At 46.2% G+C, this 144,179-nt stretch overlaps 1 protein-coding gene across 3 annotated transcripts; it reads right to left on the bottom strand.

The window, feature by feature from the left end:
• Positions 1 to 50,605: 50,605 nt before the first annotated feature.
• SKA1 (spindle and kinetochore associated complex subunit 1) lies at positions 50,606 to 128,223 on the bottom strand. 3 transcript variants are annotated; one of them, XM_086960382.1, is made up of 8 exons: positions 128,116 to 128,223; positions 101,734 to 101,927; positions 99,953 to 100,045; positions 91,498 to 91,622; positions 89,167 to 89,258; positions 81,428 to 81,565; positions 75,473 to 75,642; positions 50,606 to 51,951 (listed from the first exon to the last, which is right to left on the bottom strand). In XM_086960382.1, exons 3-8 carry the CDS (start codon positions 100,038 to 100,040, stop codon positions 51,803 to 51,805), a joined length of 762 nt encoding a protein of 253 aa, XP_086816508.1. In that variant the 5' UTR covers positions 100,041 to 100,045; positions 101,734 to 101,927; positions 128,116 to 128,223; the 3' UTR covers positions 50,606 to 51,802. The 3 variants fall into 3 exon arrangements, with proteins under 3 accessions (XP_086816508.1, XP_086816509.1, XP_086816510.1); XM_086960383.1 differs by having other exon boundaries at positions 99,953 to 100,075; positions 128,116 to 128,206; XM_086960384.1 differs by lacking the exon at positions 101,734 to 101,927 and having other exon boundaries at positions 128,116 to 128,183.
• Between the last annotated feature and the right edge of the window lie 15,956 nt (positions 128,224 to 144,179).

Raw genomic sequence — 144,179 nt, 5'->3', positions numbered from 1 at the left:
TGGGTTTGGGGCTTCTATGGGACACGACGACAGACTTCAGAGAGAAGGTGGTGATATTTCAATTGTGGGCGGTGGGACCTTTCCTTCTGGCATGCATGTAACACAACCGGTTATGGGTTCAGGTTCTGCAGTCCTTAGCACTTCTGTTATGGATAATTCTGGAAGGTTGCACGCTCCCAAGGTATTGAGTGCGGGGGGTGTAGGCTTTCAGGGCACCCTGTTGGGTCCTGATAGGGGCTTTGGCCAGGTGAGTGGCGGGCCAGTGCAAGGGCCCAGGAGTGCAGCTCCTCGCTTGTCTGGGGATTCCAGGGGCCCCTATTTTATGTGTGGTTCTCCTGGGTGGGAGCATTTTGGCGCGGCAGGACTTGTGCAGCGGAGTTTTCAGAAGGATGTTTCAGGACATGAGTGGAGTTCAAGGGTTCATATGCAACCTTCTTCTACGGCAGTGGCGATGGATAATTTGGATCACAGTGGAGATGAGGAGGTCGTAGGTGGCTCTCCGGGCAGGGAGGTGCATTTAGGGTCTAGTGTTCGCGGTCTTTCTTCAGAACGGGGTCAGAGGTCGGATGTTTGTTCAAATTGGAGGGGGAATGTGTCTGGTTGGATTGTGGATGGTAGGAATCCTAGCACACCAGTCCAAACTTTTTCTTTACAGGGCAATAATAGGCGCGGAGTTCCAGACTTGGCAGGGCGTGGTCCAGTCCCATTTCGCCAAGGGGAAGTGAGGAGAATGCCTAGCGCGGCCCTCTCTGTTCCACCGAGGGATCCCGCCGCGGCCAGCACACGAGGGTCTGGCGTGACCCCGCTGGCCCCAACGAGTAGCAGGTATAGGTGTCCTGCCTTGCCGGCGGCTATGGAGCTGCAGAGTCAACGCACAGGGAGGTACAGGCGTGTACAGTCTGCTCCCCCCCCTGGAGTTTCAAAGTCATTTAAATGCACTGTTATTGATACCGGGTTGGGTAAGACCCGTGGTGATGTGTTACATACCAGTGTTGATTCAGTGGTTTTGGACTACGACGAAGATAGTCCTGAAGAAGGTGAATTGCGGGACGTGGAAGGGGGGTGCCCTCTCATGTTTCTCATAGTGTTTTTCAGGCTCCAGTGGTCCAGAGTCAAGTGCAAGTGAGAAGAGAGCACGGCCCATCGGTCAGGGCGCCTCGCAGACAAGATGCATTGACTTCGGCGCCACGGGCGGAGCCTTCGAGAGTGGTCTCTCTGTTGCCAGGTGAGCAATTAGCCACACAGGCCAAACCTATTATGGTGTCTGTGCGCACAGGTGGTGAATCGGATGTTGTTGTTGGAGATGGGCGTCTGCTCAAATGAGGTTATGTAAAGGACACTGCTGTGGGCACTGATGATGTGGTGGAAATCACAAATAAAGTTGAAAGTGGTACTACTGCTGGTGCTTCCAGTACGGTTAAAGAGCCAGTGGCCAGTAAAGAATTGAAGATCAAAAAGTTACCTTATATGGGGGTTACAAAACCTTTAGGTGCTCATTTGATGTTAAGTACCAAAGAACGTATTTGGAATGGTGAGTATGTGGAACTCCTTAAGCTGCTTCACCGGGAAGTCCGGTCTAAGGAAGGGTCTAAAGAGGAGGAGTTTGAGCTGGCTAAACGCCCTGGAGTTCCTTTAAACATAGAAAACTGGACGGCTACATTCCTGATTTATGCGAGTGTATACTGTGAAAAGTTCCCTGAGCGCAGCGTGTCTCTTTTTAAATACATGGACGTTATACGCAAGGCGCAGATTACTGGGGGTGGTTTTGCTTGGTCTCAATATGATGAGGAGTTTAGGGCCAGGATGGCTTGGGATCCAGAGGCCAAGTGGGGAGAGCTCGATCTGGATTTATGGCAGCATACCATGGGATCGGCGTCAGGGGGGAAAACTATTTTCACAGCGAGTGGATTCCCGTTAGTTTACCGGCCCTTTCAGGGGAAGCCCACCCGGGGAGGGGTGGGGGCTACTTCGACCACGCAGTGAGGGACAGGAACTTGTTGGGAGTTTAACAAGGGCTCCTGTACCAGAGAATATTGTAAGTTTAAACACGAATGCTCTGGCTGTGGTAGGAGGCACCCATTGGCCAGATGCTAGGATAACCAGCCGTCGGGGAGCCAGCAGGGGAAACAAGCAGGTGCAGGCACTTCAAGAACGCCCTCACAGTTTTCAGGGGGAAGGGGATCCAGAGGTGCTAAGGGTACTGGGGCCAAGGGCTCATACACCGGTTAAGTTAGAGAGGTTGTGCTTTGCGTTGCAGGGTTATGAGGATGAGTCCATAAAGAAAAAGTTGTTGGAAGGTTTTCAATTTGGTTTCCGGTTAGGTTATATGGGCTCACGGGAGAGAAGGTGGTCTGCTAATTTAAAATCAGCTTCCGAACATGGCACAGTGGTACAAGACAAACTTAATAAAGAGGTACATGAAGGAAGGATGGCTGGCCCTTTTCATGATTGGCCGATCCTTAATTTGATTATTTCACCTGTTGGAGTGGTCCCGAAGAAAGATCCGGGACAGTTCAGACTTATTCAGCACTTATCATGGCCAGAAGGGTCGTCTGTCAATGATTTTATTGACCCAGAGGCGGTGTCAGTCTCTTACTCTTCGGTTGACGTGGCCATGTCACTTGTTGTGACCGCGGGCGCAGCTGCTGAGATGGCCAAGTGTGATATAAAGTCTGCTTTCCGGCTGTTGCCTGTCCACCCGGATGACTGGTGTCTCTTGGGTATACAATTCGCAGGCAAATGGTACGTGGACAAGGCTATGCCGATGGGTTGCTCCATATCATGTGCTCTTTTTGAGTGTTTTAGTACTTTTCTACAATGGTACTTCACCCAGCAGTCCGGTCATTCACTGGTAACGCACTACCTAGATGACTTTTTCTTTGTCGGATCCCCGGGCTCCACGGAGTTCCAGACTGCTCTGGACACCTTCCAAGGGCTCATGGAGGATCTGGGAGTTCCTTTGGCTCCCGAGAAAACAATGGGCCCTGCCACTGTTCTGTCCTTTTTGGGTATTGAGATCGATTCTGTGGCTATGTGTGCTCGCCTGCCTGGGGACAAAAGGGTCAAAATGGTGGACTTGCTGGAAGCTATGTTAGCAAAGAGAAAAGTGTTGGTGAAAGAGATTCAGGTTCTCCTGGGCCATCTAAATTTTGCTTGTAGAGTAGTGAGAGCAGGCAGGACTTTTTGTCGAAGACTGGGCAGGGCTCTTGCTGGTCATTAGTTGCCTCACCATTGTGTTCGTTTGTCTGCTGGTGTTAAGGAGGACTTGAGAATGTGGACTGTGGGATGTGCAAATGTTTTCGGATGCAGCTGGCAGTGATGGTTTTGGGCTCTTTTGGAATGGTAGGTGGTGTGCTGAACGTTGGCCAGATGAATGGTTGTATGGTGGCCGCAGCATCACTTTTTTGGAACTGTTCCCTTTGTTTGTGGCTTTGACCCTGTGGGGGGAGGAATTGGCACACAAGAAAGTGCTTTTTCGTGTGGATAACATGGCTGTTGTGGAGATCGTGAACCGGCAGTCTGCCAGGGACGAACAGGTGTTAAAACTCATGAGAGTTTTCGTTCTGGGTTGTTTGAAACACGACATTCATTTTCGTGCTTTGCACATCCCTGGCGTGGACAATGACATTGCAGATGCTCTGTCTCGTTCACAGTGGGGGAGATTCCGTGGACTGGCGAGGGACACAGACAGAACTCCGACTACGATGCCGATTCATCTGTGGCACGTCGGCGAGGTCGGGTCGTACAACTGGTGGTAGGTTCTTTGTCTGTGTCTACGCGTTCTGCTTATTCTCTGGCCTGGAGGGAGTTTCTGGAATCTGGTGCTGCTAGGCGGGAGGACCTTTCGCGTCGTTCGGAGGATGTGGTCAACTTTATTTTGGATCTTATGGATAAGGGATTGACCAAAGTGACCATTACGGGGAAGTTGGCGGGGATTGCTTTCATGGGTAAGTTGTTGTGGGGTTATTCTCCGTCAGCGGGGGAACTTGGCAGGAGGATGCTTGAGGGTTGGGCCAGAGAGCAGGGACACACTGGTAGACTCAGGGCTCCTTTATCTTGGCAGGTCCTGGCCAGGTTAATCACTGTTCTGCCTTCTGTTTGTTCGGATGACTTTGAGGCATGTTTATTTTCCATGTTGATGGTGTTCATGTTTTTTGGAGCTTTCAGGGTTTCGGAGTTGTAGGGTCGAAATACAAGTGTGGCCTATTTTGGCGGGACGTTTTTTGTTCCGATGAGGGAGTGCATGTATGGTTGGCCAGCTCCAAAACTGATCAGACGGGGAAAGGGAAAGGTGTGTGGTTACAGGCGCGTGCTCCAAGGCTTACTTGCCCTTTACTTTTAGCGCAGCGCTGGCGTTCACTATGTGGGGGTGGTGATGAGGCGCTTGTTTTTCAGCATATCAATGGCACCCCTGTGACAACTTACCAATTCCGAATGGTTTTGCGCAAGGCTTTGCAGCGTCTAGGTTTCGATGGGAATTTATATGGGACACATTCTTTCAGGATAGGTGCTGCCACTGAGGCCTTCAACAGAGGTTGGACTGAAAGAGATATCATGAGATTGGGGCGTTGGTCTTCAAATTGTTTCCAGCGCTATGTGAGGAGCTCGGCGGAGGAGGCGCATGCGTCATCTTCCTTCCCATGATTTCTAATTCTTTTTTCTTTTTTAGGATCAGTTGCTGGGCCTCGCTCTTCGGTGGTGACGGTCTGGATAGTGGGGCATTCCTTCGTGAAGTGGGCCCGAGTCCAGGCAGCACGGAGTTACTTTGGAGAACTACTCGGTTTTAATGATCGAATGTTTAATGTGGTTTGGAAGGGAAAAGGTGGGATGCTCTGGAGAGAGTTAATCCCTTGTCTTAACAATAATATGGTGGGCGGCTTATGTCCAGACATTTTAGTGATTCATCTGGGGGAGAACGATCTCTGTGCTACCAAGGGTGTGGTTTTACTCCGAGCTATGAAAAGAGATTTAGGCCTCATTAAGGAACTCTGGGCTGGGTGCCATGTCTTTTGGACGGAATTGATACCGCGTAGGATCTGGAGAGGGGCTGTGAATCCCAGGGCTGTTGATAGGGCCAGGAAGAAAGTGAACACTGAGGTGTCCCGTTGCTGTCGGGGCCTTGGGTTTAGCAGGATTTCACATAGGGACATTAAGTTCGAATCGGCGGAATTTTTCAGAGATGATGGCGTTCATTTGTCCCGTGTGGGTATGGACCTCTACTTGTTGGAGCTTCGTGAGGTGTTGGCGCGTTCACTGGCCATGCAGCGTTGATTTAGCTTCGTTTCTTTCTCGCGTTGGCGATTTGGGGGGGCAGAAAGGGAGGCGGTGTAGTTTTCTCCCCCACCTACCTTTCTGGGTGGCGGGGTTTTGGTCTATCAGTACGGTTTATGGTAGATTGTTTGATGAGTATTGGATCGATTATTTCTTTGACAGGTTCAGGGGTATGTTGGTCATTGTTTGACCGTTCAGTTTTGTGGGGGGGGGGTATTAGCAGGAGTGAAGGGTCAGGCAGGGTTTATGGTTATGAAGGGCCTGGCTTTTAATATTTCATTGGGGTTTGACGAATAAAGTTTAAATGATGACGTATGCTTTGATTAATGACGTAATGTTTTATTGATGACGTGATGTTTATAATGTTGTTATAATGTTTATTGATGTATTGTTGGGAGGGGGAGGGGCCAAAGTATTTTAGGGGTGGGGGCTGGGGGGCGGAGTCCGCAGTTATTTATTTATTTAGTGAGGTTTAGTTTTGTAAGGCGTTGCCAAGGTTTGTATTTTGTAATGTGCACCTGTTTCCTAATAAAGCGGCCTTTTACACACACAAACAATTTTGGTCTACTTTTCTCCCACCCCTCGCCCTCCCTCCCAAGCAACAGTTGATGTTGTTGCACCAAGGATATTGTGCTGCATAACCAAATACGTATAAGGTCCCAAAAGCGAGACCTATTGGCTATGCCAATGCTTGTTTTGAGAATCTGGTCACCCTACATCCACCCCCACCCTTTCATCCTACCAGTTACCCATTCATTCACCCACCCATACTCATACACCCTCATTCAAGATTGACCTCGTCAAAGAGACACAGGGTGATTCACAACTAAAGAAATACAGCTGCTTAGCTTGTTAGATGCGCAGATCACCCCTCTTCTAAACACAAAACAAAATGCGTCACCTAACACGTGACGGGGGCCTTTCACACATGTACTAGTAACACACTAGCGTTTCATGTCTAAAATTAACCGCAATTTAAAACAGACTATTAATACTGAGTTTCTGAAAAAAATACTTTTTGGATACTTTATCGTTCAATGAATATACATTATCAAACTATTACAAAGAAATGGATATAATTAAATAAAACACAATGTTATGGCAGAGAGTGTAAAAGACGAAGTGCACCAACATGTTTTTGAAAAAATACTTTCTAATAGTCTGTCAGTCACATGTGGCAATAGAACGTCTCAATTCTGTTGAAATCTCCGTCACACACTTCCCTGAACGCCGATCTCACGTTGTAGCGCCACCTGCTGGAAGAGATTCGCATAGCCTGTATTCACAGTTAGAAGCTCCCGATCGTCAGAGCATCCCATATGAATCCACTCAAAAAGTGTAAAATTCAGAACGGTATAATCTAGGGAAGCTACTTTTCAGTGCCAGTAGGAATTCACATTCACACCCCCTCCAAGCCAGTTCCTGGTTTTCACCTGCCCCACAACTTTTGGGGTTTTTTCAATAGCAAAATATTTCAAATCGGTGTAAATACAGTTGCGAACTTCTAAAAACGTGTTCAACTTTTGCAGATCGCTTTCATTATTTGTCTGCTATTCTAAGCAATACACCTACATGTTATTTAAGATGCCTGAAATTATCTTGATGTGTACTTGTACGCAGGGCTTTAAGTAGATGAAAAAAGTGTGTGGGGGTCTCTAAAAGGGGAATGGCTTGAGAAGAGTAACTAGGAATCCTTTCCAAGGGGCACGTCTTGTATAATTTAGAACTTGGCTTAACACTCGTAAACTAAAAAAAACTGTGCTGTCTAAAGCGTATCACCCAGCATTGTATTTTGGTGCCTTTGTGGGCTTATTAATATTGTATCCAGCCACAACACACAGTAATGGGCATGCATCTAAAACAAACCAAATCTACTGGATTTGCCAATGCTTGTTAGCAGTATCAGATTGCTGCTGCTGGATATCGCGAAATTTCAGACAGTATCCCACAATTTGAGGACCCTGCACTGGCTCTCAGTGGACAGTAGGGTCAAATTCAAATCCCAATGCCTAGCTTTTAACCCTTTCGATGCTCATGACGAGCTCAGCTCGTCATGATGCACAGTTGAGCTGTGCTGATGACGAGCTCGTCATGAATAAAGAAGAATAGCAATTTCCAGCACAGGAGGGGGAAAACGCCTAGCAGCCTTGTATGGGGATGGTCCTCACTGCCTGAAGTACCATCTGATCTGGTACCTACAGTCCAGAATCCTAAGATCCACACACAGCAAACTTCTACAAACACCCAGATTTTAGAAAGCTCGTTGGGGTGGAAGAAGGTTCCTGTTAGGGACGGTTAAAACTTTGAACTCGCTCTCAGCCGGCATAAAGAATAGCCCAACCCTGCTAGCCTTCAGGAAATCACTAAAAACTGGCTCTTCGCCAACTAACATTGTCAAACTCAGTTTCATTGGCAACCTTACTGAATTTTCTGGTATTAGCGCCTAGACGCCCATGGGCATTTGCACGCTTTATAAATGCTCAAACCAACAACAATATTTAATTTGAGTTGAACAGGTTTTAATTCCAAGTATAGAAGTCTGAATTAAACATTATACAAGGTGTGAAGGGGGTTGTAGTCCTGAGAGTGTCCATCCCTTCACAGCACTTTTCTTTGCAATCTCTCAATTAGGAATTTTCCACTATTTTCTCTCCACATCATTCTGAAATCGTCCACTTGCATATCTCACACTTCATCTCTTTCCTGTTTCAGCATCCTCTTTTCACTTTCTACTGCATGTTCTTCCTTGCATTCTCTTCACTACCCACACCCATCTATTCACAACACATCCACCCACTTGTAGGTACTGCATTTTCTTCTACTTATGTTCAACAGGTGCGCACTTCCATCACACTTTTGCTTTGAATCACAATTAGCCTATTGCTCCGCGCAAGGCCATGGGCTGCATGAACATCTATTCTCAACCACTTTATGGTGCACTGACAGGCAATGAGGCAAATTTGCACTGTCTTTGCCCTGAACTTTAGTGCTGCTCTCAATTGTGACTTGTTAGAATACCCACCCACAACCTGAACTCACACAGACACCTAGAGGTGACTTAGTACACAGTAAGAACTATACAAGCGTAGTTTGTATGAAGAAAAACACAATAGAAAGACAACATCTTGGAAAAAAAGTCATCAGACTTAGGCAACAGCGTAGCGTGGGTTGCCAGCGCCCGGGACAACGCAAGTATTGCACAGTGCAATTTACGCTCCTAAGAATTTGGCGCCTGAAGCAACCACCCCCTACCCTCTCCACCCCCAACATGGTACACCACTTGTCTTAGGGAATGCAAGACTATGTACACGTAAATCAATTAAATGGATTACCATAACTTTTTTACAGTCATTGTTCAGAAATCAATCAGTTTTTGCCTGAAAACTTAAGGGCATAAATATAGAGCCTCATAGGGACCCATTTTAAGGTCAGTTTTTAATTACTGACTGGTCTGAGACCCAGAGGGACCATTCCCACTTAAGCCCTGATTGTGGGTACACATGTACAGATCAAGCTTAAAATCAGGGCACAACTGAACATGGTGTTATGTTATTAGTGGTTTTGAGCGTGCTTATCATCAGTGAGGTTATCCATACGCTTTGTCGCCGCTGTGTAAGGACAGCCCTTGAGGGCTTATTCGAAGACCCAGGTCTTCAGGTTTTTGCGGGAATCAAGAAGAGAGGAGGAGGCTCTGATTGTCTTGTGGGAGGTAGTTCCAGGCTTTAGAAGCCAGGTATGAAAAGGCGTGACCCCATGCTCTGCTTTAGTTTATGCGTGAGGTGTGCTAGTGAGATTACGGCAGAGTGGAGTTCTGTGGAAGGCTGATGGAAATGAATGCAGCTAGAAAGGGCCTGTTTTGTGGAGTGCTTTACTGGTGTGGGCGAGGAGCTTGAAGTGTGCATGCTTGTGTAACGGGAGCTAATGGAGTTCCCTAAGGTGTGATGTAATGTATTCCAGAGCACTAAGCAGATAGGCATACCAACAAGGATACAGTGGGTGCAGGTATGTTGTTCAATGCTTCAATTATTAAAATAACAGAATTGCTTGTTGCAACAAGCAATTCTGTTTATTTTAATAACTGAAGCATTGAAAAAAGAAAATGTGAAAATCTTCAATCAAGCTCTTTTTGAGATTCTTATTTGTGGGACGTTTCCTAATGAACATCAACAATACTTGTGAATTATAGAACTTTGACAATACAGTACTTGTACACAAACCTTGGTGTGGGTCAATCTTTGTGTTATATGTTTAAGTGATTTTTTTTTTCACTACTAGGGGATGTATATGGGTCACATCCTCGACCTTGTAGCACGAGGAATCAATAACTAGGTAGGCATCACTAATAGTGAAAATGTTGCTGGTCATTTTAGCTCTGACCCTTGAACGTTTTTGTGTTATGTTGTACTCTATGTAATGCTTTATTATATTCTACTTTTCGCCTCACAGCATATATATTCACACTAACAGACCAGCTCCAGCCAAACCACATCTAACTCTCCCTGCCTCCAACTGTCCTTCTGGCCCTTGCTTCACACCCCTTTCTGCCCTCCGCCCTTCTCTTAATGGAGAGGTCCTTGTTTCTGTCCCTTTTCCCAGAGGTCCTGCTCCCCTCTATTTTGTTGTCAACATCTGACATCTCCCCTAATTCTCAGAAGCATGCACTCATGCACCTCCCCTTTTGAAATGAAACGTGCATTTTTGGTTCGGGCTATGATTGCTTACAGTTCTTTAGTGAGTCGCCTGGGGTCTCAGGATGACCTTCGGAGGACTGTTGGTACACAAGGCTTTCCTCTGCAATCTTCTACGGTGTCTCCTGGTGCAGAGTAGGAGCCTTCGTTGTCCCTCAAGTCTCTATGTCTTCGTATTTTATGAAGTGAGGCACATTCCTTACAGTTGTCTTTCCTGGTCTTGTTGGTATTATCATTTTACCTTAGATTCTGGTCACTCTTCAAGTGTCTGTATTTCGCCACCGTTGCTGCCTCAACAATACAAGGTCATGTTTTTTTAGGTCCCTTTTTTTGGAAACTCACTTTAAATGGGTTTGTGACTTAATTTTGTGCTTCTGTGTTTTGTCAACAATGCTGCTCCAGGTAAGGAAAAAATGGAAGATTCACCTCTTTAAAGGAGAAGACTTCATCACAATTCATTCACCGTCCTCAATCCAGCAATCTTCTGTATCAGGCGCTGACTTTATGCTCGTCTTGACCCCATACAGTGCTCTGCTGCCATTTGTCTAGGTTTGTGCAGTAACAATACTAGTAAGATATGGATTTTCGTTTAGATCTTCCTTACAAATATCATATTTGCTGGGCACTTACCAGTGTGCAGAGTGGTTCGATATACTCTCAGTACCTGACACAGGATGGAATCCGTTCATATTTTTTATGATTCCGCCTGGTGTCCAATCTTCTTGAGAAGGCCCATAAACCACTCCAAAATGCCATCGGCTTGAAGCAATAGTAGGGTTCTTCTTAGATGCTGAGAGGATGGGATACACCCACATCTCTCAAGTCATGGCTTTTGAATGGAAGCCCGTTGACAGTTTTCATAACCCAAAGTAATAAAGATGTCTTCTAACACTAGTATTACCTTCTCTGCACTTACCAAAGCAAGTTCCTAACAAAAGGAAATTGAGAGTATTGGTCAATCGCTACCAGGAGGTACTTCCCATAGGTCAGTGATACAAAACGGTCCGCAGACTTTCACATTCAACGCCTTTTTTGTCACAACAGCTCATGTGTGTCCCTTATGAGCCAGGTCAACCAGGTTTTGCCTCCTTCTTGTGCCTTTCAGTATGACACATTAGTGAACATTGTGAGTTCATCCTGTATGTGTTGGAACTCGATGAGCTCACTCCTGCCTGACTGGTCTTTGGCATGGCTCCATCCTGGAGTATCAATCGGGTATTTCAGCTTCAGTAGATTGTTATTGTTGTAATATCCCTTAGTTATTTCACATGAGTTGTGGTATGCCCCAATCACCCCTCCTCCTTAGTGTACTGTTTAACTGGCCCATGGAATGTTGGTGTTAGAACGTTGTGTGAGGCTGGCAGCGGAGAGACCAAGGCGTGAATAAAGCTGCTCTACTTCACTCTCCTGTGTGGCAGTAATTATTCCAACAACTTGGCGACGGGGCTGCGCGGGGGGCAGGTCCTGGTCTTCCCCTGTTTCTACAGCGCTGCCGGAAAGCCGAGACACCGTTTATGAAGAATAACCGTGAGTCGCACTGAAATTGAAATTGACAGCGCTTGATTGAACTCGCCAGCGCATACAGTTAGAGACTAAGCTTAAGAACGCTGTGCGTATATGTAAACTCGTCCACGTAGCATTAATCGTCTCGCTTCATGAAGTGTCAGCCTATAGACATTATAAAGAAGCGGCTGCGAGGGCGAAGTACCCAGCTGGGAAAGTCGGCGAAACGTGAGTCTGACGTTTATCACAGTTTGAGATGATGACAATGTAAAGTGGCACCCAAGCACTGAGGAGGCCGTTCTGTTTTCCCCTTAAGTGAGCCAGTTGTGTTGCGGAGGCTTAATGAGGGGAAGTGCTTTATTAGAACGCGTGTGAACTCTTTCAGCGGTTGACAGCCAGGCGTTCCTCGGAGTTCCGCCCTCTGCGCACAGTGAAGCGAAGGAGCGTGTGCGAGTGCATTCCAGCCAGGAGAGGGCACACTAAGAATATCTCGACGCACGAAGTCTGTCAGCGGTTGACAGCCAGGCGTTCCTTGGTGGTCCGTCAGCTGCGCATAGTGAGGCAAAGGAGCGTGTGCGAGTGCATTCCAGCCGGGAAAGGGAACACTGGAAATATCTCGGCGCACGGGTGGTAAGGTGCGTGTAACGAAGGAAGCATCCGATCGAGGAGAGAGCTTGGGCACATTTTGAGGTGGAGGCTTTGTATGATTGTACACGCTGGCATCACGCTGATAGGCACAGCTGAAAGGAAGCCTATTGGTGTTGGAAAAAAAAGTAAATAAAAACACGCTGACAGGCACAGCTAGACGCAGGAAGCCTGTCTGGGTCCACATCCCTGATAATTCACGCTGATAGGCACAGCTTGTTGGAGGACTTTAGGCGGAGTGTTTTGACATTGACATTGGAAACTGAGTGCGCTGACAAGCTTAGTATTTAATTCAAAAGTAAATATTTTCAGCCTGTATTCTTGCAATCCTGTGAAGGTGTGGAAGTGTAAAAAGGAGTGTAATTTGTCTTGTTTCCTCACAAGTTATGCAAATTATTTAATGGTTATTGTATGAAAGATTTGAGTCTGTAAAAGCTTAGGAAGCTGTACCTTCATTGCCGCTTTTCTTCACTGTACCTACCTAAATACATATTTTCAGTGTTACTCCAATTTTAACTCATTTGATGGCAACTGCGATGTCAATGTCCCACCACCTCCCTTCCTAAATGAGGATGGGGAACCCCTCACTCCCTGGAAGAATTGGGTAAGGATATTTGAGTCCTATTTAATAGCTATTGGTGGTAATAGGTTCTCATCTGTGAGAAAGCTACACATATTGCTACATAATTGGAAAGCATGCTAGAGAGATATATGACAATTTACCTGACATTGCTAGCGATAGCAGCAGTGGAAGTGCGGATGGTGATGCTCCACCTGATGTATATCAAGTTCCTTTAATGAAACTAGATGCTCAGTTTGGGAAGAAAATTAATGTGGTTTTGGAGAGACACAAATTCTTCTCAAGGTCTTAAGGAAAGTAGGAGAGAGTGGTAAATTATATAGCAGTACTTAGAGGCCTATCTTCAACTTGTGATTCTGGAAACCTTACTGATTCTCTGATCAGAGATCAATTGGTTAGATGTACATCAGATAAAAAGATACCAGAAAAGCTGTTATCAGATGCCCCAGATTTGAAACAGGCTGTGGATATAGCCAAAAGTATTGAGCACACAGCCTTCTGCATGAGTGAGATGAAGGATGCTGTTGAAGTAAAACAAGTGTGTGATGAAGAAATACTGAAGGTATATGCAAAGCATGACAAAAGCAAAAGCAATAGTGTATCAATGGGGAGTTCTGTTCAAAGGCCTGAAACCCAAAAGTTAAAATGTTTCCGTTGTGGCAATCCTAACCATCTAGCATATAATGTGAGGTGTCCAGCTAGAAGTGTTATATGTAGAAAGTGTAACAAACGGGGACATTTTACCAAGGTGTGTCATGAACTGAAAAAAGATGTGGCCCATGTTATATTTGATGAAGAGGAACCTAGAGGTGACATCGTATTCCAGGTGAATGAACTTCTTGAGAGCTCTGAGTGTAATTACCCTGAGTGTGAGATTTGGCTTGACAATGTACCTTATAATGTATATGCTGATTCTTGTTCACCTTATACACTCATAAATGAAACCACATTTAAGGCAAGGTCTGTTGACAAAGAATATGAGCTATTACCTCCAGACATTAACCCAGGTGGATACAACCATGACACCATACCCTTGGTAGGAATGGTCATTATGCACATCAAATTCAAGGATAGAGTCACTGTGGGCAAAGTATATTTAACCAAAAAGGGATCGTGTTTACTGAGGTGGAAACATCAAAACGACCTTGGCATCAAGTTAGATCCCAATGCCTCTGAGCCAGTGTACTTGGTGGAGCAACCAAGCGTAGGTACAGAAGTGTGTGAGGATTTCCCGAGGTATTTTCAAATGAGTTAGGACTGCTGAAGGGTTTCCTCCATAAGATAAAATTGAAGAAGCATTGCAAGCCCACTATACATAATGCAAGATCTGTACCGTTAGTGGTGAGAGATTCTCTGAAAAGTGAACTGGAGAAGTTGGAGTCCATTGGGGTGATTGAAAAGATTGAGAGCTCAGACTGGCTCGCCCCATTGTAGTAGCTTCAAAAGGAGGTGGCAAAGGGATTCGTTTGTGTGTGGATCTCAGGGACCTCAATGCAAACATCTGGGTGGAGAGGCATCCTCTCCCCAGAATAAATGAGATGCTTAGCGTGTTCCAAGGTGCAAAATTCTTCAGTGTTTTAGACCTCTCGGCGGCTTACCACCAGGTCGCCCTTCATCCGGAGTCTAAAAGCCTGACTTCTTTTATTACGCCCTTTGGGGCATACCAATACAATCGTATGCCATTTGGATTGGCATCTGCGGATGCTGTATTCCAACGAATTATGCAGCACATATTAGAGGGTCTTGGAAAAGTCTTGTGCTTCCAGGACAATATATTAATTTATGGAGACTCAGAAAGTGAACATAACATGAACTTGAGAGAGGTTTTGAGCAAGTTGAGTAAAGCAGCCTTTACTACCCAAAAGGACAAGTGCAAGATAGGGGTGAGGTCTGTGACTTACTTAGGGCACACCATTTCCGGAGAGGGAATCAAGCCGAAAACTAGCCTGGTGGATGCAGTGATGTTAGCTCCTGCACCCTCTAACAAAGATGAGCTGAGATCCTCCCTGGGTTTGGTGAAGTACATGACCAAATTCATTGAAAACTTTTCAAGTCAGACATGCTCAATGAGGGAACTCTTGAAGAAGGGTAGCACCTTTATGTGGAGTTCAGAGTGCCAAGAGGAATTCAAATATGTAAAGTCAGCCATTGCCAAGGCACCCACCTTAGGGATGTTTGATCCCAATGAAAAAACCACACTGACTACTGACACTAGCAGTAAAGGCCTGGGGGCATCCCTCACTCAAATGGTTGGTGGATGTGAGAGAATAATTGCTTTTGCTTCCAGGGTGTTGAAGGACCCAGAGTCTAATTACTCAACCATTGAAAGAGAAGCCATAGCGTGCTATTGGGCAATAAATCATTTTAAATTCTTTCTGTGGGAAAACCCCTTCACCCTGAGGACCGACCGCAAGCCACTAATTCCATTATTCTCCACAAAGAACATCGAGAGGGCCACTCCACGCATTTCTAAATGGGTCTTGGCATTGCAAGGTTACAATTTCACCATGTGTTATGTGGCCGGTGAGAAGAACACTATAGCAGACTGCATGTCAAGATTGCCAGTACAGGGTGAGGACAACTTGTGCAGCCCACCAGAAGAGGTTATTCTCGCAGTAGAACACCCGGCCATTAGTAAAGAGGAGTGGGAGAAAGAATCTCAAAATGACCAGGTGTTAAGGGAATTGAGGAGATTGATTGAGGAAGGGTAGCCTGAGCATAACAGTGAGCTATCAGAAAACCTCAAACCATATTGGGCAGTGAGAAATGAGTTGTCTAACATGAATGGTCAGGTGTGCAGAGGAAATAAAGTCATTCCTCCCGGCAACATGAAGGATAGGATTATATAGCATTAGCACATGAAGGTCATCCGAGGAGAAGCATGACCAAGAGTAAAATCAGACAACATTATTGGTTCCCTAAGATGGATGGGTTGGTGGAAATAACTGTAAAGGACTGTGAGGCATGTGGAAGGTGTGACAAATCCAAGGTAATACACAAAGCACCACTCATTCCGGTGGGGGTACCGACTAAACCATGGGACAAGTTGAGAATTGATATAATTGGTCCCTTGAACCTACTTAACACCAACCAGAGGTTTATGTTCGTAATCATTGATTATCACTCTCATTGGATCAGTACCAAATTTGTACCTTCAATAACTACATAAGATTCAATTGAGTTTTTGCAGGAGGTGTTCGCAGCAGAAGGAATACAGAGCACTCTGGTGACAGATAACGGGGTTCAATTTACGTCAGAGGTAATGAAAAAATTCTTATCAGAGTTAGCCATCTCACATATAAGAACTCCTTTTTACTGTCCAAAAGCAAATGGGATGGTAGAAAGGGCAAATAGAATGTTGAAGAACTCTATTCAAATGGCTGTTACAATGCATGAACCTGTCGAGGAAGCAATAAGGAAAACACTATGGTCTTATCATTCTTCCCCTAATGCTGTGACAGGAGTATCTCCTTTTGTATCCCTTAAAGGGAGGAATCCAGGATCTAAGATCAACCCAAACTGGTTAAATGGAGGTGTTCCGGTGTGGGTGGATAGAGACTCTGTGAGAGAAAAGGTGGATCTACATCAAGCGGAGTACAAAACCAGGTATGACCAGAAGTGGGGCACCACTAGCAGGAAGTTCCATGGTGGACAATGGGTAGTAGTCAAAAGACCTGTTATAGGACGTGCGAAAGTGTCCTCCTTCTCCAAACCAGCGAGAATACAGAGGGTGAACAATAACTCGGTGGTTCTGGAAGATGGAAGCACATGGAGCATAGACAATGTAAGTGGCTGCCCCGATGTGTGTGTTCCAATGGCTGGTGGTAAGGAAAACCAAGATGAGGCTCTTCCGGATGTTCAAGCAGCCAGAGAAACCAGGGTGCGTCAGCCACCAGGTTGGCAAAAGGACTATGTAAAATAGAGCTATGTCAGTATACTTTTCCTCCCCCGGAGGATTGTTCTTCAACTGTTGTTTATTCCTTACAGGGGGAGATGTGTTGTAATATCCCTTAGTTATTTCACGAGTTGTGGTATGCCCCAATCACCCCTTCTCCTTAGTGTACTGTTTAACTGGCCCATGGAATGTTGGTGGGGCGTTCGTGTTAGAACGTTGTGTAAGGCTGGCAGCGGAGAGACCAAGACATGAATAAAGCTGCTATACTTCACTCTCCTGTGTGGCAGTATTTATTCCAACAGTTATCTTTGCCTGTTTCCTATGTTGTCTAGTCAAATTAGAGTGATGAAGGTGTGACGACTCCTAAGATAGCATGTAGGTATTTTTCTGCCATTGAGGGTTTGGGTTCTTTGTCTCAGCGAGTTCTTAAATATGTAACTTGGTTTGTGTATGATCACACAGCTGCACTCTTAGACCTGGTTGATCCACTGCTTAATTTCTAGGGGCATTTTTATTTTTGGGTTGCAGAATATGTCAACAATGCCTGGTGGTCTGTAACAACTATAAAGTATTTCCCAGAGAGAAACAGGTGGTGATGCTCACATGCCAAAGAATGGCTTCTGCTTGAGTACTATTAGTTGTGCAGTGACATGCCTGGGTTTTGTTGTGTTGTGCCTACAGATTCGCAAGTAACAGTTCTCAAGTAAGTTCTTTATTACGTGCACCGATTACAACAAGACTAAGCGGAAAAACAACCTCCTGCTACAGCGCTCCCTTCCAACTGCCACCCACCACATTCCAACCCTTACCCCCTAACGTTCCTCCACTATGGTTACTTTAGTATTCTAGTTACCATAGTGTTGAGTCACAGCAGTGCCTAGGCATCCTGGACTGGCAGCTTGGTGTCCCCGGACAGGTCAAAGTAGGTCACATTTCTGTTTTTGAGGCCACTTCATTGATGACATTGATGCTTTGTCACACTCCAAGGAATACTAGCATTACGGCCACTCAAAATGTTGTGCTCATCGTGGTGTAGTCTTTTATCTACCTGGTGCAGTAGCTTGACATTCCCAGGAAGAACCGTAGCATGCGTACATCTGTTGGTGGTGTGGTTTTCACCAAGGCTTCTATTTTCATCTCATCCAGTCGCATGCCTGTCAAAAGTCATATTTTCCTGCAGTCGTTGTTAAGCCAGGTTCTTGCAATGCTTTGAAGACTTAGTGCAGCACTTCATCATGTCATTTCCTTTCAGTCCCAAAACATAGGAAGTCGTCACTGTCGTTTGATTGTTGATTGCTTGACAATTTTTTTTCCAAATGGCTTCCTGAAATATCTCTGCAGCCGAAAAAATATCTAAGTTCACTCTTGAGTACCTAAATAGACCTACTTGCGTGGGAAGTTATGATGCACCTTCAGCTTTCTTCTAGTTCCAGTTGATGGTCTTCCTTGTAGAGCTGAAATTTTGGGAAGACCTAGGCTCCATTCAGATGCACAATCATCTCATTGATTTCATGCCCAGGGTTTCTCTTTTCTTCGATCACATTGTTTGGTTGATGCTGATTCAGACTTTTACTGTGCCCCTTTCAGGAATACTACGATGGGTGACACCCATGGGGTGGGACACTTGGACTGCTGTAATTTGTCAAGCTCTCGTAGTGTTTGCGGTTCCTTTTCTACAGCCTTTTCCAAATTAAATGCTGTTCTCCTGTATGGCTGAGTCATGGGCTGTATTGATTCGTTTAAGTAGTGTTGTACCTGGACACCTCTAAGCTTCCCCAGTCTATTAAACAACCTTGGATATGCTTTCTTGCTGCATGTTGTGTTGTTTCTGGCCTCCACACTGTAATTGTCAGATTTCAGGCCCATTTTTTCTGCTGTTTAGAAGCTCAGCAGGCACACTTCCGCCATGCTCCCATTTAGTACATGTATTGCAGTGTTTGTTTCATGCTTTTTGTACTGGAGAGTTGCTCCAAAAAAATCGTAGATAGGTCAGCGTTTTGGTTGCCTTCTATGTACCGCAGCTGCTTGTAGCAGGTGGTGGTCTGGCTAGCTTCTTGTAGGTGTCAGCACATAAGACCTGTTGTCGCTGTCTAGGACGAATTGCCGTGTGTGTTCCTCCATTTGCAAGTCAATGGATGGGTGTTGTATTGTGAAGCTTTGTGTTTTTTTTTCAATTCTCTGTTCTTGTTTTCTGTGCCTGTGGTTCCGTGGGATCCACTGTTGTCCAGCACAGCATTCCGCTCTGGATTCCTGGGTATGTAAAATACAACAAAAAAACTGTTGAGGAAATACTATTGGTGGCCAGGTATGGATGCGGGTGTTGAACAGCATGCCAACAAGTGTCCTGATTGCTTGTTGTCTGGCAAACACTGGAAAGTTAGCAAAATCAAACCTGGGGTTAACCCATTCATTGCCTGCTCAACAGGTGAGATTGGCTATTGATTTTTCAGGACCTTACAAAGTATTGCAACGGGACATGAGTTTTTTTGGTTGTGCTCACAGATTATTATTCCAAGTGGGTTTCCTGACTTTTTTCCTACGCCCACAATAGATACTGTGATAGATTTTTTTTTTTTTAAAGGTGTTTTCAGCTGAAGTTTTCTCCAAGTACTAGTTTCTGATAACAGCACTCGTTTTACTTCGAAGAAAAAGTTAGAATTGTTTTAATAAGGTCGTCACCTCTTTATTTCCCAGGTGCCAAAAGATTCCTAAAAGAGGTCCTAGAGACAGCTTTGGCATCTACAGAAACATTTGATAGAAGGTGTGGAGCTGTTAAACTACTTCTTACTCTCTCACAGGCTTCTTACCTTTATTTATTTTAAAAGGTAGAGATACCAGGACTAACGTGACACCACAGTGAAATAACAATAATTTTGGTTATAGTTTTGTTGATAAGGCTGTGAAAGTTCATTCTTGTGTGGATGAAAATGTTGAGTGTAAGTAAGCAAGATGCTGGTGGTTGGGTTTTAATCCAAAAACCCACGAATGTTTGTAAAGGTGAGTCCAATTTTTAGAACCTGTGCATATTGTGCAAGTTTCACGCACTGCTGTTTTGTTGAAAGATGGGGGGTTGTGGAACAAAGCAGCAGTGGTACCTTTTGTGTGCCCCTTCCTTGAATTCTGACAATGGGAATCCTTTTTTGTCAGGTATTCACACTCACTGATTTTGTTGATGGTGTGTTTGACTGTGTTCATCCTGGGCTGCTTTGTGGTGCAAAGTAGACATAGTGACGGGATTTTGGTTTCAACCACATGTATTTTGAACAGTTATTTTGTTTCCACATTGTAGGGTTGTGAAGAACTTCCCTGTAGATGAGAGCACCTTAAACGCAGCCCAGAGCATCACGGTGCCTACAACTTCCAAGGAACTGACTCCAGTACATGTCACTGACTATGGCTTCACTATCCAGCAAAAAATGATATCTGGCGTTCTCTCACTTCTCACTGATTCTTCAGGGCTCGGCAGAGTGGGTCTCCATCCAAGATCATGTAGTCAACATCTTCCTCGTTGTCTGATGTAGCAGATGATTCCGACCTCAATGCTACCATAGGGGGGCATGTCTTGACATCGATGACTCAGAAGTTATTTCTCTGTTTACTGTTTTCTGTCTCCCATCTAGTTTTGTGATCACTGGATTACACCATGCACGCTGACTAGAAGTGCTTGGATTTTTCACACTGCAACATGTCTGACCCATATTGGGAATTGTGCATCGTTTATTAGTCAAGGCCACATCAAAAGGATTTCCTTGAATCCATCAATACCTTTAGTCTATTTGGCCCTGCTTTCACATTTGAGTTTGAGTTTGAGTTTAAAAATTCTTATATAGCGCTCTTACACCAGCGGTTTCATGGCGCTGTAACTGGCAGATCTCCACAATAGACAAGGAAGGGAGGTCGGGTAACAGAGGGTTAAATGAAAATTTTGCTGAAGAAGTAGGCTTTAAGTTTCTTTCGAAACTGGGAATATGGGGTTAAAGATCTGAGATCAAGGGGTAATGAGTTCCAAAGGGTTGGGGCAAGGGTCGCACATTTTGAGCCCCCCCACTTTTTCCGGCGAAACCGGGGAACTATCAGGAGGGATTGAGAAGAAGATCGGAGCTCCCTAGTTGGCAAATAGGGGATAATCTCCGAAGAAATAAATGCAGGGGCCGTACCCAATCGAGCCTGGTAAGTGATAGATGCAAGCTTGAATTGGATACGTTCCCGAACCGGAAGCCAATGTAAAAGTTTCAGAAGGGGGGTGACATGTGAGGATTTAGGAAGGTTAAAGACCAGCCGCGCCGCCTGGTTTTGGATCATCTGCAACCGCCTAAGACTATATGCAGGTATACCTGCATATAGGGCGTTGCCATAATCCAGGCGGGAGATGACCATCGCAAGGACGATCAACTTCAAGGCCTCAAAGGTGAAAAATCGAGAGACCTTGCGGATGGTACGAAGAGACAGAAAAGAAGAAGAAACCACAGAACTAACCTGGGAGTGAAGGGTGAGGTGAGAGTTGAGTTTGATACCCAGGGTTTTGACCGAAGTAGAGGGGACCGGAGAGGGACCAAGGGAAGGGGGCCAAAAAAGTGAAGACCAGGGACTGGAGCAACCACCTGTCAACACCAACTCGGTCTTATCAGGGTTGAGTTTCAGGTGGTTGAAATCCATCCAGTCCCTGATGAAAATCATAGTAGACTGGAAATTAGAGATAGAGGCAGAAGAAGAGGACAGATTGAAGACAAGTTGAAGGTCATCCGCATAGTTGTATACGGAGACCTCCATTTGTTGTAAGGAAAAAATGAGGGGAGAAATGTAAAGATTAAACAGAAGAGGTGAAAGGGAGGAGCCTTGGGGGACCCCGCACAGGACCTTCCGAAAGTCCGCAGTGAAGTCACCCAGGCGAACTGCCTGGGTGCGGTCCCTTCGGAAGGAGGACAACCAAACCAGGGCTGTACCCCCGATCCCCGCCGCCGCGACACGGGAGAGTAAGATGGTATGATCCACCGTGTCGAAGGCGGCAGAGAGATCGAGGAGGACCAGTGCTTTGGATTGATTGGTGTCCCTCCCCTCCCTGAGGTTGTCAAGGACGGAAAGGACTACGGACTCCGTAGAGTGTGCGGGGCGAAAACCAGCCTGGCGGGAAGCCAGTACCCCATTTTCTTCCACAAAGGTGCTCAGCGACCTGGTGACCTGGCGCTCGAGCACCTTAGCCAGAAATGGTAGGAGAGAAATGGGGCGAAAGTTGGCTGGGATCGAGGGGTCTGCGCCAGGTTTTTTTAAAATGGGTAAAATGATAGCTGATTTCAAGGGGTTGGGAACAACCCCCTGAGAGAGTGAGCTGTTTAGTAAGTGAAGGGGAGGATCAGGGCAAGAGATGTAAATGTGACGGAGTATTTGAGCGGGACAGGTGTCAAGGGGAGAGCCAGATTTTACAAGGGGGATTAAGGATGTGAAGGATTCCTTGGTCAGAAGGGGGAGAGAGTTTAATTGTCCTTGGGAAGGAGGGCACTGAGGATCAACAAAAGACGGGGAAGGTGCAGGGATATTAGCTTTAATGGCAGCAATTTTATCAATGAAAAAGCTATTCAGAGAGTGACAGAGGGCAAGGGAAGGAGAGGGCTTAAGAGAGGTACGATCTGAGAAGGCTAGGTTCTGAACAATTGCGAAAATTTCCCTTGATTGGTTCTCGGCTGTGAGGATCTTGGAGGAGAAATAGGCCGTTTTAGCGGCCAAGATGGCATTCTTATATTGAGCTAATAGAGTGGTAAAATCAGCTCTTAAGATGGGACAATAGTTTCTCCTCCAGGCCCTCTCAGCACGGCGTACCGATAATTTGATGGTTTTCAGGTCATCGGTAAACCACAGGTTGGCATCTTTTTCCCGCTTGGAGGTCAGACGTTTCAAGGGGGCAATGGACTCACTGGCTGAGGAGAGCCATTGTTCAATGCTGTTAACCTGAGCCGAGGTGGAAAGCCCGTGTAAGACGGGATAAGAAGCACTTAAAAGAGCTGATAAGTTCGCCGGGTCAACTCTACTCCACGAGCGGACCCAGACATTTTTGGGAAGGGGGGCCCTAACTGGAGAACTGATAGGAAGAACAAAAGAAATCAGGTGATGATCAGACCAAGTGCAAGGAGAAATAAGAAGGGAGTCGACAGGGCAGTTCAAGGACCAAATCTGGTCCAAGATATGCCCCTTGACGTGAGTTGGGGAAGATACGTGAGATACAAAATTAAGAGATAAAAGTGTGTCTGAAAACTCTCTAGAAGATGAACACTCTGCTGGGTCGGAGGGCCAAAAATTAAAGTCACCCAGTAATAACACCAAAGAGTTATTGACCGAGAGGGTGGCTAACACCTCCTGGAAATCAGGGAGAAATCGTAGAGGCGACTGGGGAGGTCGATAAATGAGAAGACAGGTGAGAGGGGGGGATGTGGACGTGGTTCGAATGGCAAGATACTCTGTGGTGGCAATATCGGGGAGAGAAAGCAGTTGAAATGGAAGATCAGAACGGGCAATGACCGCGACGCCACCCCCCGTTCTGCCGGATGAACGATCGGCCCGAAGTGCATAGTAGGGGGCGGGCAATGTAGCTAGCAAGGTGGGTAGGGAGTCATCACAGAACCATGTCTCGGTTAAAAGGAGAAGATCTGGTGCATGATGATCTAACAACACTGATAATTCATGTGAATGAGCCACCGCCGATCTGGTATTCAGATAATACATTTACTTGTAGGTTTCTGTTTTTGTCCGTTCTTTTCTGCTGGCAAGTGCCAATACCTGTTACTTTAAATGTGCCGACTCCATGTTCAGTACTTGGCTCTCAAACCAGTCATCCACTCGCACTATCTACAACATGTTGTCTAATTTGAAAGTTTGTTTTTTTAGAAGGCACCTCTGAAGGACTGCTTGAGACATCGGTCAAAGATTTGCAGGTATATGGCCTCTTCTTTGATGGACTAGTTTAGTTTGCAATCTTTGATTAGTTTCTTGAACGGATAGATAATCTCACTCTTCGATTCACTGTTTTCTTGTTGAGCCCTGGCATTTGTCTTAGGAACAAGATATTAACGTAACACATTTCTTACCACCTGATAGGTCTGTTTTATATGCTGAAAGTGTATCAATGAGGTCCTTGACGACCTCCCCTGCTAAGTTTTTAGGTTTCGACTGGCGTGGCTGCGCACATGCACCACTCACTCGGTGAAATGTAATGTTTTGGAGTCACTTCTGTAAAGGGCTTCAAGCCCCGCCCCTCTTTCCCATTGGCTGGCGTCTCCGTTTATGCTAAACGGTGGCCGGCCATTGGAAAAGAGCTTTTGATGACGTGTACTTTTCTCTTTTTCGGACGGCCCACTTGGACGGGCTCCTCTGATTTCCTCCCGTCGCAAAAGGCCATGTGTTTCAAACACATGGCCCCATAAAGACAAGAGATCCCATTGAGAGGGCTTGTTTTAAAAGTGACTTGCTTTTTTTTTTACGTGCAACGTGCTTTGTTTATAATATACTAGAACACTTCAACGATTAGAGCCCCCCCCCCCAACACACACATAAGTGATTACCGTAATAGCGCATTCTAGGAACAAGTCAGCTCATCGCCCCCTCCCTCCTCGGTTTCGTAATTCCGGATTCAAGCAGATTCCCCTGAAAACCTCTCTCCACAGGCCTAGAGAAACTTTCCTTTTTGGAAGAAATTCTTCCTAACATTCTCCGATAACATTCACTGGTTACCAATCCAATTCTGACTTGTGCCCCACCTCCATTACCCCCCCCACCTCCTCCTTTGCAGTGACTAATCATAGCCAATGGCTACTCGTGGTGTGTTCAAGGAACAGAACATTCACTTCAGTACCGAGCAGCCCCACGTTACGCCACCATCCCCGTCTATTTACGTATTTGTGACGAATCTCCAATCCGGGGGAATAGGTTGCATGCACGTCATGGCGCAGGATGTGCTATCACAATGAAGCTGCAGTCACAGAGCGGTGTGAGGGACCAGTACTGACACTGCTGGAGTTGAACTTGGGCAGTGTAAAGTTGCGGTCTAGTGCTCACGCTACTTAACCACGTAGCGTGAGCTGTAGCCATTTTAGGTCACGGGTGAAAGGCGCGATTAGAGAGCCCGAGCCCGATCAGCAAGGCGGCAAGCTCGGCACTCTCTGTGGAATATAGACAGATAATCAATAAATAGCGTTCCTGCACATTTCAGTTGTCCTGTCATCATTGGAGAACACATATACATTACAGTGGCGACGAGGCTGGGACCCACAACAAGGAGAAAACCCAGATTAAAGTAAAAGGGCAAAAAAAGAAGGACCAACTCGGAGAGGCAAGACAGGCCCCATGTGAGAGGGAGCAGAGCACCACAGAGAGCGTGGCAGAAGCGACAGGACACGCACCGGGGCGAGGTGCAGACCAACACGAGCAGGTACGAGGGCAGCTACCCTTAGGCACAGAGGGCGGAACAGCCCCTAGCACTACCACGCAGGGCAAAAGAAGGGATGCAGGACAGCAGGAAGACAGGCACCCACTGCCTCCTAGCCAACAAGGAATATACAGGCTGGGGAAGCACCACAAAGGATAGTCTCGAACTGAACAGGGGCCCTGGCGAAGTCAAGGAGAAGTGGAGCAGGAGGTGCAGAGAGTCCCCAATTCCAACCAGAGGAAACGAGTGCGCCAGGCAGTCCCAAGAGCCAGGAAACAGCACAGAAAAAGCGCGAAGAAATGAGCGCACAAGCGTCTTCGATGACAACTCCTATCCCATTCTTACCTAAGCCGGGAGAGCCCCTGATGAAATGGGAAGACTGGAGAGAGTATATTCTCAACTACATAGAAGCCCTGGAAGATGAGAATAAAGAGGCATTCACAAGTAAAAGGAAAAAGAGAATATTACTACACAATTTGGGCCCGGAAGGGATAAGGGTGTTCCAGAACCTGGTGCCCAAGCCCCAACAAGCCGCAGATGACGACGTATTTGCGCACGCTGTAGAGGAACTTAATGAGCATTACAGGCCAGCAGTATGCACGTCCATAGATCGGTATAATTTCCAGCAGCGGAAGAAAGAAATAGAGTCAATTGACGAGTATGTGGCGGCATTGAAAAAGTTGGCGACGACGTGCAAATTTGGCGTGCTACACAACGAGTTCATCAAGAACCAGATAGTGATGCACACCACTAACAAAACAGTGCAAGACAAGTTGTGGGCGAGCGGAGATGCCACACTAAAGGAAGTAATTGCGATAGTGAAGAAGGCTGAGCTGACAAAGAGATGTGCGGATGCAGCCAAGAGGGAACCAGTTGTGAAGCCTATGGTGAACAAGGTCGATGACGAAGAACCCATTGGAAGGAACAAGGGCGCGGTGACAAACAGCTGAGGACCCAACAAATGGATGGGGAAACCGGCACAGCAAGGAAAGCAAAACAGAGGAGCCAGGAACGCGTGCTATCAATGTGGCAGCCAGGCCCACGAGGCTTACGACAAGAGGTGCCAGGCGTTCCGAGCGAAGTGCATGTTCTGCGGCATAATAGGAGACTACAAAAAGGTGTGTCGGAGGAAGGCCGGCCGCAACAGGGTGAAGTACGTGGATTAAGATCCGGAAGATGCAGAGGAGAGAAGGCAAGAGGAAGAGGATATGGTGCTGTGTATAGAGGATCAAGTACTGAACGTGGATGGCCGAAGATTGAACAAACCGCAGTGCGACATGCTAATAGGAGTACAGATAAGCATCGTGGTGGACTCAGGGTCACCCTATACAATCGTTCAAAGAGCTGTATGGAACGAGAAGTTCAATTCCCACTTGGGGCCACGACTGGAACCTTCGGATATAAGACCGGTCTCGTACACGGGAGAACGAATCCCCATGGTAGGTTACCGGACATTGAAATTTGAATTCAGTGGACGGAGTGCGGAATGCAAACTGTATGTGGCGGAAAAAGGCCCATCGGTCCTGAGCTGCATGGATCAAGGAGACCTGGGCATAAAACTAGACCCAGGAAGAGACATACAAGTATTGATGACAGCAGCGGAACAGTGGTCAGACCTATAAAAATTGAAGAAGGACTTCCCCAAGGTGTTTGGCAGGAAAGTCGGGAAGCTGGAAAAGTTCATGCACAGGATAGAACTTAAGGACAATTCCACTCCTATATCGCATAAAGTACGAAATATCCCCATTGCAGTGAGAGAAGCAGTGCAACAGAAATTGCGGGGACTGGAGAAGAATGGGATAATTTAGCCCATAAATTGTGCGGAGTGGCTGGCGCCCCTGGTGGTGGTAATGAAGCCCAATGGCAAGGTCCGGCTGTGCGTGGACCTGAGAGAACTGAACAAGTGCATTGTGGTGGAAAAGTTCCCATTACCCCGCATCGTGGAAATGTTGGCCAAGACCAAGGGAATAAAATGGTATTCCACAGTCGATCTGACGTCGGCATATCACCAATTAGCATTACACCCAGAAAGCAGGAAGTTAACATCGTTCATAACACCCTTTGGGTGTTATCAATTCTGCAGGATGCCGTTTGGACTGGCCTCGTAGGCGGCTGTTTTCCAGAAACTCATGCATCTTCTTTTCAAGGACATGGAAGGAGTTCAATACTTCCAGGATGACATCCTGGGTGATGGGGAAGGACAGGAGAGACCACAACACTAAATTAGCCCGAGTACTGAAGATGCTGGAAGAAAAAGGCTATACAGCAGAATGGGAAAAGTGCCGTCTAGGGATGGCTTCAGTCACATACCTTGGACACGAGATAGGAGAGCAAGGGATTACTCCCAAAAGGGATAACGTGAAAGCCATCTGCGACGCCCCGCCTCCCTCCAGCAAGGAAGAAGTCAGATCCTTTCTAGGAATGGCTGAGTACTACAGCAAATTTGTACAAAACTTTGCCACCAAGTCACATCATATGAGACAATTCACAAGGGAAAAGACTGTGTTCGCATGGACTGAAGAAACACAAAAAGAGGGGATCAAGAAGGATATCAGTCAAGCCATACCCCTGCAAGGGTATGACCCCCAAGGACAAACAGTGTTGACAACGGATGCCAGTGACAAGGGACTGGGAGCAGTCCTCATGCAAGAAAGAAGAAACGGAACAATGGAAACCCTAAGCATTGCATCCAGAGCCCTATCAGAGACGGAAAAGAAGTTCAGTCTCATAGAGAAGGAGATGCTGGCAGTGGTATGGGCCATGGGCAAATTTTGCCAGTTCCTGTGGGGCACGAAATTGCACCTGAAGATGGACCACAAACCACTGGTAAAAGTACTCACGTTCAGCGGACATGCAAGCGCTACCCCCAGGATAGCCAAGATGACCCTGAAATTATTAGACTACTGATATGACGTGGAGTACATTCCGGGAAGCAAGAATAAAGTAGCTGACTACCTTAGCAGAGCGGCAGCGATGGAGGAAGTAATAGAGGGGACAGTGACAGAAGAGAGTGAAGAGATGGTGGCTTTGGTGGAAGACCTGGAGAAAGTAATCAGCAACCAAGAGTGGACAGAAGTGTATGAAGGAGACCGGGACATTCAAGAAGTGAAGGAATACGTAGTTGGCGGGTGGCCTGAAAAAAGACACATGCGGACAACCCTCAGGAAATTCTATGAAGTGAGAGAAGAATTGTCCCTAGACGATAAAGGAACCTCCCTGCATAGAGGAGACAAAGTTGTATCTCCAGCGGTGTTAATACCCCGGTTATTGACTATACTTCATGAAGGGCACCTGGGTATTGTGAAAACCAAGATGAGAGCTAAGCAGGGATATTGGTGGCCGGGCACGGACATACAAACAGAGAGACATATGAGAGAGTGCGACCAATGCCAACGAGCGGATAAAACGATGACGCTGTTGAGGCCAGCACTAGGAAAATTCACCAACCCTAAGAACCCGTGGGAGGAGCTCTCTATAGACATATTAGGACCCATTCTGGATGACCAAGGTGTAGGAAGGTGGATACCTGACTATGGTTGCCCCCAACTTTTTGCCTGGTGTTTTGCTGGTTTTCTGACTTACTTGACCTGGGGCCCTGCCAATCAGGACCCCAGGCCTACTGCTCTCTCTCTAAAATGGATTCCATGTACCTTAGGTACATTTCCAATTGGTACTGGGCCACCTTATCAGACCCTGTAACCCAGGGCATAGGTGTACCCAGGGCTTACCAGGGGCTGAAGCATGTATTATGCCACCCCTGGATGGCTATCTAAATCTGACACAACTGGCTGCACGACAGCTGGGGCAAGGTGGTGTAATCACCCTTTGCTTTAGATATAGTATACCTATATCTAACGCTAAAAATGGACACACAGATTCCTATCAGTCACTCCTATGGCAGGCCTTGACAATCCTGAAGGCAGAGTGCTTGGAATCGTGTGAAATGGTGCTCTGGCATGAGCTGAGCCCGTTTGCAGCTTGCGGAACCAAGTCCTAATAGCTGTTCCATGATAACGCATACCATATACTCTTAAGTGCATTATAATCCTCGCGGTTAAATGCTATCTCTGGTATTGCTTTATCAAAACATGTCGAGTAAGGTGTCATACGAATTGGAATACTAACCCCTCGCCAATTCTGGCGACGGGGTTAGCATTCCACCCTTCTAGAGGGACACGACATGTATGTAACTGTGAACCCCGGTTAAAGTTAACTGAAGCCTCAGCTCCACAAAATGGATACTGCCACCACAGACACGAGTCTGACCTCCTGCTGCTGGGAGTCCTTCCAGCGAGGAGAGCTTGGACAAAGGGTTTCCTGTCAGGGGCGGTGCTAGCACCATCCCAGACAGGGTTTTGTGTATCCTGGGTAGGCAGGGCTTTACAGGAAGGTGACTGCAGAGTGGCACCCGGGTGCTCACTACGCATCTGCCGGCTAGAACCAGTTCCAGGGGCACACCAGCCCCTGACCTGGGAAAAGTCCGGCATGGGAGAGGGGTGTAACCACCCCCCTTCCTGGTCCCACCCCTAGGGCAGGACCTAGTCACGTACCCACCCCTTTCTTTAGGATAAAGGCAGGAGCGGGGACCCTTCCAAATTAGATCATCTTTGAATAAAGAAACTACTTTCTACGAAAGGAACTCTCGACTTCTTCTCAAGATTTCTCCCTTGTGGCTAAGGAGTAGTCACCCTGCATCCGCAGGCACCATCTAAGAACTCTGCGGTTTGCTGCACGTCCTTCCTCAGGAATCCGACTGACCAGCACGACGAGACCCGGCTTCCCTGGCACCTCTGACCTCTACCTACCTCTACAGCTAAGCTGAGAACCGTAGGTGCGACGAGACCTTGAGGGACCGGCCATCATCAGAACTGCACGACTTCTATCCAGCACGACCGCCGAGGGATCCTCTGGTGAGTGCTTTGGGGTCCGAGAAGCCCCGACCCTGAGCAGCTCCAGCACCGAAGTCCAGCCCCCCAGCATCTCCACGATCTGCGTGGGGCCCTTCTGCTTTTTGCTGCTCACCGCGTGGTTTGGCTACTAGCCCGCTGGCTTGTGGCCTTCTTAACGATGCAGAAGAACCTCCGGTGGAAAACTCCACTAGTATACCAAGCGCGCTCCCAAGTATTAAAAGTATGACAATTATCAACAATTTACGCCTGAGTATTACAATTAATCACACAACAAGAACGATTTCTTCTTCAAAGATCAAGAATTTTTATGTAATCATTTACTTGTAAATCTCATTTTCCAACAAGTCAGTGATAGATTCAATTAATGCAAAGTTAAAGAAATGACAAAAATAACTCAATAACACTAGAATGCTGTGTTTCTGCAATTAACACTCTGCAGAAAAATATGCTGATACATTAGAGAACATAGTTGAGAAATAGGCCCAATGCATTTCGGGGGGATTCCCTTCTTCAGGGGCACTGCAAAAATAAAACAATGTATAAGTCATTCATATTTACATTTTTTTGGTAAACCTAAAGGTACAAGAGTGAATTATTTACGATGCGGAGGCAGTTCATGGCAACCAGTTGATAATACATGAATAAATATAAACGTAAAAATTACAACATCATGTTGTGTAGCTTATGCACTATGAACATCTTATCCAGGTCAACGGAGAAACCCCAAATGCTGAAGAAAAAGTGCGAAAACTGTATTGCAGTGACTAGATACAGACACCGTAATAAACAAGGTTATTCTGTACAAGTGGCAACATTCCTAATAAAAAACGTCATGTGAATATAAAATAACTCATATACTCACATCTCAACTATTCTGAGTCACATAGTGGATTAGGGGATGTTTCTACCATGTGGAAATTTCGGATATGATCCTATAAACTGAGGACAGAAGACAACAAAATGTATGTTTATCAACCACTTGTTATCTAGGTGATCACTGACCAACCAGGTCTTCTATTCATATAGATCACAACTTACTCGCTTTGCAAACTGTGGCTGATAAATAAATTCCGCGAGGGTAGTCAATGCTGGATGTAGTCTAAAGTGTGTGGGCACCTAGTCCGTCTGTAGTAAGCGGCATTCAACCATTGCGAAGAATTCTCAATACTCTCTTTTTCTGTGGTGCAATAAGCAAAGAGAAATAAGACTCTCCTTTTTTTTTAAATTGAAAGTTGCAGAAGACACTCTAAAGTGAAAAGCTAAAAATCATTCTGAAACATCTACACGGTGAAGTTCTAATACGCGCATATTAACGCCATCATTTCTAGCTTCCAAATGACAAGACAAGCTGCGCAGCCGATGCCCAACGACATCACTGCTGCTGGTCTGGTTGCTCCAGACTAGCCCTCGCTCCCTTCCAAAAGAGGAGCACCCTGGACCCTCCTGGTCCACTCCAGACGTCATTTTGAGTCCACCGCGTGGGCTTGAATTTGCCAAGACTTGCTGCCCCAATCCTGGGTCCAGTGACGTCGACAGCATCATCCATCGTGGGACAGCTCGCACCTCCATCCTGGTCGGCGACAACGCCTCCTGGTCCTTGAGACTGCAGAGCCCAGCGTCGCCCACTCACCTAGTCGAGGTGACTACCATCCGGTGCCCTCCTGGTGCCACCTGACTACCGGCTAGTAGTCACGAACTTGGTCCCCTCTGCTTTCAGGTGTCATCCATCTTCGATCCAGGCTTGGATCAACTCGAACTATCTTCACTGGTCGCCTGCCAGCAACTTCTTTCTTCAGGCTCCTGGTTCGTCTACGAGGATTCCCGACGTCTTTTGAGACATATGCAGCTGCAGCCCCTGGGCTAGGTAAACTCGGCATTTCGGTGCCCCAGCATAGCCTCACTATCCAAGGGTCAGGATCCACTTTCGTTTTTCTCCTACCAGGTCGGGTTCGCCCGAGAACACTAACTTTGTCTTTACTAGCTCCCATAGACTTTGTCCCGCATCCCGCGTGAGAGTGCACACTCTGCACCCGAGTCCCCTAGGCCTCCTACTAGTAATCTGAAGGTTCAGTAACGTAGTCCTAGCGATTCCAAAGCCTATTAGTACAGTACTTACCTGCTAGTAATTTCGCATTCCACTTTCAGAGTATATGGTTTTTCGTGCCCCTCGGCATTTGTGTAAATTGTGCAACTTAAAGTATTTTCGTAAGAGTTTTGTTGCGTGCTTAGTACCCTGTCCTCATCAAGAGTACAGGGCTGTTGTGATCTAAATAAATACACTGTTTATTTTCATAACACTTGTGTGGTGTCCTTTCACTTGGTGTTCAAGGGGTATATGTGATGGTATAACAGCTGGCTTAACACGCCCTCTAGAGTTTAGCCCGAAGACTGCTCGTATCCACGCTACTAGGATAGCTGGTCTATAAGGTTGACTTACAACCAATCACCATAAGGGTTGTTTGGACTGATGCAAAGTGCTCACTAGAATAGTGAACATTATATATCAGGCCAACTTCTCACATTGGTGAGCAGCGGTTGGGATTTGAGCTTGCTGTTGTTTTACCACATGTATCCTAAGAATATCATTGTGAAAGATCACATAAGTACTTCAGGTACATATAACTTAGCTTAGAATACTCTGAGTTCTACTGAACCAGCTGTTGTAGCTCCTCAAGGCTTAGCACACCTTAGCTGCAACTCTTAGCAAGGGATCAGTAGGCAAACATATAGTGTAGGTAGGTGCATCACTTACACCACACTAGAATCAGCATGTCAGACAAAGGAGGAAACTCTGAGTCTCCCCTTGTGTCAGTGGACCCTCCACAGGTCGCTTCCAGATATGCTGCTCTTAGCTTCCAGGAGATGAGACAAGTGTGTACCTCCAGGAAACTAAAACAGGGGTCTAACCCCACAATCCCATTCCTGATTGGTCTCTTAGAGACTTATGATGCCAGGAGGGCTGGTAACCCAGACCCTTCTAATCCAGATGGGAACATGCCTCCCCTAGAGGGAACCTCAGGTGACCCTGACCTTATCCATCTCTCTACAGAAGGTGAAGAGGAGGATGAGGATCTAGAGCCATCTGAGGATGAGGCAGACAAAGGTCCAGAAGTAGTTAGCCAGCTAACTAGGGCCAACTTAAGCAGGCATGAGGATGGTACTAGGAGACCCCGAGGGCCCCTCTCAGGCCAGCTTAACATTGGGAATGGACGAGTTAGGTCTCTATCCAGAGGCTCTAACAGATCCATTCGAACCAATGGCTCTCAGGCCTCTTCTCACAGAGGGATGACATCCCCTCATAGGAGAGTGTATGAAGCCAAAGTGAGGGAAGTCAATCTGAGGATTGAAAGGGAAGAACTTGCCCTGGCCAAAGAGAGACTTGCCTTTGCTAGAGAGCAAGAATTGAGTGGGACAAACCCCACTGGTGGCAGCATTCTCCCAAGAGAAAAAGACAGGAGTTTAGACACTAGACACCTGAGTAAGATAGTGCCCCTTTAAACAAGGGGATGACATCCACAAATGGATGACTGCTTTGGAGAGGGCTTGCACTGTACAGTGTGTCCCCCAGAGTCAGTGGGCAGCTATCTTGTGGCTCTCCTTTGAAGGTAAAGGTAGAGATAAGCTCCTCACTACTAGAGCTGAGGATGCTAACAATTACCAAGTCCTGAAGAATACACTGGTTGATGGGTTTGGTTTAACCACTGAACAGTACAGGTTGATGTTCAGAGATACCCAGAAAACTCAGTCTCAGGATTGGACTGACTTTGTTGATTGTGCCACTAAGGCTTTTGAAGGCTGGCTACTGGGAAGTAAGGTTACTGATTTCAAAGGATTGTATAATCTAATTATGAGAGAGCAAATCTTAAGTAATTGTCAGAACCAGTTATTACACCAACACCTGGTAGACTCTGATCTGACCTCTCCACAGGAATTGGGTAAGAGGGCAGACAAATGGGTCAGAACCAGGGTCAGGCCTAAGAACCAGGGTGGTGACCAAAAGAAGGAATCAACCAAGCCTCAAGAGAAGGGTGGGAATAAATCTTCTGATCAAACCACAGGGCCCCAAAATTCCTCTGAAAAGAGTGGGTCCCAAACTTCTCCCAAAACCCAAAAGAAACCCTATTGTCATACCTGCAAACAGGTAGGCCACTACAAAAGTGACAGCAGTTGTCCCAAGGCCAACAACAATAAGGAGAACATACCCCCAAGTAATACTCCGAGACCTCCTGTTACCACTAGTGGTAATCCCCCAGGTGGTGGGAGTGCCCCCAAGAATGTGGTGGGCATTACTTTGGGAAACCAGGTGGACTATGGCCTAACCAGGTCCCCAAACAACACTCTTGTCTGTGAGACTGGCATGGGGTTTGCCAACTTCACTACTGGTTCCCACATTTTGGGAAAGCATAGACAAGAGCCCTTTATCAATGGTCAGAAAGTTGAGGCATACAGAGACACAGGGGCCAGCATCACCATGGTGATTGACCATCTGGTCCCCTCTGCTCAACTGACCCCTGGTTTCCTTTACCAGGTGACAGACGTTCATGGAGTGAAAAGAAGGCATCCCATGGCAGTAGTCGAGCTAAGTTGGGGTAATGTCACAGGGCCCATGAGAGTGGCAGTGACAGATAACCTACCTGTAGATTGCTTACTGGGGAATGACCTGGAACTCTTAGCATGGGCTGAGGTGGAGCAAGAAACTCACTCCAGGATGATAGGCCTACCCAGAAAGGTTAGTGGGGCAGTAATAGCTACAGCCCCAGTCCAAGCACCAGTCCTCCCTGAAAAGGTTGGAAGAGCAGTGGTAGCCACTGCCCAGGTTCAGACAGACTTTCCTGAACAGGATAGGAGGGCTGTGACAGTCACAGCCCAAACACAGACTGAGTGCCCTCCCGAAAAGGTTGGCAAGGTTGAAATGGTCTCAGCCTCTACTCAGACAGATAGTGGGGTTGTGAAGCCTGAAACAATGGATCACTCCACCCAAACTGAGAGCATTGAGGAGGAAGAAAAGTCTTCCCCCTCCCAGACACTAGGTGAGAGCCAGCCTCCTCAGGGAACTGACTCTACCCCTGGTGAAGGAACTGCCCCAGAGGTAGTCAGGCCTAGCCTGGCAGAGCCCCTGATGGCAGTGGACTCTTCCCAGGTGGGACCCAGTCTGGAGCAGGTAGCCTGCACCTCTCAACCCTGCCTCCATCAGCCCAGGGCTGTAAAGGTCAGGAAGGCCAGTGGTGGACCCCAAAGGGCCCCCTGTCCAAAAATCCCCAATCAGCAGATTAGGATCACTGAAGCTAGTAGTCCTAGCCAAGTGAAAATAAAACAAACTCCTGAGGGATCCCCCTTAAACTTAGTTAGGGAACTCCCACAGCTGGACAATGCTGGGCACAGCCAAACCTGGGGCCTAAAAACCCCAAACCTGACCTGTCCCTCCAGTAAGCCAAACAGAGGGACTCAGCCTCCAGCTTTAGGTAGCCAGAGGTTGACCCCGAGAGCTCATAGCAACTCAGTACTGGAAAGAAAGGCACATATGGTGGATAGTGATTGGAGGAAGTTGAGCCCAACAGTAGTGGAGTCTCACTTCAGTACTCCATTCCCACACCAGCCTTTTACTTTGCCAAAGCACACCACAGGTAGTGATTCCCTATGCTGGAGACCCTCAGATACCCTTAGGGTGAGGGGTTGCTTAGTGGACCATGATACAAGTGGGTAACCATGCCAGTGCATGTACCACCTCATATGGCCACTCAGGCAATATAGGCTTACCTGGTCAAGGATAGCCTTATCTCCTGGGGGGGGGGGTTGTGTAGGAAGGTGGATACCGGACTATGGTTGCCCCCAACTTTTTGCCTGGTGTTTTGCTGGTTTTCCGACTTAGTTGACCTGGGGCCCTGCCAAACAGGACCCCAGGCCTATTGCTCTCTCTCTAAAATGGATTCCATGTACCTTAGGTACATTTCCAATTGGTACTGGGCCACCTTATCAGACCCTGTAACTCAGGGCATAGGTGTACCCAGGGCCTACCAGGGGCTGAAGCATGTATTATGCCACCCCTGGATGGCTATCTAAATCTGACACAACTGGCTGCACGACAGCTGGGGCAAGGTGGTGTAATCACCCTTTGCTTTAGATATAGTATACCTATATCTAACCCTAAAAATGGACACACAGATTCCTATCAGTCACTCCTATGGCAGGCCTTGACAATCCTGAAGGCAGAGTGCTTGGAATCGTGTGAAATGGTGCTCTGGCATGAGCTGAGCCCATTTGCAGCTTGCGGAACCAAGTCCTAATAGCTGTTCCATGATAACGCATACCATATACTCTTAAGTGCATTATAATCCTCGCGGTTAAATGCTATCTCTGGTATTGCTTTATCAAAACATGTCGAGTAAGGTGTCATACGAATTGGAATACTAACCCCTTGCCAATTCTGGCAACGGGGTTAGCATTCCACCCTTCTAGAGGGACACGACATGTATGTAACTGTGAACCCCGGTTAAAGTTAACTGAAGCCTCAGCTCCACAAAATGGATGCTGCCACCACAGACACGAGTCTGACCTCCTGCTGCTGGGAGTCCTTCCAGCGAGGAGAGCTTGGACAAAGGGTTTCCTGTCAGGGGCGGTGCTAGCACCATCCCAGACAGGGTTTTGTGTATCCTGGGTAGGCAGGGCTTTACAGGAAGGTGACTGCAGAGTGGCACCCCGGTGCTCACTACGCATCTGCCGGCTAGAACCAGTTCCAGGGGCACACCAGCCCCTGACCTGGGGAAAGTCCGGCATGGGAGAGGGGTGTAACCACCCCCCTTCCTGGTCCCACCCCTAGGGCAGGACCTAGTCGCGTACCCACCCCTTTCTTTAGGATAAAAGCAGGAGCGGGGACCCTTCCAAATTAGATCATCTTTGAATCAAGAAACTACTTTCTACGAAAGGAACTCTCGACTTCTTCTCAAGATTTCTCCCTTGTGGATAAGGAGTAGTCACCCTGCATCCGCAGGCACCATCTAAGAACTCTGCGGTTTGCTGCACGTCCTTCCTCAGGAATCCGACCGACCAGCACGACGAGACCCGGCTTCCCTGGCACCTCTGACCTCTACAGCTAAGCTGAGAACCGTAGGTGCGACGAGACCTCGAGGGACCGGCCATCATCAGAACTGCACGACTTCTATCCAGCACGACCGCCGAGGGATCCTCTGGTGAGTGCTTTGGGGTCCGAGAAGCCCCGACCCTGAGCAGCTCCAGCACCGAAGTCCAGCCCCCCAGCATCTCCACAATCTGCGTGGGGCCCTTCTGCTTTTTGCTGCTCACCGCGTTGTTTGGCTACTAGCCCGCTGGCTTGTGGCCTTCTTAACGACGCCCGACGACATCACTGCTGCTGGTCTGGTTGCTCCAGACTGGCCCTCGCTCCCTTCCAAAAGAGGAGCACCCCGGACCCTCCTGGTCCACTCCAGACACCATTTTGAGTCCACCGCGTGGGCTTGAAATTGCCAAGACTTGTTGCCCCAATCCTGGGTCCAGCGACGTCGACAGCATCATCCATCGTGGGACAGCTCGCACCTCCATCCTGGTCGCCGACAACGCCTCCTGGTCTGTGAGACTGCATAGCCCAGCGTCGCCCACTCACCTAGTCGAGGTGACTACCATCCGGTCACCTCCTGGTGCCACCTGACTACCGGCTAGTAGTCACGAACTTGGTCCCCTCTGCTTTCAGGTGTCATCCATCTTCGATCCAGGCTTGGATCAACTCGAACTATCTTCACTGGTTGCCTGCCAGCAACTTCTTTCTTCAGGCTCCTGGTTCGTCTACGAGGATTCCCGACGTCTTTTGAGACATATGCAGCTGCAGCCCCTGGGCTAGGTAAACTCGGCATTTCGGTGCCCCAGCATAGCCTCACTATCCAAGGGTCAGGATCCACTGTCGTTTTCTATCTACCTTATCGGGTTCGCCCGAGAACACTAACTTTGTCTTTACTAGCTCCCATAGACTTTGTCCCGCATCCCGCGTGAGAGTGCACACTCTGCACCCGAGTCCCCTAGGCCTCCTACTAGTAATCTGAAGGTTCAGTAACGTAGTCCTAGCGATTCCAAAGCCTATTAGTACAGTACTTACCTGCTAGTAATTTCGCATTCCACTTTCAGAGTATATGGTTTTTCGTGCCCCTCGGGCATTTGTGTAAATTGTGCAACTTAAAGTATTTTCGTAAGAGTTTTGTTGTGTGCTTAGTACCCTGTCCTCATAAAGAGTACAGGGCTGTTGTGATCTAAATAAATACACTGTTTATTTTCATAACACTTGTGTGGTGTCCTTTCACTTGGTGTTCAAGGGGTATATGTGATGGTATAACAGCTGGCTTAACACGCCCTCTAGAGTTTAGCCCGAAGACTGCTCGTATCCACGCTACTAGGATAGCTGGCCTATAAGGTTGACTTACAACCAATCACCATAAGGGTTGTTTGGACTGATACAAAGTGCTCACTAGAATAGTGAACATTATATATCAGGCCAACTTCTCACACAAGGGACTCCAAAATACCTATGTGCTGTAGTGGACAGATACTCGAAATGGCCTGAGGTGCACATTCAAGAGGAAATGGACACAGATACGATACTCAAGTTCCTCACTGCGACCTTCCTCAGGGAAGAGATTCCCAAGTCTATATTAAGTGACAATGGTCCCCAGTTTACCTCAGAGAAATGGCTAAAATATATGGAGAGAAATGGGATTGTATCCAAACATACTTCAATATATCATCCGGCTGGTAATGCACAAGTAGAACGCTTCAACAGAGTGCTAATGGGGTCCATCCAGGCAGCCATTATGTTGGGTAAGGACTGGCAAAAGGAGGTCTTAAAAATGATATGGGCCTACCGCATCACACCGACGGGCACGGGGTACAGACCCTTTCAAATCCTAAGAGGTAGAGATCCCTTTACAAAAGATAACTTGGCGTGGAAGGAGAAGGCGGTAACCAGTAAATGGTCCCCTGCTGTGGTGCAGTACAATCTGGAGAGAGCTCAAACAATCTATACGGAACATTATAATAGGAGGAAGAATATGAAGGAAACAGCTCTGGAGGAAGGAGAATGGGTCAAGTGGCAGTGTTACAGAAGAAAGGTGACAGCAAATACAGCCGACCATTACAAGTAAAAGAGGTATATGACCGAGCAGCGTTGCTCAGTGATGGGAATGTGTGGTCCCAGGATCGCATGTCCCGGTGCAATAAGATAATACAATGGCTCCCCGAAGATCGGGTGCAAGTGGTGACAGATGGGAGGACACTGGAGAATGGCAGCATGAACCAGGAAGGAGAAGGAGGCATGGAGATGGCAGAAATGGAAACAGATTTGAGGGGCTGTGAAACTCCAAGAGCAGAGGTACAACCCCGAGAAGAGAGACACTCCCTGCAGAGAGAGCCCGAGCACTCAAGAAGGTAGAGAGATGGGGTCTACAATGATCAGTGCAAGAGAAGTAACGTCCACCCCGGTAAGACTCACAAGGGGCGGCAGATTGATTGTGAGACCTTCTAGGTATCAAGACTTTGTGCTGGGAGAAGAAAAGTAAATCCACACTGGGACTGCCTTTTCCTTGTTTGATATAAAAAGGGGAGATATGTACAGTTGCGGTCTAACGCTCACGCTACGTCACCACGTAGCGTGAGCGGCGGCCATTTTAGGTCGTGGGGGAAAGGCGCGATTAGAGAGCCGGAGCCCAAGCAGCAAGGCGGCAAGCTTGGCGCTCTCTGTGGAATATAGACAGATAACCAATAAATAGCGTTCCTGCACATTTCAGTTGTCCTGTCATCATTGGAGAACACATATACATTACAGGCAGGAGGTGCACTTGTTGAGCTTTGTGCGAGACTGAGTATTGAAACAGGAGATGGTGCCGCGGGTTAGGACGCAGGTGCAGTGGTAGGCACAAGCACAGGTTTCAGTACTGGTATGAGAAATTATGAGGCAGGTTAGGACGGAGGGGCGGTGGTAGGTCCCAGTACAGGCACAAGAGATTATGTCAAAGGTTAGGACAGAGAGGCAGCTCCTAGGTACTGGCACAAGAGATGACGCGGGTTCGGACGGAGGTGGTATGGGACAGTACAGGTCCCACCCAGTACTGCAATAGCAGAGGGTGTGCATGTCAGATGATTAGTTTGGGGACAGAGCTGCGTATGGTCAAATGACTGAATTAGCATTGTTCAACGGACGCCCACCGAGACATACCTGTACCTGCGTGTGCGTGAGCAGGGGGTATAATGCATATAAAATGTAACAGCCCTGATAAGTATTATACTGTGCCAAAGGGACCTAATGTGGTTTGATTCTAAATGGCTGCTGGGCCATGGGCGGGCGTATGGTTAGGATGGGAAGCAGGGTCTGGAGACGAGAAGGGGGAGATTGAAAATAGGAGGAAGCAGTTTGATTGTACGGGTAGGGAAAAGGCGGGAAGATGCTGAGGAGTTAGTGGAGTATGAAGGTCTAGGGGACATGATGTGCCTTGACCGGTCTTCCTCGAAGGTATTTACAATTGCATAAGCCTGCAGCCAGCACCAGGGGAGAGGAGGAAGGGATGGGGGAAGGGGTCTTCTTTGAGCTATCTTTGGGGGAGGGAAAGACTACACTGACTACATTGTCGGAATTCGTGATCTCCATATCCCGAAATAATCACTTCAACCAACACAAACCGGTCACCAATTGGGTGTGGCCTGCACAGGTGTCCGTGGGAGGTGGCTAGTGATCCGTGGCCATTCAAGTGAACCAGTTCTCACTTTTGAGAATGTACTTCAAATCCAGTTTGCCCCGTTTTTTTTGTCATACCTCTTTCGTTGGGAAGAGCGATCTCGTGACGCCTGATGCATTTCAGAGCACAGTGCATAAAGGCTGCCACGGGGCACACAACATCCCAAATAGAAGCTATCAAGATAGAAATACCAGGTATAATCCCAGTATGGCAATGCACAAGCTACCACCAAGTTGTCTTACACCTTAAACCAACTGGAATAAGTGCAGAACAGACAGTGTTTCCTTGAAAGCACATGTCTCATACCAAAAAACACGAATAACCACTAAACCAGGGTCCCAAAGTAGCGTGCAACTCGCTATAAAGCTCTTCAGTGCCCCGTATGGGGTACCACGTGCTATATAAATGTAATTACAATACATCTGCAGAGCAATGTATGTGCCTAGAATGGACAAGCGCTGGAAACAGCACTTCGGTGTCACGAATCATTCACTTCCAACTTGTTAAACGTTAACATGTTCTACCAACAGAGCCACATACCCAGTCACATTATGGACAGCACATCTTCACAAGCGAAATCAGACTCTGCTCTTCAATGAAAAACTCAGGAGCAGTGGTGCAATAACATACCTTCCCCCTTCTCCAACAGGTCATACGACTAGCACACTTTTCTACAACCAAACATGCAGGTCTAGCTGCAATCACTTCGGAGAGTGAGAGCGCCACTAGAGCACAGCAGCTATACAAGCGCCAGACAACCTAGTATCCTATTGCATGCCTTGCTTTTTCAAGCATAGACATCAACTGGCCTCTTTCATTCTAAGTGACAGGAATTGTACACTAGGTACCCCCCTACCCACCCCACATATCCTACCATCTTTAAAGCGCCCCCTAATGCAAGTACCGGAGTTAAATCGAAGAAGCAGAGGGGTGGTCAATTTTTCATCTGTGCTCAGAAATTATCGAAATGCTGTTTTATACATCCATTTGTTCTGTTGTTTATTATATATACAGCGCGTCCCTATATAAAGCACCCGGCACTCGCCTTTTATTAAGTTAAAGCCATTTGCTTTGCTAATGGCATTTTATAGCAAAGCAAATGGCTTTAACTTAAAGGGGAGACCTATTGCATTTTTAATGCTCGTTATATATTTTCAGTCGGTTTATCCCTAGTCTCCTCTTTACACTTAATAAATTCCTCAATCTACTTCACCCACTATGTCCAGTATTATGTCAATTGGACAACTCAAATGAGAGTGGGGCTGCAAGAAGGTTGCCTCATTGTACATTGGCCTATGCTTTAGGGACATTATGTTGTGGCTTTGAGATGTCACTCTTGATGGTTATATAAATAGGTATTATTTACACTGTGTTTATTTTTTTATCTCATTAACAATCTGCAGGTGTGCCTTTGCAGTCAGGTCCCGCTACAGCTTTTTGCTTCTGGCAATTGTTTTTATAGGTCAAGTGCACTGGATTGTGAGACGGTCATATCCGGTATGCAGGTCGTGTTGTCCGTTCCTCCTCAGTCCAAGATGGCCGCACTATGTACGAGGTTGAAACCGGCTGTGTAGGATCTCTCAAAATGGCTACACTTAGTATATGGACTGGTCACGCCGTCATCGGAAGACATGCTTCTTCTATTCTCTCCCAGCGACTGTACAGAGAGAAGTGATGCAGCACCTTCGCTGTCGAGCGCTGGGTCACTGAGGGGATTTAACTCTAATGCTTGACAGAGTTTCTCTTCCTTTGGGGTAGGTGGTACGTGGGATTTCAAGCCCTTTCTGAGAATTGTATGTTTTTATGGCAGATGACCAGCACAAGCAAAGACACATCCCACTGCAGCACAAAACAGGCGAAGGCTTGCAGGGCATGTGGCACCACATGACATACAAATTGTGGGTTACATTAAAGACCCAAATTAAATACCCATCTTCAATCCTTTAGAAGTCAAAAACGCCGATGAGAGAAATGGGTCCTAAGAAGATACACAGTGTACCATTCATTTGAAATACAAACTCCAGACACCAACGGCATCCTATAATGGGACATGTGAGGGAAGCAAAAGGACTATGGCAAACAACAAAACTCATCCTTAATATCTGCACCAAGCACATCTTGTGTGCCACCAGTTATTTCGCCTTAGGAGAATAAGCTCACCTGATTGCCTGAAACGTTGGGAACATTCAGGAAGTTTTAGCCACACCACATGGGAGTGCCCCGGATTAGATACTTCGGACAGGAGATGGACTGTAGGCAAATGGATCAGCATCCCAATGTCCCCCTGCTACATATATCCCTCGACTTGGACACTAAACAGTCGATATAAAATAGCACTGATACACTAAGAATTGGTAATTGCAAGAAGAGAAATCGCCAAAAATTGACAGAATAGAGGCTCACCTGGTTAAAGGGATGGACACGAGATATGGATAATTGCATGTCGCTGGATGATCCCATTGACACATCGGGCCGTCTGTAAAAGCACACACATCTATGCCAAGGGATGGATTATCCTGGATTTGTGAAGGAATCTCAGGCTGACAAGGGAGTTGCAACTTGGAATTAATTACATGTGATGCTTTTTCTACTTCTTACTGACTTATTTTGAACGTAAATGTAAATGTGTTGTCCCTATTGTAATGTGAACATTTGTGAAAAAAAGCCAATATAAATGTATTATTAAAAGTAAACTTTGCAGATGACTGAATTGATTTGACAGGTATGTTTTAACAGGTCAAATGGTTTATTAGTCTTATAGTTTGTCTCTGCGGGATTGCCTGTGTTGTTACATGACTGATTATCAGCATTTCTTTGGCGTTTATAATCACGCAGACATGGGTGGTTTCAACCAAGCTGTGTGTCACGCTGATTATTAAACCTTTATGACAGGTGTGCACGCCTTATGCAGTTTTTACCACAGATGTACCCAACTGTAAAAAGTGTCACTTAATGTTTGCAATTGATATTCTTTGTTAAAGGGCAGAACAACTACACTGAGAGGCTGGTTATCATTCTCCCACTGTCCAAACTCAAAATATATCAGCTATTGAGAAGTAAATGGAGGCACTTGCCAGAAAGGTGCATTTTCTACAGGAGTTTGCTTAACCAGTAGGAGTAACCCAGATGTAAGATCCTGGGATTCAAGTTGAAGGATCACGCAAGGCAGGTTTGAAGTGGAAAGATGCAGGTTTATTGTAGAGTAAGAAGATCCCATCCAGGTAGGGCAACAGGTCAATCTATACTCCAGTTACATTTCAAAAGGTAACTTTCCAACTCATACTAAGCAAGCTGCACCAAAGGCATTGTGACATTTCATTCTTAGGTAACCATGACTTCAGTGAGATGCCACAGGTGCAATCAGATGCCACACACCTTCCCTCCTGTAATAAAACCAAACAAAAAAAGCAAAACCCAAAAGAACAAACACACAACAAAAAAAAAGAATTTTCAATGTATAAAGTCTTTCAAATATGAAGGTTTGACTTTAACCCTTGTGGACAACCTGGCAGCTGTTTCCGGTAACTTTGAGTTACCTATCGGAGAGTGAGTTGAACCCTTACCTGTTACATTGGAATCCACAAAACCTTTGTACAGAACTCTTGCTAGGTTCCAAAATCGATGATCTTGAGTTGTAACAGCATTGTTAAACAACTTAAGCACTCTATGGGTTTAGAAAGCTTCCCACTCATACAAGGTTATTTGATAACCACCAAATCACCAATGTTCACTTTGGTACTTTTAACAGCTTGTCTAGAGTCAAACAGAGACTTCCTCACTGCAGCTTTCTCAATCTCTCTCTTACGCCACAAGTTTGTCAGAACTTCCACCAGGTTTTTTTTGCAAATCACGCACACAATGTGGTTCCACTAAAGTACACAGAGTTCTGCCTTTAAACAAAACAAAGGAAGATTTACCTGTGGTACTATGTGGAGTCAACCTATACATGTGCACTTTCCTAAGAACTTCTTTTTCCAATCCAACCCAGAACTCTTAGCTAAGGTAATCACCTCCTTTAAAACACGGTTGAAGCGTTCAATCATTCCATTAGTCTCAGGGTGGTAAAGTGAGCACTTTTTGTGCATTATCCTGTGTTTACTTCATAATACTTCTATCTCTTTAGAGACCAGTTGAACACTATTGTCCGTTAAAATGGTATCAGGAAGACCCTCTCTAGATATGAGACTTTCTAAGAATTCAATTATTTTCTTAGTCTCTATACCACTCGTGAAGCAAACTTGTGGCCACCTAGAATACATATATATGGAAACGATGACAAACATCTGCTATCCATTCCCATAGATGGGCCCCAAAATATCCAGAGCTATTTCTTTCCATGGACTAGTGGGCAATTTCCTTATTACCATGGGTTGTACCCTCACCATCTCAGATTTGTCACACACAGAACATTCCATACAATCTCTAACAAGTCTCTCAACAAGCAGATCCATCCCAAGCCACCAATACACTAGGTAAGCCTTTACTTGGTCTTAGACATACCAAGATGAGATAAATGAGAAAGATCAACCAGCTTGGAGCGGAGGCTAAGGGGACGAATCAATCTTGTACCACAATACAGAAGCCCACCAGAAACACTTACTTCATCCTTCACTCCCCAGAATTTCTGACTATCTTCTGAGGCTTGTCTTTTTGAATGCCACCTTTTATTAATGAGAGATATAACTTCAGTAAGGGTAGATTCAGAGGAGAGTTCCCTACGCCACTCATCCTGAGAGACAATCTCTTCATCAACAATGCACACATGAATATCTTCAAAACAATCAACATCGGATGCCTCAGGCTCATCCTCAGTGTCTACGAGTCTGGATAGAGTGTCAGCAACCCCATTTTCAACACCAGGTATGTACCTTATGTCATAGTCGAATTCTTGTAAGGCAACCACCCATTTGGTAATCCTGCTGGAGACAGCTGTAGTATCCTGCTTTTCAATGAAATGGTTTTGTTTCTATTATATGTTATGCATTTCCCCTTTAACTTGCTTGTATCCATTTCATTATTTGTGTTCTAAGTTCCATGATGTAATCGCTGTGAGGACAGTTACTCACTGTTGATGCTGGCAGAAGATCTGCATGGATGTGCTCTTTTCCTTGGAATAAATCTATCTTATTTTACTACAATTCTTCTTCAATTCATTTCAAAGATACTACAAAATTGGCTACGATATTGGGATCTGAGAAAAAGGACTTATCATCTTCTTTGAAATTTTTTTTTAAGTTAGATTTTTTTATGGCAACTTCGGACATTTCTTCTTCTACAATTGATATAATATAACAGCACTCACAGCATATTCTTCTTCTACTTCTATCAAGGTTGCAGCATAATATTTGGAAAATTGATTTCACCTCGACAGTACTACCTATGCTGTTTGGTTTACTATTCTGGAAAAAAAAAAGGAAAACTCTTCACAAAACCGTGAGTGATTTCAGTTTTTCCTGCTTCTATTTTCAAGTTAACTTGACATTTTGGTCGTAGTATTAATTTTTTCTGAAAGTGTTTACCTCTTAATTAAGTTGGCTGTTTTGTGCGCATGCTTCTGTTGTCGGACTCCTAGCAACACATGTGTGCACGGATCAAGCGCTCGCACCACGTCACATGTTGCTAAGCAACCTCTGACGCTTTTCAGCACTACTATCGGCCTAACAAGGTCACTTTACGTAACCTCACGTTAAGTACGTGACGCCATCTTGGATTTTTAGGGAAAACTTACGAGTGAATTCAAGAGCACATCCTTATACTTCTTTCTTCATGCTTCATCGTCTTCTACGATTTAAAGCCACAGTGTAAGTACTTTCTTCGTGTTTTCACACACTGTTTCTGCAATCTGAAGCCAGAATTTAAGCACTTTCTTCGTGATTTCATCCTTTGTTTTCTGCGATTTATAGACAGAGTTTAAGTACTTTCTTCGTGATTTCACACTCTGCTTTCTGCAATTTTGAAGCCTCAATGTAAGGTTATTTACAACGATTTTCTTCTTGACTTTGCATTATTTTACATTATTAATTCATAACAAATTTTGATTTTCAAGTAACTCATGTTTACAAGTAAAATGAGTAACACTAATCCTAGTGTTAATCCTGCTTCTACAAGTACTCCTTCTGTCAATGCTAATTCTGCTTCTTGTATTAATATTAATATTAGTACTCCAAACATCTCCTGGTGAACCTATCATCAAATGGCCTAAGTGGAAGGAGAATTTTCTTAATTATATCGCTACTCTTGAGGACAATGTTGGAACTTTAACACCTGAGCGTAAAATTAGGATGCTTTTACATAGTCTTGGCCCGGAAGGTTTAAGAGTGTATAATCAAATGACAAAACCAGATAGGTCAGGAGATTTAGATATTTTCAAGACTGCAATTTTGGATTTAACTGAACATTAGTCCCCTACAGTGTGTATTGGAGTCACCAGACGTGCTTTCTTCAAAAGCGAACAATTAGAAAATGAATCTGTGGAAGAGTGCGTTTCTCAATTAAAGTTGTTAGCTATGCATTGCAAATTTGGAGTTTTGCATGATGAACTTATTCGGGATCAAGTTGTAGTTTGCTCAAGAAATAAAAGCATTCAAGATAGACTTTGGATTGAAGGTGAATCTTCTTTGAAGGATGTTATCGCTTTATTAAAAAAAGCTGAACTTTCTGATAGAAGTTCGAAAGCCTTGTCAGAGCAATCAGAGTCTACCACTACTACTTCTACTCCTACTGTTAATAAGGTTTCTGTCAGCAAAAATAGTAAGGATACATCTATAAAAAGGAGTAACAGGAATTCTTTTTACCAGAAACCGTCTTATAAACAATCTTTTAGTAAAAATGAATCTTCTTTTGCTTGTTTTCGATGTGGTGACAAGAATCACAACGCTGGATGTGAAGACTGTCCTGCAAGATCTGTTAAATTTTCCAATTGTAGAATTTTGGGACATTATGCTAAAGTTTGCAACAGGAGTTCATCTCAACGACCTAGAGTTGCTTGTGTTGCTGATTCTTATTCTTCTGATTATGACTCAGACGTCAATGTTGATGAAAATAGTAAAAATTAACCTTTGGGGTATGGTTAAGTTTGGCAGAATTCCTTTACAGGTTGCTGCGGACTTGTGTCTGCTTACATTTAGAAAAAAAAAAGGTTATACTTGTAATTATATAGAACTGTTTTGGTACCATTATTTAATATTTTAATTTAGAAATAGTACTGTGTTCTGTATATTGAATTTCATTGCTGATGGTCAGTATATTCTTGTGTGGAAAAATCTTTACATGTTATTCTTAACTTCAACAGTCCAGAACAAGTTTTAACTACTGAAGTTTGTGAAGAAAAAATGTTTTGGGTCTTAAAAGGGTTTTCCAACATTTTCTCAGGTAAGATTTGTAAATTCAAAGGATTTTCACATAGAGGACTTTTCCAAAATACTTTCTGTGGGTTAAAGTCCATTTTATTTTATAAGATGCTGTGTACATGTACCTTTATCTGAAGATAATCCTAGTTGAATGAACAAGAATGAAATGTTTATATGATTTAGATGAGGTCAACAAAATTTATGGAGTTATTTTTTTTACATTTTTTTTAAGGGAGAAAGGAAGAGTTGTGTTTAATGTTTTTGTTTTTGAAAAAGGGAGGATATGTAGTATCCTGCTTTTCAATTAAATGGTTTTGTTTCTATTATATGTTATGCATTTCCCCTTTAACTTGCTTGTATCCATTTCATTATTTGTGTTCTAAGTTCCATGATGTAATCGCTGTGAGGACAGTTACTCACTGTTAATGCTGGCAGAAGATCTGCATGGATGTGCTCTTTTCCTTGGAATAAATCTATCTTATTTTACTACAATTCTTCTTCAATTCATTTCAAAGATACTACAACAGCATCAATCCCTTTTTTAGTAAATATTTCACATAGGGGCTTGTGGTCTATCCTATCAATGAATTTTGTCCCCCATAAAAACTTTCGACATTTCTTTATGGCCCAAAAAACAGCTAACGCCTCACGCTTGATGACTGAGTGGCGTGACTCATCGACTTTCAATCCACGCAAAGCAAACATGATAGTTAACAAACCATCATCACTCTGCTGTTGAAGTACTGCTCCTAGACCCTTAAGACTCTGTGGTAATATACAATAATTTACTGGGAATCAAACTCTTAAGACACGGAGCTGAATTGAGTCTTTGTTTTAGAATATTGAATTCATGTTCACACTTGTCATTCCATACGAACTCAGTCCCTTTTTTGAGTAGCAGTCTCATATTGGCACATTGTTCCGCAAAATTCTCTATGAATTTGTTATAATATTCTATCATGCCCGAACAATTTCAATAATTCTTCTCTCGAACTTGGTGCACACATGCGAGTGATGGTGTCTAATAAGTCAGGTTTGGGTATGACTCCATCACCTGAAATGGAGTCACCCAAATAACTAATGGTAGAGACACCAAAATGACAATTTTCAGCCTTAATGGTCAAATTAGCCTCATCAAGCTTTCCTAAAACCTCAAACAGGCGATGACCATGTTGTTGCTCATCCTTACCAAAAACAAGAATGTCATCTTGATAAACACACACTCCTTTGCAAACCTAGAGAACTTTCTTCATCACACATTGAAAAACGGATGCCGCTGACACCAAGCCAAACGGCATCCTCACAAACCTGAAAGTTCCAAAAGGAGTTACAAAAGCTGTGAGATCTCTTGATGCCTCGTCCAGCAGAATCGGATGGTAAGCGGAGGGGAGATCAATGGTGCTGAACACCTTAGCACCTTCTAGCAAAACCAACAGTTCTGAAATGTTGGGTTGGTGATAATGGTCTACTATGACACTTTTGTTAAGGGGTTTCAAATCCACACAGAGACAAAGACTTCCATTGGATTTTCGAGCTGCAACTACTGGGGCGACCCACTCCGTACTCTCCACCTCCACTATTATACCTCCATCCATAAGTTTTTGTAATTCCTTTTCCATTTCTTCTTTAAAGGCTAAAGGTACATTTCTTACTTTGGAACACGAAGGTTGAGCTCCGGCTCGCAAACGTATTTCAAGCTTTACATTTTTTAGACAACCAAGTTCTTCCATGAAAACATTAGCAAATTTGTCTTTTATGTTATCAGTAAACACAGTGCAGAGGGAAGAGGATTGCTGAACAACATTATTTCTATCTTTCAGAACAATGGGACTCTCACTACTGGGGTCAAGCATTACACCTAAATCAACTTGGTGAAACCAACTAATAATGCGGACACCCTTCTCAGAAACATATATTTTGGCAGAAGTATAACGTTGTTCATACTTGATGAGTCCATTGAAATAGCCTCGGAGAGGTATAGGTTCACCCCCATATGCTATCGGCTTAATGTCAGGCCTATGTAATGTAACTCTGTTGAGAAGCTTGTTGAGAAAGAAAGACTTGGAGATTAATGTAAATTTTGCACCAAAGTCAACAAGAACTTTGGTGGGTTCTCCTTCTACAAGAATAGTGTCAATAGGACATGTTCTTGTCTTATTCCCCAAATCATCAACTTGAACAACAATTTGCCCACACACAAAATCTTCTTCTGAAATATCTTCAGCATCAACACATTTCACTTTAGTAGAGGAAGTTACTTTTGACTTGCACACAATAGCAAAGTGTCCCTTTCTTTTGCACTTTGAATAAACAGTTTTTAAGGCAGGATAGTTCTTATAGTTTGCTAAGTGCCCAGGCTTATCACATCTATAACACTTTCTGATGATAGGCTTATTTTTAAGTTCAGCTCCCTCTGTTTTCCCTGCAGGTTTTTTTACATCTGCACTTATCACTTGTACAACAGTTTGCTTATCTTTTTTGATAATTTCAACGCACTTCAATGAGTGCTCAACACGCTTTGCCACCTGTAACACCTCAAGAGATGGTTCATCACGCATCCATAATTCTTCCTTGACTGACAGTGTAAGATCCTTTTCATTCAAGTTGAAGGATCACGCAAGGCAGAAGTGGAAAGATACAGGTTTATTGTAGAATAAGAAGATCCCATCCAGGTAGGGCACCAGGTCAAGCTATACTCCAGTTACATTTCAAAAGGTAACATTCCAACTCATACTAAGCAAGTTGCAGCAAAGGCATTGTGACATTACATTCTTCAGTAACCATGACTTCAGTGAGATGCCACAGGTGCAAACACATGCCACACCAGCATTGATGAAATGCTGATGACTTCATGATATAGAACATAACTTCACGTTTTGGTCTACTTTATGCTTAGAATTAATTTTTTAGCCAAGCCATGCATCACAGATATGTACCTGCTCATAATTGAATACTATAATTTAAGCCTGGTGGGCTTCTGCTGGAGGCCAAACATTTTAGCAGGGCAGAAGACATAATTAATATTAGAATATTCTTTATCTGCAGAGCAAGTGCTTTACTAGTAACAGTGGGACATTATGTAGTTATGTTTGAATACCATGGACCAGTCCACATGCTATCTGATGCATGAATGATCTTGCTAATTTTCAATGATAGTGTTTGGTTGCCTCAGTAATACAAGCATGCGCCACTTAGCATTTACAATCCCAACCAGTTTTGCATCATCAGCAATGCTGGATACAGTTCTCCCCCATCAATATCTCCATCAGGAGTGTCAGAATGTGGTCCACCATAGCTGTAATCACACCAGTTTTCGGGCTATCTATTTACTTCAATTACTCATCTAGATTTATTGATCATTAATACATCAATTGAGGATAGCTGGGAACCCTTTTGTGACAGTGGCCTTGGAGGATCGCGAGTAGCAACCTCTGTGGTAAACATTCAAAAAATGAAAATCCACCCAATACTGCTCAATGTGGAGCTTACTTACATTTCATACATCACCCTCTCTGTGCATTAAAACATAATGACCTAGATAGGTATACATGCCAATATATCCTAAAATCTTTTACTGTAGCTACTTAAACCATATATCTTGTTTGATTATAATGCAAATAGGAGTGCACTTGGATAGGAGACATTAAGGTGAATCCTAATACAGACATTAAATAATTTTAATAAACAAGGAAAACTGCATTCCAATAATCAGCATAGTACAGTTAAATTCATGGAGCAACAGTAGCAATTTTTTGTCAAATATTCACTGCTAAATCTGTGCTAAGTGTATGTGGATCAAAGCAAGTAGTGTACATCTGGACTTAAAAAATAGTATAACGGACAATTCCTTTTCCACGGAATTCCCGCAGACGCTGACAATGGCGCAAAATGTTCAACATTCCATGAAATCGCTTGTCAACCTTCAGCTGGGTGAACTCTTTGATATCTTGATCGACGATGAAATATTGATCTAAGAGAAAAGGCAAGGTATTTCATTTAATAACATCTCAGAAAGTAAAGAAACACTAAAGAAATGGATATGTTTAACAACAGTGATTTTGAGAAATTCAGCTTGGGACACATCACAACTGCAAAGAAATTAAATGAATAGCTGTGGACTGTGCAAGAAGTGTGTCTCTATAATACAAGTTCCTGCTGACCATCCTGACAACCTACACTCAAGCTCAATGTAAATAGGTTTGAAGACTATATCAAAAGTGTGAAAATGAAGGCATCCCAACTGGACAACAATCCAACAATTAATAACTTTATTTAGATGGACAGTGAGTGTAATTTTTTATTATTAAGGAAAGTGAGAATTAATTGCTCGACCCCTGATCTTAGAAGATGGTGTTGCAATTTTGTCTGAAGATTTTTTTTCTTTTATACGGATAGCTACCTGTGCTAAAGTATTCTGCATTGGATTTCCAAAAGGCTTGTTTTCTTCTTTCATGCCTTGTAGATGTGGTATTTGTATAGCGCAAACCTAGCCAAACGACAAGGAGCAGTATACAAGATACAAGGCAACGATACAGTGATTAAATGAAACAAGTAAACGAATGACTGGAGATACAGCTTGGTTCTATGAACAGAAGTGGGCAGTGCACTTCTTAGCCACCAGTCTGATGGGGTCATGACTACTTCTCAGTCAGATAGTTTTGCAGTGCTGATAGCAACGACTCTGTAGATGATGCCGTTGATTTTGAAGATACGACAGACCAGCATTGGAAGCCAGTAAAGTTCCAACAGGGTGTGGTGGATGCCCTAAAGAGCAGCCACCATGGAGTCTGGCAAACCATGAGGCAGGGTATGATCACCATCCAGAGGCAGACAACAGTTCTGATGTCACCATCTGGAATGAACTTTTTTTTCTGAGCAAGAGCTGGTGCCAAGCAGGCTTGGTTGTTTTTGATATCTGTTCCCTAAGGATGACGACTATGACCAGTGTGAATCTAAGGGCCTGATTAAAAGTTCCTCGCAATATTCCGACCCATGTGTAAACTCCTGTTTATGCCTTGGTTGAAATTACGAGTTTGAAGGTATTTACCACACCCGGTAATTATCTAGCTGTTGCTTGTGTTTTGCACACAGCATGGGTTTTGTGTTTGTGCAGTTCAGCTTCAGGTCCGGATGAGACTTCAAAGGGAACATGGAGCTTCTGGACGTTAAGATGCCCAAATGACAGCTGTTTTAAGTGGCCTAGATGGGAGGGGTACAAGGGAAGGCCAGTGAAGCCCATACAGGATATCAGGGTGAGGGATCAACCTTTTCAAAAGTGGAGATTCATTAACATCAGTAGGTAGAGGTCCAAAGGTCAAGAATGTGTCATCCATGGTTCGTAAAGCAGCTGTCTTCCTGCTACAGCTTGTCCTGAAGCTGGATTGGTAGTCATGCATGAGATGGTTGGTGTTGATGTGATCTTGGAGATGTGCATAAACTTCTTTTTCAATGACCTTGCCCATAAAGGAGGTGGTGGATGTTTGGAGATTTTCATACTTCTCATCCTTGTATTTTATCAATTTAATTCAAAAATCAATTGTATGCTAATTCTGTGCTAACATATTTTAAATTAACCGACTTTAAAATAATTAAATATTTAATAAAGATTACTGAGAATTACACGGTTCTTGTAGGGCGAATGCTCTTGTTGACAACTGTCATATATTGCTGTTCAGACACCCCAGCAATTTGCGATTTTACCGCGAAATTAAGCAAAACGCCTGATAGCCGCAATTAAATGCCCGGGTGCCGCCAAAAAAAAGGGTTTGCTCCTGCTCAGTAGTGCATCAGCAGTTTAAGTCTGCCCAAACAGATGTTATCTTTTAATTATATAAAGAAAATAAAGCATAGTTGCAAAATGGTCCAAGGAGCGAACAAATATAATATTTTTAATAAACAAGGTTGTTAGACAGAGCTATCTTTAAGCCTTATTGCTATTTAATGTAGAAGTTACTTACCTTTGGTTTGTATCTGCATCTCTGCACGCCGGGGGGGGGCGGTACCGAGTGACTCTGCCCTGACATCGTGACGGCAGCGAGGTCACATAAGCTCCACCCCGGTGTGCTGACATCAGTTTTCTTCGTAGAACTTTTCCGCGCCACAACACGTAGCCATCACAAACAAAAACTGTGAGAATAGTTGAACAGTGTGTGAAACGGCAGACAAACAAAAAGGGAAGAAGCGAATGGAGGGGAACAGCCCATTTGGGAAAGTGCCAGGAACCAAGGCACCGAAAGTCATAGAAGGAAAGAGATGTCACAGCCACTATAAAACAACCCCGCAAATAATCAACAATCTCCATGGAGGCAGGAAAAGCACATGAAAAACTGTGCAGCAGACGAAGAAGCTTGCAACCACAGTCCATTAACAGTGAAAGACAGAAGAGCAACGACAATTCACCCCAAGACAATACCACTAGGGAGAGTTGCGCACCCTGAAAGGAGTCAAGGCTGAGGCCCAGCCAAGAGACTCCAACTCAGAGGACTGCCCAGGAGTCAGAAACTCCAAACAAGGAAAAAGGAAGGGGAAATAGGAGAAGGCCCCACACTGGAAGCATCAGAGTGTAGGGACGCAGGATCACCCATGAACTTACCAGTTACATATCAGAAAGGAGGAATGGATGCAAACCCACATACAGGCATCCCGCTAGGGAGGAGTGAAAGAGGGCACTCGCAGAATAAGGTACCCAGAGGCAGTTGAGTGCGGAAGAGCAATCTAAAGGCCCTCGCAGAACAGGGAGGAAGGGTGGGTCGTGAAGGAATCTGCGGCTAGAATCGTCTCTACCAGATACATCGTTACAGAAGGTAAGTAACACAACCGAACCGAAGACCCTGCAATGCATCCTCCTCAACGTCCGATCCCTCCACAAACACGCAACAGAAATCTGGGACCTCCTCGACAGCACCACCCCAGACGTAGCATTCTTCACCGAAACCTGGACCAACACCACCTCGGGACCGGACATCGCCATCTCCATCCCCCAAGGATACAAGATCTCCAGGAAGGACCGCCCCATCCACCCAGGAGGAGGAATCGCCATCGTCCACAAATCCAGCCTCCGCCTGAGCACACTCCCTGACGAGTCCACAGAACTAATGGAACACCTTCACTTCAAGATACTGGCCAGCCCCACCGCCACCCTCCGAGGAACACTCATCTACCGACCCCCTGGACCCCGCGGACCCTTCGCCAACTCCATCACGGACATTATCTCCCCGCAGGCCACCGCAACCACCAACTACACCCTGCTGGGAGACCTCAACTTCCACCTCGACAATCAACTGGACCCCAACACCACATCCCTCCTGGACAACCTCCACAACATTAGATTCCGCCAGATCGTGACCGAGCCCACGCACTCAGCAGGACACACCCTCGACCCCCTCTTCCCTACAGGAAACTCCATCACCTTCAGCCACACCACCAAACTCCCATGGACCGACCATCGTTGTGTCCACTTCACCTTCAGAACACCCACCATCCACAGACACCAGCACCTGCTTCCACAAAGAAACTGGACCAAAATCACCGATGACCAGCTCACCTCCTCACTCAACAACTCCACCCCAACCATCGCGGAAAACGACGACCCCAACACCGCAGCCCGAACCCTGCATAGATGGATCTCGGACAGCACCAACACCATAGCCCCCCTCAAGAAAAACAATACCCGTGCCAAGAAAGCCAGATGGTTTACCACCGAACTTCGAGAGTCCAGGCGCACATGCCGCCGCCTTGAAAAGGCCTGGAGAAACACCAAATCCACAGAAGCCCACAACAACTTCAGAGCCGCCACCAACGCCCACCATCAACTCATCAGAGAAACGAGGAAAAAAGCGATTGAAGACAGAATCTCCACACACGCACACAACAGCAAGGAACTCTTCAGCATCATCAAGGAGTTCGCCCAACCCACCAGCGAGTCTACCGACATCCCTCCCTCACAAGGCCTCTGCGACAAACTCAGCATCTTTTTCCACCACAAAATCAAGAGCATCTACGACAACTTCGACGAAGACAACCAACACACTGAACCCTCACCAACCACCCCGACACCCGGAAACCAGCGATTGATGACTGGACAGCCCTCACCACCGAAGACACACTGAAGACAATGAAGTCAATCCACTCAGGGGCCCCCATGGACCCCTGCCCCCACCACATCTTCAACAGAGCCGCCAACACCATCGCACCCATGCTCCGCCAAACCATCAACCGCTCCCTGGCGACTGCCTCGTTCCCCGACGACTGGAAACACGCCGAGGTCAACCCCCTCCTAAAGAAACCCTCAGCGGACCCCACCGACCTCAAAAACTACAGACCCATCTCCCTGCTCCCGTTCCCAGCGAAAGTCATTGAGAAAGCCATCAACAGCCAACTCGCCACATTCATTGAAGAACACAACATCCTCGACTCCTCCCAATCCGGCTTCAGAAAAAACCACAGTACGGAAACCGCCCTCCTCGCCGCAACAGACGACATCCGCACCTTACTGGACAAAGGAGAAACAGTAGCCCTCATCCTCCTCGACCTATCAGCGGCGTTCGGCACAGTCTCCCACCGCACCCTAATACTCAGACTCTACGATGCAGGAATCCAGGACAAAGCCCTCGACTGGATCTGCTCCTTCCTCTCCGGCAGGACGCAGCGGGTCAGACTCCCCCTTTCCTCTCGGACCCCACACCGATCACCTGCGGAGTCCCCCAGGGCTCCTCCCTCAGCCCGACGCTCTTCAACGTCTACATGGCTCCACTTGCCCCCATCGTCAGAACCTACGGACTCAACATCGTGTCATATGCAGACGACACCCAGCTCATCCTCTCCCTATCCAACGAGCCCAACACCGCCAGACGCAACTTTCGAGAAGGCATGGAAGCAGTCGCCAAATGGATGAAAAACAGCTGCCTTCAACTAAACACCAACAAAACAGAAGTACTCATCATGGGCCCAAACCCCGACGCCTGAAGCGACAGCTGGTGGCCCACCGCCCTCGGAAACCCGCCAACCCCCACAGACCACGCACGCAACCTGGGAATCATCCTGGACTCCGAGCTCAAAATGGACCGCCAGATCAACTCTGTCTCATCTTCCTGCTTCCACACCCTCCGCCTCGTTCGTAAGACCATCAAATGGATCCCCCTCGAACACCGAAAGACAGTCACTCACGCCCTAGTCACCAGCAGACTCGACTACGGCAACGCACTCTACGCCGGAATAAACAAAAACCTCATCCGCAAGCTACAGAACATCCAGAACGCCGCCGCAAGACTGGTCCTCAACCTGCCAAAACACTGCCACATCTCTCAGCACCTGCGCACACTCCACTGGCTCCCCGTCGAGGCGAGAATCACCTTTAAGATGCTCACCCACGCACACAAGGCCCTCCACGGCACCGGACCAGCATACCTGAACAGCCGACTCAAATTCCACGCACCCCAAAGGACCCTACGATCAGCCCAGCTTTCCTACGCCGTGGTCCCCCGCACCAGAAAGACCAGATCGGGAGGCCGCTCCTTCTCCTTTCTCGCGGCCAAAGCATGGAACGCGCCCTTCCGCTCCACCTCAGACAGACAACATCGCTCCCCATCTTCGCAAGAAACCTCAAAACCTGGCTCTTCGACAGACCCCCTCCTTGATGGACTGGAACCTGCACCTCCCCACCCCCCCACCCCTAGCGCCTTGAGACCCTTACGGGTGAGTAGTCGCGCCTTAACAACTTAGTAACTTGTACATCTGATAGAGACTACTAGCCGCAGATTCCTTAACGTAGAATAGATACCCTAGCCATACCCACGGGGGAGGATGGTCTGCGAGAGGACCCCACCAGTCTGGACACAACAGAAGGTACCAAAGGGGACGAGTCAGACGGGCAGGGCGAGGAGTCCTGTCCCCCCAGGCAAGGGGAACCCCCTACAGTCAGAACACCCCTATCCCAAGGGGGATGCAGAAAGAAGAAAGGGAGAGGAAGCCCGTTCACACTCCGCAGAGGAAACCGGGGCAAGGCAAGCGGAGGCCGAAGTATCCCACGCCTAAATCAGGCAACAAAAAACCTCCATCCAGGGCCAAGGCAAGGAAGAGGAAGAAGATCCACCCAGAAGTGCCAAGGAGACGAGACAGAAAAAGGCAAGCCCCCCCTCACCAGGAACACATCCTGCGAAGAGGGCAGCTGATCCTACCACAGGTAGAAGTCAATAGACCAGACAGAACAGCACCTACAACAATAAAGCAGGCGGAAGCAGAAAGAGCAGCCCTGTGACACCCAGGAAGACCGGGCAGGGTGTGCCTGAAAGAGGGAGGAACAGAAATCCATCACAGCCCCCCAAGACAGAGGGCCAGAAGGCGAAGAAGGCCCCTGACACACCTCAGGAAGGGGTCCGCACACATGACACAAAAAGACGTGGAACCGGAGCCATGACGACAGGCCACAGACGGCAGAGCACACCAGCGGCCCATGAGAAGGGTACCCCGGGGCGCCGCCAAAGGCAAACCGACCCTCTAGAAGGGAATTGCACCTGCAAAGTACTTAAACGCCAGGGAGAGCAGAGACCCAAAGGCGGCCACAACTCCCAAGCACAGAACAAGCTATATAACAGCTACTGCTATCGCACCTGGGGTATGTTAGTCCGAAGACATAGGAACCCTCTTTAGGAAGAAACTTCCGCAGCAGAGGACAACAGAAAGAACCGCGGGAAAAAAGCCTGCAGAAGGCTTGTCAAGCAGCCAAGAGTAAACGACAGAAGGCCTAATCTTAGGCCCAACCTGGTGCAGATAATCCAAGCAAAAACACAAAGCAAAAAGGGTCGGCAAGCAGCCAACAGAGCCACAGTCCCAATAAAAGAGGACGCGTAGGCACATGAATCACACAGATCACATAACTGGGGCGACCCGTCCCAACGAAAGAACAGCTCCCAAGAACCAGATCAACCTACAGATCACTGAAGGGGAGGAGAACGAGGAGGAGGCCGAAGCCCCACCAACACCCTCCAGATTTCCGAGTGTGCCGGCGCGTGTAACCAAAGAGTGCCATTGAAGGGAAGATCCACCAGCCGTTCCCGAACATTTTTCGGGAACAAACTGTCCTGAAGCCAAGCATGGCGGCGAAGGGCAACCGAAGACGCCATTGCACAACCAAGGAACCTCCGAGATGTCCAGAGCGGAGCAAGAATAAACGCCACCAGCTCCCGGCCATCTAATGTGAAGTGCCGCAAGTCAACACCAGCACCCTCCTGAGAAGCTGCAGATCCAAGGGAGTACGCCGAGTCCCACAAGCAAGAGGTGGCCCTAGCCAAGACACAAAGTGTTAAGGGCCCGCAGGGCCGCACTGGTCGAGGCGAACATATTGCGCCCCCAAGAATCCAGCCAACAGGCCTCCTGTGATGGTGGAGACAGCAGCGATGGTAGGGAGGGAAAGGCAGTCTGCAAAAGGTGGCCACTGGCAGAGGGGTGTAGGGAAAGGCACATCGGGTAACGCGGTCCTGGACGGTGCCGGTGCAGAAGGTGTTGGGGCACCGGATCCCCCGTGGCGGGGCGCCCTTGAGCTCCCATCAGAGAAGAACAGAGCAAACCCTCAAAGGGAAGCAGCAGCTCCCTCCCACTAGAGCCCTGGTGAAGAACCTCCAAAAGATGATCCGCGGGGAAATGAGCAGTCGGATCACCCATGCGCAGAATTCCCACAGCCGTGGAAACAGCGCGAGCGAAGGTCGCACCCGTCTCAGTGGGGCCCCGCGGTGGGTAAAGCAGCTCCTCTGTCGGCGACGGCTGCAAACTAAGGCAGCCGGCCCCTAAGCCAATCGGAGTGGGAAAAGGCCAGGTCTGGAAGGGAGAAAGTGGCGCCGAGGAATGCAGGACCTGTGGTGAAAACTACGGCCGCGGTGACGGCGAGGAGACAGCCTTGGATGACGTAGAGGGGAAAGCCATGACGCGGCAGCCCATCTCCGGCAAGCACGCCACCAGCAAGCGCCCAACCTCCGGGGAAGAGGGGACGTCCGAAGACAAATCCACGACCTGACGACTGTCCGGTGCCGTAGAATCCGCAACCTAGAGCAGGGCGTCGTCCTCGTCCAGTGTCACTGGAGATGCCGGACAGGCCTCCGCCACATCACACAGCACCAGAGACCGGGTTGGGGCCGGAGCCGAGGCGGCTAAGGGATGGCGCCGGCTCGACTTCTAACGAGGTAGCCGCCTGCGTGGAGGGACGAGGGGTACCCGGGGAGTGGGAAGGAGCCCCCCGCCAGCCTCGACCCATCAGTGGGCGAGGGGGGTCCGCCGACCCCCATGGTGGAGCAAAGGCCGACTCGACCTCCGGCAAGGCAACCGGCCACGCGGAGGGACAAGAGGGACCCGGGGTATGACAGGGAGACCACCAACAGCCTCGACCCACGAGGGGACGAGAGGGGTCCGTCGACCACTGTGGCGCCGCCAGGGCCAGCAGCTGCCGGTGCCGTAGCGGCATCACCTCAGCCTTAGACAGGAACACCTTGTCAAAGACCCGAGGGGCTCGGGGATGCGACCCGAGCCCCGACGACCTCTTGCTATACCACAGGGACTCCAGTAGGAGTTTGCAGCTAAGCCGGGCCGCCGTGGTCCAAAGGAGGGACCCCCGAAGGGCCGATCCATTAATTTAATTTGAGATGTCATAAGCGATGTCACTGACCATGTCATGAATGATGTAATATGTGATGTCATCAGCAGTGCACTGCGGGCGCGAGTTATAGTTAGCTGAACTAACTGTAACGGGGGAATTTCTATGGTTTTCTACGAGTGAAATGTCCAACTAACTATAACGTCCCTGAAACTTATGGTTTTTCTGGGAATTTCTAAGGTTTTTTAGATGCTAACTATAACGTTACTGAAACCTATGTTTTTTTCAGTGAATTATAATTTTTTTTTTAAATGCAAATTTCTAAGTATGCCTACAAAGGTAGGACATGTGAAGAAAGAGGAAGAAAAGCGCAGAAAGAAGCAAGACAAATGCTGAAAGAGTCAACAGAAGTCCATAAAGACGAACAAAAGTGCAGGAAGAAGCAAGAGATGTGCAGAAAGAACCAACAGAGGAGCAGAAAGTTCTCCTGTGCCCCCAAGTTTTTACTGGAAGAAACTGGTGGTAACTGACTCTGGCTAACCAGGACCAGAGCCAGTGCTATGGTAAAAGACACTTAGTGAAAACACCTACATACAGCAGGGAACACTATACTTTGGGGTACCCCTGTGATTAGCATAACCTCCACTGCATTTGCCATTTGTTAGTGCTGGGGTCATTGCATGAGTATGTGGGTACTGAGTGGATGATTAGAGTACTGAAAGGAGAGTGCATGGTGAATTTATAAGTGCTTGGGTTTTGGCAGAGTGATTGGATAAGTACATGGTGCTGGCTGGGTGATTGGAGGAGTGCATGGGTAGTGACAAGGAGATGGCTGGACTGCATCAGTAGTGCTCAGGGGATTGCAGCAGTGCATGTATTAGTGCCTGGGTCATTGCATGAGTACATGGGTAGTGACTGGATGATTAGAGTGCTGCAAGGTCAGTGCATGGTGATTTTATAACTGCTTGGGTTTTGGAGGAGTGATTGGATAAGTACATGATACTGGATGGGTAATTTGAGGGGTGCATGGGTAGGGACAGATGGGCTGGACTGCATGGGACTGCATGGGTACAACCTGGGTAATTGGAGGACTGAATCAGTACTGTGTAGGTGGTTAGAGGTCTGCATGGGTAGTGAACAGGGGATTGGGGATTGTAGCAGTGCATGTGTTAGTGCCTGGGTCATTCCATGAGTACATGGATACTGGTTCGAAGATTAGAGTACTGCAAGGGGAGTGCATGGTGAATTTATAAGTGCTTGGGTTTTGGTGTAGTGATTGGATAAGTACATGGTGCTGGCTGCATGATTGAAAGAGTGCATGGGTACTGACAGGGCAATGGCTGGACTGCATGGGTACTGCTCAGGGTATTGTAGCAGTACATGAGTTAGTGCATGGGTCATTGCATGAGTGCATGGGTAGTGACTGGATGATTAAAGTGCTGCAAGGATAGTGCATAGGGAATTTATAAGTGCTTGAGTTTTGGCGGAGTGATTGGATAAGTACACACATGTCACATCAGGCCCCGCCCCCTCCCTTCACCACTATGCAAACACGCCCCTTGGCGGTTTTTAATTTTGGGAATTAATTCCCCTTGAATCCTGAGGGTCCCTGGGGGCCAACTAGACCACCAGGTACCTCCAGTACATGCCACAGAGCTGCGTTGCAGAGAGGTGGTCCGAGGCCATGCCCCCTTTTACACCGCTCTGCAACGCAAGACGTACCTGGTGGGTAATTAGCCCCCCTGGGACCCTCGGGATTCATGAGGACTTAATACCCCAACTTAAAACGCACCACAGGACGCGTTTGTACACTTGTCACATCAGGCAACACCCCCTCCCTGCACCACTGTGCAAACACACCCCCTGGTGCATTGCAAATTGGGGGGTTAAGTTCCCTTGAGTCCTGAGGGTTCCTAGGGGCCAACTAGCCCTCCAGCTACCTCCAGTAAGAGCCACAGAGCTGCGTTGCAGAGTGGTGTAAAAAGAGGGCGTGGCCTTGGACCACATCTCTGCAAGGCAGCCCTGTGGCGCATACTAGAGATACCTGGTGGGCTAGTTGGCCCCCAGGGACCCCCAGTATTGAAGGGAAATTAATTCCCCAACTTGAAACGTGCCACAGGGCGCGTTAGCAGAGAGTTGCTGTGAGGAGGCAGGGCCTCTGGCCCGATGCGTTTTTAAAAAAAAAAAATGTTTTTAGAAGGGGGGCTGTGTGGCCCCCCTTCTTGCTTTTTTTGGGCCCTGGGGACCCCATCCCCCAGGGCCTGACCCCTTTAAAAAAAAAAATTCTAAACGGGAAGGGGGCTGTGTGGGCCCCCTCCCGTGGCCAATTCCAGTCCCCGGGACCCCATGCACCGGGGCATGGCCACGTTTTTTTTTTCATTCAAGGAGGGGGGCTACGAGGTACCCTCCTGAGCCCTCTATTGGCCCTGGGGACCCCATCCCCGGGCCGGCCTTTATTATCTTGGGGAGGGGGAGGGGGGGGGGGGGGGGGGGAGTGTGGCCCCCCTCCTGGGCCACTTCTGGCCCCGGGGACCCCATGCGTTTTTTAAAAAAAAAATGTTTTTAGAAGGGGGGCTGTGTGGCCCCCCTTCTTGCTTTTTTTGGGCCCTGGGGACCCCATCCCCCAGGGCCTGACCCCTTTAAAAAAAAAAATTCTAAACGGGAAGGGGGCTGTGTGGGTCCCCTCCCGTGGCCAATTCCAGTCCCCGGGACCCCATGCACCGGGGCATGGCCACGTTTTTTTTTTATTCAAGGAGGGGGGCTACGAGGTACCCTCCTGAGCCCTCTATTGGCCCTGGGGACCCCATCCCGGGCCGGCCTTTATTATCTTGGGGAGGGGGAGGGGGGGGGGGGGGGAGTGTGGCCCCCCTCCTGGGCCACTTCTGGCCCCGGGGACCCCATCCACCGGGGCCGGCCTTATCCGTTATGGACTGTGGGGGGAGCCCCAATGCCCCCACTGTCCCGTCGGCTCCCCGCCTCATGCGGGAACCGGCATTGCTTTTCCACCACAGGGAGCTGCTCACATGCAGCTCCCCATGTGGGAAAGCAAGCTGGTTTGGATTTTGAAAGCAAAAATCCAAACCAGTGTTTGCTACGGCAGAACGGGAGCCGCACGGGTACCGCCCAGCCGTAGCAAACAGCAGTCTCCCAGGGGTGGGCAACCCGGGACACTGCAGGAGCCGGCCCTGGGGGGGAGGCGGTCCCCAGGACCATCACGAGGGATCCAGGAGTGGGGGCCGCGCGGCCCTCCTCCCTATGTGATTAAAGCACCAGGTAGGAGATGGGCCCCGGGGGTCCGTAACGGACCCCCTCATTTCCATTTTAGTGCCACGGGGAGATGTCAGTCCCCGGGGCGTATGGGGGGGGGGGGGCTGAAGCCCCCCCCCCCCCAGGATTATTTTTTATTTAAAAAACCAGCCCCGGGGGGGGGGGTGGCGGTCCCCGGGGCTGCTGGGGTCGGTGTGCCCCACCACAAATAATTAATAAAAGCCCCGGGTGGTGGCGGTTCTCAGGGCTTGGGGGGGCCTTGGAGGCCCCCACACATTTAAAAATGCCCTGGGGATGGCGGTCCCCGGGGCTGCGGGAGGGCCGAGTGCCCTCCAGCACATCATTTTAACCAGGCCCCGGGGGTGGCAGTCCCCAGGCCTGCGGGGGCCCCCACATATATTTTTTGCAAATGCCCCCGGGACCTGGCCCACCCGGGGGCCTCAATTAAATGAAGCGCGGGAGCACGCGCTTCATTTTTAAAAAAATGTCATCCGGATTCACGACCCTAACATGAATGCTATTTTTGGCCCTGGGGGTCCTCATGGGACCCCCTGAGCAGGCCTAGGGAGTCAGGGTGTTTCTACCCTGCCCCCTTTTCTTTTTTTTCATGTTTGTGTTTTTTGTTTTCTTGTGACTCAGTTCTACCGAGTCACAAGATGTCTGCCAACACTTCCTGGTTTGGAGTGTTGGCAGCAAATTAAAATGAAGCCCGTGGTCGGGAAGGTTCGCGGATCCACCGCGCCCCAAGATATCAATATTTGTATTTTTTTTATTTCTCAGCAACTACTGAACGGATTTACACCATTTAAAAAAAGGTTGCTTTGCGAACCAAGACCTACCTTTTTGCCAAATTTTGCGTAATTTCGTTCAGCAGTTCAGGCTGTAGCCTAGGCTAAATTTTTCTATGGAAATTAACATGGAGAAAACACTTTTTTGAACCCCCTTTTTTCTCAGGCCCCACTTGTCAAATCACCCCCAAAGTTTCAGGATAGGAGCTGACCTGGAAAGACCTTTTTTTTGAGAATTTCGCAAAGATTTGTCAAACAGTGCCAAAGTTATTGGCAAAACAAAAAACGCCTTTTCAATAGAAACGAGGTCCTAAATATAACTGCCTACTGCCGACTGTAATAATTATATATATATCAAATTTAGCTTGTGCGAAAGCAGTTTGATGAAATCTGCATACAGTGCAACCAATTTCTTTTCCTGATTTTAGAGTGAATCACAGAAAATAATGGAACTGAACACCAAATGAATGATGAAGTAACTGATACTGTTAAATATAGCGTCATAACGTGCAAAATAGTAAAACGCATTACTAATAAAAGTAATATGAATAATAGTATGTGATGACAAAAAGAAGAATGTGAATAGTACCTTTTGCATCGAAAACACAAACATGATACATTCTGTAGTGGAAAAGCACATATTATAGATGTAGGCAAATGTATCTGGAGCATAGCATAACTGGTTAATGTATCAAAAGAAGTTTGCAACAGGAGAATGATGGAAAGTATCAGACCATCAGTATAGCCAAAAAGGGGAGTTCATTAAAGATATTGTTCAGGAAGTCCAAACGGTCGTTCTAGACCAGCCTAGAATGGTCCGATCTATAGACTATAGGTCGGATTAAAAGTTTTGCAAACGTGATGGATGGTCTGTCCTTCTTATTACAAGTGTATTATATTCCAATGTACATGTAATAAAACAGACAGGATATCTGTTACGTATGTTACTGAGTTACTGTTCGATTAATTCTAAATCAGGCATCGTATCTGCAGTTAATCTGTTCCTATTGGTCAAGTGTTTATGGTGTTTTTATTTTCTGGCGTATTGTAAAATACTTATTCCAGATAGTGTTATCATTTTGATGTGCTTTGAATGATGGCGTGCTGTATGTTTCACGCTTTCCAGAACCCATAATCATGCATCCCAGGTATGCAAAGAAAACTCGCTGGCCAATTTCCAGTCAGAGATGATAATCTTGACTCTCGGTGTAAATAGCAGGTCCACTAACTTTACATAGGTGTTATTGACTGGGGAAAAGATTTGCTTTGTTTGGATTCCTAAAACATACAGTAATTGAGTCAAGTGTTGTGTAGACATCAAAAATGTTGTTGATATATTTGTGAATATTTGCCTATAGTTGTCAATCGTATTAACAATGAAGGAGAATACATCTGAGATTGCAGTTCCAGCAAGTGTTTGTTGAGATGATTTATGCTTTGTGAAGTTTAGATATGGTCCAAAAAGATAAGTGTACAACTAACAAACAATTCTCCGCTATTTTTGGAATAATCTTTGATACAATGGTAAGTACTTGATGCTCGCCTATCTGTCTTGATCTGGAGTAAGTTATGGTCAGAGACATGGCATATCAAGATCATGTATCCTTTTCTTTTTCTTGCTTATGTTGCCTGGTATGTCTCGGTCGATCATGCGACCAATCTTTGATGGAGCTACTTTTATCTTCAAGAAGATATAAAAGTTATCCAGATCAAACAGCAACTAAATTTGTGCATCAGACTGGGGTTTCATGAAGAGCCTATGACCTTAGTCGTTATTATTCCATAAATTTTAATATTTTACTTTCAAGTTTAGCTTATATCAGTAGGGGAGTGAAGACTGTGCCTGCACAAATCTGATGGGAGTGAGGCAATTGTATTTTGAAGGTAGTTATGATGGATTTACTTTTAACCAGCACTATCGTGTGTCAATTTGTAGCCATATTGGGTTGAAAGAAGATTGTGATAGGAAAGGATAGATACCAGCCAGGTTAAATCCGCCTAAATGTTTTTGAAGGCAAATTTTCTTTAGAGAGATTCTGGCTTTCTTACATTTCCACAGGAAGGATGAGATTATCTGGTCTGATCTCCTAAAAAAATCTTTTGAGAATCATACAGGAAGCTGACTAGTTAAGTAGCACACCCTCATGGTAATCATCACCCTGATGGTGTCCGATCTGCCCCACCATTAGATGTATTTTGGTAACTATTCCACCAGCAGGCGGCAATTTAATTCAGATGTTTATCATTGTAGAGAGTTGATAGTCTAAAGTCACACTTAAACCAAATTCTCAAATACTGTAAGCATTTGGACTGTCAGTGGAATTCAGCGGTACCCAACTAATTGCGGATGCACGCAGCCTTCAGAGACCAAACTCTTATCTCTGTTTAGGATCAATCCGGACTCCTCTGCATATTTAAGGATGTTGGCAAAAACAGAGGGAAACGCTTTACCAACCTGCACAGTGAACCCACATAGGCGGCTATGCTATAAGTGCCTCTCCCTACGTTAATTGCTACTAATCTATCATCCTTTCTAAGTGTTTCCACTAATGGTTGAATTGCTAAGAGAAACATCAAAGTTGAATGGGACAACACCGTCTGGGTCTAAATTTAAACGTGGGCGGATAACGTCTCTGTTTTTAGTTGCTTCTTATTTGATTCAGATATCGTTACTAGGTCAAAGCTTCCTGAAATGTTTGTGCATTCTTCAAAGATGGTTGTATGCAGCCACGGCCCGTGGAGGGAGTTTCGGTGGGGCAGAGAGGCGGGGCGGGGGAGGGAATGGTGGGGGGTGCTAAAATCCGGCGTATGGATAATTGAAGGTAAGTAAATAATTTAATTAATAAAACGAATTTCGTATGGGACGGGAAGTAGAGAGGAATGTAAAAGTCTCTTAAGTCTCTGGCACTCTTGCTTGCCTTCGTGTGAATTTGGTTATCTTTAACTTTGATCGCCATGATGTTCAGTGTGGTTTTTCTTTTTTTATTTGAAGAAGATCGCTAGGTCTCTTCCCACTCTATCATGGCAGGGTAACTCCTTAGCTTTTTGGAAATTTACCCAACAGTGTGTTTGTTCGACGCGTATACAACTGTACTCCTATTTAATATCAATAAACACTCTTAGTGGGGCATTATCTTTTAAATGGAGATTTCATTGTTCAGTATTAAATTCTTTATTTGTATTACTCATACTCCCAAATTGCAATGCCACATACCATGGTTATTTGTTTTCTATCAGGAATAGGGAAACATTATTTTTAATCTGAGTGAGGGAGCATGCGTATAAATTCTACATTGAGAAGTCATGTCTACATATATTTATCTATGGAGACACTGCAGAACTGAATACAGCCGCCAAAAGACCGGATAAAAGCAGATTGCATTTCTAATGTAAGATTACAACTCCACCCCCCCCCCCTCCACTCTCTTTGGCCAACACTAAGGGGCAAATTAACAAAAATGCAAGGGTGGGGACCCCCAGATCGGAGATCTAACTTAAGTAGTGTGGCAGGTGATCTGGGGGTGTCGAAGCCACTGGGGATAGAAGCTCTTGTCAGCAGCCGGTTGTGGTGATGGATACAGTTGAGATGGTTGCAAGGACTCAAAATTCCACCATGGGGGAGAGCCTCTTGAGATGGCTAGCCACAACACAGGATTTTCCAGCAAGATTAGTAATATCTATCTTGCGGAAAGAGATCCCTCCATATATCTAACAGGCCTATAGCTCTTGTGAAGTTAAATCAGTGGGGATGCTCCTACTCCTGTTGCCTTTTGGTGGTGAGCCTGACTACATTTATCATGCATTGTTAAATTAAAATTGTATTCTAATACTTAAAATGTTTGGCAAGTGTGTCCCCATAACCAGTCTACCCAAATGCTCCAGTGTATTACTTGGGCGTAGATATAAGGGAATTACCTTAATCTTTTCACCATTCCATTTCCCATCAATGGCAGCTAGGCAACCAAGCAAGTATGTATACTTGTAAAGGATCATCAGCAGAAATGGTCGGCAAGCCATAACTGCAACACCTTGGACCCAGCAGTGAGTACCCAGAATGTATTTGACCTTGAATTTACCTCGTCCAATAAAAGCACACTTGCTACCTGCAGTTTTTTTTGCATTATACCTAATTTGAGTTGACTGCTCAGGTCATTATTTTACATCTCTCTAAAGCCATGTATATTTGTCTTTAAGTAGTCCCATTTCTCTAATTTGTATGTGGTCTAAGCCGTTTCAACATACGATAAAGCTCTGTTTCCAATTCTGATATGCAAAAGCCCTTCTTTAAAAGCCCCCCACCCACAGCTTCTCGCAGCAAGATTAAAACTACCGGTCATCCAATGCTCAAGACGTGTGTTACCCTCTCAGAACTTGCTAATATTCACAAACCAACTTGTTTAGATATTGCAAAGTAGCTAATACTCTTACAATTCTTACCCTTGCTATTGAGAGGATGCCTCGTTACTGTGGTAAGGAGATGTGTACCTCTCGTAACCTCTCTCCCTTTTTTCCTACATTTCCAATGTCTTCACATTCTGCAGAGCCACGTGACATGGCGTCACCATACAGCAGTCCCAGGACTCCCACCCTGCAGCATTGTGTATGTTTCAACTGTAGATGGGTTCTAATGCTTTGTTTTCAAGTGTTTGTCTCCCCTATATGATTATTTGTGAATTTGTTCAATTAGCCCTATTTTGAGGCATCGTCAATCTCTCCGGATCTGCTATCCTCTGACTCTTCCCCACTGCGACCCAGCACTCCCATCCATCCTAGATTCGCTTCACAGCTGAGAATTAGGCTCCGGGTTTGCTGGTGAATGGTTTCTTCTTTTTCCCACCTTCCACCACCTGTGTAGCCAGTTCAACACTTCCTTGATGAAGGTGAAGAAACCAAGACTTACTCCCCAGCATAATGTGTAGTTTGGCTGGGAACAGCATCATGCATTTAATCTCTCTCCTGCGCAGTTCCTTCTTGGCATGGACTGCTTGAGAACAGTCTGGTATTACAGGGATCTGAGCATTCTGAAACTAAATAGGTCAATTCATTCTGGACACCCTCATGATGCTATCTCGATCTTTGAAATTGAGGACTCTGACAATTACTGCTCTTGGACTGGTTTAGGCAGAGGGTCAAGAGCTATGTGTTCTACAGCAGGATGTGTTCTAGTACCAAAGCTTCTACGAAATATTCTGTTTTATGACCGCTCTGCTTAATCAGGTGAACCGAAAAAGTAGTGAATAACGTGTCCATTGTGGAACTACAAAGCCAGGGACCTAGAGGTTGCAACATTTCAAATATATAAGTCTTGGTCATGGTCATATGGACTATATTTAACTTTTATTCGCCCTTTTCATACCATTCAGCGACCATAGTATGTCAACTGCTGCGCTATCGTCAAGAGATGGACTAAAGAACTGAAGAAAAGAGTATAACACAGCGAAGCAGAGTGCATTTCTGGAGTTATATGGAGTTTTCTAGGAGAGGCGCCTAGTGCTAATTTCCTAGGTTCTTTCTATGGATAAGCCTCTCTCAGCACTGTCAACGAGAGAAGGTACACTATAGAGACTAGTTGTCTCTACAGTGAACATTCCCATGGCAGCCCTTCTGTAGGTTATTATTCTCGGAGAGGCACTTCCAAGGGGTGCTGGTCTTCAGACTATCCTCTCTGGCACAATGTTTACCCTCGAACATTCTTTAAAGGGCCTTTCATACATAGGCCTGTTGTGTTTACCTTTCTTTACAGTTGCAGGAGGGAGAAGTGGTAGAATGAGGAACAACGGTGCATCCACTGGCTGTTGCACCACTTTCAGTGTGCCTGGTGTTGCCTTCGGCACCATAGCCACGATCACCACCTGGTTAGGAGAGCACAAAAGGGTTCTGATCCTCATCCATGACAAGATCGTCTGGACTATAGGAGACTGTCCCCTAAACCTTAAGGCCATTAATGGCAACACCCTGAACTATGGTGATGTCGTAAATATCAAGAAAAATGGAACGAATGGCCCTCCAACATTAGAAAGATAGCAATTAAGTTCAATTTTCAGTTCCCTGCCATCTACTGCAAATGGGAGCACAGTGAATTTTTTCTGCAGAACCCCAAAAAGGCTTCAGAACTGGGGGCATCAAGGGCAGAGGTAAAAGGCTATCTTATTTAGTTTCTCCACCTAAATGTGCTCATGCACTGCCCATCCCATGGTTTGAGTCACCGTGTACACTGCATTTTATGGTAATCTCTAGTACATATTAACAACATGACCTGCCAGTTGAAGTGTCCCAGCAGAACTCTTAATCTGCTATTAGCCGAGCTCTTTGAGGCTGACTCTTTTCTCATCTCGTTACAGGTTTTACAGTCCTCTACTGTGTAAAAGTCTGACAAGCAGGCCATGTACACTTTCCAGTCATTCATTGTAAATATTTTCACACTGCAGAAAGGGCATCTGTCAGAGACAGACTGCAAACGTAAAAATTCAAAATTGTATTCTGGGATCATGAACATGTATAGAGATATTCCACAGTTTATGAATATCTGAGAAAGTCCCAGGATGGAGAACTCCATATTATAATCCAGGGGCAGAGTCCACAGTTAGACAATTGTCCAATTTGATGCATTGTCCTGCAGCACCGCATGGTCCTCACACTCAAGTGCTGGTCCATCTTCATTAGTGTAGTCCTTCTCATACATCACAAAAGCTCCATAATGCCATCTTGATTCAGTTCAGCTGGAGAGCAGCGAGTCAAGGAAATACTAACTGCATCATTTTAGGTTGTTCGTCTAGTTGTAGGTGCCGAGCCATTGGCATACAATGGGACCAGGAAGATCTGGCAGCAGAGGATGGATGGTCAGCGTGTCACAGGCTGAAACCATCCCATTATCCTGCAAATAGATATCACAAAATCAGATGGCACTTTGGCCAATGGTGGCTAAAAACAGGTGAACCTGTGGGTCGAGGATAGTGCTTCCCACAATACTCATCTGCTTCCCCAGCATAATTTGTCTCTTTCTCAATATGTGTATAGTTATATCTCTAGTTGTCTTAGATCTCCATAGAGCACACTTTCTTCCCTTGAGTTCTCTTCATCTTTGTTATGTTAAGATCTACACTCAATACAAAATGAAGTTTATGCTCGTAACTATTCACACACACACTTAGGTAAATATAGAGCTGGCCTATCAAGCCACTGTCCGTCAGTTTTACACTGTACCATCACCAATGCTACTTTAGAGCTGCACCTCCTTTCCTTTCTCCACCAGCTCGTGCATTACTCTAGGTTTTTAGGGTCAAGATATCTTAAAAGAAATAGACTAGTATGTCTTTCTCTCAGCAGTCCAGTGCTCCTCGTCCCTCCATGAGCCAGAGCCTCTTCTCTTTATGTTAGAGCTGCTCAACAGACTCCTGCGCTGTGACAATTACTACTGGCTGCTTCACGACTGCAGCCTTTGCTTCTACTCTGGAGTTGACAAGCCTTTAAACTCTCCTGGGCTGTCAAGAGGTTGGAGAAGTGTGGCTCAATGATTACAGCGACAGACCCTGATGCAGAGGTCTAGCCCGGGACCAGGGTTCAATTCCCCGCCTCGGCGGGTCTTGGGCTCAAAATTCCACGGACCTGATAATTTTCGCCTCGGTGCCTATTCCAATCATGGAGTCCCACTCTGCAACTCTGGGCAATAGCTTGCTTAATCTCCACAACGGCCCCCACAACGCTAAGGATGCCTGGCCTCCACCTTGGGGGTGCCCAGGAGTGGACGCCTCACAGGGAAAGCCAGGATGGGTTCCACAGCGGTATTCGTACAAGCGCCTTGAGACCCTTGCGGGTGAGTAGTGCGCTATACAAGTATCAATTTATAATTTTATTTATTTATTATTATTATTTATTTTATTTATTTATAAAGGCACTGGTGGGGATTTATTCTTCGGAATGAATTTCTTTTTGCCCTTATAACCACTGTAGTATTTCAAGGTGCACATTTAGATGGGATCTTTACTCGATGACATATTTTAAGACGAGCTGCGTTCAGTTACTTGTGGTACACAGTTGCATATAACAGACGCAGCAGACGCAGTAATCTTCTCCCTGCTGAGCAGTAGTATCTTTTTTCATCCAACAGTCAGTGATGGACCACATATTGAAGAACTCTCGATACAGCATAAATTATACTTTTATCAGGAGACACAATTAGCAATGAGATCACAATGAAAAATATCAGATGCAGCAGAACAACAAACTCATCTCATTACTAGGGAGCTGCATTGGTATCTTCATAAGCAATGTGTCAACGACAATATGTGAACTCATTATAGAGTATATAAGGTGTGCACATACAGCTGTAGGCGGCAATGTAGTAATCAGCAAGGGTGTTGTTTATAGGACGCGACTGAGCAAATAAATGTTTAGGGAATATTTTCTGCTTCTAGGTTAGGAGGTTAATGACAAGGTCCTTGCAAGCATTATTAATACTGTTTTAACTAGGCAGACCTCTTCATTAACAAAGGAGTTGTAGTTGAAGGCCATAGCAGCGAGGATGTCTCAGTCAAAGCAGGGGTTGTTTTCTGAGTGCTCATATGAGAGGTTTGTCAACAAGATGTTCAGTTGCTCACAGACCAGCCCCCACCCCCTCCACCAATGGTCTCAATTATATATTGTAATTATTGAAGAGGCAGAATGCATGCTTTATGAAGATGAGAGAAATGCTGGTCATATCACATGAACAGATAGCACTTTTTTTTTTAGGACAAACTCAGGTCTGTTAATGAATGTTGAACCTTTCATCCCTGGTCACTGCAACTTTCAAATGTTTCCTCTTATGAGTTTCTTGATAGGCTCAAGTTTGGGAACAATTATGGAAGAATCATCTCCAGAGGATTGAGGTTCTTTCAAAGGAAAAAGGGATGTTCTCTGTCTCTCGATGCTAACGTAGATGGAACTTGACTTGTTTGGCAGTTCTGGAGATGAAATTGAGGATGGAGGCAGTTGTATATGCAAAATGAGAGTTTTCTGCAAAGGTCATCTGTTTGGTATGGCTTAAACAAAGACCTTTTCATTTTGGTTAAAGTCTCAGGTATGATTATAAATGAGAGTTTAAATAAAGCTGCATAAAATAAACTTTTCCCCTAGCTAGTTTTCCAGACAGAACCCCTGACACACCTCCAGGGGCTCCAAGTTGAAATGTCAAGTCAAGTCAGGGACATTTGTATAGCGCACATATCACTACCAAGAGTCTCATGGCGCTTGCAGACGGCTCTGAAATAGAGATGGACTTAGTTGTCAAATAGCCATGTCTTCAGCTTCTTGCGGAAACAGCTATGACTAGAGATGGTACGCAGGTATAAAGGCATTTTATTCCAGGATGCGCACGAAAGGAGAAAGAACGACCACCTTTCCTAACAGTACGCACTCTCAAGGGAATACGCAGTGCATCATTGCTGGATCTGAGAGTTCTGGGTGGCTGCTACCAGCATAGTTTATGCGACCAATATTTTGGACCATCCCCATACATATGCTTTTGTGTTAGACACAACGTTTTAAAAAGGATTTGGTTTTTCACTGGAAGCCAGTGGAGAGCTTTCAAACAAGGAGCAGAGGAGGATCTTTGCGGGAGGTCAAGGACTAACCTGGCTGCAGTGTTTTGCTGAACCTGAAGCCTGCTTAATAGATTTTAGTTTATTGAAAGCAACAGTGCATTACCGTAGTCCATTCTATTTATAATGAGTCCCTGTATTAATGTTTTCCGCGCCTCCATAGGAATCCATTTAAAAACCTTCCGCAAACTGCGCATTACGCCGAAACAGGTGCCTTTGACATGGTTTGTTTGGTTTTTCATGGACAGTTTATTGTCCATGTCAAAACCAAGGTTTCGGACCGTTTCCTTAGGAATTGAACAAGGTCCTAGATTGAGTGGCCACCAAGCCTGTGACCAGTGTTCCGCAGCCTTACCAAAGAGCATAATCTCTGAATTGCTACTGTTCAGTTGAAGATGGTTAGTCCTCATCCCCTTGTCGCCATGACTTATACAGTTTTTAAACGCTGCTTGGTTTCAGTGGGATCAGGACCTAGGGTGATCAGGATCTGTCTGTCATCTTCGTAAGATAGGACATCAAATCAGTAGGCTCTGATCACCTTCGCCATTGGGGTCATGTACAGATTGAAAAGCGTAGGGCTCAAAATAGAGCCCTGCGGTACTCCCATCTCAGCCGGTCTCTCACATGAGATGCGGTTTCTTATCTGGACAGTTGTTACCCGGTCTGATGGGTCGCTTTTGAACCATTTAAGGGCCTTTCCTCTGACACCTATTTCCCAGAGCCGCTGTTCTAAAATGCTATGGGAGATGGTGTCAAAGGCGTATAAAACAAGTATAAAATCTGAATATCTTATCTATGCCTGGCGCCGACAATTGTTGGATGCACCATTTTTTCCTTAGATGTCAGTAGATGGTACAGAAAACGCTGACTTTGCCATAGATCTTTCAGGTATTTCTTTCCACTCAATGTGTGGCAAAGGATCTAAGACATAGTAATGTTCATGGGGAATGGAACTCTCCACCTCATTAACTGTGAAGCACATCTTATAATGAGGTGGACAACCTATGCACAATTACGTTGGTAAATGTTTCTATTCTGATGCTCATGTATGTTAACATGTTCCCAAGGAATCCCAGCCCAGCTGTGTAAAATAATTCATTCACATGGATCTATGAAATTTCCAATGGTGGAGAATGTATGGAAATCTCAATGGCAAACAATGCTTATTTATAAGTATCTTAAATCAAAGAATAATTGAATTAACATACCACTACAATGGATACATTAAAAAGGACTTAGTAGTAAAAAAGAAAATGAGACTGTGCACACACCACTCACTTTTAGTTTCCTTGGTTTCTTCTTCCTGAAATCTGTAGTACAGTTTTCTAACATTAGCGCTCATCGACTTGGGTGGCTGATGCAGAATCTTATATTTGCCAACAACAGCCTTGTTCATTTCTTCAATAAAAGTGTTAATTTGGTCATAGGTGAGGCGATTCTTCATATAACTGCCGTAAAATATAAAGAAGAAACTTTCAATGTAAAAAACAAAGGCCTAGGTTTAATTTCTTTTCTGAACTATTTGCCAAATCACTGCCGACTTCAAAATCAGCCACACAAATTTCAATTATTATTAAACAATAGCACAAATGTTTCTACTATAAGACTCTCTTAATAGCACCAGTGTTTGTTTGGAGTGGAAGAGGAGAGGGCAGAAGGTGCTTATAATCCTCGATTACATTTTGCCAAAATAAAACATTAAAACGAATATATCTGTACAAATTGAGAAAGGAATAGAATATATCAATCATTTGAGGCATTGAACCAGTTTTATATACTTGGACAAAAATACTGTATACAAACTAACTTTGTTAATTCTTCTCACAAACTCAGAGAATTTCCAAACAAGAACAGATCCAAAAAACCTGAGGGTTGACATGTGCGAAGAAATGCCGAGAGTTAGTCAGGAATAGTCACTGACCTATAGCGATACTTCAATTGCAGAGTTTTTCAATAGATGACATTTTACAGAATCAAATCCATGTTAGAGGATTCCTGAATACAGATCAAAGGTCAAAAGCAAGTTAACAACTATCATCAACTAGTTCGGAGCTCTTTCAACTTGAGGACAAAAAAAAGAATGTAATGTGTTAATAGATCTGGGAATCGCACATTTGACTTCAGAAAGAAATGCTTCAGGAAGTACTGTACATTTTCTTTTTTTAAATGAGATCCCCATACCTTAGTGAGCATAGAGTAAAAAATAGAATACAGACATTTGGGAGATGGGTACTGTGTAACAAACGGAGAGGATTAAAAGTGGCATGTCTCAAATGGCACTACTGATGTCTCTTGGCACACCGCAGCAAGAACACCATCAGGCGGGAGATGAATTGGAAAAAAGTAAAAACAAGCCTTCTTCATTCATGCAAAAAAAAAAATCGAGAATAACTGCTTTGTTTCCATCAAGACTGCCTACATAATACTTCAATTTAGGAATGCGCTGATGACGCACCCCTATAAAGAACACTACATCACAACTAAGTAACAATCCACTTCCACTCTCAGAGCGCACAACACTTACCACAGTTCCTTTGACTCAGAACCCAGCTGACTTTTGGCTAGGTGTGTGTAATACAAATACCACATACAAACATACAACCTCTATCACTTCTTTTACAACTTGAAGATGTCAGAGGTGGATCGCTGACAGAATATCGACGGACCGAATATCGACCTACAAGAATATCGAGTACAGAATACCAATGGACACAATATATAGACATCTCATATCTACATAGGTAAGTGCAAAAATATCAAAACCAAAATATCATTGTTTAAAATATTGTTGTTTAAAATATCGTTTTTTAAAATGTCTTAAAAAGAATATAAAATTAATTAAATAATAAATATAATTAATAAAAACTTAGGGGCCCATTAGAATGGCGGGCAGATCACCCCTGCCAGGCTGGAGGTAGCCACCGCCGGGCTGGCGGGGGCGATCCACCCGCCATTCTACCCTTAATCACCCCCTGCCATATTAGCATGGCGGGGGTGACTGCGGCGGACGGAAAGACCGTCCGCCGCTTTTCCGCCCCGGTCGCCTTGAGGCCGGGGCGGAAAAGGTTTAATATGGTGGCGGTGTCTATTAGACACCGCCAGCCATATCAGCATTGCCCATAACAGTTGTCTTTCCGTGGCGGAGATGCCGCCACGGAAAAGGCATGCTGTCTTCACTTCGGGGGGCCCCCTGCAGGTCCCCGGAGTGAAGGACAGGTGGGGGATGCACACTGGTACCCCCCTGCATTTACATTAACAAAGCGGCAGGCACCGCGCGGTGCCTGTTAATGTAAATGTGAATGTCCATTTTTATCATTGTGTGCTCTCAGCACCGCCCGCCACAATGATAAAAACGCAGGATGTGCCCGCCACTATGGCGGGCTCATCCTAATAACCCCCAAGGGACCCCCGCCCTTATGGCGGGTGGTCCCGATTTCCGATAGGATGGCGGGCGGACTAAGTCCGCCCATCATCCTAATGACCCCATAGTTAGAATTATTTAAAATGAGTATAAATATAATATAAAAAATAAAATATATATATAAACTTATTAATAAATAATTATTTTATTTAATTATAAAATGTTAGAAACATAATAAAAATTATAAATACACACATATATATATATATATATATATATACACACACACACACACATATATAAACCTGTAATATATATATAAAAATTATATTATATATATATATATATATATATATATATATATATATATATATATATAATACCAAATGACTCGCCGCACTCGCCTTGGTTATGTTGCAGTTTCTTTATTTTTCAAAACGTTCACGTTTTGAAAAATAAAGAAACTGCAACATAACCAAGGCGAGTGCGGCGAGTCATTTGGTATTCCATGCTAATTGGGACACTGCCCTGGTCCCGTCGCTGGCACCGGCTGAGAGGCGCTCCCGCTGCGACAGGACAACTCGTATGCGATATATATATATATATATATATATATATATATATATATATATATATATATATATATATATAAATAAATTAAAATATTAAAAGTAATATTTATTTGTAAAAAAAATATTTTACACTACATTAACTATAACAGTAGGGAAAAAGTTTGATAGAGTAGAGGATAAAATTACTATTCCCTCTCCAGACAGTGCAACAGTAGGGAAAGTGTTGGATAGCAGACAGAAAAAATTTACTATTCACACTCCAGCAAGTGCAAAAGTAGGGAAAGTAAAGTGTTGGATAGCGGAGGGGAAGAATTTACTATTCCCACTCCACGGAGTGTAACAATAGGGAAAGTGTTGGATTGCGGAAAGGTTAAAATTACTATTCCCACTCCAGTAATTGCAACAGTAGGGAAAGTGTTGGACTATGGGTGGGTACAAATTACTATTCCCGCTCCAGTGAGTGCAACAGTAGAGAAAGAGTTGGATAGCGGAGAGGTATAAATTAATATTCCCATTCCAACAAGTGTAACAGTAGGGAAAGTGTTGGATAGTGGAGGGGTAAAATGTACTATTCCTACCTCAGTGAGTACAACAGGAGGGAAAGTGTTGGATAGCAGGTGGGTAAAAATGACTATTCCCACTCCAGCAAATGCAACAGTGGGAAAGTGTTGGATAGCGGGTGGGTAAAAATTACTATTCCCATTCAAGTGAGTGGATAGCGGCAGAGTAAAAATTACTATTACCACTCCAGTGAGTGCAACATTAGGGAAAGTGTTGGATAGCGGAGAGGTATAAATTAATATTCCCACTCCAACAAGTGTAACAGTAGGGAAAGTGTTGGATAGTGGAGGGGTAAAATGTGCTATTCCTACTCCAGTGAGTGTAACAGTAGGAAAAGTGTTGGATAGCGGGTTGGTAAAAATTACTATTCCCACTCCAGCGAGTGCAACAGTAGGGAAAGATTTGGATAGCTGGGATGTAAAATATATATTCCCACTCCAATGAGTGGGACAGTAGGGAAAGTGTTGGATAGCGGAAAGATAAAAATTACTATTCCCACTCCAACGAGTGTAACAGTAGGGAAAGTGTTGGATCGCAGAGGGATAAAAATTACTATTCCCACTCCAGTAATTGCAACAGTAGGGAAAGTGTTGGATAGCCGGTAGGTAAAAATTACAATTCCCACTCCAGTGAGTGCAACAGTAGGGGAAGTGTTGGATAACGGGCGGGTAAAAATTACTATTCCCACTCCAGCGAGTGCAACAGTAGGGAAAGTATTGGATAGCGGGTGGGTAAAATTACAATTTCCACTCCAGCGAGTGCAACAGTAGGGAAAGTGTTGGATAGATGGTGGGAATATTTTACTATTCCTACTCCACCAAGTGTAACAGTAGGAAAAGTGTTGCATAGCGTAGGGGATTAATTTAGTATTCCCACTCCTGCAAAATAATTAACATTAATTAGGAAATAATTAATTGGTCAAAAATAATTTACCTCCCACCAAATTCCCCAATAATCACCACCAATATTGTAGAATATATAATCAAAATTAATTAACAATTAATTAACAACAATTAACAAGCAATTTAAAAACCATCAAATAATTATATAAACAAAATAATAAAAATGTTTTTAAAATTAAATTACTTCCCGCCCTACTCCCCTATCAACCGACAACCCACTCCAAATCAAATTACACAATTAACATATTTACCAATTAATGATTGATAATTAATATCCAATTAATAACTAAATAAAAACAATTAAACACAATTAACAATATAAAATATTAAACTACATAAATATTAATTATTAAATTCATTATAATTAAATTACTTTCCACCCTACTCCCCTATAAAATCACAAACCGCTCTTAAAAAATCACACAATTAACATATTTACTAATTAATTATTGATAACCAAATAAAAATGAACACATTAACGCAATTAACAATATAAATTAAATAAAAAGATATGGATTAACAACATTATTAATTAATTTATTTCAATTAAATTAATTCCCACCCTATTCCCCTATAAACCCACAAACCGCTACAGAACTAAAACACAATATTTATTTATTTTTTAAATCAATAATTTCTAAAAAATTATTAATGAATATATTATAATTAAATTAGTTCCCACTCTATTCCCCTATTAACCCACAACCCGCTACAGAACTGAAATACGCAAAAATTAACATAAAAAGAATTACCTGTAAAAAATTCAAACATACATTAGAAAAATAAGCTGTACCTTTAACACATATACTAACATACAAAACACCCAAAGAAAAAATCGATATTATAAAACAAAGATATTTTTACTTACGATATTACTAACTTCGATATTAAGTAAAACTATATTTCTTACCTGCATGTCGATATTCTTATTGACGATATTCTTGCAGGTCGATATTCTGTCACATCGAAATTTAAACATCGATATTATTGCATATCGATATTCAAAACTTGATATTATATCTGCATACCGTCAGAGATAACAGAGTCAAGATGACAACTGCCGTCTCCCTCCTTTTTTGATGCATTTTAAGTGACAACCTGAATAATTATACTTTGTTACTTTATATGGACCACTTATGGTAATACATCCACATAAAGAAACATATGCCTCTACTCCACTGTAAATGTGTCAGAGAATGGCAAAATGGGAGAAAGAAGGTCACAGCCAGATGTTAACTAATGGTTGTTAAAGTTGGGCAAAATAACAAAAATTTAAGTAGAGTTAAGAAAATTAATGTGTGATATTTGGATTTTGTGTTGTGGGACTCAATGCCTTTAACATAGTCTACTTTCTTCCGACTGAAAACAGGGGTCATATCACAAAGAGACACGCTGGCTGAGCGCAGAGCTGTGCACCTGTTTTTTTGTTTTGAGGTATCCAAAGCTAATATATATATATATATATATATATATATATATATATATATATATATATATATATATATATATATATATATATATATATATATATATAATGTCTCCAAAAAATGCATAGATTTATAGATTTAGATAGCAGTAGTTGGAAATGGAAAGAGTTCATTTCATCTTCTCATAATGTCTATCCAAAACTTGTCCATAGTAGACTTCATTATACATCAGATGAAAAAGACCAGACCTCTGACTGCCAATCTTACAAGCATTTGTCACCAGCTTGTTTTCCATAAAAATCGAATTCCTTTATGTTTCAAGACATTAGAGAAGAGAAAATATAATTTCTACTTGTTTCTCTTCTCATAAATTCATACATGCACACTATAAAGGATAAGAGGCTACTCACGCTGGGATGCCTTCAAACTCCTGGATAGTTATCAACTCCATTTCTTTAATTGTTTTTTTGGCTTTTGCTGGTTTCTTGTCAGGCACATTCTCTTCAAATCTGGTTGTCTCTTCTAGCTTTGCTTTTAGCTCAGCCGCACTGTAAATGGTTGAACAATAAAATTAATCTTATGTCTGTATTCTTATTAAGACAAAGTAGTAAAAACAAAGTGTAATAATGTGACTATTTATATTGATATCTGTGAATTTTTTACCCTGGTTGAAGCTTATGTATTGAACAGGACAGTTGGGGAATATAGCCCACTGCTACTAAGGGTACATGATGCTGCTGGGTCACCAATAAACATGACCATCAACAATGAACAATGCTTGCAGGATTGCGCTTTGAGCCTGTTTTCAGATGAGCTTCTAGCAGCCCTATATGGATGCATCAGTTACTATGTTTTGCTGTCAATTTTTCTTATGAGCGGGGCAGATGCAGGCATTCTAGATACCATGGCAAGAATCTGCTTGCCATAGTTGTAATGACATTTTCACATAGAACTGTAGTATAAAAAAAAGTCATGTTAAATACCCTCATTAGTTTTAAAAGTAAGGTTTGGATGCTGCCAAAAACTCTGTTAAATTGTTGAGGAAACCTCAAAAACTTCCCACTAGTAAAATAGAACTTTTTAATGAAACTTTAATAAATTTTACTGGCAACTGTCTTCCTCGGTGATCTCTCACCTGATTTATGAAGGAATTTTGGGTTTGGTGTCTGCCTCAGAACAAGATCGTTAGAACTACTGCTTGACAAGGAATGCAAGTGTAATGAAAATGTAATCATTACAATGTGGCTTTTACTTTCCTTATTGGGGCACATTATTAAAGAACTACAGAGTTTAATTGAGTTTGGCAGATTCAAGGCATGTGACAAAATTGGGAGATATCCCATCTACCTAGTTTAGACTGTATACTCTTGAATACGTTCTAAACAGCAGGAATGGGACATTCACCAATTGTTCTTAATCCACCAAACTCTAATTAACCTCCGTAATCCTTATAGCAGCAATGATACTGCTGCAAATGCTCCATGTGCATAGCATAGTGGCCAGGTCAGCAAATTAGTGATGATTTAGATAGCACAATTCTGACACTGTTGTATCATGTAAGATGATATTCTGGTCCTTTCAGCAACATATTCACTCTCCACACAGGAGGATGTTCACGTCCAAGCAAACATACATAGACATGTCCCAAGAGCTGGAGGGATTGGGCCTGCAGCACTTATTGTGCCAACCACTAAAGTAGCCCTTTAAAAACGTCTCAGGCCTGCCATTGTAGTGCAGTTTTGAACTCCCACTTTGACGTGGCAAAATGAGCCTTTTGCCAGGCCCAAACCTTCCTTTTTAATACATATAAATCGTCCCTAGGGAAGGCCCCGAACAGCCCAGAGGACAAGGAGCAGTGAATTTGCAAAGGTAGACATGTACTTTTAAGTTTTGTATGTCCTGGTATTGAAAAACCCCTACATTTGTTTTTTCACAACTGCAAGCCCTACGTCTCCGATACAACAACATTGGCTTACCTGATTACAGTTAATACGTGATAACATTCAATGGGGAGCAGGTACACAGTTCGACTTTGGTGTGTAGGGAATTGTAATTAAAATCACTAGTTTTCTTGTCCTAACCATTTGGTGCCTGCAACCTATTCTTGAGTCCCATGACTAAGTTTAGCTGGTAGTTGGTATGTGTGGATTGCTCCCAGACAGTGAGAAAAAGGAGGAATAGGTGTTGGCTAGATGGGCAACTCCGACTTAATGAGGAGGAGGAGCTGTCACCTACCCGCTTGCACACCACAAAGGCTCTGTCTGAGTACACAATCACATAGGGTGTGTCACTAGTCTTTTGTGAGCTCTGACCAGTTGGGGCCATGGCAGGGAGGCAAGAAATTCTAACTCCTCTGAGGGGTGGAAACCACAAGTATACTACTTCAAAGTAGGCACCAGGTATAAATATTCGACCTCAGACCTGACTCTTCAGTACACATCTGGACCTGTGGAAGACTAAGAAAAAGGACTGCCACTCTCCTGCCCTGCTACCCTCCTGCCTTAGTGAGAAGGACTGGACCCCAAGGGCTTGTTGAATGGCATCCTGATCAAAAGCTTCAGGGACAGAACAGACGTCCTCCATATTGAAACTAGCAACTGGACTCTACCAGCCATGAGTCATACCCACCCCCCCACCACTGCCCCAAGTGGTGCCACCCCTGTCCTAGACCCTCGGAAGTGGGCCCGACGGTGCTCTGCTAACTCAACTGCTGCGCCAGCAGAACTAACTAATCCCAACCCACAGCATCCCAGAAACTCCACATTGGAGCCACTGCAAGGTGCATCATCTTACCAAACTCTGCATCAGAACTGCTGTGCGACACAACCCCAACACAGGACTTCGCATCGTAGCCCGCAGTGCCCTTGGAACCACCGATGTTTGATGCATCCTTGACGCAGGTTGGATTATACTTGTGATGTTTTCCCGGTACAGGGCAACCAAAGTTGGTGCTTTGTACTTTTTGGCGCTATTTACACTTAAAACTTTAAAAGTGCATATCTCCGGTAGTACTGATTGTATTTTTGTTGTTTTGGTCTTACAGTATTTAATAAATGTTGCTCTATTTTTCCAAAGTGGTGTGCGAATTTCCATGTGGTGTGTTTCACATTATTACGGTTTGAAGTGCTGAATAAATACTCAGCACTTCGCCTCCAAGTTAAGCCTCTGTGCTTTTGTGCCAATCTACCAGAGGGTTAAGCACAGGTTGATTTGGGGTTTGCTTGTGACATCACCATGACAAGGATTGGGATTGCTGCTTGAGTAGGTTTTACCAGTAGCCAAACTTCTCACACTAAGTAAGCACTAAAACTCAACTTCCACACAGAATATGCTATCTATTGATCGCTTACAGTACAAGCATTTGCAATGCAATAGGTCTCGCATTAGGAAAGTTTGAGCTATTGGTATTACAAATGACACATTTTTTATTTATGTTTTGTTTTTGAAAATAGCAAAATTAATAGCTTTGTCATTTACAATGCCAATACTTATAACTTTCGCAAATGTGACACCTATAGCATTTGTAATGCAATATGTGTTTTATTTACGTGACTTACATGTATTGATATTACAAATAACACTGGCTTTTAATTTTATTTCAATAATTAATACTTAAATGAAAGTTATCGTAATTTATAATGGTAATAGCTTAAAGTTTTGTAAATAACTTTAGTTAAGATTATGTTCAGTGTATTTTATGGTGACGAAAATCCAGGAACAGAAGTGAAATATTAATATCTTTTTGTTACATAGTTACATAATAAAGCTTAAAACATTGAGAGAACATATGTGATCCAGGTGTTGTTGAATGGTTGCACAGATTGATGCTGTGGTGGCGCTGAGTGATGTTGTGATGGCGAACAAGTGATGCTGTGGTAGCGCATAGTGATGTTGTGGTGCCCCTGAGTGATGCTGTGGTGGTGCAGAGTGATGCGTATGCTATGCTATGTTTTGTTTTGCTATCCTATGTTTTGTTTTGTTAAGTTATGCTATTCTTTGCTATCCTATGCTTTGATTTGTTATGCTATGCTATGCTGTGTTTTGTTATGCTATGCTATGTTTTGATATGCTATGTTTTGCTATGCTATTCTTTGTTATGCTATGCTATGTTTTGTTATGCTATGCTATGTTGTGTTTTATTATGCTATGCTTTGTTTTGCTATGCTGTGTTTTGTTATGCTATGCTATGTTTTGTTGTGTTTGGTATGCTATGTTTTGCTATGCTATGTGTTGTTGTGTTTTGTTAAGCTATGCTATGTTTTGTTGTGCTTTGCTATGTTTTGTTATGCTATGTGTTGTGTTTTCTTATGCTATGTTTTGTTATGCTATGCGGTTTCGTTTTCCTATCCTATGCTTTGTTTTGTTATGCTATGTTTAGTTTTGCTATCCTATGCTTGTTTTGTTATGCTATGCTTTGTTGTGTGTTGTTATGCTATGCTTTGTTGTTTTTTGCTATGCTTTGTTATGCGATGCTATTTTTTTATGCTATGCTTTGTTTTATTATGCTATGCTTTGTTTTGCTATGCTATGCTATGTTTTGTTGTGTTTTGTTATGCTATGCTAGGTTTTGCTATGATTTGCAATGCTATGTTTTGTTGTGTTTTGTTATGCTATGTTGTGTTTTGTCATGCTATGTTTTGTTATGCTATGCTTTGTTTTATGTTATGTTATGCTATGTTTTGTTGTGTTTTGTTGTGTTTTGTTATGCTAAGCTATGTTTTGTTATACTATGCTATGTTTTGTTATGCTTTGTTATATTATGCTATGCTTTGTTATGCTATGTTTTGTTATGCTATGCTATGTTTTGTTGTGTTTTGTTATTCTATGCTTTGTTGTGTTTTGCTATGCTATGTTTTGCTGTCCTATGCTTTGTTTTGTTATGCTATGCTATGTTTTGCGGTCCTATGCTTTTTTTGTTATGACGTGCTATGGTGTGTTTTGTTAGGCTATGTTTTGTTATGCTATGCTGGTGAGGGTGTGTGAGTGAGGGTGGGTGAGGGGTTGTGAGAGTGAGGGTGGGTGAGAGTGAGGGGGTGAGGGAGGGTGTATGAGGGTGAGGTAGTGTGAGAGTGAGGGTGTGAGTGTGAGGGTGTGAGTGTGTGAGTGTGAGGGTGTGAGGGTGGGTGAGGGGGGTGTGAGGGGGTGTGAGGGTGGGTGAGGGTGAGTAGGTGGGTGAGGAGGTGTGTGAGGGTGATGGGGTGTGAGGGTGGGGGTCTGAGGGGGTGAGGGTGAGGGTGAGTGGTTTGTGAGGGTGAGGGTGGTGAGTGTGAGGGTGGGTGAGGGTGGTGTCCCGGTGACGGAGAGAGCAGATACTCCTGGAATACCATAAAGGAGTGATTGGAACTTGGCACGTGGGCCTTGGAGTCTAACCCAGGGGAGGCAAGCATTTTCTTCAAACCTGAGCCGGGATTGCAGATGACCCTCTCATGCAAATGATGCTAATTCAGCTCATTATATGTAAATTGGCTGTGCTGTAAGATTGCCATGTCAGACATTTGCTGTGGGTGTCCTGAAAATGTGACATGCCTGTTGCCTTTGCTGTGGAGATCTTCAAAACAAAGCATGGGGCTTGTCCTTGCCACAGAGATCTCCCAAATTTTCATCGGCCTTGCCATCACTGGGAGTCCTCTAAATGTGGCAATTGTGGAGAGCCTGCAATGCCCTGGCACCAGCAGTCGGACAGACACTGGCGGTCAGTGCCCTACAGAAAACGAGAGTGGTGTTTTGCTGGGAGGAGGGAAGGCTGCATTATTCTGATGTTTTGTGAGAAGCTGTTTCAAAGTTATGCAGCCTTCGATGAAAAGAAGTAGCCACCCATCCACTGAAGCTAAAAATATTGTTAGCCACTCCTTCTGCGTTTCCTTGGTGTTAGTTCTGCGTTTTAGCAAATACATAAGATGGGAGAAAGAAGCTGGATTGCAGTGACTCTCTCTTCATCTGCCTCTGTATAGCTTCTGACCTTTCACATCTGTGACTTGTCACCGGTAGTGACTTCCATGGGTAGCTAATACTTCCGGTGGCTTAGTGGACTAATAGGTCCACTGTAGGGGCCTGTCTTTTGCCACATGGCCACTGGGTCAAATCCCAGCGAGTGCACTCAGCCTTTCCTCCTACTAAGGTCGATAACATGAGTACAATTGAGTTGGGGGAAATGAATATCTGTTATTCAGCGCCAAGATGCCCTTCTGGGTGAACGTGCGCTTACAAATAAATACGTGTTGGTAATACTTTCAGTCACGTGCATTAGAGTAGATTCATGTTTCCAGGGGCCACACGTGAAATGACTAGAGGCCTGTTTCCTATAAAAGAGTGGGGTCCTCGCTCTCCGAATGAGGGTAGACGTATCACTGGGTTACCAACCACTCAGTGGATCACAGCGTAGGCTGCCAGTTAAAAGTGTAAAACGCAGACATCCCTGGCTCAACCTTTCATCCTCTGAGACTGTTAAAATGAGTACCCCTCAGTTGACTAACAGTAGACCGTATGCTTAGCCTCCAGTAATAGATTCCGCTTGTGCTGCCTGAGGGATTCTAGATTAATAAGTCTCACATTGTATGTGGGTGCGCCCGGTTAGCGTGTGTCCCGCCGCGCTGCACTCTGCCTTTCCTCCTACTAAGGTCGATAACATAAGTACAATTGAGTTGGGTGAAAATGAATATCTGTTATTCAGCGCCAGGATGCCCTTCTGGGTGAACGTGCGCTTACAATGGAAAATGACAGTTTATCATGGTAGGGGAGGAAGAGGCAGGCTGCAGGAAGAGGGCAGGGAGGGAGGCGGCTGTTAGTAAAAAATGGAGACAGAAAGAGGAGACCATGAGAACAAAAGGCAGGCAGAGAGACAGGCGAATGATGTGAGCACTGGGACTGGCGATAGATATCAGGGAGACAGGAGGGAGAGGGTGCGAGAGAAGGGACGGGGGGTCTCACAAGAGCTTTCTCAGCTGGGAGGAAGAAGAGATAAAGGAGAGCAGCATGGGGAGGGCATGGGATGGAGAGATGTGGGAGGAAAGACAAAGAATGACAAGGCTGAAAGCGAGAGAGAGGATAAGTAGAGGTAAGGAGAGAGAGAGCTGGATGAAGAACAGACCATGAAAACAAATAAATAAAGGCTCACGAGAGCGAGGCCAGCAAGTTCGGGAGCATGTTCATTTGAAGACTGATGGGGGGGTGGGCGGGGTAGCGTCTTCTTTTAAATCTGATGCCGAGGCTTAGACAAATGGTGGTGTGCGAGCGGCTTCCTTTCAAGTCTGATGGGGGGAGGGGAGCAAATGGCGAGCGCGCACCCGGAACACATGCACTTGCCATAATCCGCATTCAAAAGCCCTCTTGGCAGGATTTTCTGGTGCCCCTCTATATCTCTCGCATAGCGATTGCTTACGCAATAGCTAGGCTCAACTTAAAAAATCCGCGTAGTTGTGGCAGCTGTTGACAATGCGCGTGATTGTGTCCACATGAACTGGACGCGATCCGCAGCGTGGTAGAGATTTTGAACTGCCTACTATATACTCGCCTATCTATCCCTACGGGATAGAATAGTCGAGACCTAAAAAACTACAATCTATTCTTTCAAATGATGGAATATCTGGAGGTGTAATCTTGTGAGTTTGAGAGGAAATGACAGAGAAAACAAGATAAGGTAATAACAGGGTAATAGAAAAGAGGGTAAAGGTGATGTGGGAAAAGAAAACAATAGAAGTGATAAGCATATTGAGGAGGAAGACGAGATGCAGAAAAGGGCAACCAATATGGTAAGGTAACAAATATGGAAGATGACTTAGGGAAGAGAATGAGAGAAGAGACAGAAAGGGTAGAAAAGGAGGGAAAAGAAACAGTGAAAAGGAAAGAATAGAAGGGGCAGGAAAACTTAAAGGGATAAAGGAAAAAGAGATGGGACAAGTGAGCATGGAGATAGAACGAACAAGGTAGATAATGTTCAAGAGAAGCAAAAGAAGTTGGGAGAGAAAACAAAAAGTGTAAGAAAGGGTAAAGAAGGCAAAATAGAGAGCCTGAAGTTTACAATGACTCTCCCTCTACTAGGGAGACTACAAAACATACACACAAATTGATCCAGGAGAAGGCTCTATAATACACGACCAATGGTAAAACTACCAACCACACGTGTTACCAACAGCTGTAAAACTTAACCTACCAGTTTTTGGTTTTCTTTGGCAGGTGTGGGGGAATATTTTCTTTCAGGTGTGTAGCTGCCATGTGGTCTTCTTTGATGGAGAGTTCAAGTTCCTAAGAAAAAGATATTATTTCACATTTTGTTGAACTCAATTCTCCGCAGAAATAATAAACAAAGAAACAAGAGTACCTTTACCATTTTGAACTTGATACAGGGCAGTTTAGTAAGCAGTAACTCTGGTAGTGTATGTAGATTCATCAACTTTTTAGAATGTGGTCAACATATGGAGAGGACCGGAAAAAAACTATTACAGATACCAAAGAAATGTAAGGCTGAGGACCCAAGAGTAGCCTCATCCATCACTACCTTGCAGCCAGTTATCCAATCTTATACCTATGTGATGTGTCTTCTACATTTTAGAGTAATTTGGGACCGAAAGAATAGGTTGGTGTTAGTATCGGGAGACTAAGTAGAGAAAAACATAGACAAGTCAAACTGTTTAGAGTGAAAACAAATTGCAAAACACACTCCCCAACAAAGAAAGCCAAAATTGTGACATTGCATAAATATTTTGTTACCCAACTGTGAACTTTAGTGAATTCTCATGTTCACCCTAACTAACCCATAACCAATTTTAGGACTAGGCTAATTAACAATTCTAACTCTAGCAACATAGGCTTGAGTGCTGAATAGTCGAGTTAGGTGCAGGTAGAACTTTATATAGAATAATATGTTTACGCAATATCAAGATTTCAGTAGTCCATTTTTGGAGACAATATTTTTGCTAAATGTATTTTGAGGTCTGTTTTCACAAACTACCAAGGAAACAATCACTGTAGAATGTTAAAAATATAAGTGGGAAATCCATTCTACACATATTGATAGGGTAATACCTACATCGTGTCACTCAATCAATTAGAGATACAATAAATGATCCATCAATCTGTGGTAGCAATGGAGGAAATACTAGCCCATCCAATAGTCAAGGAGTCCTTTGCAGGGTTGCCACTCCATTGTCAGAAAATTCTTTGAGGCAGCAAAACAATTCTCAATGGTGCAGCAAGGTAATGATATAATATATATATATATATATATATATATATATATATATATATATATATATATATATTATATCATTACCTTGCTGCACCATGAGATATAGATGAGAATATATTATATATATATATATATATATATATATATATATATATATTCTCATCTCTTCATAATAATATAGTTAGATTGTCACAATGCACTATTTATAAGTAAATGACTTTTGATTATTTGAACACGTGATGATGGAGGACAACTACAGCTATTGTGGGCCCAAACTGTACTTTGAGCAAAGGCTGCTTGGGGAATCAGCTTACCTACAACTACACCTTCTAAAAACAAATACAACCTTTATGTCTTCAGATCTTCGAGTGGCAAATTCAACAGTAAAACGTCCATGGATATGTTGGTATTATATTGTATGACATACCTCCATCAAGTGCATTTTAAGAGTATAATGAACCTTAGATCAAGCAGCTGTACAACACTCCGCTATAAATCTCATTGGTAGAGCTCATGGGTACAATATCCAACTGATTAGTACCCAGCAGAAATGCATTTCTGTTATTACGCTCTGGAAGATGAAATACAGAGCCAGCTTGAAGAGACTTAAATCAACAACCTATGGGATAATGGACTGAACACTCATGTTCCTGAGCTATCTTAGTTTTTTTACTTATCAAATAAGAGGCCCTGTGTGCTTGCTGCTTTAACCCGTTCGGCGCTTATGACGGAACCGTTCCGTCACGCACCTCGGGTGAGCTGTGCTAGTGACGGAACGGTTCAGTCACGGCCCGCTCGACGCGCCCGAGCAGCGCTGATTTCGCGCCTGCGCGGCGCGTTCTATTGAGCGGGCGCGTTCGTGACGGAACCGTTCTGTCACTAGCACAGCTCACCGGAGGCGCGTGACGGAGCGGTTCCGTCACAAGCGCAGGTGAGCCGTGCGGCCCCCCCACCCCCTAGCACTGCGGCGGAATTGCCGCCGCAGTGAAGGGGTTAATAGTGTACGTGCATACAAATGACACCTGTACAAGAAAACTATTCTTAGCATAAGGCAGTCAAAACTATAATTTACAACTAAACAATATTGGGCCTTTGCTTGCTCTTTATTGAAGTTTGAAGTAAGAATCCCATATATGTATTCGTACCTTTTCTTAAGGATTTTCTATTTCTAAGCCCTACTGCATGTCATCACACACTAGAACCAAATCTGTGAAATTGCAAGCGAGCACAGAACTAGAAAATAAATTATTACTCTTGTTTCTGTGTTTTGTAAACAAATGCATGTGTATTTTATACCTTCAGTGAATTTGACAAGTTTTCCTGGCGTTGAACTTCTCGTTCCAACCTATTGAGCAGAAGATACAGCGCATGACTTTCCTCTGCAATTTTACCTAGTACAGTCGCCAATGAGTTATCTTGACCTGTGGAATTATAAAAATAAGAGCGATTCAGATTGAAAATCTGTTTAAATCAATCACTGATTACATTGCTACTATCGAGAAACCTGTGGCCTAGTAGAAGTGAATGAGAATAAAGATTTCAGAAGATATACTTCCACATCATCTGGAGTCACAGGCAGAATTAAACTAAAAACTCTCCAAGAAATTCATGCCTCGCCCGTTGGAAGCCTGACAATGCTCCTGGCTTAAACCTTGCAGAAATGGGACGGTAAGACACACAACACTGATATTATTCAGCGCAAGATTTACTTACCGTAATTAAAGACTGCCAAATCAAAGAAAATTTAGCATATAGTTGAGGACATTCATTGAACACAAAAAAACACTACACTGATTTCAACAGAGGCTTAGAAAGCGTTCAACAGGGTTCATTGGCGATTGCTAAGTGTGACATTGCAGACTTTTGTGTTTGGATCTAAATTTAGAGACCGGACACTCTGTAGCTATAACAGACCGACTGCCTGAATCAGGTCATTGTGTGTATTTGAGATACAAAATGGTACAAGGTATAAGGCAGAGTTTTCCATACTCCCCCACTGATTTGTATGTTAACGAAGGAGTTTGCCTGGAGGGACAGGTCTGCCAAAATGGTACATCTGAGGGGTATGAATAGAAATTAACTATGAATGCAGAGGACATACTACTTTCACTAACAAACGTTCTGAGACCAACACCCTCTCTGCTAAAGGAATTGGGAGATATTTGGGAAAACATTAGGGTTTAAGGTCACACACGAAAGCCACAAGTATTGAGCATCCACATCCCAAACGATGACGTGACAGAGGTGCAAAATCAAATCCCATTCTTTTGGACCAAGGTCTACATTATGTACCCAATTGGATCGGTACAGTTTCTATAGAAAAACTACTGTAAAAACACTTTGACCTGCAAGTGACTGCAATACAAGGTGAGCTGTAATTTTGGCGCATGAGTATCCTCGCTTGGGTGGATAGACTAACCACAGTGAAGATGAACAATCTACCGAAACTTATTTTTACCTTCTCCAGACCTTGCTCCAAGTAGATAAGAAATATACAGAGGGTGACAAACAAATTTATATGAGAGAATATGTCATAGAGGATTGTCAGACTGATCTAACTCTACCACTGGGAAAAGCAGACAACAGATTACCCAGCATTACCAAATACTCTCAGTCGGAACTGTTGCATTTCTTGGTAATGAGAGAGGGTGGAATCTGAGAAGCAGTGGCCTTTCGTGCTTTGGGCCATAGTGGGAATTTGCTAGAAAGAAAGTAATTGGTGTGGGGTCTTTACTCCTAACCTATAACCACATCTACACTAGGGGTATAAGAGTGTGTTGCTGATGTAGTTTCCCTCACTGTTCATATACGTAACTGTAGAACCGGATTTCACTGCAGTTTTGAATGACAGCTCCTTTAGTGTGTAGGAAACTAAGTGGCACATGAGAATGGGAAGTTATGTGATGAGGCGTGCATTGTACTGTTTTGAAAAACAGAATAGAAACGTTTAGGTGCAATGAGGTACACCGTGCATTGAACCATATGAAAGATGAAAGGAGGAGGTTGACCCTGTCGAGGCACAGGGGGTCAGGTGTGCCACTGGGTCATACATAAAGGCAATATAATATACACGAAGAGGGGTGGATGGAAAGAAAAACATATAACAAAGCGTACCAGCCGTGACACAGTTGTGTATTATGAAAAACTGCCCTCCCTCACACACCATGTGTGTGACATGCTTCATCATCGGGTCTGCTGCGACGCCCAGGCGTAGCCACGCTCAGGGCGGAGCATGGGGGGGGGGAAACGTAAAATACAAGGACAAGGTGAAACACAAAACTGAGAGTGACAATAATGTTCACAACAGGGAAAGACAAACCCGGACTGGGTACTGTGACAGAACAAAAAGTGCAATCAAAAATAGTGAAGTTAAAACTGACTTCTGGATACCCAATTTAACTTTATTGATAGGTTCCAAGGTCAGGATTAAAACTGGATTGTGGATGGTGGTGTTAAAGTAGGAAATTAGGAACCCCTAATACCCCTCCTTTACTGCTAGTGTCAACATGTTTCGACCGAAGCGTGCCCTCTGATGGTCGGTCACATCGGTCTTCTTCAGGACGTCTGGCTGTCCCAGTCTCATACAGTAACCCCCTTACCTTAATCTGGTGCTATAGAGGTACTAGTCAAGTAGTCAAGTAAAGGGTCTCAAGGCGCTTGAGGGGGGGGGGGGGGGGGGGGGGGGGTGGGGGGAGTCGCTATCTATCAAATAGCCAAGTTTTGAGTTGTTTTCTGAAGGAGAGGTGGTTCGGTGTGAGGCGGAGGTGGGTGGGGAGAGAATTCCAGGTTTTGGCCGCTAAGTAGGAGAATGATCTTCCTCCCATGGTGGCTCTTCGAATGCGTGGAATCACAGTGAGGGCTTGATTGGGCGATCGTAGTTGGCGGGTGGGGGTGTAGAATGTCAGGCGTGTGTTGAGGTATTTGGGTACTAGGTCGTAGAGGGCTTTGTGTGCGTGGGTGAGGAGGCGGAAAGTTATTCTCTTGTTGACGGGGAGCCAGTGAAGGTCTCTCAGGTGATCGGGATGTGATTGTGGCGGGGTATGTCTAGGATGAGTCGGGCGGAGGCGTTCTGAATGCGTTGGAGTTTTTTCTGTAGTTTGGCTGTGGTTCCGGCGCAGAGGGTGTTTCCGTAGTCCAGCCGGCTTGTGACAAGTGCTTGGGTGACCGTCTTTCTTGTTTCAGTGGGGATCCATCTGAAGATCTTTCTGAGCATACGTAAGATGTTAAAGCATGATGATGAGATGGCGTTGACTTGTCTGGTCATCGAGAGGGAGGAGTCTAGACTGAATCCCAGGTTGCGAGCATGGTCCGTTGGTATGGGTGTGCTGCCCAGGGCCGGTGGCCACCATAAGTCGTCCCATGCAGAGGGGGATGATCCTAGGATGAGGACTTCCGTCTTGGCTGAATTCAGTTTTAAGCGGCTGTTCTTCATCCACTCGGCTACGTCTTTCATCCCTTCGTGTAGGTTGGTTTTGGCGGTGTTTGGGTCTTTGGTGAGGGAGAGGATCAGCTGTGCGTCGAGATGATGTTAAGGTTGTGCTGGCGTGCGATGGATGCGAGGGGGCTCATGTAGACGTTGAAGAGGGTGGGGCTGAGCGATGATCCTTGTGGTACGCCGCAGATGACTTCGGTGGCCTCTGATCTGAAAGGGGGGAGGCGGACTCTCTGGGTTCTTCCGGCTAGGAACGAGATGATCCAATCCAATGCTTTTCCTTGTATCCCAACGTTGCTGAGGCGTTGTACAAGGGTGCTATGACAGACCGTGTCAAACGCTGTGGAGAGGTCCAGGAGGATGAGGGCAGCTGTTTCCCCGTTGTCGAGTAGTGTTCGGATGTCGTCTGTGGCTGCGATGAGGGTGGTTTTGGTGCTGTGTTTTGCTCGGAAGCCGGACTGTGAGGGGTCGAGGGAGTTGTTAGACTCGAGGAAGGCGGCGAGCTGACTGTTGACGGTCTTCTCTATGACTTTGGCAGGAAAAGGGAGGAGCGAGATGGGGCGGTAGTTCTTAAGTTCGGTGGGGTCTGCTGTAGGTTTCTTCAGGAGGGCATTGAGTTCGGCATGTTTCCAGCTTTCCGGGAAGATGGCAGTGTTGAGGGAGCAGTTGATGATATCCCTGAGATGGGGTGCGATGATGGAGTTGGCCTTGTTAAAGATGTGGTGGGGGCATGGGTCGGTTGGTAATCCGGAGTGAATGGAGTTCATCAAGCGGATGGTGTCTTCGGTGCAGATTGGGTTCCAGGCGCAAAGGGTGGTGGTGGGGGGCTTCAGTTCGGTGGTAAGGGGGTGGACTGGTCGTCGAAGCTATTATGTATGTCAGCGATTTTGCTGTGGAAGAACGAGGCTAGAGAGTCGCAGAGGTCTTGAGAGGGAGTGATGTCGTTGGTGCCGGAGCTGGGGTTGGTAAGCTCTTTGACGATGCTGAAGATTTCCTTGCTGTTGTGGGCGTTGTCGTCGAGTCGATCCTTGAATGCTGATTTCTTGGTGGATCGGATCAGCTGGTGGTGTTTGCGGGTGGCGTCCTTGAGGGCGGTCATGTTGTTTGTGGTTGGGTTTTTTCTCCAGGCTTTCTCGAGGGTGCGGCAGTTCTTTTTGGAGTTCTTGAGGTAGTCATTGAACCAGGAGGCTTTTTTGCTACCTGGCTTGTTGTGATGGTTTTTCCAGGGTGCTAGTTCGTCAGCGCAGTGGGTGATCCATTGTGCGAGATTGATGGCTGCTTGATTTGGGTCCGATGATTTTGCGGGAGGGTTTTGGTTTAGCGATGTGGTAAGCTGGTCGGTGGTAATTTTGTTCCAGTTTCTGCGGGGGACTTGTTGTGGGTGGTGGTGGGTTGTGGTCTTTCTGAAGTTGAAGTGGACGCAGCTGTGGTCTGTCCAGTGGAGTCCTGTGGTGTGATTGAAGGAGACGTGTTTGCTGGTGGAGAAGATTGGGTCAAGCGTGTGTCCGGCGTAGTGGGTGGGGGTGTTTACCAGTTGTTTGAGTCAGAGATTGGCGAGGTTGTCCAGAAGGGTGGTGGTGTTGCTGTCGTTGTTATTTTCCAGGTGGAAGTTGAGGGTCCCTAGGAGAATGTAGTCCTCGGAGGGGAGGGCGTGTGGGCTGATAAAGTCAGTAATGTCTTCGCTGAATTGTGTGCGGGGTCCTGGTGGTCTGTAGATGAGGGTGCCTCTAAGTGTGGTCTTGGGGTCGGTGTGTATCTGGAAGTGAAGGTGTTCGGTGGCTGTGAGGATGTCGTCGGAGCTGGTCGTGATGCGGATGGTGTTCTTGTGGACGATGGCAATGCCTCCTCCTGTTTGGTTGATGCGGTCCTTTCGGATGATCTTGTAACCGTCCGGGATGGCTATGGCGATGTCGGGGGCAGATGAGGTGTTCATCCAGGTTTCTGTAAGAAAGGCAACGTCCGGCGTTGTGGTGTCTAGTAGGTTCCATAGTTCAATGGCGTGTCTGTGGACCGAGAGGGTGTTGAGCAGGATGCACTTCAGGTGGTTATTGTCGTAGCTCTGTTTGGCGTTTATGGATGTAGTGTGGGTCCTGAGGCAGCAGAACTTGCAGGATTGGCAGGGGAAGGGTCCATGGGTGCGTCCTGGGGCGGCTTGGTGGCAGTCGGAGAGCCGGCCAGTGTTGAGTGTAGAGAGGGTTGCGGCGTCGTATGTTAGGCGGTTGGAGTGGATTTTGCGGGGTCCAGGGGCTCTGGCGTTGGCCGCGGTCCAGGCGCGGACGGGCGTAGACGGGCTTACCTTTGGCGTGCCTTCGGCGCGCAAGGGGCACGCCCGCTGCGCGTAAGTGCAGCTGTCATAAGTGGAGAGTGGAGGGGGCGGAGCGAGGGAGGAGCAGCTGGGAGGCGGGAGCGGGGTGGCGAGTGGGGAGGGGATCGGGCTACAAGGCACAACAAAACGGGATCAGGCAGTGAGGCACAACAAAACGTAATCGGGGCAGTGAGGCACGATCTTGCACAGATACATTTTTTTATCAGCAATGGTAGGACGAGATGAACAAATACGATACCAATGGCAGGACGAGATGAACAAATACGATACCACACACAGCGATGCAGATCAGAGAGGGAGCGGGTGGAGCGACTGGGTGCCGACAGGGTCAGGTCGGTCACAGTTCTTGCTAACACGGGTCTTCCCTTACGTTGCTAGTGGAAGGGAGGAGCAGCTGGGAGGCGGGAGCGGGGTGGCGAGTGGGGAGGGGATCGGGCTACAAGGTACAACAAAATGGCAGCAGAGAGTGAAAATGAAACTATGCAGGACGGGGTCGAGGGTAGTGAGGCACAATCTGGCACAGAAAATATTTAAATCAACAGGGCAATGGCACAGAATGCAGTGGGGAGGGGATCGGGCTACAAGGCACAACAAAACGGGATCGGGGCAGTGAGGCACAACAAAACGTAATCGGGGCAGTGAGGCACGATCTTGCACAGATAAAAAAATGATCAGCAATGGCAGGTCGAGATGAACAAATACCATACCAATGGCAGGACGAGATGAACAAATACGATACCACACACAGCGATGCAGATCAGAGAGGGAGCGGGGGGAGCGACCGTGTGGAGGGAATTCTGCCAACACGGATGACATGTACGAGTTTATTAGGAGATTAAACTCGACCTGACGTATGGGGAGGAGTTCTAAAGAGCACAACTGCTCTGGCGGAAAGCTCCGACACCACTTGTGCCCTCACAACGACGCCGCGAAGATCATACATAAAGGCCCCAGATTTCCATTTAACAGATAAATACAGACAGAAAACCATGTATTTGTCTGTATTTATTTGACTCACAATGGGTTTTTTCATGGCTGCCAGGCAAATTGCTGTGGAGAATGCCAGGCAGGGTGTTTCCTAATGAAGCTTTAAGCAACTACGATGTTCATGTATCTGTACTGCAATGCTATTGTTTTCATAAAAACTGAAATGCATGTAAGAGATGCATTATACATGGCTTCTTGTGGCAGTAAAATTCATCAGGAATACAAATGCAATTGGCTAAATAAGTGTGTTAATATCCTCATTGCAGATTCATTTTCTCAAACCCCAAAAGAAATACAGGTATGAAGCGCTAAAAATAAATATGGATCAATATAGAGGAAAATGGCTGAAATATAAATCCCATAATACAGGGAGCCCTAGTTATGCACCAGTCTATAAACCCACATGCACCACAAAGCCCTGGTAAATACACACCGGTTAAGCTACACAGGTGGGACTCACGAAAATAGGAGATGTGCTGCCAGATATGTGGGAAATGCAAAAAGAACAGTTGATGGACAGAATGCAGAACAATGTCATACATTCACCCCAGTACAGAGATCTGGGCCTCAATCCATCGTGTTTTTTTTGTTTGCTCCATACGCCATTCTAATTTGAACCCACCCATATGCAAATCAGTCTTGACCCTGCGCCCAATGGGAACAGTCCAGCCAGAACTGCCAGGCCAGGTCCTCCCTGGAATGGAAACAAGCATCCTAGGACCGGTTTCAGGTTTTCAACCCTCATCAACCAGGATAGCTTGACTTCCAGTGGCACGTCTGGGCATACCCGTCCCACTCGGGGTGACACAATGCAAAAGAACAGTTGATGGGCAGAATGCAGAACAATGTCATAAATTCACCCAAATACAGAGATCTGGGCCGAAATCCATCGTTTTTTTGCTCCCCATGCCATTCCAGTTTGTGTGTGAGCACTGAAGCACTGTTGCACCTTCTTGGGCACTGTATGAGACTCTGAATAGCTGTTCTTGATGCGCACTAATCTATATTTGAAGAATGTGCCCCTCCATTCCCAGCCTATATCCATAAAGGTAAACATGCCCACGCTTCTCATTGACGGAGAAATTGAAGTCTCTGCCCTTGTGTGCTACTGGGCACTGTTTAATCACAATATGGGGTAAAACAAGAACCGTGGAACTGGTAGACCGGCCGGGTGTTTTAGAGATTATGGGTCTTCATCGAAGAAGGAAAAGTTGTCTTCTCACTTGTCCAAAAGTTAGAGGCTTGTACATCTATTCCTTGAATTGCTTTTCAGCAAATTTATGAAACCTATGTGCCCTAAATATCTGAGATCATACCGTCAGACTGCTCTCAATCGCTTGCTGGCGGGACAGCAGATCAAGAAGCAGCTAACAAGAAATACATGGGGCATTGAGTCACCTAGGGAGTAGTATGCATGATAGGACCTGTTCTTGTTCAAACTATATGTGTTGTGGCATTGAAATTCCTGGAGAAGGAGGTATAGCTTTGGTTGATATCCAGTAGCGTTATTTTTCCTTCCTCACTGGCTGCTTGATTTAAGCGATTGCATGTGTCAAGGCCTATAAATATATAAATAAAAAGATTAGATCCTAAAACAACCAAGTTCTCATGAAAGTCTTTAGCAGGTATGGTGTCAAGCAATTATCCTGGTTAAAGTGGATGGCAGGAATGTCTAAGGAAGGGCATAGAAAATACTCTAGGCAGCATTGGCACAGAGAAAGCGTATAAAATATAGCTAGCCCTCGACACTGGTTGAACTACCAAACATCTGAGTAAAATAGAAAGTTCTACTTTACCTATATGCATTGGCGACAATCATTAAATGAAACGTGAATCAGAGCACCTGGTTCTCTCTAAAACATAAGGTCTCTGAACTTTGCAGAAATACTTTAAATAGATCAAAGATTGTGTTGAGGAGATACTTAAGACTTTACTAAGTAGAGACCCACACATAAAATTAAAAATTACAGTTCGAAATTATTCAACAATGTCAGAGCTTTTCTTACCGATATTTCTTAATTGTAGGATCTTCTTGACCGTAGAAATCTTATTGTTGATGTGAAAGCATAAGTCTTCCAAATCTGCAGATGCCATATCTCCTACAGCACAAACATATTGGTTGTTCAAAACTAAGTAAAAAATGGCAAAGGAAATTGGGAAAGGTACAGCTAGTTACTTTGAACCTATGGCATTTAAATGTAAATGTGGTTTAATAAGTGACAGCCAATCACATGAAATGTAACGATACTGGCATATGAATAGTACACATTCTACCAAATGCGAAGCTTTATAGTTGTTTTGGAAGTTTAGCGACTTTAAACATGGACTCCACTGTCACCATCAAACACTGAAGTCTGAGTGCACCTATGTTGATGTAATGGAAAGGGATTAATGAGGTTCTTAACAGGAGGTTTATGATTAATGAAGCACTGTGGCAGTGTGTTCAGAATGCATAAGCATTGTGGGCAATAAGCACAGAGGGTTTATGCATGTTTACTCATACAGGAACTCTACAGGATAGAGGGAAAGGGTATAAAAGGTGGTATAAAAGGGTATAAAAGCTGGTGTTGTAGACTTCCTCTTGTAGCAATCACAGGAGCACAATGAATTACCTGATAAAAGATTGAACGCAAGAGATTATCACTTAACTAAAGAAGCGTTTGCAACTGTCCCACAAAACATTTTGTAAATAAGGATCAAGAATGGCCTAAATTATACATATTAGAACCATGCCACAACAGGTAGTACATACAGTAGAGGAATATCCACACAACTATATACATGGACACAATATATCTATAAGATGCTCATGAGCATTAAATAGGTAGTACATACAGTAGAGGAATATCCACACAACTATATACATGGACACAATATATCTATAAGATGCTCATGAGCATTAAATAGTTGTGCACATGCAAAGGATCTCGGAACACTTTAAAAAATGATAATTTACTTAAAACCGCAGTTAAGATAATGAATTAAAACAGAAAAGCAACTGAAATGTGCAGCTTGTGGTTAGGCCCACAATTCATAACCTGCACAACATTTATGCAAATTGTAACTTGCACAACATATGCATTGCTCATGAACCACACTTGATGTGACAGATAGAATTACAGAAAGGTAAATAATTGTACCGGGGAAATTACATACCACAGTGCCCATAGCACTATGAAAGAGATGATTATGAATGTAGTATTATGTATTGGTTTGAGTATGTGTTGTTATTTAATTACATTGCGGTTTTAAGTGTTGCTATTTATTGGTATAAATATTGTGACATCATAGGCACTAAAAAGGCAATGCTCAGCACGGTTTAAAATTAAGTACAGCATTAAAAAACACTGAAATTCACAGGAACAAATACAGTTAAACAAGCAATAACAAATGCAATAAGTTACACCTATGTGATTATTAATAACTTTTTTTTAAAGTTTTAGCATGGTGAGCAGTTGAGCAATATAAGTGGAAGAAACACCATTGAAGTCTTATGAATTGTTTTCGGCCTCTGCAAAATCCAATGGTTTTGTCAATGTTTTTTAGGTAAGTTCCACAGCAGAAGTAGCTGTTGTGCAGCAAGTCTCATAGATACAAAAATAAGTGCTAATCCATATTGGAAACATGAGGCAGCAGTACCGTGGCAATAGTAAAGGCGATTGATAACAGTTATATATAATCCACTTCTAGACTTTTATGTGACAACCCAATTAATTTTATGTGATAAAGTAATGCTTCATTTCTATTGATCTAATTCATTTCTATTGATCTAATTAGACTAACATACCTGAAAAGAGCAATTTGCAGGTGGAACGTACAGGATTGAAGGCAGTGTGTGTGGCGTCCTGGAGTTAGGTGGTCGCCCGAGTGCTGTTGCGACGAACTGCCACTACTGGCACAAATTAAGCACAGTTCCTAACGGTATAATTCGTCTCGGTCCTCCAAATGCATTCAAAGTATTCATAATTAAAATGGTCCAACCTATGGAAGAATATGCTGCGTAAACATACTAGTAAAGTCAAAAATGGGGTAAACCCAGTATCCCTATGAACCTGGGCAATTAATGAATTCTATAAACAGTTGGTTCATTCGGGTACACAATATTTCTTTTACCTTCTCATAAATTATGTAGAATTGTTAAGTGAACAACAGAATCCAAGGCCAACTGTGTGTTTATGTACTGTTTTATAAATTCTTATATCATGTATTGTTTTAAAGATAGGCTGTACAAAAAATTGACTATACAAACAGTGAACAAATGGTGCAAATAGTGACTTGTAGTGCTCAGTGCTTACGGCGCAACAAAAACTGTACAATTATTATATACAAAGAGAAGTGTAAAACAATAATTTGGCGTGGTCTATGCTGATTTCAATTATAAAACTGTAGACTGCATTTGTCAGTACTTAATACAGAATATTAATACAACAGATCCACTTATTAGTCGACGTTTCAACCCTAGACGAGCGCACGTGGGGCGTCACATAAGGGTCTTCATCAGGACTGTGGGGGGGGCAGCAAAACAGCCTACATGATTTAAAGGAGATGTTTTAGAATTGGATTCTGGCTACGACTAAAGACTTCACATATCTTCCGTTTTGAAAGTCAAGTCTAGGAAGTTCATTGAAAGAGTGTCACTGGACATTGTACATTTTATATCTTCACTTCTTTGATTTATCCACGTGAAGAAATTGTCTAATGTCACGTCGACTAATAAGTGGATCTGCTGTATTAATATTCTGTATTAAGTACTGACAAATGCAGTGTACAGTTTTATAATTGAAATCAGCGTAAACATACTAAGCCAATTCAGGCATTGGTGCTCTATGCCACATCACAACGCAAGTGACTTGTTTCTTGCATGCGGTTATTATTTCAATATTGTTTTACTGTGTACATACATTTTTTATCAGTAACATTGGTATCCATATAACTTTCAATCAGTCAATCAATCCTCATTTGTGGAGCGCAATACTGTCACCCCTAAGAGTATTTGGGTGGTGGTGAACTTGTACATTTGGCCTTTAGTCACTCTCTCGCAGCGCTAAGAGACCTGCAGATGAGCATACGCTCTATAAGTCCCGGTTAACATAACATAACATAACATAACAAAATCTCATGCGAGCCAGGACTTGAGTTTCTTTCTGAAGTCCGCCAGGCAGGGTGTCCTGGGAAGAGGCGCTGGGTGGCGGAAGGAGAGAAATGGCAGAAAGAGGGCAAGAGACGAGGAGAAACGCAAAACAGAGGGCAAGAAACACCCAAAAAAAAGGGCAAGAAATGAGCCTAAAAAAGCAAAACAAAGAGCAAGAAACAAGCAGAAAAAGCAAAAAGAGGGCAAGAAAAGAGCAGAAAAAGCCAAACGGAGGGCAAGAAATTAGCAGTAAAAAGCAAACCAGAGGGCAAACAATTAACAGAAATGGCAAAAAGAGGGCAAGAAACGAGCAGAACAGGCTGTGCAGGTGAAAACTAATCACAAGCACGGTGCAAGCACTGTGCAGACGAAAGTCAAAAGGCTGCATTGTAGCTTTACAATCAAAAGTGTGCAAAAGCACAAACTGAAGAAAACTAAGGTAAGGTGATCCAAAGGGTGATGACATAGAGACCACTCTTGTCGAGCATAATATGCAAAAGAGAAAAGAGCAAAAATCAGGAAACATGGAGTTAGAACATGTGTAAAGACAAGGATTTAAAAGTGAGGCCACTGAAACACAGCTGAATGCGAAAGGACTTCATGTGATACAATCAAAAGACCCAAAAAAGCTCATATAGAGCTAAAATGTATGTCATAAATAAATAAAGCCTGCATCTGAAACCAGTTACACGGGGTGCAATCAAAAACAAGTGATCTATAATAAAAGGAAAGGTGTTGAAACGAAAAAAATTACAATAACTGAGAAAAGTCACCTGTGTGGAGTATTATTCAATAAACATGATAGTTTATGAGAAAGTGCAATATGACATCGTTCGATTTGAAAAGTGAAAACAAAGTGAAACATATATATAAAAAGTAAATGAGACCTCCATAGGGATGCAGAAACAAGTGGAGCGGTTTGTAACGTTACTCACATACCGAAAGTAAAATTCAAGCCGCTCTTACGGCAAGAAAAAGTAGATCAATAAAGCTTATTGCCAACACCCAATGTTTTCAACAGACCATGAGCAGCACAAAAGTGCAAACACTTTTATAGTGTATTAAGAATTTAAACAAGTTGTCTGTGCAATATAAGGGAAACCCACATAGGGACACAATGATAAAACAAAGCGAGAGGGTCATAACGCTTCTAGTATGCAGAAAGAAAAGACAGGACTGCTATTGTCCAAGAAAAAGAGGGAATATGAAGCTAAATTACAAAATATATATATAATAACAGACCAGGAGTATAAACAAAGACCCATTTGCTCCCGCTGCTATTTTGAGGAGAGGAACAACAAAGCCGCTGGTGCAGCAAATAAACTGAAAGCAAAAAACTTAAATTACAAGTAAATAAATATTTTGCAGGCAATAAAACTATTGAGGGAAACGCCGCACACAAAAAAAACTTACAAATGAGAAGCCTACTGGAATGATAGCTGCATCAGCTGACATGAAGAGGTGTGTAACACCCTTACTCCTATTGTGACGGGGTGCTAGGAGAACCCCGAAATGACCCGGAGTGGTGGTCCGCCGCTCCCCTCTCACCTTGCCCATTGTCCCCACAGCTGCCAGAGAACGAGTGGAGAGAGAAACAGGACGATTGCTGGATACCACCTGAAACGGGACCTGGCGCCTTTAACTGGAACAACAAAGTTGCCGCAGCTCCGCCCCCCCTCTACGGAGCGACGTCAAAAGGCGGAAGCGTTTCAACATCGAGGGACGGCGTTTCCTTGGGGGAAGACGGTGTGGAGAGAAGAAGGAACAACGCGAGCGTGTATCTGGAGGAGGACGGAGTGCAGACGAGCCCAGCTGATATCATCAAGCCAGGAGGCCAACGCTTTGGTGCATCGCCCCGCCACTGTCCCGAGGGAGGAACGTGGCTTAACAAGGTACGGGGCCGAGTAGCGGGGTGGGTCGGACGGAGTAGCGTCCCTACCGAGTAATAACCGCTGCCGAGTGTACTTAGCGTCCCATGTGCCCCTTCCTTCACGAGCACTGAGAGCACTTCGTGACGTTAGTAAAGTTCACTGTCACTTGGTTCCCTTCACTCCCCCTTCCCTCCACTGTTTGTATTGGACGTCCCAGTAACCGTTAGTTTTCTCCCTTTTTGCTTTCTGGGTTCCTGCGGTCCCGACGAGGAATACCTCAGCTACCGGCGGAACAGCCAAGTGCGGAAACCCTCCTCAGAGACAGCTGGGACCACCTTTGGTATCGACGGAAGTACCCGGAACACCCAGTTATTGAACTTTGGTTACGTTCCCTTTATAAGAGACTGAAACTCTCTCTCCCTGAACTCTTTAATTGTTATGCAGAAGAAGACCTATATTCCAATAAAACCCTCGTTAAAATCTTTACTCAAAGATCCGACCTTTGTGTTTACCCCGAGTTCGGTCAAAACTGAAGGGCAGGTACAAGCTGAGCAACCCCCCCTGGGACAACTGGTGTCAGAAGTGGGATCAGAAACACCAACCATCTGCCAGAACGAGATGGAAGCCCTTATTGACCACATCATAAAAGGCCAGGAGAAGCTCGAATGGGCAGTACAGCAACAAATACAGTCCGCCCAAGCAGACAGGGATTTGATTAAATCCACCGTCACCGCCCAACTCGAAGGCCTTAAGAATGTGCCGCCTCCCACACAAGTCATAACGGGAGAAGTACGCCAAGTCTCCCTTCATCATGCAGGTGTGGCCCTACAAAAATACATAACCGGAGAGGATCCCGACGCTTTCCTCCTCAATTTTTAGAGGGCAGCCGGGGCTATGGGATGGCCTGAAGAAAAGTGGCCATTTTTCCTGGCTCCTCTTCTCACTGGTGAGGCCCAGTCGGCCTATCAAGCCGCGAACCCCTTAGGGAACACCGCCTATAAGACTATTAAGGAAGTCATCCTTGACCATTTAGGCCTAGATCAGGAGGCCTACCGAGTGAAATTCAGAAAAGAGCGGGGAGCCCCAGGAGAGAATCCGAAGACCCTCTTCTTCAGACTAAGGATGGCCGCCGACAAGTGGCTAAGACCCGATGTGTGCACCAAGGAGGAAATACTAAATAAAGTATACCTAGAGCAGTTCATGGAGGCTCTGCCTTATGCAACCCAGCGTTGGTTACGTCAACATGCCAGTCTGGACGTGAACCAAGCCATTGAGATGGCGTCTCATTTCGCCAGAGCCCAGCCCCAGACGATAGTATGGGACGCCGACAAAACAGAAAAGTCTCAGAAATCGATAGTCCCGGGGAAGCCGGACAAGAAACCCAAAGTAGGGACTGAAGCTTTGCGGTCCCGTCCAGCCGGAATGATCTTCCCCATGAACAGGGGGCCCCCAGTGTTTCGAATGTGGGGAGTGGGGCCACATAGCCAGGTTGTGCCCTAGGAAAAAAACTCCCGAAGAGCCCATGGAAGTGGGCTACCTCCCAAGGACCGTGATGTATTCGGCCGAGCTGGGTAGCGCATTTTATGTGAGTATGAAGCTTAACGAACTCATAGTAAAAGCTCTACTAGATTCCGGGTGCCGACAGTCGGTGGTCCAGGAACGATTCGTTAAACCTGAACAGTTCTCTACCCCGGCCACAGTTTACATACGCTGCGTACATGGCGATGTAAAACCATACCCGGTAGCTGAATTAACACTATACTTGCCCCAAAGAGATCCTTGCCAGGTCAGGGTGGGGGTGGTGGACTCCCTACCAGAGGACATGATTCTGGGGACAGATAACCCTGAATTCCTTTCACTTTTTAGGGAAACCCTGATCCCGTCTCCCTCTCCCAAAGCCACCTACCTCTCTCCCGAACCGTGGGTTATGGACAAGAGTTTCCGCTTTGCGCAGGCTGAAGACCGGACATTATATAACGCCAGGGAAAGCGCCCACGCTAGCGAAGGCACCACCAGCCCGACATATCCCAGGTTCTTGATCAAGAAAGACTTACTGTACCGACAAGCACAGAGTGATGGGGATCTTCAATTGTTGGTTCCAACGTCCTTTAGAGAGCAGGTCTTATTCTTTGCCCATGCACATCTAACGGCCGGACACACAGGCAAGGAGAAAACCACGGATGTCGTTCTCCGACATTTCTTTTGGCCCGGAATATATAAAGATGTGCAGGACTACTGTGCCCGATGCGAGATATGCCAAAAGAGAAACTCGCAAAGACCAACGGCCGCCCCTCTCCAGAGGATGCCGATAATAGGAACCCCCTTTGAAAGGGTCGGCATGGACCTCATAGGCCCTCTACTGAAGACTCCCCGAGGTCACCTATACGCATTGGTTGTTGTCGATTACGCCACCAGGTTCGTGGAAGCCTTTCCCTTACGTACCACTACGACTTCAGCCATTTCTGAGAAATTTGTGGAGTTGTTCTCCAGGGTGGGTTTTCCGAAAGAGGTCCTCACCGACCAGGGAACCCCCTTCACCTCCAAGTTAATGAAGGAGGTATGCAAACTTCTAAACGTCAAACACCTGAAGACCTCAGTATACCACCCCCAGATGGATGGTCTCGTCCAAAGGTACAATCAGACCCTAAAACTGACCTTGAAAAAGATGTTGAGCGCAGAAGGACCATCCTGGGACAGGTTGCTACCCCTGGCCCTTTTCGTGATCCGATCCCAAAAACAGAGCAGCCTAGGCTGTTCTTCTTTTGAATTGTTGTACGGCCGCCTTCCCAGGTCACTGTTGGAAATGACCAAAGAAATGTGGGAGACAGAGGAAGAACAAGACAAGAAAGGAATGCTGGAATATACGACACAGCTGAGAAATAAGCTGGGGAAGCTCAGGGAGTTAGCTCACTCCTCACTGGACCGTCAACAAGAGAGAAACAAAATGAACTACGACAAGGGGAAGAGGCTACGCAAGATTCCTGTAGGAAAATGGGCTCTAGTTCTTCTTCCTTCCATCAGCAACAGTTCCAAGAGTGAATGGCAAGGCCCCTATCAAGTAATTGAAGCCATAGGGCAAACTACATACCGGTTAAGGATAACTGCCAAGAAAACACAAACATACCACATCAACCTACTTAAGGAGTGGTTGGGGCCCGCGCCTAAAGACAACCACATGGTCGTACCATCAGCAACTTCACAGTCATCCCTACAGCAGCTTGTGGTGAATGAGTAGTTAACAATCGAACAGAAACAAGAGTTACAGGAGATACTGGCCCCCTTCTCTGATGTGTTTTCTGATACTCCTGGAAGAACCACTCTGGTAGAACACCGGATTGAAACTTTACCAGGGAAGATAGTGAAAAAACGGCCCTACAGAATTCCGGCAGCTCGCCGTGAAGCCGTAAGGAAAGAAGTCTCTGAGATGCTCCAATTGGGAGTAATACGTCCGTCCCAGAGCCCCTGGTCATCTCCGATCGTTATGATCCCCTAGCCAGATGGGTCGAAGAGATTCTGCATGGATTTCAGAGCGCTAAATGCAGTATCCCACTTCGACACCTACCCGATTCCCCGGGTAGATGAGTTGGTGGAGAAGATAGGAGACGCCAGTTATATCACCACCATTGACCTCACGAAGGGGTATTGGCAAGTGCCTCTTCGTGAGGAAGACAAGAAGAAGACCGCTTTCGTTACAGACGAAGGCTCGTATGAATTCACTGTCCTCCCATTTGGCCTTCATGGGGCTCCAGCGACTTTTCAGCGTCTCATGAACCAAGTACTGCGGCCATACACCACCTGCAGCTCAGCCTACTTGGATGACATCGTTATATACAGCAACAGTTGGAATGAACACATGAGACACTTGCAGACCATTCTCTCAGCCTTACGGAAAGCCGGTCTGCATATTAATGCGAAAAAGTCAAGAGCAGCCTTCACTAAGGTCAACTACCTGGGATATGTTTTGGGCGACGGGGCCATTGCTCCCCAAAACGAAAAGATCAGAGCAATAGAGAAGGTGCCCTTCCCCGCCACTAAAAGAGACATAAGGGCATTTCTAGGGCTGGTAGGGTACTACCGTAGGTTCATTCCTAAATTTGCAGAGACAGCTGCCCCCCTAACAGATCTCCTACGAAAAGAAGTCCCGCTCAAACGGTTCACACATCCATCACAGGAGTCTGTAGAAGCCTTCCAATCTTTAAAGAGGTCTCTGACTACAGCCCCAGTATTGCTATCACCCGACTACACAAAATCCTTTATACTGGCTACAGACGCCTCTAATGTGGGGATAGGTGCAGTATTGTCCCAGGTTGGAGAGGACGGGACTGAACATCCGGTACTGTATGTAAGCCGGAAATTGTTTCCACGAGAATGTCACTACTCCACTATCGAGAAGGAGGCGCTGGCCATCAAGTGGGCCATCGATAAATTGAAGTATTATTTAGACGGCACCCAATTTGTCCTCCATACTGACCATGCCCCTTTGAGATGGATCCACCAGAACAGTAGCCAGAACCCTAGAGTACTTCGGTGGTTTCTATCGCTGCAACCCTACTCCTTCATTGTGCAGCATCGCAAAGGCAAAGACAATGGGAACGCAGACTTTCTGTCCCGGGTCTTTCCTCTCCCCGATCGGGAGAAGCCAGGGGGGGAGGTATGTGACAGGGTGCTAGGAGAACCCCGAAATGACCCGGAGTGGTGGTCCGCCGCTCCCCTCTCACCTTGCCCATTGTCCCCAAGGCTGCCAGAGAACGAGTGGAGAGAGAAACAGGACGATTGCTGGATACCACCTGAAACGAGACCTGGCGCCTTTAACTGGAACAACAAAGTTGCCGCAGCTCCCCCCCCCCCCTCTACGGAGCGACGTCAAAAGGCGGAAGCGTTTCAACATCGAGGGACGGCGTTTCCCTGGGGGAAGACGGTGTGGAGAGAAGAAGGAACAACGCGAGTGTGTATCTGGAGGAGGACGGAGTGCAGACAAGCCCAGCTGATATCATCAAGGCAGGAGGCCAACGTTTCGGTGCATCGCCCCGCCACGGTCCCGAGGGAGGAACGTGGCTTAACAAGGTACGGGGCCGAGTAGCGGGGTGGGTCGGACGGAGTAGCGTCCCTACCGAGTAATAACCGCTGCCGAGTGTACTTAGCGTCCCATGTGCCCCTTCCTTCACGAGCACTGAGAGCACTTCGTGACGTTAGTAAAGTTCACTGTCACTTGGTTCCCTTCACTCCCTCTTCCCTCCACTGTTTGTATTGGACGTCCCAGTAACCGTTAGTTTCCTCCCTTTTTGCTTTCTGGGTTCCTGCGGTCCCGACGAGGAATACCTCAGCTACCGGCGGAACAGCCAAGTGCGGAAACCCTCCTCAGAGACAGCTGGGACCACCTTTGGTATCGACGGAAGTACCCGGAACACCCAGTTATTGAACTTTGGTTACGTTCCCTTTATAAGAGACTGAAACTCTCTCTCCCTGATCTCTTTAATTGTTATGCAGAAGAAGACCTATATTCCAATAAAACCCTCGTTAAAATCTTTACTCAAAGATCCGACCTTTGTGTTTACCCCGAGTTCGGTCAAAACTGAAGGGCAGGTACAAGCTGAGCAACCCCCCCTGGGACACCTATGAACGCCGTTTTTAAGCTCATGGAGAGAAACACATGAGTAGTCATGTGACCAGAAGCTAATCAAAGCTGAAAGGCTGACTATGCCAGGGTGTAGATCTTGTAGTGACAGCAGGGGTGCGGACATGCTTAAAAGAAGTTCTACCGAAGTGGCTGAACACAGTAATTGGGTCACAGGACACTGATAAGAGAAACACACAAGGAACAACAGGAAATAGTATGCCACAGCCAATAGAAATGGAGGAAAAGTAAGTGGCAAGCACAGGAACTAGTGAAAAGCAAAGGCAGGATAAAGCCCCTTTTAAATACAATAGATTTGCAGGTGAAACCTAAAACCGAGTTATATTTTTGGCTGAAAAGCAACAAACCACTGAAATTCATTGGATACAGCTACCAAAGCACACAATACATGCCTAAACTCATGGGGGTAAATGTGCGAGGAAGTGGCGGAGTGAGGCGTTAGCCGTCATGGCTTAACGCCTCACTCCGCTACCTCTGAAATACAAGGCTGCACCATATTGCCAAGGATATGGTGCAGCCTTGCGTTTCCCCCTGCGCTGGCGCTACCTTGCACCATAGTATAGTGCAAGGGTGTCTGCGTGCAGAGGAGGATTGTTTCTCCTGCATTCCTGCACCTAAACAATCCTAAAATGCCATTTTGTCACTTTTGTGCGTGCTGCATCATGCATTACACATGAAAAAAACACAAAATGGATTTTTTTTTTTTACAGATTGTTTATGTACAGGAAGGGAAACCTTCCTGTACATAAACAATCCATGGCAGTTTGCTTTTTCCGTGAAAAAAGCAAAAATGAGGAGAAATAATGCATTTCTCCTCGTTTCGCCAAATTTAGACCAGGTTTTCCCTGGTCTTAATTTTGGCGCTGTCTCCTATGTGCGCTGCCCTTGTACGTAGGAGGCAGCGTCCATATCAATGGGTGTTGCGGTGGACGCCCACCGCAACACCCACTGCCCACCCCTTACACGCTAACCATAGTGTGAAAGGGGGCCTTACTTACAAGTCTGCGTTAAGCGACATAAAGTGGCTTACCGCTGCCTTGTAAATAAGGTTAAGCCCCTATCTCCACCACGTCGGAAAAAGTGACGTTGTGGTGGCGATAGGGGCTTGTATATATGCCCCAAGGTGTCTGCCATACTTAAAACATAATTAGCAGAAGCATAACATAGCGGGCGGTGCAATATTCGTGTTAGAATTTAGAATTTAAAACATTTGTAGAGCGCAGCGTTCACCGTACGGTTTCTTGGCGCTATAGTGGTAGGTCCAACAACTGAGGACGGAGTGAACCTGTCGCAGAGCAAGGAGGGACAAGTTACACGGGGAAGGCCTGTTTAAACAGGAACGTTTTTAGGTCTTTGCGGAAGGAGGAATATTGTGTGGCAGAACGTAGGTGGTCGGGGAGGGAGTTCCAGAATGTGGGAGCCAAGGTTGAAAAATTGGCTCCACCCCACTTTTTACGTTTGAAACGTGGGATTTGCAGGAGGGACTTAGAAGAAGAGCGAAGCTCTCTGATCGGGACATATTCATTGATCAGAGAGGAAATGAAGGCGGGGGCAGTGCCCTGGCGGGCCTGAAAAACCATACAGCCGGTTTTAAAAAGGGAGCGTTCCTTGACAGGAAGCCAGTGAAGCTCCTTGAGGAGGGGTGTAGAGTGGTGAAAGCGTGGGAGACCATACACCAACCGGGCCGCTTGGTTCTGGACCATCTGGAGCTTCCGCAGGCTGTATGCTGGGATGCCGTTGTACAGGGCATTGGCATAGTCCAGCCGCGAAATCACCAGCGCGGACATGATCAACTTAAGTGCCTGGGGGGAAAAGAAACGGGAGACAGTGCGGATGGTTCGAAGAGTGAGGAAGCAGGAAGAGACCACAGAGCTAATTTGTGAGTGTAAGGTGAGTTGATTGTTCATTTTGACACCCAGGGTTTTAACTGTGGAGGAAGGAGTGGGGGAGGGACAAAAAGAGGAGGGCCAGAAAAGAGAGTTCCAGGGACTGGAGGAACCACCGGTGAGAACCAACTCGGTTTTGTCCGGGTTCAGCTTGAGGTGGTTGTGGTTCATCCAGTCCCTGATGAAAATCATAGTAGACTGGAAATTTGAGGCAGAAAGGGGAGAAGAGGAAAGGTTAAAGATGAGCTGGAGGTCATCCGCATAATTGTACACGGTGACCTCCAGCTGCTGAAGTGCAAAGATTAGAGGAAAGATGTATAGATTGAACAATAAGGGAGAAAGAGAAGAACCCTGGGGAACACCACAGGTGACTTGAAGTGGGGTAGTCGTGAAGTCCCCCAGCCGAACCGCCTGGGTGCGGTCCCTCAGGAAGGAGGATAGCCAGACCAGGGCTGATCCCTCAATTCCCGCCGCCTTGACACGTGACAGTAGGATGGTATGGTCCACCGTGTCAAAGGCGGCGGAGAGGTCGAGGAGCACCAGCGCCTGGTGTTTGTTATGATCCATGCCCTTCCTGAGGTTGTCTAGGACCGACACCACGACTGATTCGGTAGAGTGCCTGGGGCGGAAGCCGGCCTGGCGAGACGCCAGACCCCCATTTGCTTCTATGTGGGCGCTGAGTACCGAGGTGACATGGCGCTCAAGCACCTTGCCCAAGTAGGGCAGCAGGGAAATGGGGCGGTAGTTGGCTGAGATGGACGGGTCAGCGCCGGGCTTCTTTAGAATGGGCACTATTGTGGCTGATTTAAGAGCGGGGATCACCACTCCCTGCGTAAGGGAACTGTTAAGGAAAGTACCGTGGGAGGGGAAGGATCAACAAAGGTAGAGGAGGGGAGGGGTATGTTGGCCTTGATGGTTGCAATCTTGTCCAGAAAGTAGGTGTTTAATTGGTCACACAGGGGCTGGGTTGGAGGGATTTGGGGTGAGGCTCTGTCGGAAAAGGCTAGGTCGTTCACTATACCGAAAATCTCCCTAGGTTTGTTTTCGGCTGTCGTTATTTTTGCTGAGAAATAGATGGTTTTGGCAGCTAGGATGGCTTTTTTATACTCAGTAAGTAATGTAAGATAGTGGGTTTTTGATGAGGGACAGTAGTTTCTTCTCCATTGCCTCTCTGCTTGCCATACTGTCAGTTTTGGTTCTTTTAGGTGGTCGTTGAACCACCTGTTGGAGTCCTTGGGTCATCGGGTGGAAATACGGCGTAGAGGAGCAACCGAGTCACAACCTCCAGCCAGCCAGGTATTGATAGCGATGGCTTGAGAGTTGGATGAAAGACCAGAGAGGGTCGGAATGCAGTTCCGAAGCAGGGAGGTCAAGGAGGGAAGATCAACTCGGTTCCAATTCCGCGCCCAGGTGTTTTTGGCATGTGGGACCTTAGACACCGGGTTGAGAAAGATGGAAAAAGAGATAAGGGCATGGTCGGACCAGGGACAGGGAGATACAGACACCGGGGAAACAGGAAGGTTGAGGGACCAAACCTGGTCAAGTATGTGACCATGAGAATGTGTGGGAACGGATATGTGAGGGACAAAGTTTAAAGAGAGGAGAGATTCGGTAAATTCTTTAGATGCGGTGCACTCAAAAGGGTCCGAGGGCCAGTAGTTAAAATCGCCTAGCACCAAGACCGAGGCATAGTTGACCGCCAGGGTGGCCAATAGGTCTTGAAATGCTAGCAAAAACAAAGACGAAGGCTGGGGTGGACGATACATCAAGAGGCATGTGATTGGAGGGGAAAAGGAGAGGGAGAGGACTGCAAGGAATTCAGTGGGGGGGATGGGAAGAAATTGAAAGTTAAATTCAGACCGAGCAATTAAAGCCACACCACCGCCTATCCTACCTGTAGGGCGGTCGGCGCGCAAAGCAACATAGGAGGGGGGAGGGCAGCCAAAAGTGCGGGAAGGGAAGAATCACAAAACCAGGTTTCGGTCAGGAGCAGTAGGTTGGGCTTCTCGGAATCGAGCAGGACAAACAGCTCATGATGGTGTTTGACCGCTGACCTGGTGTTGAGCAGAAGAACAGATAATGAAGGAGTGGGGGGTAGGGGGGTCAGGCGTGGAAGAGCATAGTGGCGGTGAAGCCGGCGGAGGCAACGCTGGTGTTGGCATAGATGAAGGGGCAAGCCCTAATAAGGCAATGTGACTGCGGACAGACTCTGAGAGTGGCCAGTGGCCTTGGAGGGTGGTGAGCTCCTCAGAAGAGTACGATGTTAATTTGGCATGGAGTCGTGCCCCTAGCCTCGTCCGGCCGCGGACGGGCGCAGACGGGCTTGCCTTAGGCGCGCCTTCGGCGCACAAACGGCGCGCCCGCTGCGCACGTCCGCTGCACGTTCTGAAGTTGCACATTGAAATAGGAGGCCTTAGGGGCGTGAAGGGGGGCGTGGCCTACAAGTGGGCGTGGCCAGCGGCGATGGAAGCCGGTAGAAGGGGGTCACGTGAGCGCTAGGTCCGCTGCACGGCGCCCTTAAGTGCAAGAGTGCTTTAAGTTAAAAGTAATAGTTTTAAAAACATGAAATCACAATCAAATGCTGCTACTCCCGGCTTTCCGCCTCAGGAGACAGGAACCAACTGAGCGCTCGCGTTTCAGAGCTTAAGAAGGGCGGGAACGGGGCATGGCCTACAAGTGGGCGTGGCCAGCGGCGATGGAAGCCGGTAGAAGGGGGTCACGTGAGCGCTAGGTCCGCTGCACGGCGCCCTTAAGTGCAAGAGTGCTTTAAGTTAAAAGTAATAGTTTTAAAAACATGAAATCACAATCAAATGCTGCTACTCCCGGCTTTCCGCCTCAGGAGACAGGAACCAACTGAGCGCTCGCGTTTCAGAGCTTAAGAAGGGCGGGAACGGGGCATGGCCTACAAGTGGGCGTGGCCAGCAGCGATGGAAGCCGGTAGAAGGGGGTCACGTGAGCGCTAGGTCCGCTGCACGGCGCCCTTAAGTGCAAGAGTGCTTTAAGTTAAAAGTAATAGTTTTAAAAACATGAAATCACAATCAAATGCTGCTACTCCCGGCTTTCCGCCTCAGGAGACAGGAACCAACTGAGAGCTTGCGTTTCAGCGCTTAAGAAGGGCGGGAAGGGGGCGTGGCCTACAAGTGGGCGTGGCCAGCGGCGATGGAAGCCGGTAGAAGGGGGTCACGTGAGCGCTAGGTCCGCTGCACGGCGCCCTTAAGTACAAGAGTGCTTTAAGTTAAAAGTAATAGTTTTAAAAACATGAAATCACAATCAAATGCTGCTACTCCCGGCTTTCCGCCTCAGGAGACAGGAACCAACTGAGCGCTCGCGTTTCAGTGTTGTGTGGTTTGTTAACTATAACTGGTGAATTTCAGTGGTTTGTCGCATTTGAGCTAGAACTATGACTTAGGTTTTCACTATGTCTTTTTACACCTTCTGCCATTGTGTTTATTACTTCTGCTCCCTTGCATAACTTTTTATTACTCCTACAGCTGTAGGCTGTAGGAGCCTTTTCTAAGGTCTCTTATCATGCCACTGTCTCAACTTGTCACTTCTGTCCCTTTAGATTACTCAGATGTGCCCTCTCCATATTGGTGATAACACTAAGGCACAATACACCTTCCACTGATTTTTTTTGTAAACAGATTTTATTGATTTTATTTCAGATATTCAACCCCACATTCACTGCCTTCGTTGTTGTTCAATCCGAATCTATGAAGTTACATTGTATATGTTAACAGTAGCAGGGCTCGAAAAATCATAAAAATGTAACTTTAATGATCTACTAGACCTAACTGTAATGTACTTGCCCGGTGAACTGGTCGTAAATTGAGTGATCAGTTGGCAAATATTTTGTGTTATGGAGCCGTCACTGTCTTTATTATCACATAAGAGAACACCTTCAAATATGCAATTTCGCTATTTCTGCTATACAAAAAAACTCATTTTATTTACTAGACTCGATGTTTGCTCCGTGTATAACAAGAATCAAGCCCATATATAGGGTACACATGATACCGGGCTTGCCTCTTAGCTCACTAATAGTATTGTCATCTGGGCAAGAGCAGAAATAATTCTCAGTTCATGTTTAAAAACTCACCTTTCATAAATATATTAGCAAAGCATGATGTGGTAATGCACGGTCATTTACAGATAGCATCTTTTCTATTGAAATGGCCACAAAGAGTTCCCACTAACATGTAGTTTTACTGGTAATAGTGCATAAACAATGTTTGGAAATTGGGTTTCAGCATAAATATTTAAATTTGGCTCATCACCAAGTAAAGTTTTCTAATTTGTTTTGATCCTATAAGAATATTTTTTTCACCACAAAATTACAAAATGGGTCTTCATAACTAGAGATATATACTTGAAATGTTTCAACAGTTCATAAAGCTATTTTAGTGTAGTTTTATAAAAAAAACGCCTGACATCTTACAGCCTTTCATTTAACATGCTTTGCACAGTTCAATTGTCACACAGTTCATGTTACAAAATCCTGTAACTTAAGTCATAGAAAGAAAAATAAATGTATGAAGACAACCCGACTTTTGAACCCGGTCTCTGAATGCCAGCAAATGTGACAAGATAACAAGATTTACGAGCATTTTTATTGCTCTTTCACTTTGTGAGTAATAAAGAGGTCTTTGAATCATGTTATTTTGCTTCTGCTGCTATCAGAGACAGAGGTCAAAAGTCATTATTTTTGTTCTGTGACTGAAGTTAGAGGATTTTCAACTCTGTGAGTAGTCCCTAAAATAGCTCGTCCTACAATGCGAGTGGGAGAGTGAATTGTCCAGCCCTAACCATGGCAATGTCACACAATAATCTCTCAAACTATTCCCCCTATATCCCCCATGAGTCAGTATACCAGTGTAACAATATCAATAAGCAGTGAAGTTGTGGAGTGTGACAGCAAATAAATCAAGGGAACGTGGAAGATTCATGAACAATCATTCTTTTTCAATCGGCACGCGGGGAACAACAGACCAGGCCCACATATGAAAGGCTTCACCTATCAGGAGAAACTCATGGCGAACCTGCAGGCAACACAATAGGTGTGTCCGACTCTGGGTTTGATAAGTTATCTGCCATGTCTGCCAAGCTTGGACTATATCAATTTTCCCAACCCCTCTCTTAGCCTCTCGCAGCAGTAGTCTTCCCTCACACCCTGCCCATTTCATCATCTCGTACCTCCACGTGTGTATACGGGGGCCCCTAGGTGTTTTCCAATTTCTCTCTATCTTACGCTTGGCTAGGACAAACGCGGAGTCTTGCTATTTGCCTGTAATTTTCGTCTTAGACATGTGGGGGAACCATTCTAGCAAGCAATACCCCAGGGTATGGGAGACCTCTTTCTCGATAATCATTTCGATCATGTGGAGAATCTCTTCCCAGAACGCGTGCAGTGTGGTAGATGTCCAGAACATATGTAGTACGAGTGCCCTCCCCTCCACGCATCTAGGGCATGCAGTGTCATCTATCTGGAAATATCTACCTATGCGTTCCGGGGTCAGATAAGATCTATGGAGGATGTAGTAGTTAATAAGCTTAAAACGTGCATTCCTCTGGACCTTAAGTGTTCTAGCCAGGATGTTATCCCAGTCCTCCGCCATGATTGGAATACCCAATTCCTCCTTCCACAGGGAGTGTAGTTGTTGATCTGTGTATAGCGCTCTGTACAAGCAAGAAACTGTCTTTATGGGCCTGCAGATAGAGTAAAGTATAGATGGCTCTGTAGCACCAACGGTTCCTTGGTTCCTGTGTGTCAATATTTGCTTATCGCAGATGTTAGCGCTCTATGCAGTAAAAAATGCCACCGGGGCATATCAAATTCCGTGCGAAGCTCTTAAAATAGGAGCATCTTCGAATCTCTATAAAGGTCTCCTACTTTCGTCGCCCCAGCCTCAATCCAGTGATCAAGGCCTCGGCAATTGACGCCATGTGGAAGTGCCTTCAGCATCTCCAAAGGCAGTTCAGGTGAGTAGGGAGTCTTAACTTGTATCTTCTGTAGCCCTTTGTTCCAGCATTTAGCCAGCACTCTGAGTTATTGCGGGTCAGCCCCAGCCGATCTTTTCACCCGGAGGAATACTCGGAAGAGGTCCAACAAGGGTGGCACAAAGGGATCCAGAGGTCGATCTGGTTTTCGCCTCTGTGCCAACCCCCTGATCAGCCACTGCTGTTGGGCTATAATACGTCTCGAAATCAGGAACCGCCAACCTACCCGGCGTCACCGGGTGCTGCATCGTTGCCAACGCCACCAGCCTACGTCGTGGCCTCCAGATGAATGCAATGAGTCTAACTCTTGAAAGAATGCATGCAGGATCCATCTGGGGAGCGTTCCAAATAAATAAAGAAGACAGGAATGGCCATCATCTTCAGGAGTGCTTTCCTGCCTGCCAATGAAAGAAGCAGCATCTTCCAAAAGTCGATGGACGTCCAAAACGCTTTGAGAACTCGCCCCACATTTCCTTCAAAGAGGTCAGTCCGATTGTGATATATTCTGACCCCAAGGTAGTTCAAGCACTGTGATTCTCACTGCAGATGGGCCAAGTCTGAGGGGGTGTCTGTATTACACCACTTCCATTGTTCCCTGAGAATCCTTTGCCAAACCAGTACAACTTGGGCCTGAGCCATTAGGACAGCTATGCCGACACCCTGTTGTAGCCAAGGTATGGGAAAACAATGTCATCCCTTTTGCTGCTTTCTCATGTGCAAGAATTTGCAATATACCATCTTACTCATTAAGTGGTTTTTATCTCAAGTATATGGTCCAATATATTTATGATTATAAGTGTGGCACACTTTTCTTTTCCACAACAGGGCAACCCATGATCCAACAGAACATTCTTGATCAAACAACTAACATCCATCACTACACATATATCACAGTAATCTATTACGACATTTTCACCTACACATAGCAACATGATATACCACACAAGCACCAAAACATCACATTAAACTGTTCTTCTCACAATTTCGATATGCAGTATGGGCGACTGCCACTGAACTTCCAACAGCACTTACTTTCCAAAAATGCCTCTTAATCATATCCAGATATATTTATGCTCCGCTAGACACAAACAGGACACATTAGACAGGCCAATTGGTATCATCATGCACAAATAACATCAAATACATACAGCTAGCAAAGAATTGCCACTTCAATAACACTTTCACATGCTTTCACTAAACTACATATTGGTACAATTCACAGGGCATTAGCTTAAAGATCGGTCAAACTTAATACAGACTCAAGCACAATACCAGCTCAAAACTATATAATTGGCTAACAACACCCCTTAACATAATGGTCTGAACACACCTGGAATTGGACATTATCAACTCCTAAAGAAACAAAAGCAACAGCTCAATCCTGCGCACATAGTTCTCCACAATGAACGCTGATAGTATGAGATACATCACGTTAATGACATTAACGAATATGAATCACTACTTAACTATACAATGGAGAAACTGCTCTTTAAAACCAAACACATACAGGTAGATTCATCAATGTCCCGATTTGCGAGTCCTTAATAGTGATTATTGAGGAATCGCTATTAAGGACTTGCAAATCGGGATTCATGTAGAAATCGCAAAATAAATTGCGATTCCTACAGCCTCCTTATTTGCCATTAGCAAATTGCTAATCGCAAATAAGGAATAACTCCCCATTCATTCCTATGGGCCTTAGGCCCATAGGAATGAATGGAGAGGAATGAATGGAGAGTTATTCCTTATTTGCGATTAGGAATTTGCTAATCGCAAATAAGGATGCGATTTCAAGGGTGCCGGGGGTGTCCAAGGACACCCTGTAGCACCCCTGAAATGTAATCTACATTGGTGTTGCGTACACACATGTCCAAAGGACATGTGTGTGTGTAACATGCAACTTAGAAAAATGCATTTAAATGCATCTTTCTAAGTTTTCGCTATTTACCACGAGGTTTGACCTCGCGGTAAATAGCGGACCAAAATGGCTATTTCGCAATTTTAAAATGGATCATGAATTGCATTTAAGGAATCTCAAATAGAGATTCCTTAAATGCAATTCCTCGCAAATGTGCGAATTCTTTATTTTGCGAATTTTGCATTTGGGATGATGAATCCCAAATGCAAAAATTGGTCTCGCTAAGGGCCAGATTCTCAGAATCTGGCCCTTTACGAGCGCAATTAAGCTTGATGAATCTGGCCGAAAGACACTACACCACTCTTAAAGGGCACCCAGACTCCGAAAGCAGTTTGTGTCTATGCCACTGCAGCTTACTTTTTAAGGGAAACATGTGTGCATGGTCACATAATCGGATATCAGCCACAGTAGCTTTCACATACCACACCCACAAGTTCACAAGATTTCATTGAAGCCACATAACCAGTTAATAATACTACCCAACAAAACAGCCTCAGAAGGCCAAGCAGTGGTCAACTGTTCACAAGGGCAAACAAATTTACAGCCCTTCAGCACAGACATTAATAAACACAAGTCACTAAAAATATCTGGAGAGGATTTTACTCATACTACACGGTTTGTTGTCCAAGACAAACGAAATACTACACAGAAATAGTGTCTCTACTCATATACAATTACAAAAGACCTTCTCGACACTGATCTGTATAAAAAATTAAAACGCCTACAAAAACACATTAATGACGAGACAGACCAAGATTTATTAATTACTAATTGTGCGTGCATTGACTACAGTGTTCATCAAGGAATAAAATAACTATTATATGTATTACACCATTGCATTATTTGAAGGTCAGTGGACACATCTGACCATGTTTTCATCAAATAATTTAAAATATAGTGTGTCATCTTACAGAAATCTAGTGTCTATTTAATGACGTATGGAACAGGTAGGGTCAGAGAATAAAAGTTATATAGTTGTCACTACCGTTTCTCTGTCAGAATAACGTTCGCACGAAGAGCAAGTTTTACCTTTCTGCCCTACCTCCACTCGCCATTCAGTCCATAACCTTGGGTGCAGTCCATTACGCGTTCATTTCAGACAGTGTAGTTAGAGTCAATTTCAAACAAGGTCCAGAATAAGTGTGACCACTCATCAGAGACATTCGCAGATTCTGAAAGCTTGCCACTTAAAAGACGGAATACTTTATGGCTATCGATTGACCAGCTCATGTAAACCCTTTTCTGTTACAGCAATACTAATTGGCTGAAAGGCCAAGGAGTGCATGCCCTTCGAGACACCAACAAAATGGGAGTGCTTTGTGGTCATATTATGGAATTTATGCCTGCCAGCTTTAGAGTAGCTGTAGTCACTCGACCACTTTTGTCACCAGCAGACACATTAAGTAGTCTAATTTGAAGTGGTTTGGAGAAACAACCAGTCCATGTAACTGTGCTTTCTTATTCCTTTTCACTTTAAGCACTTTCTTATTTGGCTTTCGTAGTTGTTTCCTGCTGTTTGTCTTGCTGAAACCTTACAATTCCGGGTTCTAGCTTCCTTAAGCTTTTAAAATCAAAGAGGTAAAGTTTTGAGCAGAAATGGTTTGAGTAACAAGCAAGTTGAATGTTGTAAGGCCCTCTTTATCTCTGTGCAACAAGAATACAGTACAACAGATGGCGTATCAACTGAATTGCAGAAAAGGGTGATTTATATAGATGGAATATGAATATAGAACCCAAGTTCAGTATTAGGCCAGTTATAGTTGGCCCGCAAAGGGTTGTCGAAAGCAGATTCCAAGGAGCTACAATGGCATTTTGTAACATAATTATAACACTTTGTATGCATCATAATACGTTTAGAGTACCTTTTGGCATATCTCACGCTCTCCCCACCCCCTTAAAAAAGTTGGGGTACTCCTATTAACATGTTGTTAGAATAAAATGTGGACCATAGATGTCAGCTAATATTAAAGGACCACCCAAAGCAGCACATACGAAGTGCAGAGAGGTTTCAATAATGGCACAATGCAAATATAGAAACGTCACACATAAGCTCACTAAATCTGCCTGCTATGGATATGAAATATAGCCTTACTACCACCCCTCCTGAGTGCAAGCTGTAGCAGACACTCATTAAAGATTGCGTCCACATTTTAAATCTCCATATGGTTAAGCTTCCACAACTCCACCCAAACTATGCAGGGTCAGCTAAAGGGTTCAATCGTGACACCTGTGGTATTGCGTATGTGCTATGGAGGCAGACAACACTATCGCAGAGGTGACATGCTTATCCTCGGCATTAAAGGAAGTCACGTTTGATTGCACCCGTTTTAATATTCCTCTTGTATTTTATGACAGACAGCGGAGCAGCGTGTCGACCAGGCAGGGCTGTACTGGTAACCCAAAGCAGCCCTGTCACATTTTGTCAGACCAGCCCCCTAAGGTGAATAGTAAGTGCAGCAATTTACCCTGGCCACTACAAGTATGGTTTTGCCCCCACCCCCAAAGAAAATGTGGGCAAAAATGGGGCAATCTAGAACACATTTTTCAGTATATATTCAATTGTATTAGCTTTTAATTAGTAAATAATGACCTTAGAGTGCACCAGGATTCAACAATCTTGGTTGGGGCTCTTAAATTATTCCCACACTATCACCCTCCAACACGGTCTCATCTCTCCATAGCCCCTCTCTCACATGTATTTCGCATATTTCAAAGTGCCTCTCATACCAGTGTAGGATATCGGAGCACTTTACATCATACACAAATACAGAGGAAATTAATAATACATGTGTAAATCAGTGTATAGAATATGTTACAAAGGAAAATACAAGGTGTAGGATTCACGTCATCCATACTGGTAGGCATTTTTTAAAGACTGCTTGATGTGTAGAAGCACAAACCCAGGTTTCAGAACTTAACAGTGGCTAGGGTTGGCTTTACGAATAGGAATTTATTTCTACCCAAACAAATTCCTTTTTAGCAACATCAGGATATTGAAAGACTCTAAAAAAAATAATACTTTCTAACCTGTAGCGTGCATGTAGCTCGTTGATGACAGTTAATAGCGCACTGTCCTACATTATGATTATGACTTATGAACTGCACCGTGAGAAAAGCATGTCCGTGACAAAAGCAGTAACCCACTAAGCTATGCACATAAAATACTGCTCTGTGATCTGCATGGTACATGCCCTTTGAAGCGGGCATATTTTATCCTCTGCGCTACCTTAAAGGTCTTAAAACTGCCACTAGATAAAACTCTGATCTCGCTCAAGCAGGTACATTAACCATCAGAGTTATCGCGATACTTTTAATGTTGCCTGAAAACTACTGGATACACAAGGAAGTCTGCAGCGTGTGCTTTCAAAATAGCTGCACTACTACAATAAGCATTTACAATGCAACGGTCTCGCCTTTGCAAAAGTTAGAGCTATTGGCATTGTAAATGACACATTTTTTATTTATGTGTTGGTTTTGAAAACAGATAATTAAATGGCATTGTCATTTACAATGCCAATAGCTTAATCTCTCGCAAATTTGAGACCTATTGCATTTGCACCCACACACACAAAGCCACACACACACAGAGCCACACACTCACACACACATGGATGTGGTGGTGGTGGTGGTGGATCTGGTAGTGGTGGTGGATGTGGATGTGGTGGTGGATGTGGTGGTGGTGCTGAATATGGTGGATGTGGTTGATGTGGTGATGGTGGATGTGGTGCTGGATGTGCTGGATGTGGTGGTGGTGGATGATGTGGTGGTGGTGGTGGTGGATGTGGATGTGGTGGTGGATGTGCTGGTGGTGGTTGATGTGGTGGTGAATGTGGTGGATGTGGTGGTGGATGTGGTGGTGGATGTGGTGGTGGATGTGATGGTGGTGGTGGTGGAGGATGTGGTGGTTGTGATGGTGGTGGAGGATGTGGTGGATGTGGTGGTGTTGGTGGATGTGGTGGATGGATGGCGCTAGCGCCGGAGAAGGGACCTCTAGGACCAGCGTGTGGGTTGTCGTCTTGTACATAGCTCTGAAGCCAGTTATGGGGACCTCTAGGAGTAGCATGTGGTGTTTCATTCTTGTACATAGCTCTGAAGCCAGTTATGAAGACCTCTAGGAGCAGCGTGTGGTGTAGCAGTCTTGTACATAGCACTGAAGCCAGTTATGAGGACCTCTGGGAGCAGCGTGTGGTGTTTCATTCTTGTACACAGTGCTGAAGCCGGTGAATGGACCTCTAGCTAGGAGAAGCGTGTGGTGTAGCAGTTTTGTGCATAGCGCTGGAACCGGTAAAGCGGGCCTCTAGGAGCAGTGTGTGGTGTTTCATTCTTGTACATAGCTCTGAAGTCAGTTATGGGGACCTCTAGGAGCAGCGTGTGGGGTTGTCGTCTTGTACATAGCTCTGAAGCCAGTTATGGGGACCTCTAGGAGCAGCATGTGGTGTTGCAGTCTTGTGCACAGCGCCGAAGCCAGTTATGGGGGTCTCTATGTGCAGCGTGTGGTGTTTCATTCTTGTACATAGCGCTGGAGTCTTGTACATAGCGCTGGTGACGGGACCTCTAGGAACAGCGTCTGGTGTAGCATTCTTGTGCACAGCACTGAAGCCGGTCATGGGGACCTCTAGGGGCAGCGTGTGGGGTTTCATTCTTGTACATAGCGCTCTAGCCAGTTATGGGGACCTCTAGGGGCAGCGTGTGGGGTTTCATTCTTGTACATAGCGCTGGAGCCGGTGAAGGGGGCCTCGAGGAGCAGCGTGTGGTGTTGCAGTCTTGTATGTAGCATTGGAGCCGGGGAGGGGACCTCTAGGAGCAGCGTGTAGTGTTTCATCCTTGTACATAGCGCTGAAGCTGATGAGGGGACCTAGGAGCGGTGTGTGGGATTGCAGTCTTGTGCACAGCGCCGAAGCCAGTTATGGGGCCTCTAGGAGCAGCGTGTGGCGTGGAAGTCTTGCATATAGCACTGAAGCCAATTATGGGGACCTGTTGGAGCAGCGTGTGGCGTTGCAGTCTTGTATATAGCGCTGGGGAGGGGACCTCTAGGAGCAGCGCGTGGTGTTTCATTCTTGTACATAGCACTGAAGCCAGTTTTGGAGACCTCTAGAGGCAGCGTGTGGTGTTGCAGTCTTGTACATAGCGCTGAAGCCAGTTATGGGGACCTCTAGGAGCAGCGTGTGGGGTTTAATTATTGTACATAGCGCTGAAGCCAGTTATGGGGGCCTCTAGGAGCAGCGTGTGGTGTTGCCGTCCAGTACATAGCGCTGAAGCCAGTTATGGGGACCTCTAGGAGCAGCGTGTGGTGTTTCATTCTTGTACACAGCGCTGAAGCAGGTGAGGGGACCTCTAGGCGCAGCGTCTGGTGTTTCATTCTTGCACATAGCACTGAAGCCAGTTATGGGGACCTCTAGGAGCAGCGTGTGGAGTTTCATTCTTGTACATAGCGCTGCAGCCGGTGAAGGGGGCCTCTAGTAGCAGTGTGTGGTGTTTCATTCCTGTAAATATCTCTGAAGGGGACCTCTGGGAGCAGCAAGTGGTGTTGCAGTCTTGTATATAGCGCTGGAGCCAGGAAGGGGACCTTTAGGAGCAGTGTGTGGTGTTGCAGTCTTGTATATAGCAATGAAGATGGTGAGGGGACCTCTAGGAGCAGCGTGTGGTGTTTCATTCTTGTACATAGCGCTGAAGCTGGTGAGGGGACGTAGGAGCAGTGTGTGGTGTTGCAGTCTTGTACATAGCGCTGGTGACAGGACCTCTAGGAGCAGCGTGTGGAGTAGCAGTCTTGTACATAGCGCCGAAGCCAGTTATGGGGCCTCTAGGAGCAGTATGTGGTGTTGCAGTCTTGTATATAGAGCTAAAGCCAGTTATGGGGACCTCTTGGGGCAGCGTGTGGTGCTGCAGTCTTGTATATAGCGCCGGGGAGGGGACCTCTGGGAGCAGCGTGTGGTGTTTCATTCTTGTACATAGTGCAGAAGCCAGTTATGGGGACCTCTAGGGGCAGTGTGCGGTGTTGCAGTCTTGTACATAGCACTGAAGCCAGTTATGGGGAACTTTAGGAGCAGCGTGTGGTGTTTCATTCTTGTACATAGCGCTGAAGCCAGTTATGGGGGGCTCTAGGAGCAGCATGTGTTGTTGACGTCCTGTACATAGCGCTGAAGCCAGTTATGGGGACCTGTAGGAACAGAGTGTGGTGTTGCAGTCTTGTACATAGCGCTGGAGCCGGTGAAGGAGGCCTCTAGGAGCAGCGTGTGGAGTTTAATTCTTGTGGGGAAGTGTGGCTCAGGGGTTAGAGGCGGCAGACCCGGAAGCTGAGATCGGCCCTGGACCAGGGTTCAATTCCCCGCCTCGCGGGTCTTGGGCTCAAAAATTCCACGGACTCGATAATTATCGCTCCGGTGCCTTCTCGACTCTCGGGTTCACGCTCTGTGACTCTGGGCAATAGCTTGCTTAATCTCCACAACGGCCCCTCGCGGCGGGATGCCTGGCTTTCACCTTGTGGATACCCTGCAGGGGTTATCTCACAGGGGAATACCAGGACGGGTTCCCTAAGCAAGCGCCGGGAAACCCTTTGTGGGTAGCTGTGCGCTATATAAGCTCAAATACATTTACATTTACATATACAGCACTGGAGCCCATGAAGGGAGCCTCTATGAGCAGTGTGTGGTGTTTCAGTTGTGAGTGCCTGTAACTTTGTAAATCTCCTCTAGTAACATACTTGGCTCTATTGTAAAGCACTCTGACATGGGTAAAGTCCGTGCTATATAAAATTGGATAAATAAATAATACAAAGCGCTGGAGCCGGTGAGGGGACCTCTAGGAGCAGCGTGTGGTGTTGCAGTCCTGTGCATAGCGCTGGTGACGGGACCTCCAGGAGCAGCTTGTTGTGTAGCAGACTTGTACACTCAAAGCCAACGTTGGGTAAAAGGGACCTCTAGGAGCAGTGTCCGGTGTTACTGTTGCGATCGGGACATATATTCGCAGCGCGTTGTACTGCTGCCTCGCACACTTCTCTGGTGCTGGTCTGTGACCTCTAATCACTACTGATGCAACTGCACCAAAGCGCCTAACTATTGGGCAATAAACATAACATTAAAGAGAGTATAGTGAAATCCGGTTAACATGTTTGTATGGCCATCCACTGCTTTTTACAAGACGTCTGACGAAAGCTCCAAAATTCATTTTCAACAAAGAATCGGAGCATTAATGATCAGCATCTGTGGGGAGAAAAAAGACGCGCAGGACTCATGTGAGAACAAGAGCTCGCCATGACACAGCCTTTTGTATCTAAGCCCCGTTCTTTTCATACTGGGAGCCCGGACTTCCTGCTGACTTAAAAGGTTTCTTATCTTCTTTATGGGGCCATCTGGACCCATAAATAACTACCCTTCCGGCTATTCACCCGGAAGGTTATCCAGGCGCTGTGCTTACCTTAACATAAAGTTGGCCTTACATCTCACTCCTACTCCTACTTATATGTGTCTTACAACATAAGCAGCTTCAAAAAATGCAACAACTGCTCTAAAATAAAACAATGCTATGTAAAAGTGACTTCCACGCCATCGTTAAGTACAACAGCCTTGTGTCAGCCTCAAAGATAAACAATAGCATACACAGCATTATCACTTCACATAGCATGTCATTATCAGTTCTAGCAAACCACGCCTTTTCAATCATTCTAGGTAGAGATCGATTGGTTTAGTCAACGCTTGTTTGTATATATTTTGCGAGGCTTTTCCTCTCACTTACCTCCTCTTTCTAAACCCTCTCCTCAACATTAAAATCTTTTTCACATCTGTAAAGTTTGAACCGGCCGCCAATACCGATTTCCTATAGAAACTGTGTTTTGGTTCAAATCTCGCGAGAAGCAGAAGCAAGGTACTTTGCTGACTAACGTGGCGGCCATCTTGAAATATTCCGATTTCGGACTTTTTCACTGGTTTTTCAAATGAATAGCCCTCGTTTATTTTGTTAGAGAAAGACGAACAGTGGTGTCCCCTTTTAAATCAGTACTAGCCACTTGTAGCTCATCTTCTATGATTTAGTGACTAAACTGTATAACTTCATGGTTGTCCCAGTAGCTGATGTCCTCTTAACTTATCGATAGCTTGCGAGGTTTTCGGTTTTACAATAATGCCTAGGCGACAGGATAACTAGGAACGAAGGCTGCCCGATCATCATATGCCCTAAACAAACACCAGGACGTTCGCACCATTGTTAGTAGAACAAGGTATTGAAATAATATATGCAGTACTTGATAGAATAAGAAATATCGAGAGCGCAGGTTTTCACTACGTATTACAATTGTACTAATCTATTTGGATTGCCCGCTGTGCATAGTTGCCAAGTTTTCAGATTGTCTATGTGTGGCATTTCCATGCTTTAATGAGTGACATTGTACTGCCAAATGTGTGACACCTCGATTGGCACTGTCAGGAGTAAAAGAAAACCAAGCTGTGAAACTCATGAAGTATTAGAAATTACCCCTTTTGAAAAATGAAAAGCTCTAATAATAAGGCTCTAAAACTGCTGCAAAATCCCTGAAATGAAAGGTCAGTAACCTACTTGATAGTGAATGCACTTGCGGGAGAAATCTTTGTGCCGTCTAGTCACAGATTTGGCTCATCATAAAATGGAATTGAAGGTTATAGTGCCTGCTGGAAACGTATAACATGCAAGTTAGTGATTAGTAGTTAATTTGTGAAGCTCAGCAGGTTACTGTTTTTGCAACAGAGGTGATGTTATCTGCAGGTCACAAGTTAAAAGCAATCTACTATAACTCAGTGAGTTATGAACTGGCATCAAGGAGCTGCATGCAATCGGAAAAACACAAGTGCAGAGTGTTATTTTTTTAGGTCGAGGGACCGTTAAACTGCGAAGCAGCTTCCGGTCCGGAGAATTATTAGGTCGAGGGACCGTTAAGCTGCGAAGCAGCTTCCGGTCCGGAGAATTAATGTCATCTAGTGGGGCTTCAGAACCCGCCTCCCTGCCCTGTCTCTCCACCATTGGCTGGCTTCCTAAATGGAGGCCAGCCATTGGAGGAGAGAGCCATCCCTCCAAAGAAGCTCCGTCTTTTTCGGATTCGGGGGCGTGATTTTTTGCATTCTTTAGCCCTGTGACGTCGTCTGTCACTCAGGGCGCAAAAAACACGCCCCCGAATCTGAAAATGGCGGCGCTTTTCTTTAGGCCATTTCACAACAACAGCCGCCCCAAGTAGTCGCAGCCTCCTCCACCTGGCAGTCACTGTGTGCCCAAGAGTACACATCGCGCCTCTCGTTTTCTGCTGCCCACCGCAAATCGAAGGGGACGTCCACCGCTGCCCATCTGCGCCCCACGCACCCACGAGCAGTGAGAGTCAGGACGCAGACCTCACCAACGTTGTGCTTTGGTTTTCTGCTTCTTCCCGGCACACAGCGAGTGCCCCCTGCGAGGCGCCGAGACGCCCCCCCCCCTCCTCCCCCCTGAGTGGAGGCAGAGACAGAGGCAACCCCAGGGAGGAGCAGAATATCCGAAGGGAGAGAAATCCTTCGCATTCCAAAGCGCAAGACTTCACCCACAAGCCCCTGCTCAAAGCTCGCACCTGAGACCATCGTGGGCTGAGCAGAGCAGAACAGCGCCGTGAGAAGAGCATACCGGCAGTTATGTCCAGGATGTTACTGTTTATGTGCCCGACTTTATTTTTCCACGCGCTTAAAGGGATGTATATTTAGGGAGGGATGGAGGGCGCATGAGTATACGCTTGATTATTAGGTTGCATTTTTGTTCATCCGTGTTGTTTATCTTCCTATTGTGGGGCAGTTTCTAACATGCCATTATTTTCGCAAAAATGGATTTCCTCAGTGTTAAGTTCTCGGAACTCCGCCACTGAATTAGCCGTGCAGGCGGGAACTTTACTATAGCGTTATAAAATTGAATTTGTTATCCGGCTGGTGTTTGTGTACGTCTCCATCTCAGAGGGTGTTTTTTCTTGACCCTATCCGTGGCTTTATTGAAAATGGGGAGGGAGGGAGGGGGGAATGGACGCCGACATCATTTAGAGGGTTTTGAACGGCATCCAGTAAGTTCTTGCACCGATTCCTCGGAGATTATGTGGTACTTAACTCCTGTTTCTTGTGTGTATGAGCGAGCACTTTCAGACTTATTTAACATGTTTCTGTATCTCTGCCTATTGAACGAGGAAACTCCATTTCCCAGGTGTGTGTGCAAAGAGCTGCCGACCTCCCGTCTTGGGCTGTGAAATACCTGTCCCGTGGGGTGCCTTGATCGTCCTACCAACGCCAGAGGAGGCTGCAATGGCCTCGGCATCCCACGTGCGGGCGGCCACGTCGCTTCTTGGCAGAGTGTGAGTGCAGAGTGCGAGTGGAGAGTGCGAGTGCAGAGTAGTGAGTGCAGAGTAGTGAATGCAGTGCAGAGTAGTGAGTGCAGTGCAGAGTAGTGAGTGCAGTGGTGAGTAGTGAGTGCAGTGGTGAGTAGTGAGTGCAGTAGTGAGTGCAGTAGTGAGTGCAGAGTAGTGAGTGCAGTGCAGAGTAGTGAGTGCAGTGCAGAGTAGTGAGTGCAGTGCAGAGTAGTGAGTGCAGTGCAGAGTAGTGAGTGCAGAGTAGTGATTGCAGTGGTGAGTGCAGTAGTGAGTGCAGAGTTGTGAGTACAGTGCATAGTAGTGAGTGCATAGTAGTGAGTGCAGAGTAGTGAGTGCAGTGCAGAGTAGTGAGTGCAGTGCAGAGTAGTGAGTGCAGTGCAGAGTACTGAGTGCAGTGCAGAGTAGTGAGTGCAGTGTGCAGAGTAGTCAGTGCAGTGTGCAGAGCAGTGAGTGCAGTGTGCAGAGTAGTGAGTGCAGAGTAGTGAGTGCAGAGTAGTGAGTGCAGAGTAGTGAGTGCAGAGTGCAGAGTAGTGAGTGCAGTGCAGAGTAGTGAGTGCAGTGCAGAGTAGTGAGTGCAGTGGTGAGTAGTGAGTGCAGTAGTGAGTGCAGAGTAGTGAGTGCAGTGCAGCGTAGTGAGTGCAGTGCAGAGTAGTGAGTGCAGTGCAGAGTAGTGAGTGCAGAGTAGTGAGCGCAGAGTAGTGAGTGCAGTGCAGAGTAGTGAGTGCAGTGTGCAGAGTAGTGAGTGCAGTGCAGTGAGTGCAGTGTGCAGAGCAGTGAGTGCAGTGTGCAGAGCAGTGAGTGCAGTGTGCAGAGTAGTGAGTGCAGAGTGCAGAGTAGTGAGTGCAGAGTGCAGAGTAGTGAGTGCAGAGTAGTGAGTGCAGAGTAGTGAGTGCAGAGTAGTGAGTGCAGTGCAGAGTAGTGAGTGCAGTGCAGAGTGGTGAGTGCAGTGCAGAGTAGTGAGTGCAGTGCAGAGTAGTGAGTGCAGTGCAGAGTAGTGAGTGCAGAGTAGTGAGTGCAGAGTAGTGAGTGCAGAGTAGTGAGTGCAGAGCAGAGTAGTGAGTGCAGAGCAGAGTAGTGAGTGCAGAGTAGTGAGTGCAGTGCAGGGTAGTGAGTGCAGTGCAGAGTAGTGAGTGCAGTGTGCAGAGTAGTGAGTGCAGAGTGCAGAGTAGTGAGTGCAGTGCAGAGTAGTGAGTGCAGAGTAGTGAGTGCAGTGTGCAGAGTAGTGAGTGCAGTGTGCAGAGTAGTGAGTGCAGTGTGCAGAGTAGTGAGTGCAGTGTGCAGAGTAGTGAGTGTAGAGTAGTGAGTGCAGAGTAGTGAGTGCAGAGTGCAGAGTAGTGCGTGCAGTGCAGAGTAGTGAGTGCAGTGCAGAGTAGTGAGTGCAGTGCAGAGTAGTGAGTACAGAGTAGTGAGTGCAGAGTAGTGAGTGCAGAGTAGTGAGTGCAGAGTAGTGAGTGCAGTGTGCAGAGTAGTGAGTGCAGTGCAGTGTGCAGAGCAGTGAGTGCAGTGTGCAGAGCAGTGAGTGCAGTGTGCAGAGTAGTGAGTGCAGAGTAGTGAGTGCAGAGTAGTGAGTGCAGAGTAGTGAGTGCAGTGTGCAGAGTAGTGAGTGCAGTGTGCAGAGTAGTGAGTGTAGAGTAGTGAGTGTAGAGTAGTGAGTGCAGAGTAGTGAGTGCAGAGTAGTGAGTGCAGAGTAGTGAGTGCAGAGTAGTGAGTGCAGAGTGCAGAGTAGTGCGTGCAGTGCAGAGTAGTGAGTGCAGTGCAGAGTAGTGAGTGCAGTGCAGAGTAGTGAGTACAGAGTAGTGAGTGCAGAGTAGTGAGTGCAGAGTAGTGAGTGCAGAGTAGTGAGTGCAGTGTGCAGAGTAGTGAGTGCAGTGCAGTGTGCAGAGCAGTGAGTGCAGTGTGCAGAGCAGTGAGTGCAGTGTGCAGAGTAGTGAGTGCAGAGTAGTGAGTGCAGAGTAGTGAGTGCAGAGTAGTGAGTGCAGTGTGCAGAGTAGTGAGTGCAGTGTGCAGAGTAGTGAGTGTAGAGTAGTGAGTGCAGAGTAGTGAGTGCAGAGTAGTGAGTGCAGTGCGCAGAGTAGTGAGTGCAGAGTAGTGAGTGCAGAGTAGTGAGTGCAGAGTAGTGAGTGCAGTGTGCAGAGTAGTGAGTGCAGTGTGCAGAGTAGTGAGTGTAGAGTAGTGAGTGCAGAGTAGTGAGTGCAGAGTAGTGAGTGCAGAGTAGTGAGTGCAGTGCAGAGTAGTGAGTGCAGAGTAGTGAGTGCAGAGTGCAGAGTAGTGCGTGCAGTGCAGAGTAGTGAGTGCAGTGCAGAGTAGTGAGTGCAGTGGAGAGTAGTGAGTACAGAGTAGTGAGTGCAGAGTAGTGAGTGCAGAGTAGTGAGTGCAGAGTAGTGAGTGCAGTGTGCAGAGTAGTGAGTGCAGTGCAGTGTGCAGAGCAGTGAGTGCAGTGTGCAGAGCAGTGAGTGCAGTGTGCAGAGTAGTGAGTGCAGAGTAGTGAGTGCAGAGTAGTGAGTGCAGAGTAGTGAGTGCAGAGTAGTGAGTGCAGAGTGCAGAGTAGTGAGTGCAGTGCAGAGTAGTGAGTGCAGTGCAGAGTAGTGAGTGCCGAGTAGTGAGTGCAGAGTAGTGAGTGCAGAGTGCAGAGTAGTGAGTGCAGAGTGCTGTGTGCTTTTGAGTGCAGAGTGCTGTGTGCTTTTGAGTGCAGAGTGCTGTGTGCTGTTGAGTGCAGAATGCTGTGTGCTGTTGAGTGCTGTGTGCTGTTGAGTGCAGAGTGCTGTGTATTGGCAATGTAAATGAAAATGCCATTTATTTATGATTTAAAGAAAAAAAAAGAAATGTCATGAGCAATGCCAATAGCTCTACCTTTAATGATGCCGAGACCATTGCATTGTAAATGCTTGTTTTCTCATGTCTTTCATTATACTATAGTTGCTAAAAGGGTTATTTTGAGAATTAAAGAAGACTGCCATTGCGCAACACTTAAGCGTGAAGTGGAAAACTGCCTCTTTTTATAGTCCGTTCAGGCTCCAGTAGCCTCTGAATATTGGAAATATTGGAAATTATTGCATTAACCCTCTCGCCCTGTACACAGCATTTTTCTACGTCCTTGTTTTACACCAGTAAAAAAACAAGCATTTGCAATGCAATAGGTTTCGCATTAGGAAAGTTTGAGCTATTGGTCTTGTAAATGACACATTTTTTATTTATGTGTTGGTTTTGTAAATAGGGAAAAGAATAGCTTTGTCATTTACAATGCCAATACTTTTAAGTTTTTGCAAATGTGACACCTATAGCATTTGTCATGCAACATGTTTTGTATTTACGTGACTTAGATGTATTGATATTACAAATAACAATGGCTTTTAATTTTTTAAAATAATTAATACTTAAATAAAAGTTCTTGTAATTTATAATCGCAATAGCTTAAACTTTTGTAAATAACTTTTGTGAAGATTATGTTCAGTGTATTTTATTGTGACGAAAATCAAAGAACAGAAGTGAAATATTAACATCTTTTTGTGGCATTTTTAATAAAGTTTGAAACATTGAGAGAACATATTTGAACCAGTTGTTGTTGAATGGTTGCACAGATTGCTGGTGTGGTGGTGCGGAGTGATGTGGTGGCGACGAGTGATGCTGTGGCGTTCAGTGATGCTGTGGTAGCGCATGGTGATGTTGTGGTGCCCCTGAGTGATGCTGTGGTTGTGCGATAGATAGATAGAGTGAAGGCGATAGATAGATAGCGGGAGGGCAAAAGATAGATAGAGTGAGAGCGATAGATAGATAGAGTGAGGCCGATAGATAAATAGAGTGAGGGCGATAGATAGAGTGAGGGCGATAGATAGAGTGAGGGCGATAGATAGATTGTGGGCAATAGATAAGAGTGTGTGCGATAGATAAGAGTGTGGGCGATAGAGTGTGGGCGATTGATAGAGTGTGGGCGATAGATAGAGTGTGGGCTGGATTTAGAGGGTGTATTTGGTTTTGGAAGGTGGATTTCGTTTTTTGTGTGGTTTCTTTTGGTATTTAAATTGTTATTTATGTAAATACTAGGACAGACCAACACATTTGACACACAATGTAATCAGTGGCGGCTCTGCCACTAAGGCAGAGGAGTGCAGCCCTACTGCTTTGCGAGTAGTGTAAAAATTAAAACGAAAACGATGATAACTAACGTTATTATCGTTTTCTCTTTCTTTCCTATCCGGGTGTGGGCGGGTCGGCCGACCTGGCCCAAACAGGGGGAAAGGGAACGTGTGTAAAGCACACTCTAAAGTCCGCATGACGGCCTGACCAGCCCCAGAGGGCTTGTCAAACAGTCATGCGTACTTCGCATCTTCCCCACCAGGCTGCATTACACAGCCTGGTGAGGAACAGCCCCATTCTGAGCACCGAATCAAGGCGCTCAGACCAATCACAACTCTGCTTAAGGCAGCGTTGTAAGCAGCATTGTGATTGGACAGGGGATTCTGGAGGCTGCCAGCTGCCAATTGGCATGGAGGAGATGGAGCAGAAGCAGCAGCACCCAGCGGCATTTAGGTAGGTGAGTGTATTTTTTTATTTTTTTATTTCAAAAGTTTTTATTAAGAAAACATTTACAGTACAGAAAATATTGCACAGGTGTTACTGTGGTTCTCGGCGCCTTCTTGGTTGCGTTAGGCTTGCATCAGCTTCATAGGCTCGTATTGGAATGCTCTGTAACAGCCCGAAGAGGTGAAAAGAGAGGAAAAGGAAAGAAAGAAAGGAGGGGGGGGGGATCTTGATAGTCCATTGGTCAGTATCGGTAGCTTGTTGCCGTCTCTTATCCGCTGTGCTATGGGGTTTGGGTTAATCAATCAATCAATCAATCAGTGACACTTATAAAGCGCGCTACATACCCGTAGGGTCTCAAGGCGCTGGGGAGGGGGGGTGCCGCTACTGCTCGAACAGCCAGGTCTTCAGCTTCTTCCTGAAGGAGATGTGGTCTTGGGTCAGGCGCAGGTCGGACGGGAGGGAGTTCCAGGTCTTGGCGGCCAGGTAGGAGAAGGACCTTCCTCCTGTAGTCGCTCTTCGGATGCGGGGGACGGCGGCGAGGGCGTGGTTGGCTGATCGGAGGTGTCGTTTGGGAGCGTAGAAGTTGACTCGGCTGTTGAGGTAGCTCAGGCCTTGGTCGTGTAGGGCTTTGTGTGCGTGGGTGAGGAGGCGGAAGGTGATTCTCTTGTTGATGGGGAGCCAGTGAAGGTCTCTCAGATGTCCGGAGATGTGGCTGGATCGTGGGATGTCGAGGATGAGTCTGGCTGAGGCGTTTTGGATCCGCTGGAGTCTCTTCTGGAGCTTGGCGGTGGTCCCGGCGTAGAGGGCGTTGCCGTAGTCCAGTCGGCTGGTGACGAGGGCCTGGGTGACGGTCTTCCTGGTCTCTGTGGGGATCCACCAGAAGATCTTCCGTAGCATGCGTAGGATGTTGAAGCACGCCGAGGAGACGCTGTTGACTTGCCTGGTCATGGAGAGGGAGGAGTCCAGGATGAAGCCCAGGTTTCGTGCATGGTCTGTCGGTTTGGGTGCGGTGCCCAGGGCGGGAGGCCACCAGGAGTCGTCCCAGGCGGAGGGTGAAGAGCCCAGGATGAGGACCTCCGTCTTGTCCGAGTTCAGTTTCAGGCGGTTATTGACTCTGGGTCCTGTTTGAGCCTTTTTCTATGGAGGCTTGTATGACCCCAGATGTGCGTCTAAAGCTGCCCACATCCCAGTTTTGGCAGTGTGGTTGGGCGAGAACTTTTCTGTGATGTTATCAGCTCCTCTAAGGAAGGTGACCCACTTGACCCAGCCTTTGAATGTAGCCTTGGCTATATTTTTCCCAGTTGGCTAGGAGGGTTTTAACTGCCGCAGTGAGTAGGAGGTCTACTAGGTCTCTGTCTTCCTTGCTTCCTAAATCTGGTGCCATGAATGCTGTCGCTAGTCCTACGAGCCCTGGCCTTATATCCCTCCCTACTGCCGTGTTTATGAGGTCACTCGCTTTCTTCCAGAACGTTTTTACTTCAGGGCATTCGAAGATGAGGTGTGTAGGTCCCCTTTCATCCTATGGCAGTTCCAGCATGTGTCGTCCTCCTTTATCCCCATGGCTGCTAGTCTGGCTGGGGTCCAGAAGGTTTTGTGTAGGAGCCAGAATTTTGTCTGTGCCAGCTGCGGTGTTATCTTGTTTTTTGTGGCCGACCCCCCCAGTGTCTTTCTTTCCTCCTCACTGAGGCGCCTGTTATACAGTGTTTCCCAGAAGTCCATTGTTTTGGCGTTTAGGTTGGACGTGTTGGGGCGGAGGAATTTGTATATGTGTGATGTTTGGTGTCCTATCCTGTCAAGGTTGCCCATGTATTGTAAGATGGTGGGTGTAGCTTGGTTTAGGTTCGCCTTGGTTATGGCAGCTTTAATTTTAAGGAACGTGTATAGTTCTATCCCTGGCAGGTTAAGTGATTCCTTGAGGGTGTGGAACGTGAGTGGGGTGTTATTCTTTTCTAATTATATGGGGTTTGTGATTCCTTTGTAGATCCAGACTGTGTCACAAAGCGTACGCCCTTTGTACTGCATCTTAGTGTTGTGCCAGATTGACTCCCATTTGGTGTCACTGAAGCTTTGTCCCAGCTGTCTGTCTACCCTTAGCAGTGCTGTTTTAGTGTGTTTGATGATGGTGTTGTGTGCTGCTGGGTGTCTGTTCGCCGTGAGCAAGGCTATGGGGTTCAGTCCCCCTAGGATGTCTCTTTCTAGCTCTAGCCATACTGGCTCATAGTCTTGTGTTTGGGTGATCCAGAAGATTCCTTGTTTTGCTAGGCAAGCAGTTTGAAAAGTTTTGAAGTTCATGATATTTAGTCCTCCCAAGACTTTGTTGAGTCGCAATTTCTGTAGGCTTATCTGTTAGACGGACCGGGAGGGTCGGCCGAGGTACGGGGAGAGGTCTCCAGGGAGAGCCGTCTCCAACGACTGTACAGATGAATAACTTCCCCCCCACAGACGGACACCACACAAGACTGAAGGTTAACGAGACTTTATATGCAATTCTTAGGTTACGATGATATGGTACAAGGAGGTCTGGACTCAGGGGTCCCCTCTAGCTTAGTCTTTGGTTGAGGAAAGGGTAGCGGGACAGTCTTTAGTTACCGGTGAGTTCAACAATAGCTCTCAATCCTTGAGCTCGGCGTTCTTGATGATCGGGCCGTGGAGGAGCCAAGCAGGTCCCGAGATGGTCGGATGAAAGATGACGGTCCGCGGCGGAGCCTGCAGGTCCCGATGAAGATGACGGTTACAACGGTCCGCGGCCACGCCAGCAGATCCGGACGACGATGAAGGATGAAGGTTACGACGGCTGTGGCAGCGCCAACAGGCAGGATGATGGTACACAGGACAGAGCTACGGCAGCGCCAGTAGTCCGTTCAGGATGAGTTCCTCTTTACGTCTCTCGACTCCAAGATACAACTGCCTTCCTGCTCTGGAGCTGCCCCAGTTATAGGGCTGGCGTGCTTTGATGTCCGGACCCTCGCACTTGGAGGTCGGGGGGTCCGGGATGCGGGGTTCCAGACACCCAGCAGGGGGGTGGAGCCAGCGCCCGGGGAGGCGATGGGCGAGCGGCACTTGGCGGGGAGAGCCATCGACACCTCTTTCTCCCATTGACTTGCCAAGTAGCCCGCTCACCTCCTGGGTGGATGGTGGTGCCGAGATGTCTGAGGCCGGGCCAGGCCCAGGGTCGGGGTCGATCGGGGGCCAGGCGACCTCGGGGTGAAGTGTCCAAGATGGCGGTTCAGGTTGGCCGCGTGGGCCGGCAGGGGATCGGGCCCACGAGGTTAGCTTGCCTCGCAGGCAGGGGCCCTGAGAGGGCAGCAGATGTACTATGATGATGCGTGGTACTGTCGTGGCGGCTCTCGGGCCTGGTTGGGCTGGGGGAGAGTGGCCCTTCATGGGGCCTGTCCAACATGCGTCCCCCCCAGCTGAAGGCGGGGAGAGTTACCCATCTTCTTGGGGACTCTCGTCGTCGAGGCGGAAAAACCGGGACAGGCCGTCTGCGTTGGCGTGGTCTGGTCCTGGCCGGTGTTCGACTGTGAAGTCCATACCTTGCAAGGAGATGGACCAGCGCAGCAATTTTGGGTTTTCCCCCCGCATATGCATCAGCCACTGCAGGGGTCGGTGGTCGGTCTGCACCCGGAAGTGGGTGCCAAAAAGGTAGGGCCGGAGCTTTTTGAGGGCCCATACCACTGCGAAGGCTTCTCTCTCTATGGTGCTCCAGCGTTGCTCCCGGGGTAGGAGCCTCCGGCTGATGAAGGCCACGGGTTGATCAAGGCCTTCGGTGTTCACTTGGGACAGGACCGCCCCAATGCCCTGGTCGGAGGCGTCCGTCTGGACGAGGAACTCCCGGCTGTAGTCGGGGGCCTGGAGCACAGGAGCGGAACACATGGCGGCCTTCAATTGTTCGAATGCCGTTTGACACTCTGGGGTCCAGTTCACTTTCTTTGGTTGATTCTTTGACGTGAGTTCCGTGAGAGGCCCCACTATGGTTCCATAGTCTTTTACAAACCTTCGGTAATAGCCTGTGAGGCCCAGGAATGCTCGTACCTCGGTTTGGGTGATAGGGGGTTGCCAGTCCTGGATGGCCGCAATTTTTAGCTGTAGAGGGGCCACTAGGCCGCTTCCCACCTGGTGCCCGAGGTAGGTCACAGACCCTTGTCCAATTTGGCATTTGCTGGCCTTGATCGTGAGGCCAGCTCGTTGAAGGGCTTGCAGCACTGCTCGGAGGTGGTGGAGGTGTTCGGTCCAGTGGTGGCTGTACACAGCGATGTCGTCTAGGTAGGCGGCGCTGAACCCTTCGAGCCCCGCCAGGACCTTATTGACGAGCCGTTGGAAAGTCGCTGGTGCATTTTTCATGCCGAAAGGCATGACCGTAAAATGATAGTGGCCATCGGGGGTGGAGAAGGCAGAACGTTCCTGTGCTCGGGGTGTGAGGCCGATCTGCCAGTAACCTGCTGTCAGGTCGAAGATGCTGAGGTAGCGGGCAGCTCCCATTCGGTCGACCAGTTCATCTGCCCGGGGGATGGGGTGTGCGTCCGTCCGGGTGACCTCATTCAGGCCCCGGTAGTCGACACAGAACCGGAGTTCTGGGGTGGTTCCGGGGGCGGCTGCTTTGGGGACCAGCACGACCGGGCTGGCCCATGGACTGTCTGAGGGCTCGATGACCCCGAGCGTGAGCATCTTGGCCACTTCCGCCTGGATGCAGGCCCGTACCCGATCAGGTACGCGGTAGGCCCGGTGGCGGATAGGAGGGCTATCTCCGGTGTCCACATCGTGCACACACCAGGACGTGACACCTGGGGTGAGGGAGAACAGGCTGGCGAACTGTGACAGGAGGGCTTGGCACTCTTGGCGTTGTTCTCTGGTGAGGGTCTCCGAGAGGCGGACCCCATCTACGGAGCCGTCTTGCTCCTGGGTCCGCAGGAGGTCAGGGAGAGGCTCGGAGTCGTCTTCGGCCCCGTTGTCTGTGGCCATCAGTAGGCTGAGTTCGGTTCGTGCAAAGTGAGGTTTCAGCCTGTTGGTGTGGAGGACCCGGAGTGGGTTCCGGGAGGACCCCATATCGATCAGATAGGTGGCAGGACCCTTGCGCTCGATCACCTTGAAGGGCCCCGTCCATTTGTCTTGGAGAGCGCAAGGTTCTGTGGGGGACATTACCCATACTTGTTGCCCCGGCTCGAATTCAATGGATGAGGCGTTCTGGTCATACCATTTTTTCATATCCTCTTGACTGGCCTCTAGGTTGGCTTTTGCTAGGTCCCTGAATCGCTGGGACTGGTTGCGGAGGGTGAGGAGGTACCGGAAGACGTCTGGAGGGTTCTTGGCCGGAGGCATCTCCCAGCCTTCTTTGATCAGGCTGAGCGGCCCCCGCACTGGGTGCCCGTATAGCAGTTCAAATGGGCTGAAGCCTAGTGATTTTTGTGGGACCTCCCGGTAGGCGAAGAGGAGGCACGGCAGCAGTACATCCCACTGGCGACGAAGGGGCTCTTCCAATCCCCCGATCATCCCTTTTAGCGTGCGGTTGAACCGCTCAACCAGTCCGTTCCCTTGGGGGTGATAGGGGGTCGTGAATCGGTAGGTGACCCCACACTGTTGCCAGAGTGATTTCATGTATTTAGAAATAAAGTTCGTGCCTCTGTCGCTGACGACTTCTCGGGGGAACCCCACACGGGAGAAGATCCCCATCAGGGCCCGGCCGACCACTGGGGCTGTCACGGTCCGGAGAGGTATAGCCTCAGGGTAGCGGGTGGCGTGGTCCACCAGCACCAGAATAAAGCGATGGCCTTGTTTTGTACGCGGGTCTAGGGGTCCCACAATGTCTATTCCGACCCTCTCAAATGGGGTCGTGACTACTGGAAAGGGTTGCAAGGGGGCCTTTAGTTTGCGGCCGCTCTTCCCACTGGCTTGGCACGTGGGGCAAGATCGGCAATGCTGGTGCACATCGTTTCTCATTTTGGGCCAGAAGAAGTGGGTCACTAGGCGGCTGTAAGTTTTATCTTGTCCGAGGTGCCCTGCCAGGGGGACATCGTGGGCCAAGTTTAACAGGAAGTCTCTGAAGCGGAGGGGTACCGCTAGTACTCTGTTGGCCCCCAGTTCGGCGATTCTTTGCTCGCTGTACAGTAGATCATTGTCCCAGTAGACCCAATGAGTTCCGGAAGTATCCCCTGCGCCTTGGGCGAGCGCTTGTTGACGGAGTCCCTCTAGGGAGGGACAGGTCTTCTGCTCCCGGCGAAATTGTTCTTGCGTGGGTCCCCCCTCTTGGGCCCACTGGTCGAGGTTAGCGATGTCGGAAGGTTGAGCAGGTTCGAGGGGGGTGTCACGGTCGGTGGTCTCGGCTGGGGCGACCGGAGGCGGCGGCGCCGGCCATTCTGGTTCTTCTGGGTGAGGGTTGGCCCGGGTGGCCATGGACCGGGTGGTGACGCACGCCCAGTCCGGGACGCCTAACATCCCCAAGTGTTCTTTTCGCTCCACGGCTGCCCACGGGGAGCTCTCCAGGTCATTTCCGAGTAGGCAGTCCACGGGGGAGTCGTCTCGGACCGTCACCTTCAGCATGCCGGAGACCCCTCCCCACTCAAAGGGGACGCAGGCCATCCGACACAGACTTTCCGAGTTGTCGGCTGATCGCACAGGGCAGAGGATGTTCGGTAGATATTGTTCTGGGGTCACCAGGTGACAGCGGACGGCTGTTACACTGGCCCCGGTGTCCCGAAGGGCTTCGGCCCGTCGTCCATTGATGCTTACCCATTGGCTGTACTTCTGGGTGTTAGCGGGTAGGGGGACCCGCGGGACCATGTCTCTTCCCCCTAAGCACGCGAGAGTCATGGCGGCTGGCTCCCACTCTGGATACTCTTGCTGGTCTGTTTCTTGTTCCTCGGGGATCTGTTCTTCCCCTAGGGCCGCGGCGGCCATTTGGCGGGGTTTTGGACTCTGATACTGTGGGCAGCTTGGGTCATTTGCATAGTGGCCGACTCGCTGGCATCGGTGACATGTGACATTGGCTCTGTACCCCGGTCGCGCCGGGGTGCTGCCCCGGTTGGCCGGGGGGGTGGTGCTGGCAGCGGGGGCGGCCGGAGTGTTGTCTCTTCCTCGTCCTTGGCCCCCTCCCCCTCCTCTCGGTCGGTGGGGTCCATTGTTGTTCCTGTTTTGCTCGTAGGACCCATTCCGGCCCACTCTGGTTATCTCCCACCGGTCAGCTTCGGCTGCGAGCTGCCGGGGATCGGTCAACTTGCTGTCGAGGAGGTGTTGGCGTAGTTCGATGAAGCAATTGTTGGACAGATGCTCCCATACCATCAGATTGAACAGCTGCTCGTATGTCGTGACGTTGTTTCCTTTGATCCAGCCTTCGAAAGCTCTGCTAAAGTACGTTACATAGTCCACCCAAGTTGTACCCGGGATGCGTGTGCAGTCTCGGAACCTCTGGCGGTACATCTCGGGCGTGAGACCATAGCGGGTGAGGAGGGCCGCTTTCATATGGTCGTAGGAGGTCATCTGGTGGTCTGGGAGCTGTAACAGGGTATCGCGGCCTTCATTGAGGAATCTGCCCCATAGGCCGGCACCCCAGTCGGTTCTATCGATCCGGTGCGCAGTCATAGCGATTTCATAAGCCTTAAACCATTGTTGGATGTCGTCCTCTCGGAAATATTCTCGGACCACATCCTTGGGGATGTGTACTTTTTTCTCCGCGGTCCCCGGGGTGTGTGGTCTCTCGGGCACCCCTAACTCTTTATTCTGTTTGCGCAGGTTGATCTCGGCTATGTTCCGTTCGTGCTCGTACGCCAGTTTCTTTTCCTCAAGCTCCCTTTGTCTCTGTTTCTCTTCTCTTTCTTCTCGGAGACGTAGGTGCTCTAAGTTGATTTTTTGTTCGGCCAACTTGAGTTCTATTTCCATCTTGAGTCGGGCCATTTCTAGCTCGTGTAGTCGGATTTTTTCTCTTTCTTGGATCTCGTCTTGCGGGAGGCCGGTTCTCTGCCCTTCAGGGGCTGTGGTGGTTTTTTCTGCGGTGCTTTGCTCAGGGGCTTCGGTATCCCCGGTCTCTGCCCAAGATTGTAGGGCATGTTTAAAATCGTCCTTGGTGCTTAGTCCGGTGGTAGCGATACCTAGTTCGATGCAGAACTGCTTTAGTTCACGGTGGCTGTACTCCTCTAGTTTTTCCATTTGGAACTTCTCGGTTGATCCGCTTTCTTTAGTTGTCATTATGGTTCGTTGTGGGGTGAGCTATTTTCTGTACGTTATGCGGTGATTCGAATCCCACCGCTGCCACCAATGTTAGACGGACCGGGAGGGTCGGCCGAGGTACGGGGAGAGGTCTCCAGGGAGAGCCGTCTCCAACGACTGTACAGATGAATAACTTCCCCCCCACAGACGGACACCACACAAGACTGAAGGTTAACGAGACTTTATATGCAATTCTTAGGTTACGATGATATGGTACAAGGAGGTCTGGACTCAGGGGTCCCCTCTAGCTTAGTCTTTGGTTGAGGAAAGGGTAGCGGGACAGTCTTTAGTTACCGGTGAGTTCAACAATAGCTCTCAATCCTTGAGCTCGGCGTTCTTGATGATCGGGCCGTGGAGGAGCCAAGCAGGTCCCGAGATGGTCGGATGAAAGATGACGGTCCGCGGCGGAGCCTGCAGGTCCCGATGAAGATGACGGTTACAACGGTCCGCGGCCACGCCAGCAGATCCGGACGACGATGAAGGATGAAGGTTACGACGGCTGTGGCAGCGCCAACAGGCAGGATGATGGTACACAGGACAGAGCTACGGCAGCGCCAGTAGTCCGTTCAGGATGAGTTCCTCTTTACGTCTCTCGACTCCAAGATACAACTGCCTTCCTGCTCTGGAGCTGCCCCAGTTATAGGGCTGGCGTGCTTTGATGTCCGGACCCTCGCACTTGGAGGTCGGGGGGTCCGGGATGCGGGGTTCCAGACACCCAGCAGGGGGGTGGAGCCAG

This window comes from Lissotriton vulgaris, chromosome 3_1, assembly GCF_964263255.1.
Source record: "Lissotriton vulgaris chromosome 3_1, aLisVul1.2, whole genome shotgun sequence".
NCBI classification, from domain to species: domain Eukaryota; kingdom Metazoa; phylum Chordata; class Amphibia; order Caudata; family Salamandridae; genus Lissotriton; species Lissotriton vulgaris.
The sequence above is the reverse complement of the archived record's forward strand: the minus strand, read 5'-3'. Positions and strand labels throughout refer to the sequence as shown.

Bases quoted from the DNA above. Each gene is read 5' to 3' on its own strand.
- SKA1 (XM_086960382.1), bottom strand. From the start codon at position 100,040: ATGGCATCTGCAGATTTGGAAGACTTATGCTTTCACATCAACAATAAG. The intron at 91,623-99,952 runs GTAAGAAAAGCT...ATAATTCCACAG, and splicing joins CCTACAATTAAGAAATATCG to GTCAAGATAACTCATTGGCG. The intron at 75,643-81,427 runs GTGAGTAGCCTC...ATTTTACGGCAG, and splicing joins GAGTTTGAAGGCATCCCAGC to TTATATGAAGAATCGCCTCA.